This window comes from Oncorhynchus kisutch, linkage group LG7 (assembly GCF_002021735.2).
Source record: "Oncorhynchus kisutch isolate 150728-3 linkage group LG7, Okis_V2, whole genome shotgun sequence".
Taxonomy (NCBI): Eukaryota; Metazoa; Chordata; class Actinopteri; order Salmoniformes; family Salmonidae; genus Oncorhynchus; species Oncorhynchus kisutch.
In genome coordinates this window covers 53,613,995-53,758,173 of record NC_034180.2, presented here as the reverse complement: position 1 = coordinate 53,758,173, position 144,179 = coordinate 53,613,995, and the positions used below count along the sequence as shown (strand labels likewise).

General features: G+C 43.2%; 4 protein-coding genes, 1 long non-coding RNA gene and 1 pseudogene across 10 annotated transcripts in view; 1 reads left to right on the top strand and 5 right to left on the bottom strand.

Annotated features, from left to right (window-relative positions):
• Positions 1-4,035, bottom strand: part of fbln5 (fibulin 5) — a 70,376-nt gene extending 66,341 nt beyond the window's left edge. Inside the window, exons 1-4 of one of the 2 annotated variants that reach the window (XM_031829341.1) lie at positions 3,617-4,035; positions 3,268-3,322; positions 2,623-2,671; positions 1,940-2,254 (exon numbers count right to left, since the gene is read on the bottom strand). In XM_031829341.1, the coding sequence (XP_031685201.1) occupies positions 1,940-2,254; positions 2,623-2,671; positions 3,268-3,322; positions 3,617-3,660 (463 nt within the window). In that variant the 5' untranslated portion in view covers positions 3,661-4,035. The remainder of the gene's footprint in view (positions 1-1,939; positions 2,255-2,622; positions 2,672-3,267; positions 3,323-3,616) is intronic. The other variant, XM_031829340.1, reaches the window with a different exon arrangement.
• Positions 4,036-72,744: 68,709 nt separating this feature from the next.
• LOC109882194 (thyroid receptor-interacting protein 11-like) lies at positions 72,745-78,549 on the bottom strand (annotated as a pseudogene).
• Positions 78,550-89,534: 10,985 nt separating this feature from the next.
• Positions 89,535-112,950, bottom strand: LOC109882185 (RNA polymerase-associated protein RTF1 homolog). 3 transcript variants are annotated; one of them, XR_004210685.1, is made up of 17 exons: positions 112,748-112,949; positions 110,645-110,776; positions 110,226-110,385; positions 109,637-109,835; positions 108,052-108,190; positions 105,334-105,590; positions 104,868-105,045; positions 104,266-104,348; positions 103,483-103,570; positions 103,074-103,181; positions 102,302-102,379; positions 101,945-102,066; positions 97,558-97,615; positions 96,144-96,218; positions 95,692-95,914; positions 90,782-91,098; positions 90,710-90,749 (listed from the first exon to the last, which is right to left on the bottom strand). XR_004210685.1 is itself a non-coding variant. In XM_020474272.2 (16 exons), exons 1-16 carry the CDS (start codon positions 112,829-112,831, stop codon positions 90,992-90,994), a joined length of 2,088 nt encoding a protein of 695 aa, XP_020329861.2. In that variant the 5' UTR covers positions 112,832-112,950; the 3' UTR covers positions 89,535-90,991. The 3 variants fall into 3 exon arrangements, 2 of the variants coding, with proteins under 2 accessions (XP_020329861.2, XP_031685196.1); XM_020474272.2 differs by having other exon boundaries at positions 89,535-91,098; positions 108,055-108,190; positions 112,748-112,950; XM_031829336.1 differs by having other exon boundaries at positions 89,535-91,098.
• An 18-nt stretch (positions 112,951-112,968) lies between these two features.
• ndufaf1 (NADH:ubiquinone oxidoreductase complex assembly factor 1) lies at positions 112,969-116,496 on the top strand. Of its 2 annotated transcripts, none has more exons than XM_031829338.1 (5): positions 112,969-113,192; positions 114,017-114,544; positions 114,868-115,053; positions 115,979-116,053; positions 116,160-116,496. In XM_031829338.1, exons 2-5 carry the CDS (start codon positions 114,044-114,046, stop codon positions 116,298-116,300), a joined length of 903 nt encoding a protein of 300 aa, XP_031685198.1. In that variant the 5' UTR covers positions 112,969-113,192; positions 114,017-114,043; the 3' UTR covers positions 116,301-116,496. The 2 variants fall into 2 exon arrangements, with proteins under 2 accessions (XP_031685198.1, XP_031685199.1); XM_031829339.1 differs by lacking the exon at positions 112,969-113,192 and adding an exon at positions 113,257-113,714.
• LOC109882187 (nucleolar and spindle-associated protein 1) lies at positions 116,350-122,879 on the bottom strand. 2 transcript variants are annotated; one of them, XM_020474273.2, is made up of 12 exons: positions 122,315-122,879; positions 122,081-122,143; positions 121,066-121,242; positions 120,789-120,966; positions 120,438-120,533; positions 120,150-120,262; positions 118,288-118,338; positions 117,961-118,196; positions 117,588-117,751; positions 117,333-117,452; positions 116,896-116,998; positions 116,350-116,712 (listed from the first exon to the last, which is right to left on the bottom strand). In XM_020474273.2, the coding sequence occupies exons 1-12, from the start codon at positions 122,390-122,392 to the stop codon at positions 116,625-116,627; spliced, it is 1,467 nt and encodes a 488-aa protein (XP_020329862.2). In that variant the 5' UTR covers positions 122,393-122,879; the 3' UTR covers positions 116,350-116,624. The 2 variants fall into 2 exon arrangements, with proteins under 2 accessions (XP_020329862.2, XP_031685197.1); XM_031829337.1 differs by having other exon boundaries at positions 116,355-116,712; positions 117,333-117,446; positions 122,315-122,505.
• Positions 122,880-127,050: 4,171 nt separating this feature from the next.
• On the bottom strand, positions 127,051-139,814 carry LOC109882188 (uncharacterized). The gene is made up of 2 exons (XR_004210684.1): positions 139,277-139,814; positions 127,051-135,593 (listed from the first exon to the last, which is right to left on the bottom strand). It is a non-coding gene; the product is annotated as an uncharacterized LOC109882188 (long non-coding RNA).
• Between the last annotated feature and the right edge of the window lie 4,365 nt (positions 139,815-144,179).

Sequence of the window (144,179 nt, the reverse complement as noted above, 5' to 3'; positions counted from 1 at the left end):
TCCCACCAAGACCACCAGAAATACAGCCCACTATCCCACCAAGACCACCAAGATATACAGCCCAGTATCCCACCAAGACTACCAGATATACAGCCCACTATCCCACCAAGACCACCAGATATACAGCCCACTATCCCACCAAGACCACCAGATATACAGCCCACTATCCCACCAAGACTACCAGATATACAGCCCACTATCCCACCAAGACTACCAGATATACAGCCCACTATCCCACCAGGAATACAGCCCACTATCCCACCAAGACTACCAGATATACAGCCCACTATCCCACCAAGACCACCAGATATACAGCCCACTATCCCACTAGATATACAGCCCACTATCCCACCAGATATACAGCCCACTATCCCACCAGATATACAGCCCACTATCCCTCCAGATATACAGCCCACTATCCCACCAGAAATACAGCCCACTATCCCACCAGAAACACAGCCCACTATCCCACCAGAAATACAGCCCACTATCCCACCAAGACTACCAGATATACAGCCCACTATCCCACCAAGACCACCAGATATACAGCCCACTATCCCACAGATATACAGCCCACTATCCCACCAAGACTACCAGATATACAGCCCACTATCCCACCAAGACTACCAGATATACAGCCCACTATCCCACCAGATATACAGCCCACTATCCCACCAGATATACAGCCCACTATCCCACCAAGACCACCAGATATACAGCCCACTATCCCACCAGATATACAGCCCACTATCCCACCAGATATACAGCCCACTATCCCACCAGAAATACAGCCCACTATCCCACCAGATATACAGCCCACTATCCCACAGATATACAGCCCACTATCCCACCAGATATACAGCCCACTATCCCACCAGATATACAGCCCACTATCCCACCAGATATACAGCCCACTATCCCACCAGATATACAGCCCACTATCCCACCAAGACTACCAGATATACAACCCACTATCCCACCAGAAATACAGCCCACTATCCCACCAGATATACAGCCCACTATCCCACAGATATACAGCCCACTATCCCACCAGATATACAGCCCACTATCCCACCAGATATACAGCCCACTATCCCACCAGATATACAGCCCACTATCCCACCAAGACTACCAGATATACAGCCCACTATCCCACCAAGACTACCAGATATACAGCCCACTATCCCACCAGAAATACAGCCCACTATCCCACCAGAAATACAGCCCACTATCCCACCAGATATACAGCCCACTATCCCACCAAGACTACCAGATATACAACCCACTATCCCACCAAGACTACCAGATATACAGCCCACTATCCCACCAGATATACAGCCCACTATCCCACCAGATATACAGCCCACTATCCCACCAAGACTACCAGATATACAACCCACTATCCCACCAGAAATACAGCCCACTATCCCACCAAGACTACCAAGATATACAGCCCACTATCCCACTAAGACTACCAGATATACAGCCCACTATCCCACCAGATATACAGCCCACTATCCCACTAAGACTACCAGATATACAGCCCACTATCCCACTAAGACTACCAGATATACAGCCCACTATCCCACCAAGACTACCAGATATACAGCCCACTATCCCACCAGAAATACAGCCCACTATCCCACCAGAAATACAGCCCACTATCCCACCAGATATACAGCCCACTATCCCACCAGATATACAGCCCACTATCCCACCAGATATACAGCCCACTATCCCACCAAGATATACAACCCACTAAATCCACCTGCGCCTATTTATGAAAAAGCCATTTTAGTCGAGTATAATATGTTATGACATTTGTGACAAAGAAGTGCTCACCATGACACGTATCTAACTTTAAAACAACCAGGGACATGGGACAAATCCATTAGGTCTTTTCATGAAATAGTAATTGGACATAATCACCAAGACTCACCATGACAGGTCCCATCTTCTGCCAGGGTGTATCCCAGAAGGCAGGGAGCGGAGCGGCTTACGACGGGGTAGCTGGGGGCCACAGGGGGGGCTGGAGGGGGTTGGAGAGGGTAGGGGTCTGGTTCTGGGAAGCCCAGGGAGGTGTCTGGGTAGGTGGCCTGGGACCTGCCTGCTCCTCCTCCTCCTCCTTCACCACCTCGGGGGTAGGTAGGCTGGCTGTACAGCCCCCGGGGGATGCAGAGATAGCCTCCGTTCTGGTTCACGCACTGCATGTCCCCTCTGCAGGCGTCTGGTACCATACGACACTCATCAATGTCTAACGAGGAAGGGACACCAGTTAAGGATACGAATAGGAGAACTTTATTGTTCCAGAGTGGAAAATTATCCTGTAAACAATCTGTCTCCAAAAACACAATGTGTAAAGATGCAAGATGGAAACTGTTCAAAACACAGCCTATTGACAGGCAGAATGGAGACTGTTCCAAACACAGCCTATTGACAGGCAGAATGGAGACTGTTCCAAACACAGCCTATTGACAGGCAGAATGGAGACTGTTCCAAACACAGCCTATTGACAGGCAGAATGGAGACTGTTCCAAACACAGCCTATTGACAGGCAGAATGGAGACTGTAGGTGTGTGTGGGGGAGGGGAGGGGAGGGGGGGCAGGAGTGATTAAACTCACCAACACATACTCTTGCCCTGCGATCATAGACGAACCCCTCTGTGCAGGTCTACGTGACAGAATAGGAAAGAGCAGATGGCCAAGCGCCTTATTCAGACAACCAGTGAGTGAAAGCAAACACTACGAAGTCAACTAATTCATCATTACAGTAGAAGCTTTTGTTGAGCTGCTTTTCATATTCATTTATTTTAATGAAGCACTTGGAACATTGCATTAACTCATTCATTTGTACATTATCTTGTTCATAGTTTATCATTTTCCACTGAAGCTGTAGCCTCCTACTGTCCATCACTACTCACTCTACTCTTTGTAGATGCAGGAATGAATGAAATGCGTGAAGATAGATGGACAGGAGGGCAGGCAGGCAGACGGGCAGACGGATGGGCAGACAGACAGGTAGGCAGACAGACAGGTAGGCAGGCAGGCAGACTGATAGATGGACAGGAGGGCAGACAGGCAGGCAGGCAGGCGGACGGGCAGATGGATGGGCAGACAGACACACAGACAGACAGACAGGCAGGCAGGCAGGCAGGCAGGCATGCAGACAGACAGACAGGTAGGCAGGCAGGCAGGCAGGCAGGCAGGCAGGCAGGCAGGCAGGCAGGCGTCTCAAGAAATACCATGAGGAATAAATGCATGAGTTACCTGGCCATATCCGGAGTGGATGCTACATAATGCCAACACCACAACTGTCAACATTCTGAAAAGATAGTTTTTTTTTTGTCAGAAATATACTTAATTCCACAAGGATGGATCATGCATGGCATAATCTCAATATTGGGCTCCTGTATTATTCAAATGGGACAAATATATATATATAAATATATATATAGGCTAAAGGCTGTTTTAAAAGGACCAGGATATATCAACCACTGCATATACCAGAGTAAGATTATATTGGTGACAAAAAAGTCAAATCTATAACTCTGTTTTACAACAAAACTTGAAACAACTTTTGTCACAACTATTTCACAACCCAACATCATTCACTAACCTTGCGTAAGTCCAGACATTCAAGCCACGTATGTCAGAAAACATGGTCTATGGATCCTGCCGATTAACTCAGAAGACCCGTGGATAATTTGTGGCAAGAAAGGTTTCAAACACTTTGCTACTGTTGTGAAGTCAAAAATCCAATGCGCATGTGGTGGGCTACTCTCGCCAGTCACACCGCCCAGACTACGTGAAAAAAACCTAAACCGGGATTTGATAAACAGCTATCCAGTCGACCGAAGCCTTGATATATGCCTCACCTTACGGGGAATGTCTTTTAAAAACGGTCTGGTCTATTTCCCCCGTCTCTCTAAACTGTACAGATAGTTTAGCAATGCAAATGACCGGGACAGGTCCTCGAGCACTTCTGACAACAGCTGGATTCAATCAAAGAGAGACAGCCCCCTCGAACCACCGCAGGAGAGGAGAGGGAGAAATGCCCCAGATGGGATATCAGAGGGCGCATTAATCCAGAGTGTGGGCCTACTTGAAAATATACTTATAATTATTGAAGAGCAGATCAACAGGACATGATTCTACAATGGGACTCTGAAGGCAGGCACAGTTCTGTTCTGTTGCATTCTATTGTTCTGTTCTATTCTGATTCTACAGCAAAGTGATTTTTTAATCTAATTTTATCATCTATTCACATGTTCTGATTATGTATTGACATGTAAAGGCTTGCCTCGGTCTGGGCCTGAGTCTCTGGGCTTTCACCACAGGCCATTCACTGTTACAACACCATTCACTGGTACAACACCATTCACTGTTACAACACCATTCACTGTTACTCTGTCACAACACCATTCACTGTTACTCTGTTACAACACCATTCACTGGTACAACACCATTCACTGTTACTCTGTTACAACACCATTCACTGTTACAGCACCATTCATTGTTACTCTGTTACAACACCATTCACTGTTACTCTCTTACAACACCATTCACTGGTACAACACCATTCACTGTTACTCTGTTACAACACCATTCACTGCTACAACACCATTCACTGTTACTCTGTTACAACACCATTCACTGTTACTCAGTCACAACACCATTCACTGTTACACAGTCACAACACCATTCACTGTGAACAACACCATTCACTGGTACAACACCATTCACTGGTACAACACCATTCACTGTTACTCAGTCACAACACCATTGACTGTTACAACACCATTCACTGGTACAACACCATTCACTGTTACTCAGTTACAACACCATTCACTGTTACTCAGTCACAACACCATTCACTGTTACTCAGTTACAACACCATTCACTGTTATAACACCATTCACTGTTACAACACCATTCACTGTTACAACACCATTCACGGTTACTCTGTCACAACACCATTCACTGGTACAACACCATTCACTGTCACAACACTATTCACTGTTACTCGGTCACATCACCATTCACTGTTACAACACCATTCACTGTTACAACACCATTCACTGTTACTCTGTCACAACACCATTCACTGGTACAACACCATTCACTGTTACAACACCATTCACTGTTACAACACCATTCACTGTTACTCAGTTACAACACCATTCACTGTTACTCAGTCACAACACCATTCACTGTTACTCAGTCACAACACCATTCACTGTTACTCTGTCACAACACCATTCACTGTTATAACACCATTCACTGTTACTCAGTCACAACACCATTCACTGTTACTCTCTTACAACACCATTCACTGGTACAACACCATTCACTGTTACTCTGTTACAACACCATTCACTGCTACAACACCATTCACTGTTACTCTGTTACAACACCATTCACTGTTACTCAGTCACAACACCATTCACTGTTACACAGTCACAACACCATTCACTGTGAACAACACCATTCACTGGTACAACACCATTCACTGGTACAACACCATTCACTGTTACTCAGTCACAACACCATTGACTGTTACAACACCATTCACTGGTACAACACCATTCACTGTTACTCAGTTACAACACCATTCACTGTTACTCAGTCACAACACCATTCACTGTTACTCAGTTACAACACCATTCACTGTTATAACACCATTCACTGTTACAACACCATTCACTGTTACAACACCATTCACGGTTACTCTGTCACAACACCATTCACTGGTACAACACCATTCACTGTCACAACACTATTCACTGTTACTCGGTCACATCACCATTCACTGTTACAACACCATTCACTGTTACAACACCATTCACTGTTACTCTGTCACAACACCATTCACTGGTACAACACCATTCACTGTTACAACACCATTCACTGTTACAACACCATTCACTGTTACTCAGTTACAACACCATTCACTGTTACTCAGTCACAACACCATTCACTGTTACTCTGTCACAACACCATTCACGGTTACTCTGTCACAACACCATTCACTGTTACTCAGTCACAACACCATTCACTGTTACTCTGTCACAACACCATTCACTGTTACTCAGTCACAACACCATTCACTTTTACAACACCATTCACTGGTACAACACCATTCACTGTTACAACACCATTCACAGTTACAACACCATTCACTGTCACAACACTATTCACTGTTACTCTGTTACAACACCATTCACTGTTACAACACCATTCACAGTTACAACACCATTCACTGTTACAGCACCATTCACTGTTACAACACCATTCACTGTTACAACACCATTCACTGTTACAACACTATTCACTGTTACAACACCATTCACTGTTACAGCACCATTCACTGGTACAACACCATTCACTGTTACAACACCATTCACTGTTACAACACCATTCACAGTTACAACACCATTCACTGTCACAACACTATTCACTGTTACTCTGTTACAACACCATTCACTGTTACAACACCATTCACAGTTACAACACCATTCACTGTCACAACACCATTCACTGTTACTCTGTTACAACACCATTCACTGTTACAACACCATTCACTGTTACTCTGTTACAACACCATTCACTGTTACTCTGTTACAACACCATTCACTGGTACAACACCATTCACTGTTACTCTGTTACAACACCATTCACTGTTACAACACCATTCACTGTTACTCTGTTACAACACCATTCACTGTTACAACACCATTCACTGTTACTCAGTCACAACACCATTCACTGTTACAACACCATTCACTGGTACAACACCATTCACTGGTACAACACCATTCACTGTTACTCAGTTACAACACCATTCACTGTTACTCAGTCACAACACCATTCACTGTTACTCAGTTACAACACCATTCACTGTTACAACACCATTCACTGTTACAACACCATTCACTGTTACAACACCATTCACTGTTACAACACCATTCACTGTTACAACACCATTCACTGTTACAACACCATTCACTGTCACAACACTATTCACTGTTACTCGGTCACATCACCATTCACTGTTACAACACCATTCACTGTTACAACACCATTCACTGTTACTCAGTTACAACACCATTCACTGTTACTCAGTCACAACACCATTCACTGTTACTCAGTTACAACACCATTCACTGTTACAACACCATTCACTGTTACAACACCAACACGCCTGCTCCCCGGTCCTGTCCCAGAAGCGGCCTGCTCCCTGGTCCTGGAATGGGCTTATTCCTCCAGGCTTGCCTGCCACCCGAGTTCCCATCGGACCCTGGCTTTTGGTGGCCCACCACGGTCCCTGACGTCTCCGCGTTTGTCGCAGCCTAAACTGTCTGTGCTCAGAAACAGACTCCTCGGCAAGCTCCAAATGGCCTCCTGCAACCTCTTCCTGTCCCTCACCGTCCCTGGTCACATATATCCCTGGACTTCATCACTGGTCTCCCTTCATCTGATGGCAACACCACTATCCTCACAGTGGTGGTCAGGTTTTCCAAAGCCAGCTATTTCATTCCCCTCCCTAAGCTACCGTCTGCCATGGCAACGGCCCTGCTCATGGTGCAGCATGTCTTCCGGTTGACATGGTCTCAGACCGTGGTCCTCAGTTCTCGTCCCGGTTCTGGAAGGCGTTCTGCACGTCGGCCAGCCCGTCCGCCGGGTTTCACCCCCAGTCTAATGGCCAGTCGGAGCGAGCTAATTAGGACCTAGAGACGACTCTTTGTTACCTTGTCTCCGCCAACCCCACCACCTGGAGCCAGCAACTAATGTGGCTAGAACACCCACACAACACCTTACCCTGCTCAGTGACTGGTCTCTCACCTTTTGAGTGTTTGATGGGTCATCAGTCCCCGCTCTTCCCTGAGCAAGAGGTCAACATACCCTCGGTCCACATGTTTGTCCGCCGCTGTCGCCATACCGGTCTGCTCTTCTCAACACCACCTCCAGATAGACGACAGGCAGTGGACCGCCACTGGACCCCAGCTCCCCGTTATCGTCTCAGGCAGAGGGCTGTCCACTTGGGATCTGCCCTTCCAGGTGGAGTCCCGCAAACTCTCCACCCGTTTTATCACCCCTTTCCCCATCTCTTAGACCTGCTGTTCGTCTTCTGTTGCCCCACACCCTCCGTATACATCCCACTTTTCATGTATCAAGGATTAAACCTCTGTCTCACAGCCGTCTGTCTCCTCTTTCCAGGCCCTGCCGTTCTGTATTTTTCTGACTCTGCCCTGGATTACCGACCCCTGACCTGTCATCTGCATGCCCCCTGTTTTGTTAATACACACCTGTTAATCGAACTGCATCTGGGACTAATCCTGAAGTCTGATATTTTTATTTTGTTTTACATTTATTTAACCAGGTAGGTTAGTTGAGAACACCTTTATTTAACCAGGTAGGCTAGTTGAGAACACCTTTATTTAACCAGGTAGGCTAGTTCAGAACACCTTTATTTAACCAGGTAGGCTAGTTGAGAACAAGTTCTCAATTGCAACTGCGACCTGGCCAAGATAAAGCAAAGCAGTTCGACACAAACAACAACACAGAGTAACACATGGAATAAACAAACATACAGTCAATAATACATTAGAAAAATGTATAGACAGCATGTACAAATGAGGTAGGATAAGAGAGGTAAGGCAATAAATAGCCATTGTGGTGAAGTAATTACAATATAGCAATTAAACACTGGTGTGGTAGGGTGTGCAGAAGATGAATGTGCAAGTAGAGATACTGGGGTGCAAAGGAGCAAGATAAATAAATAAATACAGTATGGGGATGAGGTAGATTGGACGGGCTGTTTACAGATGAGCTATGTACAGGTGCAGTGATCTGTGAGCTGCTCTGACAGCTTGTGCTTAAAGCTAGTGAGGGAGGTAAGAGTCTCCAGCTTCAGAGATTTTTGCAGTTCGTTCCAGTCATTGGCAGCAGAGAACTGGAAGGAGAGGCAGCCAAAGGAAGAATTGGCTTTGGGGGTGACCAGTGAGATATACCTGCTGGAGCGCGTGCTACGGGTGGGTGCTGCTATGGTGACCAGTGAGCTGAGATAAGGCGCGGCTTTACCGAGCAGAGACAATAGATAGAAGGGAACTGATGGGCGATTGACAGCTCATGCCCTGTTGCAAATCCCCCCTAGACTGTCAGGACAAAGGGATTCGTAACCCACGGGAGATCACTTGAAAGTATTAATTAAGAAGCTTGTTTCTAAAGTGGTTCTCCAAACAATAACACATATAATGATTAGAAAGGCAATATTTTATTTTAGAAAACAACCATAAATACATTCATTTATTGACTTCCTAAAAAGTGGCACTATTCACTGCTCTTCTCCCTAACCTTAAAAATCAACCGTATTAATTTCACATTAAAACAATCTATTAATTGCACATCATACCGATCCTTCAAATAAATACAAATGACCATCAGTAGGGGGCACAAGGGTCAGTGGAGTGGTTTCTCTTACTGAGACAACCCTGTCCAAATTAAAACCTTTGCAGGATTTTTTTTTCAAGCTATTTCTACTTTTTCTTTGCTTGATCTCTAAGGGAAGGCTATTCCATAGACAAATGCCTGTTTGGGAAAAACATGCTCCTTGCAGTACTGTTTACTCTTGGGATTTTACAAGACATAACATTAGCTGTGGTATTGTAACTGACTTGGTTATAAAAACCATATCAATGTGGTTTTTCATATAACCTGGGGCACAATCATTTAAGATGTCAAATATATGATTACATTTAAGTTGATCCGCTCTGGACTCCAAAGGCAACAAGCCCACAAGCCCACCTCCCGGACCCTATGTGGGTCCTAGAGAGACATTCAGCATATACCTGGTAACATTAATTTGCATGACCTGCATTCTCTTTTTCAGAGAGTAACACTATGCCAAGCAGTTCAGGCATAATCAAAATTACACTGAGTTGAGACAAGCAGTTTCTTAATTTTGATGTTAAAATATCAAGTGTTAATGATATAAACATTTCAATTTGTTCGCCATTTTACAAATCATTTTAGCAGCAATTTCGGTTGTCAGTCAACCAATCTCTAACAAAATGCAATTCCTTACTCAGGGTCTCCTCTATGTAAACTGTATCCTTCCCAGATACCAGCTGAATCATCAGCATAAAGCAGGACTTTACTGTATTTGGCATATCATTAACGCATATAAGACATAAGAGTGGCCCTAGAATGGATCCCTGTGGTACTCCAGAGGATATTTCTTTGGCCTCTGACAGAACATAATCAACTTTATACGTGTGTTCTGTTGGTCAGATGAGACCTAAACCAATTCACTGCTACATCATTTAGAAACATGCATTTCAGTTTCATCAGGAGAATATCATTGGTCCACAGTGTCAAAATCTTTCTGTAAGTCTAACATGACCATTCCTGTTTAGTTCCCCCTTCTCACTTTCCTGCTTATTGTGGTCAAAAAGGTGATTAAGGCAAGTATCAGTGGGAAGAGCTGTTCTAAAGCGAGACTGGAGTACATAAAGAAGTTTGTTCTCGAAAAGGTATCTCTCAAGTTGATTAAAAAATAAATCTCAACAACTTCGGATGAGGTGCTGAGGATTGACAGTAGGCCTAGTTAGTAGTAGTTGGCCTGTAGTTTCCTACATTTGTTGTACTGCTCTTCTTGGCTGTTTGGCCACCCTGGCTGTTTTCGAGATCATTGGGAAATGTACCACTACTAAAAGTTACGACATCGGCTCAATCCATGGCATTTCTACCTGCAACTTTCCGCAACGTTTGGTGGCTGAATGTGACCCAGCAGAGAATTAGAAGATAAATTAGTTACATATGTCCAAGTGCAGAATATTCAGACACTTTTTAATGCAAGTTAGGTAACTTTTCTGATATGCATAGGAGTTGCAGCTTATAGAGGCTAGTTGTTCTGAGTTGCAGCGTATAGAGGCTAGTTGTTCTGAGTTGCAGCGTATATAGAGGCTAGTTGTTCTGAGTTGCAGCGTATAGAGGCTAGTTGTTCTGAGTTGCAGCGTATAGAGGCTAGTTGTTCTGAGTTGCAGCGTATAGAGGCTAGTTGTTCTGAGTTGCAGCGTATAGAGTCTAGTTGTTCTGAGTTGCAGCGTATAGAGGCTAGTTGTTCTGAGTTGCAGCGTATATAGAGGCTAGTTGTTCTGAGTTGCAGCTTATAGAGAATTCTAGTTGTTCTGAGTTGCAGCGTATAGAGGCTAGTTGTTCTGAGTTGCAGCGTATACAGAGGCTAGTTGTTCTGAGTTGCAGCGTATAGAGGCTAGTTGTTCTGAGTTGCAGCGTATAGAGGCTAGTTGTTCTGAGTTGCAGCGTATAGAGGCTAGTTGTTCTGAGTTGCAGCGTATAGAGGCTAGTTGTTCTGAGTTGCAGCGTATAGAGGCTAGTTGTTCTGAGTTGCAGCGTATAGAGGCTAGTTGTTCTGAGTTGCAGCGTATAGAGGCTAGTTGTTCTGAGTTGCAGCGTATAGAGGCTAGTTGTTCTGAGTTGCAGCGTATAGAGGCTAGTTGTTCTGAGTTGCAGCGTATAGAGGCTAGTTGTTCTGAGTTGCAGCGTATAGAGGCTAGTTGTTCTGAGTTGCAGCGTATAGAGTCTAGTTGTTCTGAGTTGCAGCGTATAGAGGCTAGCCGTTCTGAGTTGCAGCGTATAGAGGCTAGTTGTTCTGAGTTGCAGCGTATAGAGGCTAGTTGTTCTGAGTTGCAGCGTATAGAGGCTAGCTGTTCTGAGTTGCAGCGTATAGAGGCTAGTTGTTCTGAGTTGCAGCGTATAGAGGCTAGTTGTTCTGAGTTGCAGCGTATAGAGACTAGTTGTTCTGAGTTGCACCGTATAGAGGCTAGTTGTTTTGAGTTGCAGCATATAGAGGCTAGTTGTTCTTTGCTGAACATTGTGTTGGTCAAGGTGTAAAATGGTGCAAATTCAAAATACCTGGAGATACGTGTAGAGATCATGAGGAATATAAAAATAATAAATCACTGGGTCTCTTAGGTATACGCTAGTGGTTAGAGCAGGTAGCCTAGTGGTTAGAGCAGGTAGCCTAGTGGTTAGAGCAGGTAGCCTAGTGGTTAGAGGCAGGTAGCCTAGTGGTTAGAGCAGGTAGCCTAGTAGTTAGAGCAGGTAGCCTAGTGGTTAGATGCAGGTAGCCTAGTGGTTAGAGGCAGGTAGCCTAGTGGTTAGAGCAGGTAGCCTAGTGGTTAGAGGCAGGTAGCCTAGTGGTTAGAGCAGGTAGCCTAGTGGTTAGAGCAGGTAGCCTAGTGGTTAGAGCAGGTAGCCTAGAGGTTAGAGCAGGTAGCCTAGTGGTTAGAGCAGGTAGCCTAGTGGTTAGAGCAGGTAGCCTAGTGGTTAGAGCAGGTAGCCTAGTGGTTAGAGGCAGGTAGCCTAGTGGTTAGAGCAGGTAACCTAGTGGTTAGAGCAGGTAGTCTAGTGGTTAGAGCAGGTAGCCTAGTGGTTAGAGGCAGGTAGCCTAGTGGTTAGAGCAGGTAGTCTAGTGGTTAGAGGCAGGTAGCCTAGTGGTTAGAGCAGGTAGCCTAGTGGTTAGAGGCAGGTAGCCTAGTGGTTAGAGCAGGTAGCCTAGTGGTTAGAGCAGGTAGCCTAGTGGTTAGAGCAGGTAGCCTAGAGGTTAGAGCAGGTAGCCTAGTGGTTAGAGCAGGTAGCCTAGTGGTTAGAGCAGGTAGCCTAGTGGTTAGAGCAGGTAGCCTAGTGGTTAGAGCAGGTAGCCTAGTGGTTAGAGGCAAGTAGTCTAGTGGTTAGAGGCAGGTAGCCAAGTGGTTAGAGGCAGGTAGCCTAGTGGTTAGAGGCAGGTAGCCTAGTGGTTTGAGGCAGGTAGCCTGGTGGTTAGAGACAGGTAGCCTAGTGGTTAGAGGCAGGTAGTCTAGTGGTTAGAGGCAGGTAGCCTAGTGGTTTGAGCCTGGTAGCCTAGTGGTTAGAGGCAGGTAGCCTAGTGGTCAGAGGCAGGTAGCCTAGTGGTCAGAGGCAGGTAGCCTAGTGGTTAGAGGCAGGTAGCCTAGTGGTTAGAGGCAGGTAGCCTAGTGATTAGAGGCAGGTAGCCTAGTGGTTAGAGCATTGGGCCAGTAACCGAAACATTGCTAGATCGAATCCCCGAGCTGACATCGTAAAACTCTGTCGTTCTGCCCCTGAACAAAGCAGTTAACCTGTTCCTAGGCCGTCATTGTAAAATAAGAATTTGTTCTTAACTAACTAGTTAAATTCAAAAATGCGTCCCAAAAGGCTCCTGATTCCTTATTTAGTTCACTACTTTTGACCGGAACCCTATGGGCCCTATTGTGAGGGGAAAATGTTGTTTGTGCTTTTCTAATGACCAAACTGGACTGGGTTCATCCAAGTGACTGATAGATTTTGCCTGGGATGGAATCCTCACTATCAGCATAAGTAATTTAGCAGTATGCACAAAACATTGCTTTGAGAACCGAAAAGGTGTTATCTCTCAGTTTCAAGGTCTCAGCTTTGAGAGAAGAAGGTAGAGGTATTGATCAGTCGCGTGCAGGAAGCAAACGTTAACGATGAATTCATTATGAATAATGTAAATCTTGCAAATTTAACACTAAGAGAACTAACGGGACTGCCCCGGCAGAGCTCCCGATCGACATGCACTATGGTGCATTAAGTTTGTTGGAACCTCTCCAGCTTCCTGATAATAATGATTAATTCAATATTGACTTCAGGTGGTAATGACACTATGTACAGAGAATAGGGTGTGATTCCAATAGACAATAGCTTCAACTCAAAAGGAGCAGACAACCCTATGTCATTACGGGGGATAGTAATACCTTTATTTTATCATAACAACCAACATAGGAAGTCACTGGTTCCAATCACGATTATCAGAGTCTCAGTTTTAAGGGTTTTCTAATCATCCAATTAATAATTTTGAACTTCAGTCTGAGCATCTTTAACACATGTTAAGGAGTACATGAATATATGTTAATCTATATTTTAATCTATATTTACCTTCGAGAAGCATCTGTCACATTCATTTGGCAGTAGTCGATTGTGGAGGACATTCGTACGAAAATGTAGAGCTAACTTCACAGAGTGGACAAGACATCACGTAAATCTTTCTAATGTGCAGTTTTTGTTATGTTTTTACAACTTTGTAAATATCTTTTTATATTTCTTAATTTACAAACCACAATCATAGAGTATACCTATCTGAACAGAAGAATTGGTAGGCACTTAAGGTAGTTCTGAAAGTACTGTCTTATTTTCCATATTTAAAGACACTTATCACCAATGTACAACGCACATACATACACATACACAGTACCAGTCAAAAGTTTGGACACCTGCTCATTCCAGGGTTTTTATTTTTTACCTCATTGTAGAATAATAGTGAAGACATCAAAACTATGAAATAACACATATGGAATGTGCAAAAAAAGTGTTAAACAAATGAAAATATATTTAATAATTGAGATTCTTCAAAGTAGCCACCCTTTGCCTTGATGACAGCTTGGCATTCTCTCAACCAGCTTCATGAGGTGGTCACTTGGAATGCATTTTAATTAACATGTGTGCCTTGTTAATTTGTGGAATTTATTTTCTTCTCAATGCGTTTGAGCCAATCAGTTGGGTTGTTACAAGGTAGGCATGGTATACAGAAGATAGCCCTATTTGGTAAAATACCAAGTCCATATTATGGCAAGAACAGCTCAGATAAGCAAAGAGAAATGACAGTCATTCATTACTTTAAGAAACGAAGGCCAGTCAATGAGGAAAATAACTTTCTTCAAGTTTCTTCAAGTGCAGTCACAAAAACCATTAATCCCTGTGATGAAACTGGCCCTCATGAGGACCGCCAAAGGAAAGGAAGACCCAGAATTACCTCTGCTGCAGAGGATATGTTCATTATAGTTACCAGCCTCAGATTGCAGCCCAAATAAATGCTTCACAGTTCAAGTAACAGACACATCTCAACATCTACTGTTCAGAGGAGACTGCATGAATCAGGCCTTCATGGTCAAATTGCTACAAAAGAACGACTACTAAAGGACACCAATAAGAAGAAGAGACTTGCTTGGGCCAAGAAACACAACCAATGGACATTAGACCGGTAGAAATCTGTCCTTTGGTCTGATGAGTACAAATTTGAGATTTTTGGTTCTAAACGCCATGTCTTTATGAGACGCAGAGTAGGTGAACGGATAATCTCTGCATGTATGGTTCCCACTGTGAAGCATGGAGGAGGAGGCGTGATGGTGTGAGGGTGCTTTGCTGGTGACACTGTCAGTGATTTATTTAGAAGTCAAAGGCACACTTAACCAGCATGGCTACCACAGCATTCTGCAGCGATACGCCATCCCATCTGGTTTCCGAATATAACTTGTTTTTCAACAGGACAATGACCCAACACACCTCCAGGCTATGTGTAAGAGCTATTTTACCAAGGAGAGTGATGAGTGCTCCATCAGATGACCTCCACAATCACCCGACCTCAACCCAATCGAGATGGTTTGGGATGAGTTGGACTGCAGAGTGAAGGAAAAGCAGCCAACAAGTGCTCAGCATATGTGGGAACTCCTTCAAGACTGTTGGAAAAGCATTCCAGGTGAAGTTGGTTGAGAGAACGCCAAGAGTGTGCCAAGCTGTCATCAAGGCAAAGGGTGGCTACTTTGAAGAATCTAAAATGTAACATATATTTAGATTTGTTTAACACTTTTTTTTGGTTACTACATGACTCCATATGTGTTATTTCATTGTTTCGATGTCTTTTACTTTCATTCAACAAAAAAAAAGTGAAAATAAAGACAAACCCTTGAATGAGTGTTCTAAAACTTTTGACTGGTACCATACACACACACACACACACACACACACACACACACACACACACACACACACACACACACACACATATAATTGCACAGTAAGTTAATAAACAATAAGGTGCTTTTTGGAACAAAGCCATAGTCAAGCAATCTGGTCAAACCACAGCCTGCTATTACCAGCTTTACCACAGTAATGGCCGTGTGGCTGATCACCATCTCTCTGTCTGGGAAAACAGAAGATTTATCAGACATGGTCTGGATGGTTACACCAGATGCATAGGAGCAGTAACACGTTAAAATCTCTACCGCATTGCTGTTGCCAGGAAGCATCGGGCAAGCCTTGCATCAGATCAGACAGTCGGCGATCCAAATGGCACCCTATTCCCTACATAGTGCACTACCTTTATAGAACCCTATTCCCTACATAGTGCACTACTTTATAGAACCCTATTCCCTACATAGTGCACTACCTTTATAGAACCCTATTCCCTACATAGTGCACTACCTTTATAGAACCCTATTCCCTACATAGTGCACTACCTTTGACCAGGCACCATAAGGCTCAGGTCAAAAGTAGGGATTAGGGTGCTATTTGGGCCAGAACCAGAGTTTAGGCCTATGGCTTAAAAATTCAATTAAAATAATACAAAACGTATATTCCTACATCTCCAATTTGTCCAAACAGTGACGGGTTGAAATAGAGCCGAGACGTTCTCCCTCACGTTCTTTTGCACAGCCATAAAACATTCCCTCTTTGTTCAATACTGTCTGTCTGTAACAATACCATGGCAGAAAAAGTTACACAGACTAAAGTGAATGGGACACTCAGGGCATTGAGTCCTGATCGTCTCCTTAATATAGCCAACGGAATGGATCCTTCTTTAGTAAATTTAAAGACTATTTCAACCCCTTTCTAAAAAATAAAAAATAAACTATTTCAATTCCTTTCTAAAAAACAATTAAAAAAAAAAGACTATTTCAACCTCTTTCTAAAAAAGAAATATATATATTTTTTTAAAAGGACAACAAACTGTCAGTGAATCAGACAGGGTGACATGACCTGCTGTGTGGAAGCTCGTGACATCACTGAGTTACTGTTGGAAGAAAGGAGAACAGTAATAACGGTCCTCCTCCATCTCAGTCTATTGTTGTGTCTTCATTCTTCCTGATTGGATGAGGAGCTCTGATTGACAGGCCGTGGCTCCAATCACTGCTTGAGTAAGTCTTTGAGCACCTGCCCTCCGTTCTCGGCAGAGACAGACACAGGCGTGAAGGTGGGAAGGTTGTCTGAGATAGTTTCATCGGGAGGTGGTGTCCTTCCGACCCACTGGAACTACCACTCCCATGATGCATCAGTGGCACGGCCGCAGAGTGGGGAGCTAGGAAAGGGTTGGACTCCCTTGCTGCTTTCTATCCCCTGCCGGCTGCCACCCCTCCTAGGAGAAAACAGAGGTCAGAGGTTAGAGGTTAGAGGTTAAAGGTCGGATGAAGCTGGAGATGACAGGCTGAGATGGCAGTAGAGCTCTGCTACCCGACCCAAGCCTGACGGGCTGGCACTAACATCGGGTCAGGGCCTGTTTTCTCATCAATAAATAGGGTACAGGTAGGGCTCGGGTATCACTGGTATGCATGGTGGTATGCTGCTATATGGCGTTTGGCAACTAACTAAGGTGCAATACCACCACCAACTGGACTGGACTGTGGACCTCAGTTCATCTTTCAATCAGCCGCGTAGGTATATGCTCTTAACAACCAATGAGATGGAAGAGGCGGGACAAGGATCACAAATAGAATCAAGTTCTATATTAGTGCCTGGCAACGCAGACGCTCGTTGACACTCGCAAGGAGTTTGGATGAAATGATTAAATAACGTGTACATTTATAATGCAACACTTGCGCACCTAACGCTCAGTGTGGTCCGCATGTAACAGTGAAATGCTTACTTACAGGCCCTTCCCAACAATGGAGAGAGAAAGAAAATGGAGAAATACTAGAAAAGTAATAACACGTAATAAAAAGTATTAATTAACACACAATGAATAACAATAACTTGGTTATATACAGTTGAAGTCGGAAGTTTACATGCACCTTAGCCAAATACATTTAAACTCTTTTTTTCACTCTCTTTTTCACAATCTCTGAAATTTAGGTCAGTTAGAATCACCACTTTATTTTAAGAATGTGAAATGTCAGAATAATAGTTGAGAGAATGATTTATTTCAGCTTTTATTTATTTCATCACATTCCCAGTGGGTCAGAAGTTTACATACACTCAATTAGTATTTGGTAGCATTGCCTTTAAATGGTGTAACTTGGGTCAAACGTTTCGGGTAGCCTTCCACAAGCTTCCCACAATAAGTTGGGTGAATTTTGGCCCAGTCCTCCTGACAGAGCTGGTGTAACTAAGTCAGGTTTGTAGGCCTCCTTGCTCGCACATGCTTTTTCAGTTCTGCCCACAAATTTGCTATGGAATTGAGGTCAGGGCTTTGTGATGGCCACTCCAATACCTTGACTTTGATGTCTTTAAGCCATTTTGCCACAACTTTGTAAGTATGCTTGGGGTCATTGTCCATCTGGAAGACCCATTTGTGCCCAAGCTTTAACTTCCTGACTGATGTCTTGAAATGTTGCTTGAGATGTTGCTTCAATATAAACACATAATTTTCCACCTCATGATGCCATCTATTGTGTGAAGTGCACCAGTCTCCTTCCTGAGCGGTATGATGGCTGCTTGATCCCATGGTGTTTATACTTGCGTACTATTGTTTGTACAGATGAACGTGGTACCTTCAGGCGTTTGGAAATTGCTGCCAAGGATGAACCAGACTTGTGGAGGTCTACAATTTTTTTTCTGATTTATTTTGATTTTCCCATGATGTCAAGCAAAGAGGCACTGAGTTTGAAGGTAGGACTTGAAATACATCCACAGATACACCTCCAATTGACTCAAATGATGTCAATTAGCCTATCAGAAGCTTCTAAAGCCATGACATCATTTTCTGGAATTTTCCAAGCTGTTTAAAGGCCCAGTCAACTCAGTGTACGTAAACTTCTGACCCACTGGAATTGTGATACAGTGAATTATAAGTTAAATAATCTGTCTGTAAACAATTGTTGGAAAAATGACTTGTGTCATGCACAAAGTAGATGTCCTAACCGACTTGCCAAAACTATAGTTTATTAACAAGAAATATGTGGAGTGGTTGAAAAACAAGTTTTAATGACTCCAACCTAAGTGTATGTAAACTTCTGACTTCAACTGGACATGTGGTACCAGTACCGAGTCGAGGTAATTGATAATGATAATAATAATAATATAATAATATAAAATATAAAAATAATATCGATATGTTTAACTAGGAATAAAATTACAGTAGCGTGTTACGTGTTACGTGTTACGTGTTACGTGTTACGTGTTACGTGTTGCGTGTTGCGTGTTGCGTGTTACGTGTTACGTGTTACGTGTTACGTGTTGCGTGTTGCGTGTTGCGTGTTGCGTGTTACGTGTTACGTGTTACGTGTTACGTGTTACGTGTTACGTGTTACGTGATGAGCAAAAAGGTTCAACGCAGATAGTAGTTTAAAGTGACTAGTTAAAAAAATATATATATATATATTTCACCTTTATTTAACCAGGTAGGCTAGTTGAGAACACCTTTATTTAACCAGGTAGGCTAGTTGAGAACACCTTTATTTAACCAGGTAGGCTAGTTGAGAACACCTTTATTTAACCAGGTAGGCTAGTTGAGAACACCTTTATTTAACCAAGTAGGCTAGTTGAGAACACCTTTATTTAACCAGGTAGGCTAGTTGAGAACAAGTTCTCATTTGCAACTGTGACCTGGCCAAGATAAAGCATAGCAGTGTGAACAGACAACACAGAGTTACACAATGGAGTAAACAATTAACAAGTCAATAACACAGTAGAAAAAAAAGGGGAGTCTATATACATTGTGTGCAAAAGGCATGAGGAGGTAGGCGAATAATTACAATTTTGCAGATTAACACTGGAGTGATAAATGATCAGATGGTCATGTACAGGTAGAGATATTGGTGTGCAAAAGAGCAGAAAAGTAAATAAATAAAAACAGTATGGGGATGAGGTAGGTAAAAATGGGTGGGCTATTTACCGATAGACTATGTACAGCTGCAGCGATCGGTTAGCTGCTCAGATAGCAGATGTTTGAAGTTGGTGAGGGAAATAAAAGCCTCCAACTTCAGCGATTTTTGCAATTCGTTCCAGTCACAGGCAGCAGAGAACTGGAACGAAAGGCGGCCAAATGAGGTGTTGGCTTTAGGGATGATCAGTGAGATGCACCTGCTGGAGCGCGTGCTACGGATGGGTGTTGCCATCGTGACCAGTGAACTGAGATAAGGCGGAGCTTTACCTAGCATGGACATGTAGATGACTTGGATGACCTAGTGATACATGTATTACAAAAAGATGGCAAGATGCAGTAGATGGCATAGTTTAAAGTGGCTAGTGATACATTTTTTACATGTATGGCAGCAGCCACTCAATGTTAGTGGTGGCTGTTTAACAGTCTGATGGCCTTGAGATAGAAGCTGTTTTTCAGTCTCTCGGTCCCAGCTTTGATGCACCTGTACTGACCTCACATTCTGGATGATAGCGGGGTGAACAGGCAGTGGCTCGGGTTTGTTGTTGTCCTTTATGATCTTTATGGCCTTCCTGTGACATTGGATGGTGTAGGTGTCCTGGAGGGCAGGTAGTTTGCCCCTGGTGATGCGTTGTGCAGACCTCACTACCCTCTGGAGAGCCTTACGGTTGTGGGTGGAGCAGCTGCCGTACCAGGCGGTGATACAGCCCGACAGGATGCTCTCGATTATGCATCTGTAAAAGTTTGTGAGTGCTTTTGGTGACAAGCCAAATTTCTTCAGCCTCCTGAGGTTGAAGAGGTGCTGCTGCGCCTTCTTCACCACGCTGTCTGTGTGGGTGGACCAATTCAGTTTGTCCGTGATGTGTACGCCGAGGAACTTCCTGGTGATCTGTCTGGCCCTGTGGCCTTGTGAATATTACACTGTTTAAAAGTCTTACTCAGAGAGCGTGATCACACAGTAGTCCGGAACAACTGGTGCTCTCATACATGGTTCAGCATTTCTTGCCTCGAAGTGAGCATAGAGGGCCTTTAACTCGTCTGGTAGGATCGCATCACTGGGAAGCTTGTTTGCCTTTGTAATCTCTGATAGTTCGTAAACCACATCCGACGAGCGTCAGAGCCGGTGTAGATCTTAATCCTGTATTGGTGCTTTGCCTGTTTAATAGTTCGTCAGGATTTCTTAGAAGCGCCCGGATTAGTGTCCCGCTCCTTGAGAGCGTTAGCTCTAACCTTTAACTCAGGGTGGATGTTGCCTGTAATCAATGGCTTCTGGTTGGGATATGTACGTACGGTCACTGTGGGGACGACGTCGTCGATGCACTTATTAACGAAGCCGATGGCTGATGTGGTAAACTCCTCAATGCCATCGGATGAATCCCGTAACATATTCCAGTCTGAGCTAGTGAAACAGTCCTGTAGTTTAGCATCCCCTACATCTGACCACTTCCGTATTGAGTGGGTCAATGGTACTTCCTGTTTGAGTTTTTGCTTGTGAGCAGGAATCATGAGGATATTGCTCTAATGCACAGTGCCTTCACAACACTTGACCTTTTTCCACTTTTTTCTGAATTTAAAATTGATTAAATTTAGATTTTTTTGGGGTCACTGGCCTACTACACACAATAACCCATAATGTCAAAGTGGAATTATATTTGACAGAATATTTACAAATTCGTTAAAAATGAAAAGCTGAATTGAATCAATAAGTATTCAGCCCCCTTTATTATAAGTTCAGGAGTAAAAAATTAAAAATAAACTAAAACATGTCACATAAATGGACTCTGTGTACAATAATAGTGGTCAACGTGATGGTTAAATGACTACCTCATACAATTATCTGTAGGGTCCCCTCAGTCCAGCAGTGAATTTCAAACACAGACTCAACCACAAAGACCAGGGAGGGTTTTCCAATGCCTCGCAAAGAAGGGAACCTAGATGGGTAAAAAAATCAAAAAGCAGACATTGAATATCCCTTTGAGCATGGTGAAGTTATTAATTACACTTTGGATGGTGTATCAATACACCCAGTCACTACAACGATACAGGCGTCCTTCCTAACTCAGTTGCCAGAGAGGAAGGAAACCAGGGATTTTCACCAATGGTGACTTTATTATTATATTTTGTAAATATCGTTTTTTAACCCATTTTTTACCAGGTAAGTTGACTGAGAATCTCATTTACAGAGTCCCCTGTAACTATTCCCCAGGTCTGTAAATGAGATTTTCAGTCAACTTACCTGGTAAAAAAAATGGGTTAAAAAACTATATTAAAAAACTATAATAATAGGTGTGACAGAAAACTGAGGATGGATCAACATTGTATTTACACCACAATACTAACCTCACTGACTGAGTGAAAAGAAGGAAGCCTGTACAGAATACAAATATTCCAAAACATGCATCCTGTTTGCAACAAGGCACTAAAGTAAAACTGCAAAAAAATGTGTCAAAGCAAATGAACTTTTTGTCCTGAATACAATGTGCTATGTTGGGGGAATTTAAATACAACACATTACTGAGAAGCACTCTCCAAATTTTTCAAGCATAGTGGTGGCTGCATTATGTTATGGGTATGCTTGTAATCAATAAGGACTGGAGAGTTTTTCAGGATAAAAAAAGAAACAGAATGGAGCTAAGTATAGGCTAAATCCTAGAGGAAAACCTGGTTCAGTTTGCTTTCCACCAGACACTGAGATGAACTCACCTTTCAGCAGGACAATAAGCTAAAACACAAGGCCAAATCTACACTGAAGTTGCTTACCAAGAAGACAGTGAATGTTCCTGAGTGGCCGAGTTACAGTTTTGTCTTAAATCTACAGCAAGACGTGAAAATCGTTGTCTAGCAATGATCAACAACCAATTTCATTCATATTTTCAATTTTGAAAATAATAATGTGCAAATATTGCACAATCCAGGTGTGCAAAGCTCTTAGAGACTTACCCAGAAAGACTCACATCTGTAATCTCTACCAAAGGTGCTTAGATGGATGAGAAAACTAAAGATATTTAATCTATTTTGAATTGAAGATTTTAACACAAACTGTGAATACTTTCTGAAGGCATCTGTGTGTGTGTGTGTGTGTGTGTGTGTGTGTGTGTGTGTGTGTGTGTGTGTGTGTGTGTGTGTGTGTGTGTGTGTGTGTGTGTGTGTGTGTGTGTGTGTGTGTGTGTGTGTGTGTGTGTGTGTGTGTGTGTGTGTGTGTGTGTGTGTGTGTGTGTGTGTGTGTGTGCGTGTGTGTGCGTGTGTGTGTGTGTGTGTGTGTGTGTGTGTGTGTGTGTGTGTGTGTGTGTGTGTGTGTTAGTCAGGGCTAGAGAGAGATGCCAACCCACTCAGGGATATAGGTTATGGCTCTACACTGAGTTAAAATTACATATTGACACTTGTAAAGTCTTAGGGGTGCTCACGTTGATATCTTCTGTAAGCGCTCACGTTGATATCTTCTGTAAGGGCTCACGCTGATATCTTCTGTAAGGGCTCACCGTTGATATCTTCTGTAAGGGCTCACCGTTGATATCTTCTGTAAGGGCTCACCGTTGATATCTTCTGTAAGGGCTCACCGTTGATATCTTCTGTAAGGGCTCACGTTGATATCTTCTGTAAGGGCTCACCGTTGATATCTTCTGTAAGGGCTCACCGTTGATATCTTCTGTAAGCGCTCACCGTTGATATCTTCTGTAAGGGCTCACGTTGATATCTTCTGTAAGGGCTCACCGTTGATATCTTCTGTAAGGGCTCACCGTTGATATCTTCTGTAAGGGCTCACGTTGATATCTTCTGTAAGGGCTCACCGTTGATATCTTCTGTAAGGGCTCACGTTGATATCTTCTGTAAGGGCTCACCGTTGATATCTTCTGTAAGGGCTCACGTTGATATCTTCTGTAAGGGCTCACGTTGATATCTTCTGTAAGGGCTCACCGTTGATATCTTCTGTAAGGGCTCACCGTTGATATCTTCTGTAAGGGCTCACCGTTGATATCTTCTGTAAGGGCTCACCGTTGATATCTTCTGTAAGGGCTCACCGTTGATATCTTCTGTAAGGGCTCACCGTTGATATCTTCTGTAAGGGCTCACGTTGATATCTTCTGTAAGGGCTCACCGTTGATATCTTCTGTAAGGGCTCACCGTTGATATCTTCTGTAAGGGCTCACCGTTGATATCTTCTGTAAGGGCTCACCGTTGATATCTTCTGTAAGGGCTCACCGTTGATATCTTCTGTAAGGGCTCACCGTTGATATCTTCTGTAAGGGCTCACCGTTGATATCTTCTGTAAGGGCTCACCGTTGATATCTTCTGTAAGGGCTCACCGTTGATATCTTCTGTAAGGGCTCACCGTTGATATCTTCTGTAAGGGCTCACCGTTGATATCTTCTGTAAGGGCTCACCGTTGATATCTTCTGTAAGGGCTCACCGTTGATATCTTCTGTAAGGGCTCACCGTTGATATCTTCTGTAAGGGCTCACCGTTGATATCTTCTGTAAGGGCTCACCGTTGATATCTTCTGTAAGGGCTCACCGTTGATATCTTCTGTAAGGGCTCACCGTTGATATCTTCTGTAAGCGCTCACGTTGATATCTTCTGTAAGGGCTCACCGTTGATATCTTCTGTAAGGGCTCACCGTTGATATCTTCTGTAAGGGCTCACTGTTGATATCTTCTGTAAGGGCTCACCGTTGATATCTTCTGTAAGGGCTCACCGTTGATATCTTCTGTAAGGGCTCACGTTGATATCTTCTGTAAGGGCTCACCGTTGATATCTTCTGTAAGGGCTCACCGTTGATATCTTCTGTAAGGGCTCACCGTTGATATCTTCTGTAAGGGCTCACCGTTGATATCTTCTGTAAGGGCTCACCGTTGATATCTTCTGTAAGGGCTCACCGTTGATATCTTCTGTAAGGGCTCACCGTTGATATCTTCTGTAAGGGCTCACCGTTGATATCTTCTGTAAGGGCTCACCGTTGATATCTTCTGTAAGGGCTCACCGTTGATATCTTCTGTAAGGGCTCACGTTGATATCTTCTGTAAGGGCTCACCGTTGATATCTTCTGTAAGGGCTCACCGTTGATATCTTCTGTAAGGGCTCACCGTTGATATCTTCTGTAAGGGCTCACCGTTGATATCTTCTGTAAGGGCTCACGTTGATATCTTCTGTAAGGGCTCACGTTGATATCTTCTGTAAGGGCTCACCGTTGATATCTTCTGTAAGGGCTCACCGTTGATATCTTCTGTAAGGGCTCACGTTGATATCTTCTGTAAGGGCTCACCGTTGATATTTTAAATTCTACAATTCAAACCCTCACATATGCAGGGACAGACAGAGTTGGAGAAGAGCAGTGAGCACTGGACTCTCAGGGGACAGAAACACATTATCACTAGGCCTAAGGGGGTCTATTCGTCTGGGAGGTGGATTGGGGGGGGAATCACTGATCAATAGGCTCAGTGGTAAATGTCAACCAGGGAAGAATATATTTTTCTTCAGGGGATCTAAAGATGCCTACAGAAATGTGTGTTGAGTCACAGACACCTTGTGTAATATTCACTGAGCGATTGGTCCAAAACACTGTTAACAATCAATGGCAAGAGGCGGGGAAGCTAAGAATCCTACACTGACGACCTGAACTACAAAACTAAACAAATGAAGAAATGCTGGGAAGCTGTAATGGAAGGGGGAGAGGAATTGTAGGGGGGAGGGGACTTCCCCGCTGAGGCCCATTCTTAAAACAGGGTCGGTTTTGTGGAACATTTAAAGTTGTAAACACAACTCAAGTGGAACATTTCAATCGTATGAAGGAGACATGAGAGTCAATGGAAAAGGAGAGATGGAGAGATGAGAGCCAAGGAGAAAAGGAGAGATGAGAGCCAAGGGGGAAAGGATAGATGAGAGCCAAGGGGGAAAGGATAGATGAGAGCCAATGAGAAAAGGAGAGATGGAGAGATGAGAGCCAAGGGGAAAAAGGAGAGATGAGAGCCAAGGAGAAAAGGAGAGATAAGAGCCAAGGAGAAAAGGAGAGATGAGAGATGAGAGCCAAGGAGAAAAGGAGAGATGGAGAGATGAGAGCCAAGGAGAAAAGGAGAGATAAGAGCCAAGGAGAAAAGGAGAGATGGAGAGATGAGAGCCAAGGGGAAAAGGAGAGATGAGAGCCAAGGGGAAAAGGAGAGATAAGAGCCAAGGAGAGATGAGAGCCAAGGAGAGATGGAGAGATGAGAGTCAAGGAGAGATGGAGAAATGAGAGCCAAGGAGAAAAGGAGAGATGGAGAGATGAGAGCCAAGTAGAAAAGGAGAGATGAGAGCCAAGTAGAAAAGGAGAGATGAGAGCCAAGGAGAAAAGGAGAGATGGAGATGTCAGAGCCAAGGGGAAAAGGAGAGATGGAGAGATGAGAGCCAAGACGAAAAGGATAGATGAGAGCCAAGGAGAAAAGGAGAGATGGAGAGATGAGAGCCAAGGAGAAAAGGAGAGATGGAGAGATGAGAGCCAAGGGAAAAGGAGAGATGAGAGCCAAGGGGAAAAGGAGAGATAAGAGCCAAGGAGAAAAGTAGAGATGGAGAGATGAGAGCCAAGGAGAGATGGAGAGATGGAGAGATGAGAGCCAAGGGAAAAAGGAGAGATGAGAGCCAAGGAGAAAAGGAGAGATGAGAGCTAAGGAGAAAAGGAGAGATGGAGAGATGAGAGCCAAGGAGAAAAGGAGAGATGGAGAGGTGAGAGCCAAGGGGAAAAGGAGAGATGAGAGCCAAGGAGAAAAGGAGAGATGATAGCCAAGGGGAAAAGGAGAGATGAGAGCCAAGGGGAAAAGGAGAGATGGAGAGATGAGAGCCAAGGAGAAAAGGAGAGATGAGAGCCAAGGAGAGATGGAGAGATGGAGAGGTGAGAGCCAAGGGGAAAAGGAGAGATGAGAGCCAAGGAGGAAAGGAGAGATGAGAGCCAATGAGAAAAGGAGAGATGGAGAGGTGAGAGCCAAGGGGAAAAGGAGAGATGGAGAGATGAGAGCCAAGGAGGAAAGGAGAGATGAGAGCCAAGGAGAAAAGGAGAGATGAGAGCCAAGGAGAAAAGGAGAGATGGAGAGGTGAGAGCCGAGGAGAAAAGGAGAGATGAGAGCCAAGGAGAAAAGGAGAGATGGAGAGATGAGAGCCAAGGAGAAAAGGAGAGATGAGAGCCAAGGAGATATGGAGATATGAGAGCCAACGGGAAAAGGAGAGATGAGAGCAAAGGGGAGATGGAGAGATGAGAACCAAGGAGAGATGGAGAGATGAGAGCCAATGAGAAAAGGAGAGATGGAGAGATGAGAGCCAAGGAGAGATGGAGAGATGAGAGCCAAGGAGAAAAGGAGAGATGAGAGCCAAGGAGAAAAGGAGAGATGAGAGCCAAGTAGAAAAGGAGAGATAAGAGCCAATGAAAAAGGAGAGATGGAGAGATGAGAGCCAAGGGGAGATGGAGAGATGAGAGCCAAGGGGAGATCCAAGGGGAGATGGAGAGGTGAGAGCCAAGGGGAGATGGAGAGGTGAGAGCCAAGGGGAGATGGAGAGGTGAGAGCCAAGGGGAGATGGAGAGGTGAGAGCCAAGGGGAGATGGAGAGATGAGAGCCAAGGGGAGATGGAGAGGTGAGAGCCAAGGGGAGATGGAGAGGTGAGAGCCAAGGGGAGATGGAGAGGTGAGAGCCAAGGGGAGATGGAGAGGTGAGAGCCAAGGGGAGATGGAGAGATGAGAGCCAAGGGGAGATGGAGAGATGAGAGCCAAGGGGAGATGGAGAGGTGAGAGCCAAGGGAGATGGAGAGGTGAGAGCCAAGGGGAGATGGAGAGGTGAGAGCCAAGGGGAGATGGAGAGGTGAGAGCCAAGGGGAGATGGAGAGGTGAGAGCCAAGGGGAGATGGAGAGGTGAGAGCCAAGGGGAGATGGAGAGGTGAGAGCCAAGGGGAGATGGAGAGGTGAGAGCCAAGGGGAGATGGAGAGGTGAGAGCCAAGGGGAGATGGAGAGGTGAGAGCCAAGGGGAGATGGAGAGGTGAGAGCCAAGGGGAGATGGAGAGGTGAGAGCCAAGGGGAGATGGAGAGGTGAGAGCCAAGGGGAGATGGAGAGGTGAGAGCCAAGGGGAGATGGAGAGGTGAGAGCCAAGGGGAGATGGAGAGGTGAGAGCCAAGGGGAGATGGAGAGGTGAGAGCCAAGGGGAGATGGAGAGGTGAGAGCCAAGGGGAGATGGAGAGGTGAGAGCCAAGGGGAGATGGAGAGGTGGAGCCAAGGGGAGATGGAGAGGTGAGAGCCAAGGGGAGATGGAGAGGTGAGAGCCAAGGGGAGATGGAGAGGTGAGAGCCAAGGGGAGATGGAGAGGTGAGAGCCAAGGGGAGATGGAGAGATGAGAGCCAAGGGGAGATGGAGAGGTGAGAGCCAAGGGCAGATGGAGAGGTGAGAGCCAAGGGGAGATGGAGAGGTGAGAGCCAAGGGGAGATGGAGAGGTGAGAGCCAAGGGGAGATGGAGAGGTGAGAGCCAAGGGGAGATGGAGAGGTGAGAGCCAAGGGGAGATGGAGAGGTGAGAGCCAAGGGGAGATGGAGAGATGAGAGAAAAAAATAAAACAGAGATTAAGGAATTTCAGGAGTTCGATATATATATATATATATGATATAATACGAGTCTATATACGATATAATACGAGTCTTCAGAGAGGTAAGAATCACATTTACTCCTCATCCTTCAATCTTGTTTCCTTTAAGGCTGCAGCTAGTATTGGGAAATAGACTGCGTGTGTGTGTGTGTGTGTGTGTGTGTGTGTGTGTGTGTGTGTGTGTGTGTGTGTGTGTGTGGTGTGTGTATATTGGGAAATAGACTTTATTGGGAAATAGACTGCGTGTGTGTGTGTGTGTGTGTGTGTGTGTGTGTGTGTGTGTGTGTGTGTGTGTGTGTGTGTGTGTGTGTGTGTGTGTGTGTGTGTGTGTGTGGTGTGTGTGTATTGGGTAATACAGTTGAAATACTTGGCTGTGGTCCCACAGGGTCCAGCCAGAGGCAGCTCTCTAGCTCTGGAGGAGGAAATGCTTTCTAAGTTGTTGTGTGTGTGTGTGTGTGTGTGTGTGTGTGTGTGTGTGTGTGTGTGTGTGTGTGTGTGTGTGTGTGTGTGTGTGTGTGTGTGTGTGTGTGTGTGTGTGTGTGTGTGTGTGTGTGTGTGTGTGTGTGGTTGGGATCAGATCAAATCAGATTAGACGGGGGGGGGGGGGGGGGGGTTGTAGGGACTGTTGGTAGTTCAAAAGGTATTAGACTTTGGGATTTTGGGGGGGATCATCTACTTAGGACAGTCTTGTTCATTGACTTGGAAGTTGGAACAACAGAAAATATGTTGGATTGCATCATGCTTAAGAGTACAGCTGAGCTGTCCACGGACAGAACTAGAAAAGGGGGACACAATTGCATCAGTAGGTGATAGTAGAGCTGGAATAGGAGTATCTTCAAATCCCGAGAGAGCATTTCAATAAATTCCTCTAGTTATTGTAGAGCGCTATGTTATCTTGATGTCCCAACAGTAACTTTGGGATAATGTGTAATAAAACACCATCTGTATTCTCATCACCTCAGAAAATGTCTCTGTTGTGAATAAGCTGGGCTTATCTCTTATAAAAGCAGAAATGTCACTCACATATCTCTACTGCCAGAGAATGTCTTAGTCTTCAATAATAAAGTAGTGAATATTCATATTCATATATACAGCATTGGAAGGAGCGGAGCTCGTAGTAATGAATATTCCCTCCACAGCATTGGAAGGAGCGGAGCTCGTAGTAATGAATATTCCCTCCACAGCATTGGAAGGAGCGGAGCTCGTAGTAATGAATATTCCCTCCACAGCATTGGAAGGAGCGGAGCTCGTAGTAATGAATATTCCCTCCACAGCATTGGAAGGAGCGGAGCTCGTAGTAATGAATATTCCCTCCACAGCATTGGAAGGAGCGGAGCTCGTAGTAATGAATATTCCCTCCACAGCATTGGAAGGAGCAGAGCTCGTAGTAATGAATATTCCCTCCACAGCATTGGAAGGAGCGGAGCTCGTAGTAATGAATATTCCCTCCACAGCATTGGAAGGAGCGGAGCTCGTAGTAATGAATATTCCCTCCACAGCATTGGAAGGAGCAGAGCTCGTAGTAATGAATATTCCCTCCACAGCATTGGAAGGAGCGTAGCTCGTAGTAATGAATATTCCCTCCACAGCATTGGAAGGAGCAGAGCTCGTAGTAATGAATATTCCCTCCACAGCATTGGAAGGAGCGGCGCTCGTAGTAATGAATATTCCCTCCACAGCATTGGAAGGAGCGGAGCTCGTAGTAATGAATATTCCCTCCACAGCATTGGAAGGAGCGGAGCTCGTAGTAATGAATATTCCCTCCACAGCATTGGAAGGAGCAGAGCTCGTAGTAATGAATATTCCCTCCACAGCATTGGAAGGAGCGGAGCTCGTAGTAATGAATATTCCCTCCACAGCATTGGAAGGAGCGGAGCTCGTAGTAATGAATATTCCCTCCACAGCATTGGAAGGAGCAGAGCTCGTAGTAATGAATATTCCCTCCACAGCATTGGAAGGAGCGTAGCTCGTAGTAATGAATATTCCCTCCACAGCATTGGAAGGAGCAGAGCTCGTAGTAATGAATATTCCCTCCACAGCATTGGAAGGAGCGGCGCTCGTAGTAATGAATATTCCCTCCACAGCATTGGAAGGAGCAGAGCTCGTAGTAATGAATATTCCCTCCACAGCATTGGAAGGAGCAGAGCTCGTAGTAATGAATATTCCCTCCACAGCATTGGAAGGAGCGGAGCTCGTAGTAATGAATATTCCCTCCACAGCATTGGAAGGAGCGGAGCTCGTAGTAATGAATATTCCCTCCACAGCATTGGAAGGAGCGGAGCTCGTAGTAATGAATATTCCCTCCACAGCATTGGAAGGAGCGGAGCTCGTAGTAATGAATATTCCCTCCACAGCATTGGAAGGAGCGGAGCTCGTAGTAATGAATATTCCCTCCACAGCATTGGAAGGAGCGGAGCTCGTAGTAATGAATATTCCCTCCACAGCATTGGAAGGAGCGGAGCTCGTAGTAATGAATATTCCCTCCACAGCATTGGAAGGAGCGGAGCTCGTAGTAATGAATATTCCCTCCACAGCATTGGAAGGAGCGGAGCTCGTAGTAATGAATATTCCCTCCACAGCATTGGAAGGAGCGGAGCTCGTAGTAATGAATATTCCCTCCACAGCATTGGAAGGAGCGGAGCTCGTAGTAATGAATATTCCCTCCACAGCATTGGAAGGAGCGGAGCTCGTAGTAATGAATATTCCCTCCACAGCATTGGAAGGAGCGGAGCTCGTAGTAATGAATATTCCCTCCACAGCATTGGAAGGAGCGGAGCTCGTAGTAATGAATATTCCCTCCACAGCATTGGAAGGAGCGGAGCTCGTAGTAATGAATATTCCCTCCACAGCATTGGAAGGAGCGGAGCTCGTAGTAATGAATATTCCCTCCACAGCATTGGAAGGAGCGGAGCTCGTAGTAATGAATATTCCCTCCACAGCATTGGAAGGAGCAGAGCTCGTAGTAATGAATATTCCCTCCACAGCATTGGAAGGAGCAGAGCTCGTAGTAATGAATATTCCCTCCACAGCATTGGAAGGAGCGGAGCTCGTAGTAATGAATATTCCCTCCACAGCATTGGAAGGAGCAGAGCTCGTAGTAATGAATATTCCCTCCACAGCATTGGAAGGAGCAGAGCTCGTAGTAATGAATATTCCCTCCACAGCATTGGAAGGAGCAGAGCTCGTAGTAATGAATATTCCCTCCACAGCATTGGAAGGAGCAGAGCTCGTAGTAATGAATATTCCCTCCACAGCATTGGAAGGAGCAGAGCTCGTAGTAATGAATATTCCCTCCACAGCATTGGAAGGAGCGGAGCTCGTAGTAATGAATATTCCCTCCACAGCATTGGAAGGAGCAGAGCTCGTAGTAATGAATATTCCCTCCACAGCATTGGAAGGAGCGGAGCTCGTAGTAATGAATATTCCCTCCACAGCATTGGAAGGAGCGGAGCTCGTAGTAATGAATATTCCCTCCACAGCATTGGAAGGAGCGGAGCTCGTAGTAGTGAATATTCCCTCCACAGCATTGGAAGGAGCGGAGCTCGTAGTAATGAATATTCCCTCCACAGCATTGGAAGGAGCGGAGCTCGTAGTAATGAATATTCCCTCCACAGCATTGGAAGGAGCGGAGCTCGTAGTAATGAATATTCCCTCCACAGCATTGGAAGGAGCGGAGCTCGTAGTAATGAATATTCCCTCCACAGCATTGGAAGGAGCGGAGCTCGTAGTAATGAATATTCCCTCCACAGCATTGGAAGGAGCGGAGCTCGTAGTAATGAATATTCCCTCCACAGCATTGGAAGGAGCGGAGCTCGTAGTAATGAATATTCCCTCCACAGCATTGGAAGGAGCAGAGCTCGTAGTAATGAATATTCCCTCCACAGCATTGGAAGGAGCAGAGCTCGTAGTAATGAATATTCCCTCCACAGCATTGGAAGGAGCGGAGCTCGTAGTAGTGAATATTCCCTCCACAGCATTGGAAGGAGCGGAGCTCGTAGTAATGAATATTCCCTCCACAGCATTGGAAGGAGCGGAGCTCGTAGTAATGAATATTCCCTCCACAGCATTGGAAGGAGCAGAGCTCGTAGTAATGAATATTCCCTCCACAGCATTGGAAGGAGCGGAGCTCGTAGTAATGAATATTCCCTCCACAGCATTGGAAGGAGCAGAGCTCGTAGTAATGAATATTCCCTCCACAGCATTGGAAGGAGCGGAGCTCGTAGTAATGAATATTCCCTCCACAGCATTGGAAGGAGCGGAGCTCGTAGTAATGAATATTCCCTCCACAGCATTGGAAGGAGCGGAGCTCGTAGTAATGAATATTCCCTCCACAGCATTGGAAGGAGCGGAGCTCGTAGTAATGAATATTCCCTCCACAGCATTGGAAGGAGCGGAGCTCGTAGTAATGAATATTCCCTCCACAGCATTGGAAGGAGCGGAGCTCGTAGTAATGAATATTCCCTCCACAGCATTGGAAGGAGCGGAGCTCGTAGTAATGAATATTCCCTCCACAGCATTGGAAGGAGCAGAGCTCGTAGTAATGAATATTCCCTCCACAGCATTGGAAGGAGCGGAGCTCGTAGTAATGAATATTCCCTCCACAGCATTGGAAGGAGCGGAGCTCGTAGTAATGAATATTCCCTCCACAGCATTGGAAGGAGCGGAGCTCGTAGTAATGAATATTCCCTCCACAGCATTGGAAGGAGCAGAGCTCGTAGTAATGAATATTCCCTCCACAGCATTGGAAGGAGCGGAGCTCGTAGTAATGAATATTCCCTCCACAGCATTGGAAGGAGCGGAGCTCGTAGTAATGAATATTCCCTCCACAGCATTGGAAGGAGCGGAGCTCGTAGTAATGAATATTCCCTCCACAGCATTGGAAGGAGCGGCGCTCGTAGTAATGAATATTCCCTCCACAGCATTGGAAGGAGCGGAGCTCGTAGTAATGAATATTCCCTCCACAGCATTGGAAGGAGCAGAGCTCGTAGTAATGAATATTCCCTCCACAGCATTGGAAGGAGCGGAGCTCGTAGTAGTGAATATTCCCTCCACAGCATTGGAAGGAGCAGAGCTCGTAGTAATGAATATTCCCTCCACAGCATTGGAAGGAGCAGAGCTCGTAGTAATGAATATTCCCTCCACAGCATTGGAAGGAGCAGAGCTCGTAGTAATGAATATTCCCTCCACAGCATTGGAAGGAGCGGAGCTCGTAGTAATGAATATTCCCTCCACAGCATTGGAAGGAGCAGAGCTCGTAGTAATGAATATTCCCTCCACAGCATTGGAAGGAGCGGAGCTCGTAGTAATGAATATTCCCTCCACAGCATTGGAAGGAGCGGAGCTCGTAGTAATGAATATTCCCTCCACAGCATTGGAAGGAGCGGAGCTCGTAGTAATGAATATTCCCTCCACAGCATTGGAAGGAGCAGAGCTCGTAGTAATGAATATTCCCTCCACAGCATTGGAAGGAGCAGAGCTCGTAGTAATGAATATTCCCTCCACAGCATTGGAAGGAGCAGAGCTCGTAGTAATGAATATTCCCTCCACAGCATTGGAAGGAGCAGAGCTCGTAGTAATGAATATTCCCTCCACAGCATTGGAAGGAGCGGAGCTCGTAGTAATGAATATTCCCTCCACAGCATTGGAAGGAGCGGAGCTCGTAGTAATGAATATTCCCTCCACAGCATTGGAAGGAGCAGAGCTCGTAGTAATGAATATTCCCTCCACAGCATTGGAAGGAGCAGAGCTCGTAGTAATGAATATTCCCTCCACAGCATTGGAAGGAGCAGAGCTCGTAGTAATGAATATTCCCTCCACAGCATTGGAAGGAGCAGAGCTCGTAGTAATGAATATTCCCTCCACAGCATTGGAAGGAGCAGAGCTCGTAGTAATGAATATTCCCTCCACAGCATTGGAAGGAGCAGAGCTCGTAGTAATGAATATTCCCTCCACAGCATTGGAAGGAGCGGAGCTCGTAGTAATGAATATTCCCTCCACAGCATTGGAAGGAGCGGAGCTCGTAGTAATGAATATTCCCTCCACAGCATTGGAAGGAGCGGAGCTCGTAGTAATGAATATTCCCTCCACAGCATTGGAAGGAGCGGAGCTCGTAGTAATGAATATTCCCTCCACAGCATTGGAAGGAGCGGAGCTCGTAGTAATGAATATTCCCTCCACAGCATTGGAAGGAGCAGAGCTCGTAGTAATGAATATTCCCTCCACAGCATTGGAAGGAGCGGAGCTCGTAGTAATGAATATTCCCTCCACAGCATTGGAAGGAGCGGAGCTCGTAGTAATGAATATTCCCTCCACAGCATTGGAAGGAGCGGAGCTCGTAGTAATGAATATTCCCTCCACAGCATTGGAAGGAGCGGAGCTCGTAGTAATGAATATTCCCTCCACAGCATTGGAAGGAGCGGAGCTCGTAGTAATGAATATTCCCTCCACAGCATTGGAAGGAGCGGAGCTCGTAGTAATGAATATTCCCTCCACAGCATTGGAAGGAGCGGAGCTCGTAGTAATGAATATTCCCTCCACAGCATTGGAAGGAGCGGAGCTCGTAGTAATGAATATTCCCTCCACAGCATTGGAAGGAGCGGAGCTCGTAGTAATGAATATTCCCTCCACAGCATTGGAAGGAGCGGAGCTCGTAGTAATGAATATTCCCTCCACAGCATTGGAAGGAGCGGAGCTCGTAGTAATGAATATTCCCTCCACAGCATTGGAAGGAGCGGAGCTCGTAGTAATGAATATTCCCTCCACAGCATTGGAAGGAGCGGAGCTCGTAGTAATGAATATTCCCTCCACAGCATTGGAAGAAGCGGAGCTCGTAGTAATGAATATTCCCTCCACAGCATTGGAAGGAGCGGAGCTCGTAGTAATGAATATTCCCTCCACAGCATTGGAAGGAGCGGAGCTCGTAGTAATGAATATTCCCTCCACAGCATTGGAAGGAGCAGAGCTCGTAGTAATGAATATTCCCTCCACAGCATTGGAAGGAGCGGAGCTCGTAGTAATGAATATTCCCTCCACAGCATTGGAAGGAGCGGAGCTCGTAGTAATGAATATTCCCTCCACAGCATTGGAAGGAGCGGAGCTCGTAGTAATGAATATTCCCTCCACAGCATTGGAAGGAGCAGAGCTCGTAGTAATGAATATTCCCTCCACAGCATTGGAAGGAGCGGAGCTCGTAGTAATGAATATTCCCTCCACAGCATTGGAAGGAGCGGAGCTCGTAGTAATGAATATTCCCTCCACAGCATTGGAAGGAGCGGAGCTCGTAGTAATGAATATTCCCTCCACAGCATTGGAAGGAGCGGAGCTCGTAGTAATGAATATTCCCTCCACAGCATTGGAAGGAGCGGAGCTCGTAGTAATGAATATTCCCTCCACAGCATTGGAAGGAGCGGAGCTCGTAGTAATGAATATTCCCTCCACAGCATTGGAAGGAGCGGAGCTCGTAGTAATGAATATTCCCTCCACAGCATTGGAAGGAGCGGAGCTCGTAGTAATGAATATTCCCTCCACAGCATTGGAAGGAGCGGAGCTCGTAGTAATGAATATTCCCTCCACAGCATTGGAAGGAGCGGAGCTCGTAGTAATGAATATTCCCTCCACAGCATTGGAAGGAGCGGAGCTCGTAGTAATGAATATTCCCTCCACAGCATTGGAAGGAGCGGAGCTCGTAGTAATGAATATTCCCTCCACAGCATTGGAAGGAGCGGAGCTCGTAGTAATGAATATTCCCTCCACAGCATTGGAAGGAGCGGCGCTCGTAGTAATGAATATTCCCTCCACAGCATTGGAAGGAGCAGAGCTCGTAGTAATGAATATTCCCTCCACAGCATTGGAAGGAGCAGAGCTCGTAGTAATGAATATTCCCTCCACAGCATTGGAAGGAGCGTAGCTCGTAGTAATGAATATTCCCTCCACAGCATTGGAAGGAGCGGAGCTCGTAGTAATGAATATTCCCTCCACAGCATTGGAAGGAGCGGAGCTCGTAGTAATGAATATTCCCTCCACAGCATTGGAAGGAGCAGAGCTCGTAGTAATGAATATTCCCTCCACAGCATTGGAAGGAGCGGAGCTCGTAGTAATGAATATTCCCTCCACAGCATTGGAAGGAGCGGAGCTCGTAGTAATGAATATTCCCTCCACAGCATTGGAAGGAGCAGAGCTCGTAGTAATGAATATTCCCTCCACAGCATTGGAAGGAGCGGAGCTCGTAGTAATGAATATTCCCTCCACAGCATTGGAAGGAGCGGAGCTCGTAGTAATGAATATTCCCTCCACAGCATTGGAAGGAGCAGAGCTCGTAGTAATGAATATTCCCTCCACAGCATTGGAAGGAGCGGAGCTCGTAGTAATGAATATTCCCTCCACAGCATTGGAAGGAGCAGAGCTCGTAGTAATGAATATTCCCTCCACAGCATTGGAAGGAGCAGAGCTCGTAGTAATGAATATTCCCTCCACAGCATTGGAAGGAGCGGAGCTCGTAGTAATGAATATTCCCTCCACAGCATTGGAAGGAGCAGAGCTCGTAGTAATGAATATTCCCTCCACAGCATTGGAAGGAGCAGAGCTCGTAGTAATGAATATTCCCTCCACAGCATTGGAAGGAGCGGAGCTCGTAGTAATGAATATTTCCTCCACAGCATTGGAAGGAGCGGAGCTCGTAGTAATGAATATTCCCTCCACAGCATTGGAAGGAGCAGAGCTCGTAGTAATGAATATTCCCTCCACAGCATTGGAAGGAGCAGAGCTCGTAGTAATGAATATTCCCTCCACAGCATTGGAAGGAGCAGAGCTCGTAGTAATGAATATTCCCTCCACAGCATTGGAAGGAGCAGAGCTCGTAGTAATGAATATTCCCTCCACAGCATTGGAAGGAGCGGAGCTCGTAGTAATGAATATTCCCTCCACAGCATTGGAAGGAGCGGAGCTCGTAGTAATGAATATTCCCTCCACAGCATTGGAAGGAGCGGAGCTCGTAGTAATGAATATTCCCTCCACAGCATTGGAAGGAGCGGAGCTCGTAGTAATGAATATTCCCTCCACAGCATTGGAAGGAGCGGAGCTCGTAGTAATGAATATTCCCTCCACAGCATTGGAAGGAGCGGAGCTCGTAGTAATGAATATTCCCTCCACAGCATTGGAAGGAGCAGAGCTCGAAGTAATGAATATTCCCTCCACAGCATTGGAAGGAGCAGAGCTCGTAGTAATGAATATTCCCTCCACAGCATTGGAAGGAGCGGAGCTCGTAGTAATGAATATTCCCTCCACAGCATTGGAAGGAGCGGAGCTCGTAGTAATGAATATTCCCTCCACAGCATTGGAAGGAGCGGAGCTCGTAGTAATGAATATTCCCTCCACAGCATTGGAAGGAGCGGAGCTCGTAGTAATGAATATTCCCTCCACAGCATTGGAAGGAGCGGAGCTCGTAGTAATGAATATTCCCTCCACAGCATTGGAAGGAGCGGCGCTCGTAGTAATAAATATTCCCTCCACAGCATTGGAAGGAGCAGAGCTCGTAGTAATGAATATTCCCTCCACAGCATTGGAAGGAGCAGAGCTCGTAGTAATGAATATTCCCTCCACAGCATTGGAAGGAGCGTAGCTCGTAGTAATGAATATTCCCTCCACAGCATTGGAAGGAGCGGAGCTCGTAGTAATGAATATTCCCTCCACAGCATTGGAAGGAGCGGAGCTCGTAGTAATGAATATTCCCTCCACAGCATTGGAAGGAGCGGAGCTCGTAGTAATGAATATTCCCTCCACAGCATTGGAAGGAGCAGAGCTCGTAGTAATGAATATTCCCTCCACAGCATTGGAAGGAGCGGCGCTCGTAGTAATGAATATGTCTATGTCATTAGCGAGGGGACAAGTCAACCAAAACATATGACTTGATAGTTGGCCATCAGAATGGACCATAATAATCAGCCTATGTCCGAAATGGCACCCTATTCCCTATGTAGTGCACTACTTTAGACCAGAGTCCTATTCCCTATATAGTGCACTACTTTAGACCAGAGCCCTATTCCCTATGTAGTGCACTACTTTAGACCATGGTCCTATTCCCTATATAGTGCACTACTTTAGACCAGAGTCCTATTCCCTATATAGTGCACTACTTTAGACCAGAGCCCTATTCCCTATATAGTGCACTACTTTAGACCATGGTCCTATTCCCTATATAGTGCACTACTTTAGACCAGAGTCCTATTCCCTATATAGTGCACTACTTTAGACCAGAGCCCTATTCCCTATGTAGTGCACTACTTTAGACCATGGTCCTATTCCCTATATAGTGCACTACTTTAGACCAGAGCCCTATTCCCTATGTAGTGCACTACTTTAGACCAGGGCCCTATTCCCTATATAGTGCACTACTTTAGACCAGGGCCCTATTCCCTATATAGTGCACTACTTTAGACCAGAGCCCTATTCCCTATATAGTGCACTACTTTAGACCAGGGCCCTATTCCCTATATAGTGCACTACTTTAGACCAGAGCCCTATTCCCTATATAGTTCACTACTTTAGACCAGAACCCTATTCCCTATATAGTGCACTACTATGGACCAGAGCCCTATGGAACCCTATTCCCTATATAGTGCACTACTTTAGACCAGAGCCCTATTCCCTATATAGTCCACTACTTTTGACTTATTTCAAATTTGGACACAGACTTAGAGGAGAAGAAGAACAGAGGCAGTAAAGAGGAGAAGAAGAACAGAGGGAGTAAAGAGGAGAAGAAGAACAGAGGGAGAAAAGAGGAGAAGAAGAACAGAGGGAGAAAAGAGGAGAAGAAGAACAGAGGGAGTAAAGAGGAGAAGAAGAAGAAGAAGAAGAGAGGGAGAAAAGAGGAGAAGAAGAACAGAGGGAGTAAAGAGGAGAAGAGGAGAAGAAGAACAGAGGGAGTAAAGAGGAGAAGAGGAGAAGAAGAACAGAGGGAGAAAAGAGGAGAAGAGGAGAAGAAGAACAGAGGGAGTAAAGAGGAGAAGAGGAGAAGAAGAACAGAGGGAGTAAAGAGGAGAAGAAGAAGAAGAAGAACAGAGGGAGTAAAGAGGAGAAGAGGAGAAGAAGAACAGAGGGAGTAAAGAGGAGAAGAAGAACAGAGGGAGAAAAGAGGAGAAGAGGAGAAGAAGAACAGAGGGAGTAAAGAGGAGAAGAAGAACAGAGGGAGAAAATAGGAGAAGAAGAACAGAGGGAGAAAATAGGAGAAAAAGAACAGAGGGAGTAAAGAGGAGAAGAAGAACAGAGGGAGAAAATAGGAGAAGAAGAACAGAGGGAGAAAATAGGAGAAGAAGAACAGAGGGAGTAAAGAGGAGAAGAAGAACAGAGGGAGAAAATAGGAGAAGAAGAACAGAGGGAGAAAATAGGAGAAGAAGAACAGAGGGAGTAAAGAGGAGAAGAAGAACAGAGGGAGAAAATAGGAGAAGAAGAACAGAGGGAGAAAAGAGGAGAAGAAGAACAGAGGGAGTAAAGAGGAGAAGAGGAGAAGAAGAACAGAGGCAGTAAAGAGGAGAAGAGGAGAGAGGAAGTAAAGAGGAGAAGAAGAACAGAGGGAGTAAAGAGGAGAAGAAGAACAGATGGAGAAAATAGGAGAAGAAGAACAGAGGGAGAAAATAGGAGAAGAAGAACAGAGGGAGTAAAGAGGAGAAGAAGAACAGAGGGAGAAAAGAGGAGAAGAAGAACAGAGGGAGAAAAGAGGAGAAGAAGAACAGAGGGAGAAAATAGGAGAAGAAGAACAGAGGGAGAAAATAGGAGAAGAAGAACAGAGGGAGTAAAGAGGAGAAGAAGAACAGAGGGAGAAAAGAGGAGAAGAAGAACAGAGGGAGAAAATAGGAGAAGAAGAACAGAGCGAGTAAAGAGGAGAAGAAGAACAGAGGGAGAAAAGAGGAGAAGAAGAACAGAGGGAGAAAATAGGAGAAGAAGAACAGAGGGAGTAAAGAGGAGAAGAAGAGAAGAAGAACAGAGGGAGTAAAGAGGAGAAGAGGAGAAGAAGAACAGAGGCAGTAAAGAGGAGAAGAAGAACAGAGGGAGAAAAGAGGAGAAGAGGAGAAGAAGAACAGAGGGAGAAAAGAGGAGAAGAAGAATATAGTACATATAGCTCTATTAATACGACCTAGTCTCTAGTACATATAGCTCTATTAATACGACCTAGTCTCTAGTACATATAGCTCTATTAATACGACCTAGTCTCTAGTACGACCTAGTCTCTAGTACATATAGCTCTATTAATACGAACTAGTCTCTAGTACATATAGCTCTATTAATACGACCTAGTCTCTAGTACAGATAGCTCTATTAATACGACCTAGTCTCTAGTACATATAGCTCTATTAATACGACCTAGTCTCTAGTACATATAGCTCTATTAATACGACCTAGTCTCTAGTACATATAGCTCTATTAATACGACCTAGTATCTAGTACATATAGCTCTATTAATACGACCTAGTCTCTAGTACATATAGCTCTATTAATACGACCTAGTCTCTAGTACATATAGCTCTATTAATACGACCTAGTCTCTAGTACATATAGCTCTATTAATACGACCTAGTCTCTAGTACATATAGCTCTATTAATACGACCTAGCCTCTAGTACGACCTAGTCTCTAGTACATATAGCTCTGTTAATATGACATAGTCTCTAGTACGACCTTGTCTCTAGTACGACCTAGTCTCTAGTACATATAGCTCTATTAATACGACCTAGTCTCTAGTACATATAGCTCTATTAATACGACCTAGTCTCTAGTACATATAGCTCTATTAATACGACCTAGTCTCTAGTACGACCTAGTCTCTAGTACATATAGCTCTATTAATACGAACTAGTCTCTAGTACATATAGCTCTATTAATACGACCTAGTCTCTAGTACAGATAGCTCTATTAATACGACCTAGTCTCTAGTACATATAGCTCTATTAATACGACCTAGTCTCTAGTACATATAGCTCTATTAATACGACCTAGTCTCTAGTACATATAGCTCTATTAATACGACCTAGTATCTAGTACATATAGCTCTATTAATACGACCTAGTCTCTAGTACATATAGCTCTATTAATACGACCTAGTCTCTAGTACATATAGCTCTATTAATACGACCTAGTCTCTAGTACATATAGCTCTATTAATACGACCTAGTCTCTAGTACATATAGCTCTATTAATACGACCTAGCCTCTAGTACGACCTAGTCTCTAGTACATATAGCTCTGTTAATATGACATAGTCTCTAGTACGACCTTGTCTCTAGTACGACCTAGTCTCTAGTACATATAGCTCTATTAATACGACCTAGTCTCTAGTACATATAGCTCTATTAATACGACCTAGTCTCTAGTACATATAGCTCTATTAATACGACCTAGTCTCTAGTACGACCTAGTCTCTAGTACGACCTAGTCTCTAGTACATATAGCACTGTTAATACGACCTAGTCTCTAGTACATATAGCTCTATTAATATGACCTAGTCTCTAGTACGACCTAGTCTCTAGTACATATAGCTCTGTTAATACGACCTAGTCTCTAGTACATATAGCTCTATTAATACGACCTAGTCTCTAGTACATATAGCTCTATTAATACGACCTAGTCTCTAGTACATATAGCTCTATTAATACGACCTAGTCTCTAGTACATATAGCTCTATTAATACGACCTAGTCTCTAGTACATATAGCTCTATTAATACGACCTAGTCTCTAGTACATATAGCTCTATTAATACGACCTAGTCTCTAGTACGACCTAGTCTCTAGTACATATAGCTCTATTATTACGACCTAGCCTCTAGTACGACCTAGTCTCTAGTACATATAGCTCTATTAATACGACCTAGTCTCTAGTACATATAGCTCTATTAATACGACCTAGTCTCTAGTACATATAGCTCTATTAATACGACCTAGCCTCTAGTACGACCTAGTCTCTAGTACATATAGCTCTATTAATACGACCTAGTCTCTAGTACATATAGCTCTATTAATACGACCTAGCCTCTAGTACGACCTAGTCTCTAGTACATATAGCTCTATTAATACGACCTAGTCTCTAGTACATATAGCTCTATTAATACGACCTAGTCTCTAGTACATATAGCTCTATTAATACGACCTAGTCTCTAGTACATATAGCTCTATTAATACGACCTAGTCTCTAGTACATATAGCTCTATTAATACGACCTAGTCTCTAGTACATATAGCTCTATTAATACGACCTAGCCTCTAGTACATATAGCTCTATTAATACGACATAGTCTCTAGTACATATAGCTCTATTAATACGACCTAGTCCCTAGTACGACCTAGTCTCTAGTACATATAGCTCTATTAATACGACCTAGCCTCTAGTACGACCTAGTCTCTAGTACATATAGCCCTATTAATACGACCTAGTCTCTAGTACATATAGCTCTATTAATACGACCTAGTCTCTAGTACATATAGCTCTATTAATACGACCTAGTCTCTAGTACGACCTAGTCTCTAGTATGACCTAGTCTCTAGTACGACCTAGTCTCTAGTACATATAGCTCTATTAATACGACCTAGTCTCTAGTACATATAGCTCTATTAATACGACCTAGCCTCTAGTACGACCTAGTCTCTAGTACATATAGCTCTATTAATACGACCTAGTCTCTAGTACATATAGCTCTATTAATACGACCTAGTCTCTAGTACATATAGCTCTATTAATACGACCTAGTCTCTAGTACATATAGCTCTATTAATACGACCTAGTCTCTAGTACATATAGCTCTATTAATACGACCTAGTCTCTAGTACATATAGCTCTATTAATACGACCTAGCCTCTAGTACATATAGCTCTATTAATACGACATAGTCTCTAGTACATATAGCTCTATTAATACGACCTAGTCCCTAGTACGACCTAGTCTCTAGTACATATAGCTCTATTAATACGACCTAGCCTCTAGTACGACCTAGTCTCTAGTACATATAGCCCTATTAATACGACCTAGTCTCTAGTACATATAGCTCTATTAATACGACCTAGTCTCTAGTACATATAGCTCTATTAATACGACCTAGTCTCTAGTACGACCTAGTCTCTAGTATGACCTAGTCTCTAGTACGGACCTAGTCTCTAGTACATATAGCTCTATTAATACGACCTAGTCTCTAGTACGACCTAGTCTCTAGTACATATAGCTCTATTAATACGACCTAGTCTCTAGTACATATAGCTCTATTAATACGACCTAGCCTCTAGTACATATAGCTCTATTAATACGACCTAGTCTCTAGTACGACCTTGTCTCTAGTACGACCTAGTCTCTAGTACATATAGCTCTATTAATACGACCTAGTCTCTAGTACATATAGCTCTATTAATACGACTAGTCTCTAGTACATATAGCTCTATTATACGACCTAGTCTCTAGTACGACCTAGTCTCTAGTACGACCTAGTCTCTAGTACATATAGCACTGTTAATACGACCTAGTCTCTAGTACATATAGCTCTATTAATATGACCTAGTCTCTAGTACGACCTAGTCTCTAGTACATATAGCTCTGTTAATACGACCTAGTCTCTAGTACATATAGCTCTATTAATACGACCTAGTCTCTAGTACATATAGCTCTATTAATACGACCTAGTCTCTAGTACATATAGCTCTATTAATACGACCTAGTCTCTAGTACATATAGCTCTATTAATACGACCTAGTCTCTAGTACATATAGCTCTATTAATACGACCTAGTCTCTAGTACATATAGCTCTATTAATACGACCTAGTCTCTAGTACGACCTAGTCTCTAGTACATATAGCTCTATTATTACGACCTAGCCTCTAGTACGACCTAGTCTCTAGTACATATAGCTCTATTAATACGACCTAGTCTCTAGTACATATAGCTCTATTAATACGACCTAGTCTCTAGTACATATAGCTCTATTAATACGACCTAGCCTCTAGTACGACCTAGTCTCTAGTACATATAGCTCTATTAATACGACCTAGTCTCTAGTACATATAGCTCTATTAATACGACCTAGCCTCTAGTACGACCTAGTCTCTAGTACATATAGCTCTATTAATACGACCTAGTCTCTAGTACATATAGCTCTATTAATACGACCTAGTCTCTAGTACATATAGCTCTATTAATACGACCTAGTCTCTAGTACATATAGCTCTATTAATACGACCTAGTCTCTAGTACATATAGCTCTATTAATACGACCTAGTCTCTAGTACATATAGCTCTATTAATACGACCTAGCCTCTAGTACATATAGCTCTATTAATACGACATAGTCTCTAGTACATATAGCTCTATTAATACGACCTAGTCCCTAGTACGACCTAGTCTCTAGTACATATAGCTCTATTAATACGACCTAGCCTCTAGTACGACCTAGTCTCTAGTACATATAGCCCTATTAATACGACCTAGTCTCTAGTACATATAGCTCTATTAATACGACCTAGTCTCTAGTACATATAGCTCTATTAATACGACCTAGTCTCTAGTACGACCTAGTCTCTAGTATGACCTAGTCTCTAGTACGACCTAGTCTCTAGTACATATAGCTCTATTAATACGACCTAGTCTCTAGTACATATAGCTCTATTAATACGACCTAGCCTCTAGTACGACCTAGTCTCTAGTACATATAGCTCTATTAATACGACCTAGTCTCTAGTACATATAGCTCTATTAATACGACCTAGTCTCTAGTACATATAGCTCTATTAATACGACCTAGTCTCTAGTACATATAGCTCTATTAATACGACCTAGTCTCTAGTACATATAGCTCTATTAATACGACCTAGTCTCTAGTACATATAGCTCTATTAATACGACCTAGCCTCTAGTACATATAGCTCTATTAATACGACATAGTCTCTAGTACATATAGCTCTATTAATACGACCTAGTCCCTAGTACGACCTAGTCTCTAGTACATATAGCTCTATTAATACGACCTAGCCTCTAGTACGACCTAGTCTCTAGTACATATAGCCCTATTAATACGACCTAGTCTCTAGTACATATAGCTCTATTAATACGACCTAGTCTCTAGTACATATAGCTCTATTAATACGACCTAGTCTCTAGTACGACCTAGTCTCTAGTATGACCTAGTCTCTAGTACGACCTAGTCTCTAGTACATATAGCTCTATTAATACGACCTAGTCTCTAGTACGACCTAGTCTCTAGTACATATAGCTCTATTAATACGACCTAGTCTCTAGTACATATAGCTCTATTAATACGACCTAGCCTCTAGTACATATAGCTCTATTAATACGACCTAGTCTCTAGTACGACCTAGTCTCTAGTACATATAGCTCTGTTAATACGACCTAGTCTCTAGTACGACCTAGTCTCTAGTACATATAGCTCTATTAATACGACCTAGTCTCTAGTACATATAGCTCTATTAATACGACCTAGCCTCTAGTACATATAGCTCTATTAATACGACCTAGTCTCTAGTACATATAGCTCTATTAATACGACCTAGTCTCTAGTACATATAGCTCTATTAATACGACCTAGTCTCTAGTACGACCTAGTCTCTAGTACATATAGCTCTATTAATACGACCTAGTCTCTAGTACATATCTCTATTAATACGACCTAGTCTCTAGTACATATAGCTCTGTTAATACGACCTAGTCTCTAGTACATATAGCTCTATTAATACGACCTAGTCTCTAGTACATATAGCTCTATTAATACGACCTAGTCTCTAGTACATATAGCTCTATTAATACGACCTAGTCTCTAGTACATATAGCTCTATTAATACGACCTAGTCTCTAGTACATATAGCTCTATTAATACGACCTAGCCTCTAGTACAACCTAGTCTCTAGTACATATAGCTCTATTAATACGACCTAGTCTCTAGTACATATAGCTCTATTAATACGACCTAGTCTCTAGTACATATAGCTCTATTAATACGACCTAGTCTCTAGTACATATAGCTCTATTAATACGACCTAGTCTCTAGTACATATAGCTCTATTAATACGACCTAGCCTCTAGTACGACCTAGTCTCTAGTACATATAGCTCTGTTAATATGACATAGTCTCTAGTACGACCTTGTCTCTAGTACGACCTAGTCTCTAGTACATATAGCTCTATTAATACGACCTAGTCTCTAGTACATATAGCTCTATTAATACGACCTAGTCTCTAGTACATATAGCTCTATTAATACGACCTAGTCTCTAGTACGACCTAGTCTCTAGTACATATAGCTCTATTAATACGAACTAGTCTCTAGTACATATAGCTCTATTAATACGACCTAGTCTCTAGTACAGATAGCTCTATTAATACGACCTAGTCTCTAGTACATATAGCTCTATTAATACGACCTAGTCTCTAGTACATATAGCTCTATTAATACGACCTAGTCTCTAGTACATATAGCTCTATTAATACGACCTAGTATCTAGTACATATAGCTCTATTAATACGACCTAGTCTCTAGTACATATAGCTCTATTAATACGACCTAGTCTCTAGTACATATAGCTCTATTAATACGACCTAGTCTCTAGTACATATAGCTCTATTAATACGACCTAGTCTCTAGTACATATAGCTCTATTAATACGACCTAGCCTCTAGTACGACCTAGTCTCTAGTACATATAGCTCTGTTAATATGACATAGTCTCTAGTACGACCTTGTCTCTAGTACGACCTAGTCTCTAGTACATATAGCTCTATTAATACGACCTAGTCTCTAGTACATATAGCTCTATTAATACGACCTAGTCTCTAGTACATATAGCTCTATTAATACGACCTAGTCTCTAGTACGACTAGTCTCTAGTACGACCTAGTCTCTAGTACATAGAGCACTGTTAATACGACCTAGTCTCTAGTACATATAGCTCTATTAATATGACCTAGGTCTCTAGTACGACCTAGTCTCTAGTACATATCGCTTGCTATTAATACGACCTAGTCTCTAGTACATATAGCTCTATGAATACGACTAGTCTCTAGTAATATAGCTCTATTAATACGACCTAGTCTCTGTACCATATAGCTCTATTAATACGACCTAAGTCTCTAGTACATATAGCTCTATTAATCCGACCGAGGTCTCTAGTACATAGAGCTCTATTAATACGACCTAGTCTCTAGAACGACTAGTCTCTAGTACATATAGCTCTATTATCGACCTAGCCTCTAGTACGACCCTAGTCTCTAGTACATATAGCCTATTAATACGACCTAGTCTCTAGTACATCTAGCTACTATTTAATACGACCTAGTCTCTAGTACATATAGCTCTATTAATACGACCTAGGCCTCTAGTACGACCTAGTCTCTAGTAATACCTAGCTCTATTAATACGACCTAGTCTCTAGGACATATAGCTCTATTAAACGACCTAGTCCTCTCGTACGACCTAGTCTCTAGTACATATAGCTCTATTATACGACCTAGTCTCTAGTACATATAGCTCTATTAATACGACCTAGTCTCTAGTACATATAGCTCTATTAATACGACCTAGTCTTAGTACATATAGCTCTATTAATACGACCTAGTCTCTAGTACATATAGCGTCTATTAATACGACCTAGTCTCTAGTACATATAGCTCTATTAATACGACTAGCTCTAGTACCATAGAGCTCTATTAATACGAACATCGTCTCTAGTACATATAGTCTACCTAGTCTCTAGTACATATAGCTCTATTAATACGACCTAGCCTCTAGTACGACCTAGTCTCTAGTACATATAGCCCTATTAATACGACCTAGTCTCTAGTACATATAGCTCTATTAATACGACCTAGTCTCTAGTACATATAGCTCTATTAATACGACCTAGTCTCTAGTACGACCTAGTCTCTAGTATGACCTAGTCTCTAGTACGACCTAGTCTCTAGTACATATAGCTCTATTAATACGACCTAGTCTCTAGTACGACCTAGTCTCTAGTACATATAGCTCTATTAATACGACCTAGTCTCTAGTACATATAGCTCTATTAATACGACCTAGCCTCTAGTACATATAGCTCTATTAATACGACCTAGTCTCTAGTACGACCTAGTCTCTAGTACATATAGCTCTGTTAATACGACCTAGTCTCTAGTACGACCTAGTCTCTAGTACATATAGCTCTATTAATACGACCTAGTCTCTAGTACATATAGCTCTATTAATACGACCTAGCCTCTAGTACATATAGCTCTATTAATACGACCTAGTCTCTAGTACATATAGCTCTATTAATACGACCTAGTCTCTAGTACATATAGCTCTATTAATACGACCTAGTCTCTAGTACGACCTAGTCTCTAGTACATATAGCTCTATTAATACGACCTAGTCTCTAGTACATATCTCTATTAATACGACCTAGTCTCTAGTACATATAGCTCTGTTAATACGACCTAGTCTCTAGTACATATAGCTCTATTAATACGACCTAGTCTCTAGTACATATAGCTCTATTAATACGACCTAGTCTCTAGTACATATAGCTCTATTAATACGACCTAGTCTCTAGTACATATAGCTCTATTAATACGACCTAGTCTCTAGTACATATAACTCTATTAATACGACCTAGCCTCTAGTACGACCTAGTCTCTAGTACATATAGCTCTATTAATACGACCTAGTCTCTAGTACATATAGCTCTATTAATACGACCTAGTCTCTAGTACATATAGCTCTATTAATTACGACCTAGTCTCTAGTACATATAGCTCTATTAATACGACCTAGTCTCTAGTACATATAGCTCTATTAATACGACCTAGCCTCTAGTACATATAGCTCTATTAATACGACCTAGTCTCTAGTACATATAGCTCTATTAATACGACCTACTCTCTAGTACGACCTAGTCTCTAGTACATATAGCTCTATTAATACGACCTAGCCTCTAGTACGACCTAGTCTCTAGTACATATAGCTCTATTAATACGACCTAGTCTCTAGTACATATAGCTCTATTAATACGACCTAGTCTCTAGTACATATAGCTCTATTAATACGACCTAGTCTCTAGTACGACCTAGTCTCTAGTACATATAGCTCTATTAATACGACCTAGTCTCTAGTATATATAGCTCTATTAATACGACCTAGTCTGTAGTACATATAGCTCTATTAATACGACCTAGTCTCTAGTACATATAGCTCTATTAATACGACCTAGTCTGTAGTACATATAGCTCTATTAATACGACCTAGTCTCTAGTACATATAGCTCTATTAATACGACCTAGTCTCTAGTACGACCTAGTCTCTAGTACGACCTAGTCTCTAGTACGACCTAGTCTGTAGTACATATAGCTCTATTAATACGACCTAGTCTCTAGTACATATAGCTCTATTAATACGACCTAGTCTCTAGTACATATAGCTCTATTAATACGACCTAGTCTCTAGTACATATAGCTCTGTTAATACGACCTAGTCTCTAGTACATATAGCTCTATTAATACGACCTAGTCTGTAGTACATATAGCTCTATTAATACGACCTAGTCTCTAGTACATATAGCTCTATTAATACGACCTAGTCTCTAGTACATATAGCTCTATTAATACGACCTAGTCTCTAGTACATATAGCTCTATTAATACGACCTAGTCTCTAGTACGACCTAGTCTCTAGTACGACCTAGTCTCTAGTACATATAGCTCTGTTAATACGACCTAGTCTCTAGTACATATATCTCTATTAATACGACCTAGTCTCTAGTACATATAGCTCTATTAATACGACCTAGTCTCTAGTACATATAGCTCTATTAATACGACCTAGTCTCTAGTACGACCTAGTCTCTAGTACATATAGCTCTATTAATACGACCTAGTCTCTAGTACATATAGCTCTATTAATACGACCTAGTCTCTAGTACATATAGCTCTGTTAATACGACCTAGTCTCTAGTACATATAGCTCTATTAATACGACCTAGTCTGTAGTACATATAGCTCTATTAATACGACCTAGTCTCTAGTACATATAGCTCTATTAATACGACCTAGTCTCTAGTACGACCTAGTCTCTAGTACGACCTAGTCTCTAGTACGACCTAGTCTCTAGTACATATAGCTCTGTTAATACGACCTAGTCTCTAGTACATATAGCTCTATTAATACGACCTAGTCTCTAGTACATATAGCTCTATTAATACGACCTAGTCTCTAGTACATATAGCTCTATTAATACGACCTAGTCTCTAGTACATATAGCTCTATTAATACGACCTAGTCTCTAGTCCATATAGCTCTATTAATACGGCCTAGTCTCTAGTACATATAGCTCTCTTAGTACGACCTAGTCTCTAGTACATATAGCTCTATTAATACGACCTAGTCTCTAGTCCATATAGCTCTATTAATACGGCCTAGTCTCTAGTACATATAGCTCTCTTAGTACGACCTAGTCTCTAGTACATATAGCTCTATTAATACGACCTAGTCTCTAGTACATATAGCTCTATTAATACGACCTAGTCTCTAGTACATATAGCTCTATTAATACGACCTAGTCTCTAGTACATATAGCTCTATTAATACGACCTACTCTCTAGTACGACCTAGTCTCTAGTACATATAGCTCTATTAATACGACCTAGCCTCTAGTACGACCTAGTCTCTAGTACATATAGCTCTATTAATACGACCTAGTCTCTAGTACATATAGCTCTATTAATACGACCTAGTCTCTAGTACATATAGCTCTATTAATACGACCTAGTCTCTAGTACGACCTAGTCTCTAGTACATATAGCTCTATTAATACGACCTAGTCTCTAGTATATATAGCTCTATTAATACGTCTAGTCTCTAGTACATATAGCTCTATTAATACGACCTAGTCTCTAGTACGACCTAGTCTCTAGTACATATAGCTCTATTAATACGACCTAGTCTCTAGTACATATAGCTCTATTAATACGACCTAGTCTCTAGTACATATAGCTCTATTAATACGACCTAGTCTCTAGTACATATAGCTCTATTAATACGACCTAGTCTCTAGTACGACCTAGTCTCTAGTACATATAGCTCTATTAATACGACCTAGTCTGTAGTACATATAGCTCTATTAATACGACCTAGTCTCTAGTACATATAGCTCTATTAATACGACCTAGTCTCTAGTACATATAGCTCTATTAATACGACCTAGTCTCTAGTACATATAGCTCTATTAATACGACCTAGTCTCTAGTACGACCTAGTCTCTAGTACGACCTAGTCTCTAGTACATATATCTCTATTAATACGACCTAGTCTCTAGTATATATAGCTCTATTAATACGACCTAGTCTCTAGTACATATAGCTCTATTAATACGACCTAGTCTCTAGTACGACCTAGTCTCTAGTACATATAGCTCTATTAATACGACCTAGTCTCTAGTACATATAGCTCTATTAATACGACCTAGTCTCTAGTACATATAGCTCTGTTAATACGACCTAGTCTCTAGTACATATAGCTCTATTAATACGACCTAGTCTGTAGTACATATAGCTCTATTAATACGACCTAGTCTCTAGTACATATAGCTCTATTAATACGACCTAGTCTCTAGTACGACCTAGTCTCTAGTACGACCTAGTCTCTAGTACGACCTAGTCTCTAGTACGACCTAGTCTCTAGTACATATAGCTCTGTTAATACGACCTAGTCTCTAGTACATATAGCTCTATTAATACGACCTAGTCTCTAGTACATATAGCTCTATTAATACGACCTAGTCTCTAGTACATATAGCTCTATTAATACGACCTAGTCTCTAGTACATATAGCTCTATTAATACGACCTAGTCTCTAGTCCATATAGCTCTATTAATACGGCCTAGTCTCTAGTACATATAGCTCTCTTAGTACGACCTAGTCTCTAGTACATATAGCTCTATTAATACGACCTAGTCTCTAGTCCATATAGCTCTATTAATACGGCCTAGTCTCTAGTACATATAGCTCTCTTAGTACGACCTAGTCTCTAGTACATATAGCTCTATTAATACGACCTAGTCTCTAGTACATATAGCTCTATTAATACGACCTAGTCTCTAGTACATATAGCTCTATTAATACGACCTAGTCTCTAGTACATATAGCTCTATTAATACGACCTACTCTCTAGTACGACCTAGTCTCTAGTACATATAGCTCTATTAATACGACCTAGCCTCTAGTACGACCTAGTCTCTAGTACATATAGCTCTATTAATACGACCTAGTCTCTAGTACATATAGCTCTATTAATACGACCTAGTCTCTAGTACATATAGCTCTATTAATACGACCTAGTCTCTAGTACGACCTAGTCTCTAGTACATATAGCTCTATTAATACGACCTAGTCTCTAGTATATATAGCTCTATTAATACGTCTAGTCTCTAGTACATATAGCTCTATTAATACGACCTAGTCTCTAGTACGACCTAGTCTCTAGTACATATAGCTCTATTAATACGACCTAGTCTCTAGTACATATAGCTCTATTAATACGACCTAGTCTCTAGTACATATAGCTCTATTAATACGACCTAGTCTCTAGTACATATAGCTCTATTAATACGACCTAGTCTCTAGTACGACCTAGTCTCTAGTACTTATAGCTCTATTAATACGACCTAGTCTCTAGTACATATAGCTCTATTAATACGACCTAGTCTCTAGTACATATAGCTCTATTAATAAGACCTAGTCTCTAGTACATATAGCTCTATTAATACGACCTAGTCTCTAGTACATATAGCTCTATTAATACGACCTAGTCTCTAGTACATATAGCTCTATTAATACGACCTAGTCTCTAGTACATATAGCTCTATTAATACGACCTAGTCTCTAGTACATATAGCTCTATTAATACGACCTAGTCTCTAGTACATATAGCTCTATTAATACGACCTAGTCTCTAGTACATATAGCTCTATTAATACGCCATAGTCTTTAGTACGACCTAGTCTCTAGTACGACCTAGTCTCTAGTACGACCTAGTCTCTAGTACATATAGCTCTATTAATACGACCTAGTCTCTAGTACATATAGCTCTATTAATACGACCTAGTCTCTAGTACGACCTAGTCTCTAGTACATATAGCTCTATTAATACGACCTAGTCTCTAGTACATATATCTCTATTAATACGACCTAGTCTCTAGTACGACCTAGTCTCTAGTACGACCTAGTCTCTAGTACATATAGCTCTATTAATACGACCTAGTCTCTAGTACGACCTAGTCTCTAGTACATATAGCTCTATTAATACGACCTAGTCTCTAGTACATATAGCTCTATTAATACGACCTAGCCTCTAGTACATATAGCTCTATTAATTCGACATAGTCTCTAGTACGACCTAGTCTCTAGTACATATAGCTCTGTTAATACGACCTAGTCTCTAGTACGACCTAGTCTCTAGTACATATAGCTCTATTAATACGACCTAGTCTCTAGTACATATAGCTCTGTTAATACGACCTAGTCTCTAGTACATATAGCTCTATTAATACGACCTAGTCTGTAGTACATATAGCTCTATTAATACGACCTAGTCTCTAGTACATATAGCTCTATTAATACGACCTAGTCTCTAGTACATATAGCTCTATTAATACGACCTAGTCTCTAGTACATATAGCTCTATTAATACGACCTAGTCTCTAGTACGACCTAGTCTCTAGTACGACCTAGTCTCTAGTACATATAGCTCTGTTAATACGACCTAGTCTCTAGTACATATAGCTCTATTAATACGACCTAGTCTCTAGTACATATAGCTCTATTAATACGACCTAGTCTCTAGTACATATAGCTCTATTAATACGACCTAGTCTCTAGTACATATAGCTCTATTAATACGACCTAGTCTCTAGTCCATATAGCTCTATTAATACGGCCTAGTCTCTAGTACATATAGCTCTCTTAGTACGACCTAGTCTCTAGTACATATAGCTCTATTAATACGACCTAGTCTCTAGTACATATAGCTCTATTAATACGACCTAGTCTCTAGTACATATAGCTCTATTAATACGACCTAGTCTCTAGTACATATAGCTCTATTAATACGACCTAGTCTCTAGTACGACCTAGTCTCTAGTACATATAGCTCTATTAATACGACCTAGCCTCTAGTACGACCTAGTCTCTAGTACATATAGCTCTATTAATACGACCTAGTCTCTAGTACATATAGCTCTATTAATACGACCTAGTCTCTAGTACATATAGCTCTATTAATACGACCTAGTCTCTAGTACGACATAGTCTCTAGTACATATAGCTCTATTAATACGACCTAGTCTCTAGTACATATAGCTCTATTAATACGACCTAGTCTCTAGTACATATAGCTCTACTAATACGACCTAGTCTCTAGTACGACCTAGTCTCTAGTACATATAGCTCAATTAATACGACCTAGTCTCTAGTACATATAGCTCTATTAATACGACCTAGTCTCTATTACATATAGCTCTATTAATACGACCTAGTCTCTAGTACATGTAGCTCTATTAATACGACCTAGTCTCTAGTACGACCTAGTCTCTAGTACATATAGCTCTGTTAATACGACCTAGTCTCTAGTACGACCTAGTCTCTAGTACATATAGCTCTATTAATACGACCTAGTCTCTAGTACGACCTAGTCTCTAGTACATATAGCTCTATTAATACGACCTAGTCTCTAGTACATATAGCTCTATTAATACGACCTAGTCTCTAGTACATATAGCTCTATTAATAAGACCTAGTCTCTAGTACATATAGCTCTATTAATACGACCTAGTCTCTAGTACATATAGCTCTATTAATACGAGCTAGTGTCTAGTACATATAGCTCTATTAATACGACCTAGTCTCTAGTACATATAGCTCTATTAATACGACCTAGTCTCTAGTACATATAGCTCTATTAATACGACCTAGTCTCTAGTACATATAGCTCTATTAATACGACCTAGTCTCTAGTACATATAGCTCTATTTATACGCCATAGTCTTTAGTACGACCTAGTCTCTAGTACGACCTAGTCTCTAGTACGACCTAGTCTCTAGTACATATAGCTCTATTAATACGACCTAGTCTCTAGTACATATAGCTCTATTAATACGACCTAGTCTCTAGTACGACCTAGTCTCTAGTACATATAGCTCTATTAATACGACCTAGTCTCTAGTACATATATCTCTATTAATACGACCTAGTCTCTAGTACGACCTAGTCTCTAGTACGACCTAGTCTCTAGTACATATAGCTCTATTAATACGACCTAGTCTCTAGTACGACCTAGTCTCTAGTACATATAGCTCTATTAATACGACCTAGTCTCTAGTACATATAGCTCTATTAATACGACCTAGCCTCTAGTACATATAGCTCTATTAATTCGACATAGTCTCTAGTACGACCTAGTCTCTAGTACATATAGCTCTGTTAATACGACCTAGTCTCTAGTACGACCTAGTCTCTAGTACATATAGCTCTATTAATACGACCTAGTCTCTAGTACATATAGCTCTGTTAATACGACCTAGTCTCTAGTACATATAGCTCTATTAATACGACCTAGTCTGTAGTACATATAGCTCTATTAATACGACCTAGTCTCTAGTACATATAGCTCTATTAATACGACCTAGTCTCTAGTACATATAGCTCTATTAATACGACCTAGTCTCTAGTACATATAGCTCTATTAATACGACCTAGTCTCTAGTACGACCTAGTCTCTAGTACGACCTAGTCTCTAGTACATATAGCTCTGTTAATACGACCTAGTCTCTAGTACATATAGCTCTATTAATACGACCTAGTCTCTAGTACATATAGCTCTATTAATACGACCTAGTCTCTAGTACATATAGCTCTATTAATACGACCTAGTCTCTAGTACATATAGCTCTATTAATACGACCTAGTCTCTAGTCCATATAGCTCTATTAATACGGCCTAGTCTCTAGTACATATAGCTCTCTTAGTACGACCTAGTCTCTAGTACATATAGCTCTATTAATACGACCTAGTCTCTAGTACATATAGCTCTATTAATACGACCTAGTCTCTAGTACATATAGCTCTATTAACACGACCTAGTCTCTAGTACATATAGCTCTATTAATACGACCTAGTCTCTAGTACGACCTAGTCTCTAGTACATATAGCTCTATTAATACGACCTAGCCTCTAGTACGACCTAGTCTCTAGTACATATAGCTCTATTAATACGACCTAGTCTCTAGTACATATAGCTCTATTAATACGACCTAGTCTCTAGTACATATAGCTCTATTAATACGACCTAGTCTCTAGTACGACCTAGTCTCTAGTACATATAGCTCTATTAATACGACCTAGTCTCTAGTACATATAGCTCTATTAATACGACCTAGTCTCTAGTACATATAGCTCTATTAATACGACCTAGTCTCTAGTACGACCTAGTCTCTAGTACATATAGCTCTATTAATACGACCTAGTCTCTAGTACATATAGCTCTATTAATACGACCTAGTCTCTATTACATATAGCTCTATTAATACGACCTAGTCTCTAGTACATATAGCTCTATTAATACGACCTAGTCTCTAGTACGACCTAGTCTCTAGTACATATAGCTCTGTTAATACGACCTAGTCTCTAGTACGACCTAGTCTCTAGTACATATAGCTCTATTAATACGACCTAGTCTCTAGTACATATAGCTCTATTAATACGACCTAGCCTCTAGTACATATAGCTCTATTAATACGACCTAGTCTCTAGTACATATAGCTCTATTAATATGACCTAGTCTCTAGTACGACCTAGTCTCTAGTACATATAGCTCTATTAATACGACCTAGTCTCTAGTACATATAGCTCTATTAATACGACCTAGTCTCTAGTACATATAGCTCTGTTAATACGACCTAGTCTCTAGTACATATAGCTCTATTAATACGACCTAGTCTGTAGTACATATAGCTCTATTAATACGACCTAGTCTCTAGTACATATAGCTCTATTAATACGACCTAGTCTCTAGTACATATAGCTCTATTAATACGACCTAGTCTCTAGTACATATAGCTCTATTAATACGACCTAGTCTCTAGTACGACCTAGTCTCTAGTACGACCTAGTCTCTAGTACATATAGCTCTGTTAATACGACCTAGTCTCTAGTACATATAGCTCTATTAATACGACCTAGTCTCTAGTACATATAGCTCTATTAATACGACCTAGTCTCTAGTACATATAGCTCTATTAATACGACCTAGTCTCTAGTACGACCTAGTCTCTAGTACATATAGCTCTATTAATACGACCTAGTCTCTAGTACATATAGCTCTATTAATACGACCTAGTCTCTAGTACATATAGCTCTGTTAATACGACGTAGTCTCTAGTACATATAGCTCTATTAATACGACCTAGTCTGTAGTACATATAGCTCTATTAATACGACCTAGTCTCTAGTACATATAGCTCTATTAATACGACCTAGTCTCTAGTACATATAGCTCTATTAATACGACCTAGTCTCTAGTACATATAGCTCTATTAATACGACCTAGTCTCTAGTACGACCTAGTCTCTAGTACGACCTAGTCTCTAGTACATATAGCTCTGTTAATACGACCTAGTCTCTAGTACATATAGCTCTATTAATACGACCTAGTCTCTAGTACATATAGCTCTATTAATACGACCTAGTCTCTAGTACATATAGCTCTATTAATACGACCTAGTCTCTAGTACATATAGCTCTATTAATACGACCTAGTCTCTAGTCCATATAGCTCTATTAATACGGCCTAGTCTCTAGTACATATAGCTCTCTTAGTACGACCTAGTCTCTAGTACATATAGCTCTATTAATACGACCTAGTCTCTAGTACATATAGCTCTATTAATACGACCTAGTCTCTAGTACATATAGCTCTATTAATACGACCTAGTCTCTAGTACATATAGCTCTATTAATACGACCTAGTCTCTAGTACGACCTAGTCTCTAGTACATATAGCTCTATTAATACGACCTAGTCTCTAGTACATATAGCTCTATTAATACGACCTAGTCTCTAGTACATATAGCTCTATTAATACGACCTAGTCTCTAGTACGACCTAGTCTCTAGTACATATAGCTCTATTAATACGACCTAGTCTCTAGTACATATAGCTCTATTAATACGACCTAGTCTCTATTACATATAGCTCTATTAATACGACCTAGTCTCTAGTACATATAGCTCTATTAATACGACCTAGTCTCTAGTACGACCTAGTCTCTAGTACATATAGCTCTGTTAATACGACCTAGTCTCTAGTACGACCTAGTCTCTAGTACATATAGCTCTATTAATACGACCTAGTCTCTAGTACATATAGCTCTATTAATACGACCTAGCCTCTAGTACATATAGCTCTATTAATACGACCTAGTCTCTAGTACATATAGCTCTATTAATATGACCTAGTCTCTAGTACGACCTAGTCTCTAGTACATATAGCTCTATTAATACGACCTAGTCTCTAGTACATATAGCTCTATTAATACGACCTAGTCTCTAGTACATATAGCTCTGTTAATACGACCTAGTCTCTAGTACATATAGCTCTATTAATACGACCTAGTCTGTAGTACATATAGCTCTATTAATACGACCTAGTCTCTAGTACATATAGCTCTATTAATACGACCTAGTCTCTAGTACATATAGCTCTATTAATACGACCTAGTCTCTAGTACATATAGCTCTATTAATACGACCTAGTCTCTAGTACGACCTAGTCTCTAGTACGACCTAGTCTCTAGTACATATAGCTCTGTTAATACGACCTAGTCTCTAGTACATATAGCTCTATTAATACGACCTAGTCTCTAGTACATATAGCTCTATTAATACGACCTAGTCTCTAGTACATATAGCTCTATTAATACGACCTAGTCTCTAGTACATATAGCTCTGTTAATACGACGTAGTCTCTAGTACATATAGCTCTATTAATACGACCTAGTCTGTAGTACATATAGCTCTATTAATACGACCTAGTCTCTAGTACATATAGCTCTATTAATACGACCTAGTCTCTAGTACATATAGCTCTATTAATACGACCTAGTCTCTAGTACATATAGCTCTATTAATACGACCTAGTCTCTAGTACGACCTAGTCTCTAGTACGACCTAGTCTCTAGTACATATAGCTCTGTTAATACGACCTAGTCTCTAGTACATATAGCTCTATTAATACGACCTAGTCTCTAGTACATATAGCTCTATTAATACGACCTAGTCTCTAGTACATATAGCTCTATTAATACGACCTAGTCTCTAGTACATATAGCTCTATTAATACGACCTAGTCTCTAGTCCATATAGCTCTATTAATACGGCCTAGTCTCTAGTACATATAGCTCTCTTAGTACGACCTAGTCTCTAGTACATATAGCTCTATTAATACGACCTAGTCTCTAGTACATATAGCTCTATTAATACGACCTAGTCTCTAGTACATATAGCTCTATTAATACGACCTAGTCTCTAGTACATATAGCTCTATTAATACGACCTAGTCTCTAGTACGACCTAGTCTCTAGTACATATAGCTCTATTAATACGACCTAGTCTCTAGTACGACCTAGTCTCTAGTACATATAGCTCTATTAATACGACCTAGTCTCTAGTACATATAGCTCTATTAATACAACCTAGTCTCTAGTACATATAGCTCTATTAATACGACCTAGTCTCTAGTACATATAGCTCTATTAATACGACCTAGTCTCTAGTACGACCTAGTCTCTAGTACATATAGCTCTATTAATACGACCTAGTCTCTAGTACATATAGCTCTATTAATATGACCTAGTCTCTAGTACATATAGCTCTATTAATAAGACCTAGTCTCTAGTACATATAGCTCTATTAATACGACCTAGTCTCTAGTACATCTAGCTCTATTAATACGACCTAGTCTCTAGTACATATAGCTCTATTAATACGACCTAGTCTCTAGTACATATAGCTCTATTAATACGACCTAGTCTCTAGTACATATAGCTCTATTAATACGACCTAGTCTCTAGTACATATAGCTCTATTAATACGACCTAGTCTCTAGTACATATAGCTCTATTAATACGCCATAGTCTTTAGTACGACCTAGTCTCTAGTACGACCTAGTCTCTAGTACGACCTAGTCTCTAGTACATATAGCTCTATTAATACGACCTAGTCTCTAGTACATATATCTCTATTAATACGACCTAGTCTCTAGTACGACCTAGTCTCTAGTACGACCTAGTCTCTAGTACATATAGCTCTATTAATACGACCTAGTCTCTAGTACGACCTAGTCTCTAGTACATATAGCTCTATTAATACGACCTAGTCTCTAGTACATATAGCTCTATTAATACGACCTAGCCTCTAGTACATATAGCTCTATTAATTCGACATAGTCTCTAGTACGACCTAGTCTCTAGTACATATAGCTCTGTTAATACGACCTAGTCTCTAGTACGACCTAGTCTCTAGTACATATAGCTCTATTAATACGACCTAGTCTCTAGTACATATAGCTCTATTAATACGACCTAGTCTCTAGTACATATAGCTCTATTAATACGACCTAGTCTCTAGTACATATAGCTCTATTAATACGACCTAGTCTCTAGTACGACCTAGTCTCTAGTACATATAGCTCTATTAATACGACCTAGTCTCTAGTACATATAGCTCTATTAATACGACCTAGTCTCTAGTACATATAGCTCTATTAATAAGACCTAGTCTCTAGTACATATAGCTCTATTAATACGACCTAGTCTCTAGTACATCTAGCTCTATTAATACGACCTAGTCTCTAGTACATATAGCTCTATTAATACGACCTAGTCTCTAGTACATATAGCTCTATTAATACGACCTAGTCTCTAGTACGACCTAGTCTCTAGTACATATAGCTCTATTAATACGACCTAGTCTCTAGTACATATATCTCTATTAATACGACCTAGTCTCTAGTACGACCTAGTCTCTAGTACGACCTAGTCTCTAGTACATATAGCTCTATTAATACGACCTAGTCTCTAGTACGACCTAGTCTCTAGTACATATAGCTCTATTAATACGACCTAGTCTCTAGTACATATAGCTCTATTAATACGACCTAGCCTCTAGTACATATAGCTCTATTAATTCGACATAGTCTCTAGTACGACCTAGTCTCTAGTACATATAGCTCTGTTAATACGACCTAGTCTCTAGTACGACCTAGTCTCTAGTACATATAGCTCTATTAATACGACCTAGTCTCTAGTACATATAGCTCTATTAATACGACCTAGTCTCTAGTACATATAGCTCTATTAATACGACCTAGTCTCTAGTACATATAGCTCTATTAATACGACCTAGTCTCTAGTACGACCTAGTCTCTAGTACATATAGCTCTATTAATACGACCTAGTCTCTAGTACATATAGCTCTATTAATACGACCTAGTCTCTAGTACATATCTCTATTAATACGACCTAGTCTCTAGTACATATAGCTCTGTTAATACGACCTAGTCTCTAGTACGACCTAGTCTCTAGTACATATAGCTCTATTAATACGACCTAGTCTCTAGTACATATAGCTCTATTAATACGACCTAGTCTCTAGTACATATAGCTCTATTAATACGACCTAGTCTCTAGTACGACCTAGTCTCTAGTACATATAGCTCTGTTAATACGACCTAGTCTCTAGTACATATAGCTCTATTAATACGACCTAGTCTCTAGTACATATAGCTCTATTAATACGACCTAGTCTCTAGTACATATAGCTCTATTAATACGACCTAGTCTCTAGTACATATAGCTCTATTAATACGACCTAGTCTCTAGTACATATAGCTCTATACGGTGGATGATATCAGATGCCATTTTCTTCAACATGTGGTTCATTTCACTAACAACTCATGCTTTATACTCGTCATAGATTTGATTTGCAATGTAAGATGTCGTCGACACTAATCACCGGTATGAGTGCTTCCTAATCACGACCTCTGATCAACTTACATGAGAGAAGAACAAGATTATTATTTTTTTTAAGTAGTAAAACAACATTATCTGTTCGTTTTCCCTCACAACTAAAGAGCATTGAGGCGCTAGGCTAAACTTCTCCACTGTTTGGTCCCCAACACTCTGTGTGTGAGAGACACAGTTTTGCATCTCGCTCATCTCAACAACAAAAAATCTGTGGTGAACGCTTGTGACAATGTGACAACGCTGAGTCTACCTCTGAAATCTGCTCAAGTCAGTGTTGTGTTGGACTTACTGGTTGACTTTACCCTCGGTGCTATTCAACAGGTTCATCAACTTGTCCTGAGCTTCGTCCAACATCTCCTGCCTCACGTCAACTGTAACACACACACACACACACACAGCTTCCCAGAAGTCTGAAGCATGGCTAGCGTGGCTACACGGAACAGTTTTAGTCTGACTGTCGGGACTATATATTTATGTAACAGACCGTCATGGCCAAAACAAAGATTCAAGTCAGAGGTGCAGATCAGGGTATGATGGGCCTTCCGATGGTTCACAAACCAGATGGCCCTCTTTAACCGTTTCACAGCCTTTATCAGTTCAACTAAACCGCTCATACATCTGGATTCCTGTCGTGAATGAAAAACAGACGAGAGGTTGGGGTGTGTTTGTGTGTGTGTGTGTGTGTACTATGATGTAATAACCATGTCTACAGCTGATAGCGTAATCAGTAGACCATTGCAGCTTACAGTGTGTGTGTGTGTGTGTGTGTGTGTGTGTGTGTGTGTGTGTGTGTGTGTGTGTGTGTGTGTGTGTGTGTGTGTGTGTGTGTGTGTGTGTCTCTGTGTCTGAGAATGCAGACTGATGTGGGAAACTCTATTCCTGGGTGGGATTGATTCCTGTAGTGTTAGCACTGTTACTATACTAATAATGTGATTTACTCTATTTGTGTTATTCGAGCGGTTGGCTGATAACAACATGTGAAATGGGCCTGTAGAACATTCTGGAATGGAATGCCAGATGTCTACTGGGTAACGTAGTTGGACTCCAGACCAGGGGTTTTCAGACCTCTCCTCAGGGACCCACAGCCATCCCATGTATTTGAATAATTCAACACACATGATTCTAGTTGTCAATTAATCATCAAGTCCTTTTCTTCGTTTTGTCAGGAATTCATTCCCTTTTTTCTCCCAATGTCGCGGTATCCAATCCGAAAGTTAAGGCCTCGTCTCACCGCAGCGACTCCCAGCGAGCTTGGGAGAGTTGAAGATCGAGACATGCTTCCTCCGAAACATGCCCTGCTGCTTCCTCTGAAACATGCCCTGCTGCTTCCTCTGAAACATGTCCTGCTGCTTCCTCTGAAACATGCCCTGCTGCTTCCTCTGAAACATGTCCTGCTGCTTCCTCTGAAACATGCCCTGCTGCTTCCTCTGAAACACTCTGAAACATGCCCTGCTGCTTCCTCTGAAACATGCCCTGCTGCTTCCTCTGAAACATGCCCTGCTGCTTCCTCTGAAACATGTCCTGCTGCTTCCTCTGAAACATGCCCTGCTGCTTCCTCTGAAACATGCCCTGCTGCTTCCTCTGAAACATGTCCTGCTGCTTCCTCTGAAACATGCCCTGCTGCTTCCTCTGAAACACTCTGAAACATGCCCTGCTGCTTCCTCTGAAACATGCCCTGCTGCTTCCTCTGAAACATGCCCTGCTGCTTCCTCTGAAACATGTCCTGCTGCTTCCTCTGAAACATGTCCTGCTGCTTCCTCTGAAACATGCCCTGCTGCTTCCTCTGAAACATGCCCTGCTGCTTCCTCTGAAACATGCCCTGCTGCTTCCTCTGAAACATGTCCTGCTGCTTCCTCTGAAACACTCTGAAACACGCCCTGCTGCTTCCTCTGAAACATGCCCTGCTGCTTCCTCTGAAACATGCCCTGCTGCTTCCTCTGAAACATGTCCTGCTGCTTCCTCTGAAACATGTCCTGCTGCTTCCTCTGAAACATGCCCTGCTGCTTCCTCTGAAACATGCCCTGCTGCTTCCTCTGAAACATGCCCTGCTGCTTCCTCTGAAACATGCCCGGCTGCTTCCTCTGAAACATGCCCTGCTGCGTCCTCTGAAACATGCCCTGCTGCTTCCTCTGAAACATGCCCTGCTGCTTCCTCTGAAACATGCCCTGCTGCTTCCTCTGAAACATGCCCTGCTGCTTCCTCTGAAACCTTGCCCTGCTGCTTCCTCTGAAACATGCCCTGCTGCGTCCTCTGAAACATGCCCTGCTGCTTCCTCTGAAACATGCCCTGCTGCGTCCTCTGAAACATGCCCTGCTGCTTCCTCTGAAACATGCCCTGCTGCGTCCTCTGAAACATGCCCTGCTGCTTCCTCTGAAACATGCCCTGCTGCTTCCTCTGAAACATGTCCTGCTGCTTCCTCTGAAACATGCCCTGCTGCTTCCTCTGAAACATGCCCTGCTGCGTCCTCTGAAACATGCCCTGCTGCGTCCTCTGAAACATGCCCTGCTGCTTCCTCTGAAACATGCGCTGCTGCTTCCTCTAAAACATATCCTGCTGCTTCCTCCGACTTCCTCCGACTTCCTTCGACTGACTTCCTGGTTAGCCAGGAAGTCAGTCGAACTGATCAAGTCTTTTGATTGGTGAATCAGGAGAGGAAGTGAGCCGAACCCGGCCAAACCCGGACAACGCTGGGCCAATTGTGCACCACCCTATAGGTCTCCCGGTCACGGCCGGTTGTGACACAGCCTGGGCTCAAACCCGGGTCTGTAGTGATGCCTCAAGCACTGAGATGCAGTGCCTTTAGGCCGCTGTGCCACTTTGGTTGAGGTCTGTAGATCCTATTTCACAGACATCTGGAAACACTGGACAGTTACTTTAAGTTCCATCACTTGGCTGCATCCCAAATGAAATGGCACCCTATTTCCTAAACAGGGCACCCTATTTCCTAAACAGGGCACCCTATTTCCTAAACAGGGCACCGTATTTGACCAGACTATACTGGCTAGGCCATGAGCTTAGACTGGAGAACCTGGCACAAAAGACTCGGGACAGCATGCCAAATGGTGCCCTATTCCCAATGGGGACTAGTCAAAAAGTAGTGCACTATACAGGGAATAGGGTGCCATTTTTTTGGGACTCGGGAAAAGCCTAGTTTACTGTAGAGAGAAGGGAAAAAGCAGACCGGTTTTCAAAGAGGAACGTGGCGATGAAAACAGGTGTCTGTAATCAGCTGATTTATGTCTGGATCAAACACCTGTCCTCCTCCTCACCTGCTGCTGTAGCTAGAGATGTTCTGGGTGATATGCATTCCTTTTCCATACCTTCCTGTCTGTACATACCTGTCTGTACATTCCATTTCTTCCTGTCTGTACATACCTGTCTGTACATACCATACCTTCCTGTCTGTACATTCCATACATTCCTGTCTGTACATACCATACCTTCCTGTCTGTACATACCATACCTTCCTGTCTGTACATTCCATACCTTCCTGTCTGTACATTCCTGTCTGTGCATTCCATACCTTCCTGTCTGTACATACCTGTCTGTACATACCATACCTTCCTGTCTGTACATTCCATACATTCCTGTCTGTACATACCATACCTTCCTGTCTGTACATACCATACCTTCCTGTCTGTACATACCATACATTCCTGTCTGTACATACCATACCTTCCTGTCTGTACATTCCATACCTTCCTGTCTGTACATACCTGTCTGTACATACCATACCTTCCTGTCTGTACATACCATACCTTCCTGTCTGTACATACCATACCTTCCTGTCTGTACATACCATACCTTCCTGTCTGTACATACCATACCTTCCTGTCTGTACATCTAAATTAAAATGTAACAATAAACTTGGCAAATAAGAAAGGGAAATAGTTACGAAATAAAATAACAATAACATGGCTATGTACCAGGAGTACCTGTACTGAGTCAATGCAGGCGTACCAGGTAGTAACATGGCTATGTACCAGGAGTACCTGTACTGAGTCAATGCAGGCGTACCAGGTAGTAACATGGCTATGTACCAGGAGTACCTGTACTGAGTCAATGCAGGCGTACCAGGTAGTAACATGGCTATGTACCAGGAGTACCTGTACTGAGTCAATGCAGGCGTACCAGGTAGTAACATGGCTATGTACCAGGAGTACCTGTACTGAGTCAATGCAGGCGTACCAGGTAGTAACATGGCTATATACCAGGAGTACCTGTACTGAGTCAATGCAGGCGTACCAGGTAGTAACATGGCTATATACCAGGAGTACCTGTACTGAGTCAATGCAGGCGTACCAGGTAGTAACATGGCTATATACCAGGAGTACCTGTACTGAGTGAATGCAGGCGTACCAGATAGTAACATGGCTATATACCAGGAGTACCTGTACTGAGTCAATGCAGGCGTACCAGGTAGTAACATGGCTATATACCAGGAGTACCTGTACTGAGTCAATGCAGGCGTACCAGGTAGTAACATGGCTATATACCAGGAGTACCTGTACTGAGTCAATGCAGGCGTACCAGGTAGTAACATGGCTATATACCAGGAGTACCTGTACTGAGTCAATGCAGGCGTACCAGGTAGTAACATGGCTATATACCAGGAGTACCTGTACTGAGTCAATGCAGGCGTACCAGGTAGTAACATGGCTATATACCAGGAGTACCTGTACTGAGTCAATGCAGGCGTACCAGGTAGTAACATGGCTATATACCAGGAGTACCTGTACTGAGTCAATGCAGGCGTACCAGGTAGTAACATGGCTATATACCAGGAGTACCTGTACTGAGTCAATGCAGGCGTACCAGGTAGTAACATGGCTATATATCAGGAGTACCTGTACTGAGTCAATGCAGGCGTACCAGGTAGTAACATGGCTATATACCAGGAGTACCTGTACTGAGTCAATGCAGGCGTACCAGGTAGTAACATGGCTATATACCAGGAGTACCTGTACTGAGTCAATGCAGGCGTACCAGGTAGTAACATGGCTATATACCAGGAGTACCTGTACTGAGTCAATGCAGGCGTACCAGGTAGTAACATGGCTATATACCAGGAGTACCTGTACTGAGTCAATGCAGGCGTACCAGGTAGTAACATGGCTATATACCAGGAGTACCTGTACTGAGTCAATGCAGGCGTACCAGGTAGTAACATGGCTATATACCAGGAGTACCTGTACTGAGTCAATGCAGGCGTACCAGATAGTAACATGGCTATATACCAGGAGTACCTGTACTGAGTCAATGCAGGCGTACCAGGTAGTAACATGGCTATGTAGCAGGAGTACCTATACTGAGTCAATGCAGGCGTACCAGGTAGTAACATGGCTATGTACCAGGAGTACCTGTACTGAGTCAATGCAGGCGTACCAGGTAGTAACATGGCTATGTACCAGGAGTACCTGTACTGAGTCAATGCAGGCGTACCAGGTAGTAACATGGCTGTATACCAGGAGTACCTGTACTGAGTCAATGCAGGCGTACCAGGTAGTAACATGGCTATATACCAGGAGTACCTGTACTGAGTCAATGCAGGCGTACCAGGTAGTAACATGGCTATATACCAGGAGTACCTGTACTGAGTCAATGCAGGCGTACCAGGTAGTAACATGGCTATAGTTTTTCATGGCTATAGTTTTTACTAGCCACCGTGCTTGTACTGAGTCAAAGGTAGTTGAGGTAATATGTACATGTAGGTAGGGGTACCAGGTAGTTGAGGTAATATGTACATGTAGGTAGAGGTAAAAGAGACTAAGCCATCAGGATAGATAATAAACAATAGCAGCACTGTATGGGAAGAGTGTGAAAGACTGTCTGTGTGAGTGGCGTCAATACGCATGAGTGCGTGTGTGTGTGTGTGTGTGTGTGTGTGTGTGTGTGTGTGTGCGTGCGTGCGTGTGTGTGAAACTCACAGGATGCATGTTTTGGAATATGTGTACATGTTACACATGATTCATTATATTACATATGATTCATTATATTACACATGATTCATTATATTACACATGATTCATTATATTACATATGATTCATTATATTACACATGATTCATTATATTACACATGATTCATTATATTACATATGATTCATTATATTACACATGATTCATTACATTACACATGATTCATTATATTACACATGATTCATTATATTACATATGATTCATTATATTACATATGAATCATTATATTACACACGATTCATTATATTACACATGATTCATTACATTACACATGATTCATTATATTACATATGATTCATTATATTACACATGATTCATTATATTACATATGAATCATTATATTACACATGATTCATTATATTACACATGATTCATTACATTACACATGATTCATTATATTACACATGATTCATTATATTACACATGATTCATTGTTATAATACCTGATGATGGTTACCTGTCCCTGTAGCTTGTGGAGCTCCTCTACCAGCTGGCCAGATTCATGCTGCATGTTATTTACTGTGGTGATCACCTACATCTTCCACTCCTCCATCTTCTTCACCTGGATACATTACAATACACACACAGTCACACACCTCGAAATTACAATACCTACACACACCTCGGTTCACACACTGTTCACCTGGATACATTACAATACACACACCTCGGTTCACACACTGTTCACACACACTACAATACACACACACTACAATGCACACACACTACAATGCACACACACTACAATGCACACACACTACAATGCACACACACTACACTACACGCACACTACAACACACACACACTACAATACACACACACTACAATACACACACACTACAATACACACACACTACACTACACACACACTACAATGCACACACACTACAATACACACACACTACACTACACACACACTACAATGCACACACACTACACTACACACACACTACAATAAACACACACTACAATACACACACACTACAATGCACACACACTACACTACACACACACTACAATACACACACACACACACTACAATACACACACACTACAATACACACACACACTACACTACACACACACTACACTACACACACACTACAATACACACACACTACAATACACACACACTACACTACACACACACTACACTACACACACACACTACAATACACACACATTACACTACACACACACTAGAATATACACACACTACAATACACACACACTACACTACACACACACTACACTACACACACACTACACTACACACACACACTAGAATATACACACACTACAATACACACACACTACACTACACACACACTACACTACACACACACTACACACACTACACTACACACACACTACAATACACACACACTACACTACACACACACTAGAATATACACACACTACAATACACACACACTACACTACACACACACTACACTACACACACACTACACTACACACACACTACACTACACACACACTACACTACACACACACTACAATACACACACACTACAATACACACACACTACACTACACACACACTACAATACACACACACTACAATACACACACACTACACTACACACACACTACAATACACACACACTACAATACACACACACTAAAATACACACACTACACTACACACACACTACAATACACACACACTACAATACACACACACTACACTACACACACACTACAATACACACACACTACAATACACACACACTACAATACACACACACTACACTACACACACACTACAATACACACACACACTACAATACACACACACTAAAATACACACACACTACACTACACACACACTACAATACACACACACTACAATACACACACACTAAAATACACACACACTACAATACACACACACTACACTACACACACATTACAATACACACACACACTACACACACACTACAATACACACACACTACACTACACACACACTACACTACACACACATTACAATACACACACACACTACACACACACTACAATACACACACACTACACTACACACACACTACACACACACTACAATACACACACACATCTGTGTGATTCCTGATCTGTGATGTGAATAATGTTTTTACTCATCTCATGCTTTTCTGTATTGGCTGTTGTTGTTGTTGTTGTTGTTGTTTTTTTGTCCTGTAAAGCAGTTTGTCTTGTTTTGCGAAACAAGGCAAATATCTGTAAAAACAGGCAATAAAAATGCTAAATATCTTATATTGCCTGTTGTTTCAGTGTATGTCAATCAACATACACCTGCACCTGTCAATCAACATACACCTGCACCTGTCAATCAACATACACCTGCACCTGTCAATCAACATACACCTGCACCTGTCAATCAACATACACCTGCACCTGTCAATCAACATACACCTGCACCTGTCAATCAACATACACCTGCATATGTCAATCAACATACACCTGCACCTGTCAATCAACATACACCTGCACCTGTCAATCAACATACACCTGCACCTGTCAATCAACATACACCTGCACCTGTCAATCAACATACACCTGCACCTGTCAATCAACATACACCTGCACCTGTCAATCAACATACACCTGCACCTGTCAATCAACATACACCTGCATATGTCAATCAACATACACCTGCACCTGTCAATCAACATACACCTGCACCTGTCAATCAACATACACCTGCACCTGTCAATCAACATACACCTGCACCTGTCAATCAACATACACCTGCACCTGTCAATCAACATACACCTGCACCTGTCAATCAACATACACCTGCATATGTCAATCAACATACACCTGCACCTGTCAATCAACATACACCTGCACCTGTCAATCAACATACACCTGCACCTGTCAATCAACATACACCTGCATATGTCAATCAACATACACCTGCACCTGTCAATCAACATACACCTGCACCTGTCAATCAACATACACCTGCACCTGTCAATCAACATACACCTGCACCTGTCAATCAACATACACCTGCACCTGTCAATCAACATACACCTGCACCTGTCAATCAACATACACCTGCACCTGTCAATCAACATACACCTGCACCTGTCAATCAACATACACCTGCACCTGTCAATCAACATACACCTGCATATGTCAATCAACATACACCTGCACCTGTCAATCAACATACACCTGCACCTGTCAATCAACATACACCTGCACCTGTCAATCAACATACACCTGCACCTGTCAATCAACATACACCTGCACCTGTCAATCAACATACACCTGCACCTGTCAATCAACATACACCTGCATATGTCAATCAACATACACCTGCACCTGTCAATCAACATACACCTGCACCTGTCAATCAACATACACCTGCACCTGTCAATCAACATACACCTGCATATGTCAATCAACATACACCTGCACCTGTCAATCAACATACACCTGCACCTGTCAATCAACATACACCTGCACCTGTCAATCAACATACACCTGCACCTGTCAATCAACATACACCTGCACCTGTCAATCAACATACACCTGCACCTGTCAATCAACATACACCTGCACCTGTCAATCAACATACACCTGCACCTGTCAATCAACATACACCTGCACCTGTCAATCAACATACACCTGCACCTGTCAATCAACATACACCTGCATATGTCAATCAAAATGAATCCCGAGAACAAAATACACCCTGACAATACCTGATCGCCATGGCAGCAGAAGCATGCTTATTTGAGCTGGTCTTGCCATAATACGGACTTGGTCTTTTACCAAATAGGGCTATCTTCTCTATTCCGGGTGATTACCTCATGAGGCTGGTTGAGAGAATGCCAAGAGTGTGCAAAGCTGTCATCAAGGCAAAAGGGGCAAAGCCTCACTTTATAGAATCTAAAATATATTTTTAATTTTCAGTTACCACATGATTCCATATGTGTTATTTCATAGTTTTGATGTCTTCACTATTATTCTACAATGTAGAAAATAGTAAAAAAATTATTATTAAAACTATTATTAAGTCGAAAATAGTCAAAAATGAAGAAAACTCCTTCAGTAGGTGCGTCCAAGCTTTTGACTGCTACTGTGTATATATATTACAAAACAATACCTGATGATCCGTGACAGGTTCTGAATGGTCTCTCTGAACATCTCTCGACTCCCTGAGGGGTCAGACATGGTGGACGGCCTCATGTTCTCCTGCTGGACCTTGAGGAGCCTCCTTCCCTGCTACAATGTCAATGATGTGCTGGTAGTCTCCCCTCAGCCGGCTGTTCTCCCTCGTCTTCTCATTCAGCACCGCCAGGGCCTACAGTAAATCAAGTCAAGTCAAAAAATATATATATATATTACTGGGGTTGTAAAATTCCAATAACTTTAACAAAATTCCTGGTTGGAAGATTCCTGGAATCCAGAGGGGATAGACAGGAAATCCTTCAACTAGGATTTCTGGAAAAATTTTAAGAAAATTACCCAGGATTTTGAGACTGTAATAAATTGAATAAAGTTGATAGTGATTTTGACCTGCTCTCTCTCCACGGCGTAGGCCCGCAGCTGCTGCTGGAGGAACATCACGTCTTGGCTGTGGCCTCGTCCCCCCAGGGAGACGTGGGAGTGCAGCGCTTGGATCTCTACGTCTTTCTGCTAGACCATCTGGCTGAGCTTCCCCAGCTCCTCTCTGGAGACCACCAGCTGGTCCAGCTGTCTGGTGAGGTTCTGGTTCTTCTGATTCAGCTGACTGATCTCCGTCTCCTTCTCCTTAATGCCCTTCAAATTGAGATCAGATAATGCTTTATTATCCTGAATGGTAATTCATCCCGAATCATCAGCTGCTGCTGAGTACAAGACCAATTCAGGAAATACCTTCACTAGTCTCTCTACCTCCATCTTGGACAGGTCGTGTTTCTCGTTGCCGTTCTCCCTGTTATTCAGGGACGACTTGGTCTCGTCTTCCCGTTGGAGAATGACCACTTCCTGTTCCTGGGAGTATCGGGTAGCGCCGAGGTGATCTACTACTTCCTGCTGCAGGCGCCCAATCTCCTCGTCCTTGGCGTGGATCAGCCTATCGTAGTTCTCTCTGCTCTGCTCGTGGCGTTGGTGGGCCTGCTCCAACTCATTCTGCTGCGCCAGGAGAGACTGCTGGGAGGAGAGGATGTGCCCCCGCTGCTCCCCTATGGTCCTCTATGGTCCTCTATGGTCCTCTATGGTCCTCTATGGTCATCTATGCTCCTCTATGGTCCTCTATGGTCCTCTATGGTCCTCTATGGTCCTCTATGGTCCTCTATGGTCATCTATGGTCCTCTATGGTCCTCTATGGTCCTCTATGGTCCCCTATGGTCCTCTATGGTCCTCTATGGTCCTCTATGGTCCTCTATGGTCCTCTATGGTCCCCTATGGTCCTCTATGGTCCTCTATGGCCCTCTATGGTCCTCTATGGTCCTCTATGGTCTTCTATGGTCCTCTATGGTCCTCTATGGTCCTCTATGGTCCTCTATGGTCCTCTATGGTCTTCTATGGTCCTCTATGGTCCTCTATGGTCCTCTATGGTCCTCTATGGTCCTCTATGGTCCTCCTCCAGGCATCTCCTGAGGTCTTCAGCTGGGTGATGTCCGTCTCCAGTTCTGTGGTTCATGTTAATGTGCTCAATAAGGCTGTTCATTTAGCAGCAAATACAACACATAGATATGTATTAAAAAAACAACAAGAGATATGACAGGATGTGTTACCATTGATGATGTCCGGGGTACGTGGCTCGGCCAGGCCGGGGAGCTGGGGTCTACTCTGCTGGTCCCTCAGACGCTCTATCTCCTCCTTATAGGATAGGATTTAATGTTAATATCCCAAGGGAAAAAATTGTCTCCAACAGACAGTACCACTGTATACAAAATAGACACTCTACACATACAGTACATGTTGTGGACGTACCTTCAGGTGGCTGTTGTCTTCCTTCATGCCTCCCAGCTGCTTGTCCTTCTCCTCCAGAGCTCCTCTCAGGGTCTCAGCCTACTGGGTGGGTGCCTGGACCCCGGCCTCCAGCTCCCTCTGGGCGGCGGCCATGTTGGCTCTCAGGGTCTCAGCCTCCTGGGTGGCTGCCTGGACCCCGGCCTCCAGCTCCCTCTGGGCGGCGGCCATGTTAGCTCTCATGCTCTCATCTCCATGTTCATCTCCAGGTTCAACTCCAGGTTCATCTCCAGGTTCTTCTCCAGGTTCTTCTCCAGGTTCAACTCCAGGTTCAACTCCAGGTTCATCTCCAGGTTCATCTCCAGGTTCATCTCCAGGTTCAACTCCAGGTTCAACTCCAGGTTCAACTCCAGGTTCTTCTCCAGGTTCAACTCCAGGTTCAACTCCAGGTTCAACTCCAGGTTCAACTCCAGGTTCATCTCCAGGTTCAACTCCAGGTTCAACTCCAGGTTCAACTCCAGGTTCATCTCCAGGTTCATCTCCAGGTTCTTCTCCAGGTTCTTCTCCTGGTTCAGCTTCACCGTCCTCTCATGCGCCGTCTGAAAATAATCAAGCTATTAGTACAACACATTCCTTACCAAAAAAATATATATACAGTTCGTTGTCAAAGTGCTACAAAAGTGAAAAGATAAAAAAAAAAGTTGAATGTAGATACATGAAGATAGTAAAACAGTAGTGAAACAACAGTGGACCTGCAGTGCCGAGGCGTCCATGGAGCGTGCAGCGGTCAGCTCCTCGATGGTCTGCTGGTACTGCCTGACCTGCTCCTGGAGGCCCCTCTCTGCCTGGATCAGCTCCCCTTCTAGCTGGCTCTTCTCCAGCTTCAGAGCCTCGATGTTTGTGTCCTTCTCCAGGATGGTCCTGCTGAGAGCATCCTGGACCTCCCTGACCTACCTGACCTGCTCCTGGAGGACCCTCTCTGCCTGGCCCAGTTCCCCTTCCAGCTGGCTCTTCTCCAGCTTCAGAGCCTAGATACGAGTGTTGTTCTCCAGGACGGTCCTGCCGAGAGCATCCTGGACCTCCCTGACCTGCCTGACCTGCTCCTGGAGGACCCTCTCTGCCTGGCCCAGTTCCCCTTCCAGCTTGCTCTTCTCCAGCTTCAGAGCCCAGATACGAGTGTTGTTCTCCAGGACGGTCCTGCCGAGAGCATCCTGGACCTCCCTGACCAGCTCCTCTATCCTCCCCTGGGCCTGCTCTGCCTCTGTCTTCAACCTCTGCTTCTCCATCTCGTAGTCTTCTGACATCACCTTCTCCTGGGAGCTCCTCATCTCAGTCAGCTCTTTCCTGAGCTCCTCCAGCTCCTCTCCGGACCCCCCGGATTCTCTCCCTCTCTCCCCAGCCTCGCACAGCTCTGCCCGGGCAGCAGACAGCTGCTCCTCCCTCTCCTGTACGGTTCTCTGGAGCACCTGGTTCTCTTTGCCCATCGCTGTTGCCCGTCCAAGTTTCTCCCTCAACTCCTTGACGGTGGCCTCCAGCTGCTGCTTGCCCATGTGGAGGTGGTTCAGGGTGTAAGCACTCTGGCTCAGTTTCTCCTGCTGGGCCTGTAGTTCTTCCTGTAGCGCCACCCTCTGGTCGGTGGTGGTACTGAGCTCTGACTGCAACCTGAACACCTCAGTCTCAGACTCCTTCAGCTGAACAGAGAGCTTCTCCTACACTGAGATCACATGCTGCATGGAGACACAAGAACAGAATAATAGCATCTCGATAACCATTTTATAGGTAGTCTTACTTTAATAAGTCTAAATTCTGTAAAGGGGGTTAAATCATTAAAAACATGTGGTAATCCTTGATGGACTTTCTTTTTCAACATGGTCTAAGACGCTGTGTATATCCCAATATCAACACCTTCCTATACACAACCAATATATTAATATCAACATATTCCTTCCTATACATGACCAATATATTCATATCAACACGTTCCTTCCTATACACGGCCAATTCATCAGTGCATGGTGCTTCCGGAATTGGTTGTGATTGGCTGTTCCAGATCCAGGAAGTGTTACATTGCTGTGTGTCGAAACTAATATAAATGTTTCATAGACTTTTGTTTAACATCGTCAGACTAAAAGTGAGTGTCACAACCACATCAACCTTTAAATATATTCTAGGGGGATCATACATTTCCTCTCGTGAAGAACATCCATTTACTCTCTAGGTGACCATCCATTTCCTCTCTAGGGGATCATCCATTTCCTCTCTAGGGGATCATCCATTTCCTCTCTAGGGGGATCATCCATTTCCTCTCTAGGGGATCATCCATTTCCTCTCTAGGGGATCATCCATTTCCTCTCTAGGTGACCATCCATTTCCTCTCTAGGTGATCATCCATTTCCTCTCTAGGGGGATCATCCATTTCCTCTCTAGGTCATCATCCATTTCCTCTCTAGGGGGATTCATCAGATTTTTTTGTTGTTGAAAAAAAGTCTAAATCTGAACACACAATCATTATTCATGGACTCAGGAAGAGTTTCTGCTGCATGAGCAACAGCTAATGGGATCCTAATCAACTAAACGAACTAAATAATCAACTTTTGAATAATCAACTGATCCATCTGACACTCTCATCAACAACAGAACGACATTATAGTTCAAGACATCTAGATTCTCAATGTCACAATGTTAAGTCAACACAGTTTATTTAATGTATACTGAACTAAAATATAAACGCAATAGGTAAAGTGTTGTTCTCATGTTTCATGAGTTGAAATAAAATATTTAAATATTAAATGTTCCATTCACACAAAAAAGCTTATATCCCTGTTAGTGAGCATTTCTCCATTTCAGGTGTGGCATAATCAAGAAGCTGATTAAACCGCATGATCATTACACAGGTGCACCTTGTGCTGGGGACAATAAAAGGCCACTCTAAAATGTGCAGTTTTGTCACACAACACAATGCTCCAAGACGTCACAAGTTGAGGGAGCGTGCAATTGACATGCTGAATGCAGGAATGTCCACCAGAGCTGTTGCCAGATAATCAAATGTTCATTTCTCTACCATAAGCCACCTCCAATGTTGTTTTAGAGAATTTGGCAGTACGACCAACCGGCCTCACAACCCGCAGACCACGTGTAACCACGCCAGCCCAGGACCTCCACATTCAGCTTCTTCACCTGATCGTCTGAGACCAGCCACCTGGACAGCTGATGAAACCGAGGAGTATTTCTGTCTGTAATAAAGCCTTTTTTTGTGGGGAAAAACTCATTCCGATTGGCTGGGCCTGGCTCCCCCAGTGGGTGGGCCTATGCCCACCCAGGCCCACCTATGGCTGTGCCCCTGCCCAGTCATGTGAAATCCATAGATTAGGGCCTAATGAATTTATTTAAATGTACTGATTTCTTTATTTTAACTGTAACCGTAAAATTGTTGCATGTTTCATTTATATTTTTGTTCAGTGTAAGTGGAGTGTACGTATTTGAGGGAAAACCTTACTGTTAGTTCAATGTGTCATTATATACCGTACGGGAGTTTGTTAAAGAATTAGCATTGTGAAGTGCAAAAACACTGCCAGTGTTGAGGCCCATTAGCAAGCAGAAATCACCTCAGACTAAGTCTTAAATGAAGATTCCATTTGAGAACAGAAATCAACCTCTTTCCTGTTCCGTCATAACATTCTCTTTCCTCGGGGTTCCAACGATGGCGTTGGGTTCTAGAATGTCCACATGTTCCACAATCATTACGTAAAGGACGATCATAGAAAGACTACTACCACGACTACTACAATACTATTTCAAAAGATACTATGTGATCAGGATAAATACCTCAACAGTCTTCATTCTCAACGTCTCCTGCTACGCCAGTTGAAAAGATGACAATAGTTCGAGTCAGCATATCAAATCGGACTAATAACTAGCAGCCTCGGTATGATATCTGAATGTGTATGTTGTGAGTGAGTACCTGCGAGAGCATTCCTCATCCCCTGTATCGCCTGGTCTAGCTGGGCTCTGTGACTGACAACTGCAGCCGTTTGTTGTTCTGCAGCAGCTCAGCGTTCTCAGCCTGCGCCTCCATCTTTTCCTGCTGCAGTGTAGCCTGCCTCCTCCAGCCTGGCTGTGAGCTCCTTCAGTCTCTCCTCCCTGCCTCCTCCAGCCTGGTTGTGAGCTCCTTCAGTCTCTCCTCCCTGCCTCCTCCAGGCTAGCTGTGAGCTCCTTCAGTCTCTCCTCCCTGCCTCCTCCAGCCTGGCTGTGGGCTCCTTCAGTCTCTCCTCCCTGCGTCCTCCAGCCTGGCTGTGAGCTCCTTCAGTCTCTCCTCCCTGCCTCCTCCAGCCTGGCTGTGAGCTCCTTCAGTCTCTCCTCCCTGCCTCCTCCAGCCTGGCTGTGAGCTCCTTCAGTCTCTCCTCCCTGCCTCCTCCAGCCTGGCTGTGAGCTCCTTCAGTCTCTCCTCCCTGCGTCCTCCAGCCTGGCTGTGAGCTCCTTCAGTCTCTCCTCCCTGCCTCCTCCAGCCTGGCTGTGAGCTCCTTCAGTCTCTCCTCCCTGCCTCCTCCAGCCTGGCTGTGAGCTTCTTCAGTCTCTCCTCCCTGCCTCCTCCAGCCTGGCTGTGAGCTTCTTCAGTCTCTCCTCCCTGCCTCCTCCAGCCTGGCTGTGAGCTCCTTCAGTCTCTCCTCCCTGCCTCCTCCAGCCTGGCTGTGAGCTCCTTCAGTCTCTCCTCCCTGCCTCCTCCAGCCTGGCTGTGAGCTCCTTCAGTCTCTCCTCCCTGCCTCCTCCAGCCTGGCTGTGAGCTCCTTCAGTCTCTCCTCCCTGCCTCCTCCAGCCTGGCTGTGAGCTCCTTCAGTCTCTCCTCCCTGCCTCCTCCAGCCTGGCTGTGAGCTCCTTCAGTCTCTCCTCCCTGCGTCCTCCAGCCTGGCTGTGGGCTCCTTCAGTCTCTCCTCCCTGCCTCCTCCAGCCTGGCTGTGAGCTCCTTCAGTCTCTCCTCCCTGCGTCCTCCAGCCTGGCTGTGGGCTCCTTCAGTCTCTCCTCCCTGCCTCCTCCAGCCTGGCTGTGAGCTCCTTCAGTCTCTCCTCTGCTGTGGAGGGATAAGGCCTTAGTAACGCTGGCTGGACTGTTACCTGGAAGGGTTAGGATACAGTGAGGAACATGTTAGGGGAACGTGAGAGACAGTAACCTGAGGTAAGGATGGATAATGTTAGGGGAACGTGAGAGACAGTAACCTGAGGTAAGGATGGATAATGTAAGGGGAATGTGAGAGACAGTAACCTGAGGTAAGGATGGATAATGTTAGGAGAACGTGAGAGACAGTAACCTGAGGTAAGGATGGATAATGTAAGGGGAATGTAAGAGACAGTAACCTGAGGTAAGGATGGATAATGTTAGGGGAACGTGAGAGACAGTAACCTGAGGTAAGGATGGATAATGTAAGGGGAATGTGAGAGACAGTAACCTGAGGTAAGGATGGATAATGTAAGGGGAATGTGAGAGACAGTAACCTGAGGTAAGGATGGATAATGTGAGGGGAATGTGAGAGACAGTAACCTGAGGTAAGTGTGGATAATGTAAAGGGAATGTGAGAGACAGTAACCTGAGGTAAGGATGGATAATGTTAGGGGAATGTGGTGGTGGTGTACCTGGTGGTAGTGGTGTTGTACCTAGTGGTGGTGTTGTACCTGGTGGTGGTGCTGTACCTGGTGGAGGTGGTGGTGTTGTACCTGGTGGTGGTGGTGTTGTACCTGGTGGTGCTGGTGGTGTTGTACCTGGTGGTGGTGGTGGTGGTGTTGTACCTGTTGGTAGTGGTGTTGTACCTGTTGGTAGTGGTGTTGTACCTGGTGGTGGTGTTGTTGTACCTGGTGGTGGTGGTGTTGTACCTGGTGGTGCTGGTGGTGTTGTACCTGGTGGTGGTGGTGGTGGTGTTGTACCTGTTGGTAGTGGTGTTGTACCTGGTGGTGGTGTTGTTGTACCTGGTGGTGGTGGTGTAACTGGTGGTGGTGTTGTACCTGGTGGTGGTAGTGGTGTTGTACCTGGTGGTAGTGGTGTTGTACCTGGTGGTGGTGCTGGTGGTGTTGTACCTGGTGGTGGTGGTGTTGTACCTGGTGGTGTTGTTGGTGTTTTCCTGGTGGTGGTGGTGGATCTGGTGGTGCTACTATAGCTGGTATCTGCTCTAGATCTGGCTCAAAAAACAGGTTATTGCTATCCAAAATTGTTGGGACGTCTCTACCCTTAACCAAACTCTTAAACCCTAACCTGAACTGTTTTAAATGTCAACTTCAAATGGGAGGTATGGACGTTCCAAGAATCGCAGATTGCAAGGACACTCATTATACGTGGAACTACTGGACCCCAACAGAACACCAATCCCTCATCGAATCCCACACTGAAAATATCATCTATTATGCTCTGTTCAATTAGGAGGGACTGACCCTCCAACACGTGGAGAAGTAGCAAAACTCATGACAGAACGATTTGTAAATGATGGGATACGGTGAGGGTTCATTTCTGTAAAGACATTACCATAGAGACAATAGTTGAAATGGAACCCTATCCTATACATAGTTCGCCGACTTTTCACCAGATCTGTTTTAATTTATTAGGATCCCAATTAGCCGACGCCAAATGGTCACAGCTAGTCTTACCGGGGTCCGACACAACGAAAAAGACATTACAAACAAAACACTTGACAATTTCCCTACATTTACATAAATAGTGTGTGTGCGTGCGCATCTATCAGATAATTTGCACATAAACACAACAAGTAGGTTACATGAGAGGCGTTGTACCGTGAGGTGCTGCTTTATTTGTTTTCTGAAACCAGGTTTGCTGTTCACTTGCACTATCTTTTATTTCACCTTTATTTAACCAGGTAGGCTAGTTGAGAACAAGTTCTCATTTCCAACTGCGACCTGGCCAAAATAAAGACAAAGCAGTGCGACACAAACAACAACACAGAGTTACACATGGAATAAACATACAGTCAATTACACAATAGAGAAAAAGTCTATATACAGTGTGTGCAAATGAGGTAAGATAAGGAGGTAGGCAATAAATAGGCCATAGTGGTGAAATAATTACACTTTTGCAATTAAACACTGGAGTGATAGATGTGCAGGTAGAGATACTGGGGTGAAAAGGAGCAAAAATAAATACAATAAATAAATACAGTATGGGGATGAGGTAGATTGGACGGGCTGTTTACAGATGGGCTATGTACAGGTGCAGTGATCTGTGAGCTGCTCTGACAGCTGGTGCTTAAAGTTAGTGAGGGAGATATGGGCCTCCAGCTTCAGTGATTTTTGCAATTCGTTCCAGTCATTGGCAGCAGAGAGCTGGAAGGAAAGGAGGCCAAATGAGGAATTGGCTTTAGGGGAGAACAGTGAAATATACCTGCTGGAGCGTGTGCTACCGGTGGGTGCTACTATGGTAACCAGTGAGCTGAGAAAAGGCAGGGCTTTACCTAAGAAAGACTTATAGATGACCTGGAGCCAGTGGGTTTGGTGACGAATATGTAGCGAGGGCCAGCCAACGAGAGCATACAGGTCGCAGTGGTTGGTAGTATATGGGGCTTTGGTTACAAAACAGATGGCACTGTGATAGACTGCATCCAATTTGCTGAGTAGGGTGTTGGAGGCTATTTTGTAAATGACATCGCCAAAGTCGAGGATCGGTAGGATGGTCAGGTTATAGACTGCCGATTCTATATTTAATTTTGGATTGGAGATGCTTAATGTGAGTCTGGAAGAAGTGTTTACAGTCTAACCAGACACCTAGGTATTTGTAGTTGTCCACATATTCTAAGTCAGAACCGTCCAGAGTAGTGATGCTGGACGGGTGGGCAGGTTGAAGAGCATGCATTTAGTTTTACTAGCATTTAAGAGCAATTGGAGGCCACGGAAGGAGAGTTGTATTGGCATTGAAGCTTGCCTGGAGGGTTGTTAACACAGTGTCCAAAGAAGGGTCAGAAGTATACAGAATGGTGTCGTCTGCGTAGAGGTGGATCAGAGAATCACCAGCAGCAAGAGCGACATCATTGATGTGTACAGAGAAAAGAGTCGGCCCGAGAATTGAACCCTGTGGCACCCCCATAGAGACTGGCAGAGGTCTGGACAACAGGCCCTCCGATTTGACACACTGAACTCTATCAGAGAAGAAGTTGGTGAGGCAATCATTTGAGAAACCAAGGCTGTTGAGTCTGCCGATAAGAATGTGGTGATTGACAGTCAAAAGTTTGTCCAGGTCGATGAATACAGCTGCACCGTATTGTCTCTTATCGATAGCGGTTATGATGTCGTTTAGGACCTTGAGCGTGGCTGAGGTGCACCCATGACCAGCTCGGAAACCAGATTGCATAGAGGAGAAGGTACGGTGGGATTCGAAATGGTCAGTGATCTGTTTGTTAACTTGGCTTAGAAAGGCAGGGCAGGATAGATATAGGTCTGTAGCAGTTTGTGTCTAGAGTGTCTCCCCCTTTGAAGAGGGAGATGACCGTGGCAGCTTTCCTGTCACGCCCTGGTCTAAGTATTTTGTGTTTATCTTCATGTATTGGGTCAGGCCAGGGTGTGGCATGGGGTTTTTGTATTGTGGTGTGTTTTGTCTTGGGGTTTTGGTGTGTATGTATTGGGATTGTAGCTAGTGGGGTTATCTAGCAAAGTCTATGGCTGTCTGGAGTGGTTCTCAATCAGAGGCAGGTGTTTATCGTTGTCTCTGATTGGGAACCATATTTAGGCAGCCATATTCTTTGAGTTTGCCGTGGGTGATTGTCCTTAGTGTCCTTGTTCCTGTCTATGTGGTAGTTTTCACTAGTATAGGCTGTTTCGGTTTTCGTTACGTTCTTTGTTTTGTAGTGTTTTGTGTTTATTCGTGTTGTACGTTGTTCATTAAACATGGATCGCAATCTACACGCTGCAGTTTGGTCCGACTCTCCTTCACACCTAGAAAACCGTAACATTTCCAATCTTTGGGGATCTCAGACGATACGAGAGGTTACACAGGCTAATAATAGGGTTGCAACAATTTCGGCAGATCATTTTAGAAAGATTGGGTCCAGATTGTAGCTCTTTCATAACATCAGCTATCTGGATTTGGGTGAAGGAGAAATGGGGGAGGCTTGGGCAAGCTGCTGTGGGGGGTGCAGGTCTGTTAACCAGGGTAGGGGTGGCCAGGTAGAAAGCATGGCCAGCCGTAGAAAAAAGATTGAAATTCTCAATTATTGTGGTTTTATCCGTGTTGAGTGTTACCTAGCAGCAGTGGGCAGCTGGAAGGTGGTGCTCTTATTCTCCATGGACTTTAGTGTCCCAAAACTTTTTGGAATTCATACACTCCTGTATAACACTGTCACAAAGCCCTGACTTCAATCCTGTAGAAAATTTGTGGGCAGAACTGAAAAAGGAGGCCTACAAACCTGACTCAGTTACACCGTTACACCAGAACTGAAAAAGCGTGTGCGAGCAAGGAGGCCTACCAACCTGACTCAGTTACACCAGCTCTGTCAGGAGGAATGGGCTAAAATTCACCCAACGTATTGTGGGTAGCTTGTGGAAGGCTACCCGAAACGTTTGACCCAAGTTATACAATTTAAAGGCAATGTTACCAAATACTAATTGAGTGTATGTAAATTGACCCACTGGGAATGTGATGAAAGAAATAAAAGCTGAAATATATCACTCTCTCTACTATTATTCTGACATTTCACATTCTTAAAATAAAGTGGTGATCCTAACTGACCTAAGACAGGGAATTTTTACTAGGATTAAATGTCAGGAATTGTGAAAAACTGAGTTTAATTGTATTTGGCTAAGGTGTATGTAAAACGTCTGACAACAACTGCACACACACACACGAATGTGGACACCACTTCAAATGAGTGGATTTGGCTATGTAGGACTCTGGTCTAATGTAGTGCACTATATAGGGAATAGGGTTCTATAGGGCTCTGGTCTAATGTAGTGCACTATGTAGGGAATAGGGTTCTATAGGGCTCTGGTCTTAATTTGGCTATGTCTGCCACACACATTGATGACAGATGTATAAAATTGGAGCATGCAATCTCCATAGACAAACATTGGCAGTAGAATGGGCTTACTGAAGGGCTCCTCTGTCATAGGATGCCATCTTTCCAATATGTCAGTCCGTCAAATGTCTGCCCTGCTAGAAATGCCCCGGTCAACTGTAAGTGCTGTTATTGTGAAGTGGAAATGTCTGTTTCTTTAAAAAAAAAAAAATTTAACCTTTATTTAAGAGGTCCAAGAGCAACAACGGCAAAGTGGTAAGCCACACAAGCTCACAGAACGAAACAGCCGAGTGCTGAAGCACGTAAAAATCATCTGTCCTCGGTTGCAACACTCACGAGTTCCAAACTGCCTCTGGAAGCAACGTCAGCACAAGAACCGTTTTGTCGGGAGCTTCTTGAAATTGGATTTCCACGGCCGAGCAGTCGCACACGAGGCTAAGATCACCATGTGCCAAGTGTCCGCTGGAGTGGTGTAAAGATCGCCAGCCACCGTTTGAACTCTGGAGAGGAGGAGATGTGTTCTCTATGAGTCACGCTTCATCATCTTGCCAGTCTGACTGGCACAGAGCCTTGACCTCAACCCCATCAAACACCTTCGGGATAAATTGGACCAACTTCATATTAATGATTTTGGAATGAGATGTTTGACGTATTTTTGGCGTATATGTTTTGACCATGACAGTTTACAATCTAAGGTAACGCCGAGTAATTTAGTCTCCTCAACTTGTTCTACAGCCACACCATTCATTACCAGATTCAGCTGAGGTATAGAACCTAGGGAATTATTTGTACCAAATACAATGCTCTTAGTTTTAGAGATGTTCAGGACCAGTTTATTACTGGCCACACATTCCAAAACAGACTGCAACTCTTTGTTAATGGTTTCAGTGACTTCATTAGCTGTGGTTGCTGATGCGTATATGGTTGATTCATCAACATTCATGAACACACATGTTGTTTAATGCCAGTGGCAGGTCATTGGTCAAAATAGAAAAGAGGGCCTAGAGAGCTTCCCTGCGGTACACCTCATTTTACAGCTGCTCGATCTGCTCTACAGCAGAGTCTCACAACTCAATCGCTGGTTGAAAACTGTTTACTGCCCCTCCCAAAAGATAGAATTTGTAGATAATTGGCCCTCTTTCTGGGACTCACCCACAAACAGGACCAAGCCTGGCCTGGAGGGGTGCTCTCATCTTATCTACGAACATAGACAGGGCTCTAACTCCTCTAGCTCCACAATGAGATAGCCACCCTGCCAGCTTAGTGGAGTCTGCCACTAGCACAGTCAGTGTAGTCAGCTCAGTTATCACCATTGAGACCGTGTCTATGCCTTGATCTAGGTTGAGCAAAACTAAACATGTCAGTGTTCGCCTTAGCAATCGCACTAGAATAAAGACCTCCTCCATTCCTGCCGTTATTGAAAGAGATTGTGTTATCTCACATCTCAAAATAGGGCTACTTAATGTTAGATCCATCACTTCCAAGGCAGTTATAGTCAATGAACTAATCACTGATCATAACCTTGATGTGATTGGCCTGACTGAAACATAGTTTAAGCCTGATGAATTTACTGTGTTAAATGAGGCTTCTCCTCCTGGTTATATTAGTAACCATGTTCCTCGCGCATCCCACAAAGATGGAGATGTTGCTAACATTTACGATAGCAAATTTAAATTTACAACAACAAAAAATTACTGAATTTTCATCTTTTGAGCTTCTAGTCATGAAATCTATGCAGCTTCTATAGCTGCTGATTACAGGCCTCCTGGGCCATATACAGCGTTCCTCATTGAGTTCCCTAAATTCCTACCGGACATTGTAGTCATGGCAGATAATATTCACATTTTTGGTGACTTTAATATTCACATGGAAAAGTCCACAGACCCACTTCAAAAGGCTTTCGGAGCCATCATCGACTCAGTGGGTTTTGTCCAACATGTCTCCGGACCTACTCACTGTCACAGTCATACTCTGGACCTAGTTTTGTCCCGTGGAATAAATGTTGTGGATCTTAAATGTTTTTCCTCAGACTATCGAACCACCATTTTATTATGTTATGCAATCGCAACAAATAATCTGCTCAGACCCCAACCAAGGATCATCAAAAGCCGTGCTATAAATTCTCAGACAACCCAAAGATTCCTAGATGCCCTTCCAGACTCCCTCCACCTACCCAAGGAAGTCGGAGTACAACAATCAGTTAACCACCTAACTGAGGAACTCAAATTAGCCTTGCGTAATACCCTAGATGCAGTCGCACCCCTAAAAGCAAAAAGCATTTGTCATAAGAAACTAGCTCCCTGATACACAGAAAATACCCGAGATCTGAAGAAAGCTTCCAGAAAATTGGAACGGAAATGGCGCCACACCAAACTGGAAGTCTACCGACTAGCTTGGAAAGACAGTACCGTGCAGTACCGAAGAACCCTCACATCCTATTTTTCCAACTTAATTGAGGAAAATAAGAACAATCCCAAATGTATTTTTGATACTGTCGCAAAGATAACTAAAAAGCAGCATTCCCCAAGAGAGGATGGCTTTCACTTCAGCATGAACTTCTTTGACAAAAAGATAATGATCATTAGAAAGCAAATTACGGACTCCTCTTAAAATCTGCGTATTTCTCCAAAGCTCAGTTGTCCCGAGTCTGCACAACACTGTCAGGACCTGGGATCAATGGAGACACACAAGTGTTTTAATACTATATCTCTTGACACATTGATGAAAATAGTCATGGCCTCTGAACCTTCAAGCTGCATACTGGACCCTATTCCAACTAAACTACTGAAAGAGCTGCTCCCTGTGCTTGGCCCTCCTATGTTGAACATAATAAACGGCTCTCTATCCCACCGGATGAGTACCAAACTCACTAAAAGTGGCAGTAATAAAGCCAAACCTTGACAGAGAAAATATAAAAAAGCAAAGAATCGAATCTTCCATTCCTCTCAAACATGTTTGAAAAAGCTGTTGCGCTGCAACTCACCGCCTTCCTGAAGACAAATAATGTATATGAAATGCTTCAGTCTGGTTTTAGACCCCATCATAGCACTGAGACTGCACTTGTGAAGGTGGTAAATTACCTTTTAATGGCATCAGACCGAGGCTCTGCATCTGTCTCGTAATCCTAGACCTTAGTGCTGCTTTTGATACCATCAATCACCACATTCTTTTGGAGAGATTGGAAACCCAAATTGGTTATCTTATCTGTCTGAAAGATATCAGTTTGTCTCTGTGGATGGTTTGTCTTCTGACAAATCAACTGTAAATTTCAGTGTCCCTCCAGGTTCCATTATAGGACCACTATTGTTTTCACTATATATTTTACCTCTTGGTGATGTCATTCAGAAACATAATGTTAACTTTCACTGCTGTGCGGATGACACACAGCTGTACATTTCAATGAAACATGGTGAAGCCCCAACATTGCCCTCGCTGGAAGCCTGTGTTTCAGACATAAGGAAGTGGATGGCTGCAAACTTTTTACTTTTAAACTCAGACAAAACAGAGATGCTTATTCTAGATCCCAAGAAACAAAGAGATCTTCTGTTGGATCTGACAATTAATCTTGATGGTTGTACAGTTGTCTCAAATAAAACTGTGAAGGACCTCGGCGTTACTCTGGACCCTGATCTCTCTTTTGAAGAACATATCAAGACTGTTTCAAGGACAGCTTTTTTCCATCTACGTAACATTGCAAAAATCTGAAACTTTGTCAAAAAATTATGCAGAAAAATGAATCCATGCTTTTGTCACTTCTAGATTAGACTACTGCAATGCGCAACTTTCTGGCTACCCGGATAAAGCACTGAATATGAACTTCAGTTAGTGCTAAATACGGCTGCTAGAATCCTGACTAGAACCAAAACATTTGATCGTATTACTCCAGTGCTAGCCTCTCTACACTGGCTTCCTGTCAAGGCAAGGGCTGATTTCAAGGTTTTACTGCTAACCTACAAAGCATTACATGGGCTTGCTCCTACCTATCTCTCTGATTTGGTCCTGCCGTACATACCTACACGTACGCTACGGTCACAAGACGCAGGCCTCCTAATTGTCCCTAGAATTTCTAAGCAAACAGCTGAAAGCATGGCTTTCTCCTATAGAGCTCCATTTTTATGGAATGGTCTGCCTACCTATGTGAGTCTTTGTTTAAGACTCATTTATTCAGTAGGTACTATAATTGAGTTGGCGCCCCCTCGGGTTCGTGCCGTGGGGGAGGTCTTCATGGGCTATACTTGGCTTTGTCTCAGGGTAGTATGTTGGTGGTTGAAGATATCCCTCTAGTGGTGTGGGGGCTGTGCCTTGGCAAAGTGGGAGGGGTTATATCCTGCCTGTTTGGCCCTGTCCGGGGGTATCATCGGATGGGGCCACAGTGTCTCCTGACCCCTCCTGTCTCAGCCTCCAGTATTTATGCTGCAGTAGTTTGTGTGTCGGGGGGCTAGGGTCAGTCTGTTATATCTGGAGTACTTCTCCTGTCTTATCCGGTGTCTTGTGTGAATTTAAGTATGATCTCTCTAATTCTCTATTTCTCTCGGAGGACCTGAGCCCTAGGACCATGCCTCAGGACTACCTGGCCTAATGACTCCTTGCTGTCCCCAGTCCACCTGGTCGTGCTACTGCTCCAGTTTCAACTGTTCTGCCTGGTACCTGGATGTGTTCACTGGTCCTTGTCCAGGACCTGCTGTTTTGGACTCCCTCTACCACACCTGCTGTCTCTAACTCTGAATGATGGGCTATGAAAAGCCAACTGACATTTATTCTTGAGGTGGTGACCTGTTGTACCCTCGACAACCACTGTGATTATTATCATCATCATCATCATCATCATCAGACCCTGCTACGCCACACAGCTCCTCAGACCCGGCCTTGGTCAGCAGTCCCAACAACTGATGCCAACCGCATTAAACCAACTTTTGTCAGGTGATTAACTTGAAAGATCTTTACATTTTCACTATTGGAACCCTGTTACGAATAAGGGAATAGGGAAGATTTTGAGACAAACTCATTCACTCGTTGGTTATAGTTCATTGGGGAGCGAGACAAAACACAAAAACGGAAACCAAAACGGTACGAAACCCCTCTTTATTCTGCCTCGCTCCAAACTGTATCATATACACATGGCATGCCACATCAATACAGGAACAATCGAAAACACTTATAATCTGCTCTGACAATGGGAGGTAACAAAAAGCAACATAAAAACTAGAAACTAGAGATTAAAAGTTTAGATCCATGTAAAAAGATTAATCCGTTTCTTTTTGTAGACTTGGGGGGGGGGGGGGGTGGGGGGGAGAAAAAGTGACACATACTGTAAGTAGATAACAGCTCTGCAGTCTAAGAGGCAAAAAAAAAAAAGGGGTGAAGTTTCCCCCTAGCTACAGATCTAGAATCAGTTTACCCCCCCCCCCCCCCCCCCAAACCTCAACCGTTAGTGGTTGACCCAAGATCAGCGTCTAGGAGGCAACTTCACCTCTACACCTCTAGTGAACCGTGCAGGTGGAACTGCCCTGAAATCAGGCACGAAAGATATCCAGTCTGTTGTTGATGGGGAAACCAGATTCAGTATTTCAACAAATCTAAGTCTTACAAGACAATGGACACCAAATGGAGTGAACTTCAGATCCGTATGAACCAACGTAAGATTTATTTATTTAAAAAAACGTAGAAATAACCAGAGAAAAAAAGAAAAAACAATTCAAAGTACGACTTTAAAAATTAAAAGGTGGACAACTTTCTTCAAAGAGAGAAAAGTAGCCAACTCTTAATATTTCCTACCAGTTTTAAAATGGACAGTCTCTAGTGTACACACACTCTGTCCCCTCTCACACACACACACACTTACCTCACATCCCTCCCTCTCACACACACTACTCAAACACACACTCATCTCATCTCACACACACACTTACCTCACATCTCATCTCACACACACACTTACCTCACATCTCTCTCACCCACACACTTACCTCACATCTCATCTCACCCACACACTTACCTCACATCTCATCTCACCCACACACTTACCTCACATCTCATCTCACACACACACACACACCTCACATACCTCACATCTCTCTCACACACACACTTACCTCACATCTCACACACACTTACCTCACATCTCTCTCACACACACACACACACACACACACTTACCTCACATCTCTCACACACACACACACACACTTACCTCACATCTCTCACACACACACACACACACACACACACCTCACATCTCTCTCACACACACACACACCTCACATCTCTCTCACACACACCTCACATCTCTCTCACACACACACACACACACACACACACCTCACATCTCTCTCACCCACACAGGTAGAATGGCCAACCAACACGTGCAGGTGGTTCTGACTGACTGAGGGGTTAGGCTATTAGATCATTAGACCAATCCTCTTCCTGTAGATCATTAGACCAATCCTCTTCCTGTAGTTCATTAGACCACGGCCCCTTCCTGTAGTTCATTAGACCAAGCCCTTCCTCTTCCTGTAGTTCTTTAGATCAAGCCCCTCCTCTTCTTGTAGTCCTCCAGGTTGAGAGACCTACGTGGAGCACCGTCCTTCACTGCCAGGGTGTTGGCGCTCACTGACAGAGACTTGGCTTCTGAAACACACCAGAGGAACAACATTAGTATGACACATCCTGTTGTTACAGCTCAGGGTGAAGTTGTTCCTTAGGACGCTGACCTTGAATCAGTGTCGCTCCCCCCCCTATGGTTAACGTTGGGATTCGGGGAGCTGATCCCAGATCTGTACCTCGGGAAAACGTCACGATGGAGAGGCATACTAGAACGCAGGATCAAGACAGCTAACCTGCCTAAATACTCTGAAATAACTTGATTTTTTTTTGAAAAACAAGCTTGAAATTGGCCTAATGGACTCAAACAAACTAGCTTTCTTATTGATAAAAAAAATATACATTATATATATATATATATATATATATATATATATATATATATAAAATCTTTTAATTCTGATTTATCGAAGTTAGCTGATAAATATCTTTATACAGTCGAAGTCGGATACATACAGTCTTGGCCAAAAGTTTTGAGAATGACAAAAAATATTCATTTCCACAAAGTTTGCTGCTTCAGTGTCTTTAGATATTTGTCAGATGTTACTATGGATACTGAAGTATAATTACAAGCATTTCGTAAGTGTCAATTAACTTCTGGGTCACATCCTGACTGATGGCAGCCCATTCTTGCATAATCAATACTTTGTCAGAATGTGTTTTTTTTGTTTGCCCACCTGCCTCTTGAGGATGGACTACAAGTTCACAATGGGATTAAGGTCTGGGGGGGGGGGGGGGGGGGGGGGTTCCTGGCCATGGACCTAAAATGTCAATGTTTTGTTCCCTGAGCCACTTAGATATCACTTTTGCCTTATGGCAAGGTGCTCCATCATGCTGGAAAAGGCATTGTTTGTCACCAAACTGTTCCTGGATGGTTGGGAGAAGTTGCTCTCGGAGGTGGTGTTGGTAACATTCTTTATTCATGGCTGTGTTCTTTCGCAAAATTGTGAGTGAGCCCACTCCCTTGGCTGAGAAGCAACCCCACACATGACAGGTCTCAGGATGCTTTACTGTTGGCATGACACAGGACTGATGGTAGCACTCACCTAGTCTTCTCCGGATAAGCTTTTTTTTTCCGGATGCCCCAAACAATCGGAAAGGGGATTCAGAGAAAACGACTTTACCCCAGTCTTCAGCAGTCCAATCCCTGTACCTTTTGCAGAATATCAGTCTGTCCCTGATGTTTTTCCTGGAGAGAAGTGGCTTCTTTGCTGCCCTTCTTGGACACCAGGCCATCCTCCAAAAGTCTTCACCTCACTGTGCATGCAGATGCACTCACACCTGCCCGCTGCCATTCCTGAGCAAGCTCTGTACTGGTGGTGCCCCGATCCCGCAGCTGAATCAACTTTAGGAGACGGTCCTGGCGCTTGCTGGACTTTCTTAGGCGCCCTGAAGCCTTCTTCACAACAATTGAACCGCTCTCCTTGAAGTTTCTGATGATCCGATAAATGGTTGATTTAGGTGCAATCTTACTGGCATCCATGCCTGTGAAGCCCTTTTTGTGCAAAGCAATGATGACGGCACGTGTTTCCTTCCAGGTAACCATGGTTGACAGAGGAAGAACAATGATTCCAAGCACCACCCTCCTTTTGAAGCTTCCAGTCTGTTATTCAAACTCAATCAGCATGACAGAGTGATCTCCAGCCTTGTCAACACTTAGCTTAGTGTAAACAAGAGAATCACTGACATGATGTCAGCTGGTCCTTTTGTGGCAGGGCTGAAATGCAGTGGAAATGTTTTTTGGGGCGATTCAGTTCACTTGCATGGCAAAGAGGGACTTTGCAATTCATCTGATCACTCTTCATAACATTCTGGAGTACATGCAAATTGCCATCATACAAACTGAGGCAGCAGACTGTGAATATTAATATTTGTGTCATTCAAAACTTTTGGCAACATCTGTACACCTTAGCAAAAGACATTTAAACTCAGTTTTTTCACAATTCCTGACATTTAATCCTAGTAAAAATTCCCTGTCTTAGGTCAGTTAGGATCCCCACTTTAGTTTAAGAATGTGAAATGTCAGAATAATAGTTTATTTATTTCAGCTTTTATTTCTTTCATCACATTCCCAGTGGGTCAGAAGTTTACATACACTCAATTTGTATTTGTAATTAAATTTTCATTAAATTAATTTAAAAAAAGAAGAAAAAAAAAAGAAGAAAAAAACACTGAAATGTAGAAGAAGTATTCAACCTCTTATGGCCTAAATAAGTTCAGGAGTAAAAATGATACTCAAGTCACAACTGAGTTGGTAGAAAATAGTGCTTTCATCGGCAGGGTTGTGGGTTCGATTCCCACGGGGGGGGGGGGGGGGGGGGGGGGGGGGGGGGGGGGGGACGACCAGTATATTAAAAAACAAAAGTATGAAAATGTACTCACTATTGTCTCTCTGGATAAGAGCGTCTGCTAAATTACATTAAATATATACACTATATACCGTTCAAAAGTTTGGGGTCATTTAGAAATGTACTTGTTTTTGGAGAGGAAAAAAAAAGCAAATTTTTGGTCCATTAAAATAACATCAAATTGATCAGAAATACAGTGTAGACATTGTTAATGACTATTGTAACAGGTGTCTAGATAGATAGATTATCTATATCTATATATATGATTATCTATATCTATATATATATATCTATATCTAACACACACACACACACACACACACGGTCAAAAGTTTGGGGTCACTTAGAAATGTCCTTGTTTTTAAAAGAAAAACACTGTTTTTCATCATTTAAAAGAACATAAAATTGATCAGAAATACATTGTAGACACAGTTAATGTTGTAAATGACTATTGTAGCTGGAAACGGCAGATTTTTTATGGAATATCTACATAGGCGTATTGAGGTCCATTATCAGCAACCATCACTCCTGTGTTCCAATGGCACGTTGTGTTAACTAATCCAAGTTTATCATTTAAAAAAAAGGCTAATTGATCATTAGAAAACCCTTTTGCAATTATGTTAGCACAGCTGAAAACTGTTGTCTGATTAAAGAAGCAATAAAACTGGCCTTCTTTAGAGTAGTTGAGTATCTGGAGCATCAGCATTTGTGGGTTTGATTACAGGCTCAAAATGGCCAGAAACAAAGTACTTTCTTCTGAAACTCGTCAGTCTATTATTGTTCTGAGAAATGAAGGCTATTCCATGCGAAAAATTGCCAAGAATCTGAAGATCATGTAGAAAGCTGTGTACCACTCCCTTCACAGAGCAGCACAAACTGGCACTAACCAGAATAGAAAGAGAAGTGGGGGGGCCCCGGTGCACAACTGAGCAAGAGGGCAAGTACATTTGAAAAAAACAGATGCCTCACAAGTCCTCAACTGGCAGCTTCATTAAATAGTACCCCTAAAACACCCGTCTGAATGTCAACAGTGAAGAGGTGACTCCAGGATTCCCTAATCAATCTAAACACAATACCCCATTGTGATGTCACAATACATCATAATGACGTCACAATACCCCATTGTGACATCACAATACATCATAATAACAAAGTGAAAACAGGTTCAGAAATGTATGCACATTTATTAAAAATAAAAAACAGAAATACCTTATTTACATAAGTATTCAGACCCTTTACTCAGTACTTTGTTGATGCACCTTTGGCAGCGATTACAGCCTTGAGTCGTCTTTGGTTTGACACTACAAGCTTGGCACACCTGTATTTGGGGAGTTTCTCCCTTCCTTCTCTGCATATCATCTCAAGCTCTGTCAGGTTGAATGGGGAGTGTCTCTGCACAACTATTTTCAGGTCTCTCCAGAGATGTTTAATTGGATTCAAGTCTGGGCTCTGGCTGGGCCACTCAAGGACATTGAGACTTATCCTGAAGTTGTCTTGGCTGTGTGCTTTGTGTCGTTCTCCTGTTGGAAAGTGAACCTTCGCCCCAGTCGGAGGTCCTGAGCAAGCTTTCATCAAGGATCTCTGTTCATCTTTCCCTCGATCCTGACTAGTCTCCCAGTCCCTGCCGCTGAAAAACATCCCCACAGCATGATGCTGCCACCACCATGCTTCACTGTAGGGATGGTGCCAGGTTTCCTCCAGACGTGACGCTTGGCATTCAGGCCAAAGAGTTCAATCTTGGTTTCATCAGATCAGACAATCTTGTTTCTCATGGTCTGAGAGTTCTTTAGGTGCTTTTTTGGCAAACTCCAAGCAGGCTGTCATGGAGGCCACTTCTCAGTAAAAGGCAAGTCTGGCCAATCTACCATGAAGGTCTGTTTGGTGGAGAGCTGCAGAGATGGTTGTCCTTCTGGAAGGTTCTCCCATCTCCTTCCAGACACTGGAGCTCTGTCAGAGTGACCATTGGGTTCTTGGTCACTTCCCTGACCAAGGCCCTTCTCCCCTGATTGCTCAGTTTGGCCGGACGGCCAGCTCTTGGAAGAGTCTTGGTGGTTCCAAACTTCTTCCATTTAACAATGACGGAAGCCACTGTGACCATGGGGACTGACGCCTATCGGTGAATTTTTCCATTCCTAATGCACTGATGCTGCTTTGTAGTATACTATATACTTATATATGGTCTAGCAGCACCACTACCGACCCCACACCCCCCTGGAGATGGGGGTTCGACCCGTGAACCCACCACTTTATGCTCGTTACATATGAATTTCACCTGCGTTGGGAACCTGTAGGTCAATCTTGACGTCAAAGTCGTGGACTTTAAAGAGGTCCTCTGATAGGTCGCTGGTGTTCTTAGTAGGGTCGATGACTTTCAGAGCAGCCTGTCCTGCTCCTCTGCCCATCTCAAACTCCAAGTCCATCTCTTTGCCGGACCCTTCTCCGTACTTCTCATTGAGGTGTTGGAGGATAGCTGCATGGACTGAAGGGTCTCTGGCCTGCCAAAACACAAACAGACAGACACACAAGTTAATCTGAATATTATAATATTATACAGCATGGCAAATGGCACCCTACATAGAGACTTACGTTAGACAACATGGTAGAGAGACAGCGAGCGAGAGACAGACACTTACGTTAGGACAACATGGTGGAGAGAGAAAGAGAGAGAGACAGACTTACATTAGACACCATGGTGGAGAGAGAAAGAGAGAGAGACAGACTTACGTTAGACACCATGGTCGGTTTGCACTGCCGTCTAGTAAACGGGTCCATCTGCATCTTGGCATTCTGTCCTTCAGCCTGAAAGAGAAATAGTATATATAATATAGTCATAATAATAATAAAAAATGTAACGTAACAATGAGTCGTAATAAAGCAATAGAATATAAATGTACACTGCATAAAAATATAAACTCAACATGTAAAGTGTTGGTCCCATGTGCTGTAATAAAAAGATCCCAGAAATGTTCCATATTTGCACATAAAGCAAATGTTGTGCACAAATGTGTTTACATCCCTGTTAGTGAGCATTTCTCCTTTGTCAAGATAATCCCTCCACCTGACAGGTGTGGCATAATCAAGAAGCTGATTAAACAGCATGATCATTACACAGGTGCACCTTGGGCAGGGGACAATAAAATGCCATTCTAAAATGTCACAAAACACAATGCCACAGAGGTTAAGTTGGGGGAGCGTGCAATTGGAATGCTGACTGCAGGAATGTCCACCAGAGCTGTTGCCAGATCATTGAATGTTCATTTCTCTACCATAAGCCGCCTCCAACGTCATTTTAGAGAATTGAGCAGTACGTCCAACCAGCCTCACAACAGCAGACCGTGTTTATGGCATCTTGTGGGCGAGCGGTTTGCTGATTGCAACGTTGTAAACAGAGTGCCCCATGGTGGCGGTGGGGTTATGGTATGGACAGGCATAAGCTAGGGACAACGAACACAATTGCATTTTATCGATGGCAATTTGAATGCAGAGAGATACTGTGATGAGATCCTGATGTCGTGCCATTCATCCACCGCCATCACCTCATGTTTCAGCATGATAAAGCACGGCCCCATGTCACAAGGATCTGTACACAATTCCTGGAAGCTGAAAATGTCCCAGTTCTTCCATGGCCTGCATACTCACCAGACATGTCACCCGTTGAGCATGTTTGGGATGCTCTGGATCGACGTGTACGACAGCGTATTCCAGTTCCTGCCAATATCCAGGAACTTCTCACACAGCCGTTGAAGAGAAGTGGGACAACATTCCAGACTACAATCAACAGCCTGATCAACTCTGTGTGAAGGAGATGTGTCACACTGCATGAGGTAAATGGTCACACCAGATACTGACTGGTGTTCTGATCCACACCCCTATTTTTGATTACGGTATCTGTGACCAACAGATGGACATCTGTATTCCCAGTCATGTGAAATCCATAGATTAGGGCCTAATTTATTTATTTTAATTGACTGATTTCCTCATATGAACTGTAACTCAGTAAAATCTTTGAAATTGTTGCGTTTATATTTTTGTTCAGTATATAAGTATATTTATAACAAAACCAAAACTTTAACAGATTAAAAACATAATTGCGCTGCGATGACAGATATTTAGTTCAGATGGAGGCTGGGATACTTACGACTAGAGCCTTCTCAGACTCCACGATGTTCCAGCTACGATTCCTCTGGTTGATGTAGCTGGAGGAGACAGATGGACAGAGAGGTTTAGATACAGTGAAAGTATATTCAGACCTATTGACTTTCTCCACTTTGTTACGTTACAGCCTTATTCTAAAATAATTATTGATCACTCTACACACAATACCCAATAATGACAAACATTTTTTTGAAATGTTGGCAAATTTATAAAAAAATCTCAAACTGAAATATCACATTTCCATAAACAGGGGAGTTTCTCCCTTCCTTCTCTGCAGATCCTCTCAAGCTCTGTTAGGTTGGATGGGGAGTGTCGCTGTACTGCTGGGTGCTTAGGGTCGTTTCTTGTTGGAAAGTGAAGCTTCGCCCTAGTCTGAGGTCCTGAGCAAGTTTTCAAGAATCTCTCTGCACTTTGCTCCATTCATCTTTCCCTCAATCCTGACTAGTCTCTCAGTCCCTGCCCCTGAAAAACATCCCCACAGCATGATGCTGCCACCACCATGCTTCACTGTTGGGATGGTGCCAGGTTTCCTCCAAACGTGTACGCTTCGCATTCAGGCCAAAGAGTTCAATCTTGGTTTCATCAGATCAGAGAATCTTGTTTCTCATGGTCAGAGTCCTTTAGATGTCATTTGGCATAAACTCCAAGCAGGCTGTCATGTGCCTTTTACTGGGGAGTGGCTTCCATTCGGCCACTCTACCATAAAGGCCTGATTGGTGGAGTGCTGCAGAAAAGGTTGTCCTTCTGGAAGGTTCTCTCATCTCCACAGAGGAACCCTGGAGCTCTGTCAGAGTGACCATCGGGTTCTTGGTCACCTCCCTGATCAAGGCCCTTCTCCCCCGATTGCTCAGATTGGCCAGGCGGCCAGTTCTAGGAAGAGTCTTGGTGGTTCCAAACTTCCTCCATTTTAGAATGGAGGCCACTGTGTTCTTGGGGACCTTCAATGCTGCAGACATTTGTTTGGTACCCTTCCCCAGATCTGTCCCTCAACACAATCCTGTCTCGGAGCTCTACAGACAATTATTTTGACCTCATGGTTTGGTTTTTGCTCTGACATGCACTGTCAACTGTGGGACCTTATATAGACAGTTGTGCGCCTTTCCAAATCATGTCCAATCAATTGAATTTACCACAGGTGGACTCCAATCGAGTTGTAGAAACATCTCAGGGATGATCAATGGAAACAGGATGCACCAGAGCTCAATTTCGAATCTCATAGCAAAGGGTCTGAATATTTATGTAAATAAGGTATCTTTTATTTGTAATAAATGTACAAACATTTCTAAAAACCTGTTTTCACTTTGTCATTATGGGGTATTGTGATGTCATTATGGGGTATTGTGATGTCATTATGGGGTATTGTGATGTCATTATGGGGTATTGTGATGTCATTATGAGGTATTGTGATGTCATTATGGGGTATTGTGATGTCATTATGGGGTAGTGTGATGTCATTATGGGGTAATTGTGATGTCATTATGAGGTATTGTGATGTCATTATGGGGTATTGTGATGTCATTATGGGGTATTGTGATGTCATTATGGGGTATTGTGATGTCATTATGGGGTATTGTGATGTTATTATGGGTTATTGTGATGTCATTATGGGGTATTGTGATGTCATTATGAGGTATTGTGATGTCATTATGAGGTATTGTGATGTCATTATGGGGTATTGTGATGTCATTATGGGGTATTGTGATGTCATTATGGGGTATTGTGATGTCATTATGGGGTATTGTGATGTCATTATGGGGTATTGTGATGTCATTATGAGGTAGTGTGATGTCATTATGAGGTAGTGTGATGTCATTATGAGGTAGTGTGATGTCATTATGGGGTAGTGTGATGTCATTATGGGGTATTGTGATGTCATTATGGGGTATTGTGATGTCATTATGGGGTATTGTGATGTCATTATGGGGTATTGTGATGTCATTATGGGGTATTGTGTGACGAGTTTGATATTCCTTTAAAATAAATATAGGTTCTTATTCTGGTGACATGGTGATCGATGCTTGGCTGCCATTGAACAAATATTCTCGCTCTTATCCATAACAATCTTATCATATAGGCTAGCCGCGCCGCACCGGTTGTTTTAAAACAGATTAAAGGGATAATCACTGCGCGCCAGTTAGCAGTGAGCGCCAGTTAGCAGTGAGCGCCAGTTAGCAGTGAGCGCCAGTTAGCAGTGAGCGCCAGATAGCAGTGAGCGCCAGATAGCAGTGAGCGCCAGATAGCAGTGAGCGCCAGATAGCAGTGAGCGCCAGATAGCAGTGAGCGCCAGATAGCAGTGAGCGCCAGATAGCAGTTCGCGCCAGTTAGCAGTTCGCTCCAGTTAGCAGTTCGCTCCAGTTAGCAGTTCGCTCCAGTTAGCAGTTCGCTCCAGTTAGCAGTTCGCTCCAGAAACAACCTTCAAACTGCACGCAGAGACATAAAATAGTCTCCACGAGTTCATCCGACTCCGGGTAAGTTGCAAAATTGCCTAAAAATGTTGAAAATATCCCGTTTAACGTGTTGTGAAGACGACATTTACATTTAATTCAATGTTTCTTCACTTTTAAAAAAAACATTGTAAAAGTGAGGTTTACCTCATGCGTGTTTCATTGGATCTTACTATACGAACATTGCTATGTACGTACAAGCGATGCACTTCTACTCAGGTCGTTGTACGAACAGTTTTAAAATCAAAGACGCTAAAACAAGTGAAGTTCATTATAATAAAAAAATTTAATATGATTATTGTTTTTTTTATTTATTTATTTATTTTACCTTTATTTAACCAGGTAGGCTAGTTGAGAACACCTTTATTTAACCAGGTAGGCTAGTTGAGAACACCTTTATTTAACCAGGTAGGCTAGTTGAGAACACCTTTATTTAACCAGGTAGGCTAGTTGAGAACACCTTTATTTAACCAGGTAGGCTAGTTGAGAACACCTTTATTTAACCAGGTAGGCTAGTTGAGAACACCTTTATTTAACCAGGTAGGCTAGTTGAGAACAAGTTCTCATTTACAATTGCGCCCTGGCCAAGATAAAGCAAAGCAGTTCGACAGATAAAACGACACAGAGTTACACATGGAGTAAAAACAAACATACAGTCAATAATGCAGTATAAACAAGTCTATATACAATGTGAGCAAATGAGGTGAGATAAGGGAGGTAAAGGCAAAAAAGGCCATGATGGCAAAGTAAATACAATATAGCAAGTAAAATACTGGAATGGTAGTTTTGCAATGGAAGAATGTGCAAAGTAGAAATAAAAAATAATGGGGTGCAAAGGAGCAAAATAAATTAATTAATTAAAATTAAATACAGTTGGGAAAGAGGTAGTTGTTTGGGCTAAATTATCGGTGGGCTATGTACAGGTGCAGTAATCTGTGAGCTGCTCTGACAGTTGGTGCTTAAAGCTAGTGAGGGAGATAAGTGTTTCCAGTTTCAGAGATTTTTGTAGTTCGTTCCAGTCATTGGCAGCAGAGAACTGGAAGGAGAGGCGGCCAAAGAAAGAATTGGTTTTGGGGGTGACTAGAGAGATATACCTGCTGGAGCGTGTGCTACAGGTGGGAGATGCTATGGTGACCAGCGAGCTGAGATAAGGGGGGACTTTACCTAGCAGGGTCTTGTAGATGACATGGAGCCAGTGGGTTTGGCGACGAGTATGAAGCGAGGGCCAGCCAACGAGAGCGTACAGGTCGCAATGGTGGGTAGTATATGGGGCTTTGGTGATAAAACGGATTGCACTGTGATAGACTGCATCCAATTTGTTGAGTAGGGTATTGGAGGCTATTTTGTAAATGACATCGCCAAAGTCGAGGATTGGTAGGATGGTCAGTTTTACAAGGGTATGTTTGGCAGCATGAGTGAAGGATGCTTTGTTGCGAAATAGGAAGCCAATTCTAGAGTATGCATACCATTGGATTGGAGATGTTTGATATGGGTCTGGAAGGAGAGTTTACAGTCTAACCAGACACCTAAGTATTTGTAGTTGTCCACGTATTCTAAGTCAGAGCCGTCCAGAGTAGTGATGTTGGACAGGCGGGTAGGTGCAGGTAGCGATCGGTTGAAGAGCATGCATTTAGTTTTACTTGTATTTAAGAGCAATTGGAGGCCACGGAAGGAGAGTTGTATGGCATTGAAGCTTGCCTGGAGGGTTGTTAACACAGTGTCCAAAGAAGGGCCAGGAGTATACAGAATGGTGTCGTCTGCGTAGAGGTGGATCAGGGACTCACCAGCAGCAAGAGCGACCTCATTGATGTATACAGAGAAGAGAGTCGGTCCAAGAATTGAACCCTGTGGCACCCCCATAGAGACTGCCAGAGGTCCGGACAGCAGACCCTCCGATTTGACACACTGAACTCTATCTCTGTTTACCTGATGGCAGAGATGTTTTTGGTCCTCTGTCTGTCCAGATGCTCGGCCCTCTCCTCCAACTCATTCAGCTGGTCCTGGATCTCTTTGGCTCGGTCTCCTTCTCCACTCTCCTCAGCCATGGCCTGGAGGAAGACACAAGGCAAGTTCATTTGTCCTGCAACAGGATACACATGGTACGCAGGACAATGAAATGCTGACCTGCAGGTTCAAGGTGGACACCACATGAACAATAAATGGAATCAGAAAATACAACTCTTATGGAATCAACAGTGCACACACACACACATTAAAGCACACACACCGCACACACACACACACCGCACACACACCATACACAGGAGATGTTAATTTATCTACCTTATCTTTGAGTAGTGATGTTTTCTTCATGGCGTAGTTGGAAGGAGCCTTTCTGAATCTGTCTTTCTCTTTAACAATCTGTGGATCAACAAACAAGGTCAAAGTTCAACACTGTAATGAACATCATTAATACGGCACAGAATAGGTATGACCGGGAAATAAGCCTGAACAAATGAGACCAACATTACATCCCCAATGGCACCCTATCCCCTATATAGTGCACTACTTTAGACCAGAGCCCTATTCCCTATATAGTGCACTACTTTAGACCAGGGCCCTATTCCCTATATAGTGCACTACTTTAGACCAGGGTCCTATTCCCTATATAGTGCACTACTTTAGACCAGGGTCCTATTCCCTATATAGTGCACTACTTTAGACCAGGGTCCTATTCCCTATATAGTGCACTAACTTTAGACCAGGGTCCTATTCCCTATATAGTGCACTAACTTTAGACCAGGGTCCTATTCCCTATATAGTGCACTAACTTTAGACCAGAGCCCTATTCCCTATATAGTGCACTACTTTAGACCAGAGCCCTATTCCCTATATAGTGCACTACTTTAGACCAGAGCCCTATTCCCTATATAGTGCACTACTTTAGACCAGAGCCCTATAAAGTGCACTACTTTAGACCAGGACCCTATTCCCTATATAGTGCACTGCTTTAAACCAGAGGTCTATGGGCCCTACATAAGGAATAGGGTCCCTGGTCTAAAGTAGTGCACTATATAGGGAAATAAGGTGATATTTGAGATGGACAGATACTTACGTCCTCGATGTCTTTGTCGTTGAATTTGTAGTTACAAGCCTCTTTGATGGCCTGCTCCTTCTTATTGATCTCATCTAGAGTAGGAACCTGCATACTGGCTATGATCATCTGTAGACAGAGAGGAGACATATCAAGACCGACGTAACCCGGTATAACAGAACCCTGCTTCTCCACGAGACACCCATCCAAGATCCACCATATTCATCTTTCCCAGTCACTTTGGATATTCCCTCGTCTATTGTTACAAATCTTGCTGTCTACCAGGAGGAGGAGTTCAAGCAACCATGCTCCTCTATCCACAATCAGCATGTTCCCTCTGGTACTTCCTCAAGTCAACCATCCAGAAATCTCAATTTCCCACTTCCTCAAGTCAACCATCCAATCAGCATGCTCCTTCCAGTCAACTCACCGCCTCCTTCCACTTCATGAACTCGTTTTCTGTGAACTCCTGATTGGACACAAACTCCAGTCTGAAGACTCGGGTATCACCACCATGCCTAGAGGAGAGAGATTATGGGACAGGGCACAGAGAAACTGTCGCAGACGAAGAGACAGAAATAGCAAAACGGGAAGAGAGGAGGAAAGAAACAGGAAGAGGAGAGAGAGAGAAAGAGGCGAGAGAGAGAAACAGGAAGAGGCGAGAGAGAGAAACAGGAAGAGGCGAGAGAGAGAAACAGGAAGAGGCGAGAGAGAGAAACAGGAAGAGGCGAGAGAGAGAAACAGGAAGAGGCGAGAGAGAGAAAGAGGAAGAGGAGGTGGAGAGAAACAGGAAGAAGAGAAGCCAAGAGTAGTAGCAGGTAAGAGGCGAGAGAGAGAAACAGGAAGAAGAGAAGCCAAGAGTAGTAGCAGGTAAGAGGAGGTGGAGAGAAACAGGAAGAAGAAAAGCCAAGAGTAGTAGCAGGTAAGAGGCGAGAGAGAGAAACAGGAAGAAGAGAAGCCAAGAGTAGTAGCAGGTAAGAGGCGAGAGAGAGAAACAGGAAGAAGAGAATCCAAGAGTAGTAGCAGGTAAGAGGCGAGAGAGAGAAACAGGAAGAAGAGAAGCCAAGAGTAGTAGCAGGTAAGAGGCGAGAGAGAGAAACAGGAAGAAGAGAAGCCAAGAGTAGTAGCAGGTAAGAGGCGAGAGAGAGAAACAGGAAGAGGCGAGAGAGAGAAACAGGAAGAGGCGAGTAGTTTTAAATGAAGGATGTCGTACTGTAAATGTAGTCCTTTGTTCGTCCGGGTCGTTCCCAACTGGTACACTTTAGCCGTCTCTACCACGTCAACTATTTCAGCCACCTTATCACAGGGAATTACAAGAAATACTCATTATTGAACATAGCTAACTGAAAATATCAGAGTTAAGTTTCCCAGACACAGAGATTCACCATTGAGCAGTATTTTCAGCCTAGGACCAGGTTTAAACATGCACTCAAGCTATTAAAAAAACAAAAGATTTACTGTTGTAAATAATATCCCACGAATGAATACAGTAATGTACACACACATTAAGGGTAAAGAAAATATGTTTTGACCAAAATAGTTTTGTTTTTTTGACACAATTGAAAACTTCAAGGAGTAGTAGGCCGGTGCCCTCTGATGTCATCAGCCTCCATCTTGCCTGAGGAACAAAAGAGGAGCAATAGAGAACTAACGAGGAAGCCCCCCCCCCCCCACCCCCATATCATGAGGATACCTGGACCAACTATTGAGATGTGCCTTTTGTTCAGTAAATCAGGTGATAAATGAGGTGAACAAGGAGAGTGGGTTTGGACTTTAATCTGTCTCAGGGGAAACAGCTCCAATGCATCTTGTTACCCTGTAAACTGGTTTGCTACTACTGTTCCCGATGCCGATCCGTACGAAGCAGCCGCTGACGGTCTTCTGGAAGAACGGCATGTGACACCAGCGCTCCAGTTTGTGGCGGGACAAACGGACCCGGTTCAGCTCGTCTGGTAGTGACACGGGCTGAGATTTTGGTGGCGTCTCCTCTTTCCTGGAAATATCCCGAGACAGAAAACATAGAAACATTGGTCACTGATCGTTGGTCAAGCAGAAAGGTTTCAAATAGATAAAAAAAATTAAATTAAAAAAATTAAAAAAGTTACAAGGTTACTGAAATGGGATTTCTTAGACCAACTAAATCTTCAAGACCAAATTCAACATAAAGTAATATAGACCTATTAAGGAACTACTAATTTGCAGTGTTTAACATTGAGCTCCAGTACTACCAGGAATACTTTAATTAAAAAAATAAACCCACAGCTGATGGATAGATACTCACTCTTCGTCTTCGGAATAAGATGAAGAGCGTGAACTGCGATCGCTCTTTACTGAGGATTTGTCTTCATCCTCCTCCTCTTCCTCCTCCTCGTCGTCAGAGTACACCTCGCTGGTCTTCAGGGGCTGCCGTTTCGCCAGGAGCTCCGCTGTCCTCGTTTTCTTTTTCTCTCTCTCCGCTTTCAGTTCCTCCATGGCCTGAGACTTTTTATCCAGCTTCTCATCCCGTTTAGTTCTCCTCTCCTTGTTGTGGGACATAACCTACAGGAGAATGTAGTCACAATGTACCTGTAAGGACTATGGAACACAATGTGGTGTGTTGTTTAAAAATATACAGCACATTGGGAAAGTATTTAAAATGACTTTTTGCACATTGTGTTACATTACAGCCTAATTCTAAAATGGATTAAATAATTTTTTCCCCTCATCAATCTACACACAATACCACATAATGGCAACGCTGAAACCGTTTTAGAACTTTTAGCAAATATATTTTTAAAAACAAACAGAAATAGCTTATTTACATAAGTATTCAGACCCTTTGCTATGAGACTTAAAATTTAGCTCAGGTTCCTGGTTCCATTGATCATCCTTGAGATGTTTCTACAACTTCATTGGAGTCTATCTGTGGTAAATGCAATTGATTGGACATGATTTGGAAAGGCAACACACCTGTCTATATAAGGTCCCACAGTTGACATGGTTTGTTTTTTTGTGCTGACATGCAGGATAGAGGTCGAAATAATTGTGTCAAGGCAGAGATCTGGGGAAGGGTACCAACAAATGTCTGCAGCATTGAAGTTCCCCAAGAACACAGTGGCCTCCATCATTCTTAAATGGAAGATGTTTGGAACCACCAAGACTCTTCCTAGAGCTGGTCACCTGGTCAAACTGAGCAATCAGGGGAGAAGGGCCTTTGTCAGGGAGGTGACCAAGAACCCGATGGTCACTCTGACAGAGCTTCAGAGTTCCTCTGTGGAGATGGGAGAAACTTCCAGAAGGACAACAATCTCTGCAGCACTCCACCAATCAGGCCTTTATGGTAGAGTGGCCAGATTGAAGCCACTCCTCAGTAAAAGGCACATTACAGTCCGCTTGGAGTTTGCAAAAAGGCACCTAAAGACTCTAAAGACTCTCCGACCATGATGAAACCAAGATTGAACTCCTTGGCCTAAATGCCAAGTATCATGTCTGGAGGAAACCTGGCACCATGATGGCAGCATCATCATGCTGTGGGGGATGGTTTTCAGTGGCAGGGACTGGGAGACTAGTCAGGATCGAGGGAAAGATGAACAGAGCAAAGTACAGAGAGAGATCCTTGTTGAAAACCTGCTCCAGAGCACTCAGGAACTCAGACTGGGGCGAAGGTTCACCTTCCAACAGGCGAATGACCCTAAGCACACAGCAAAGACAAAGCAGGAGTGGCTTCGGGACAAGTCTCTGAATGTCCTTGAGTTGCCCAGCCTTGAACCTGATCGAACATCTCTGGAGAGACCTGAAAATAGCTGTGCAGCGATGCTCCCCATCCAACCTGACAGAGCTTGAGAGGATCTGCAGAGAAGAATGGGAGAAACTCCCCAAACACAGGTGTGCCAACCTTGTAGTGTCATACTCAAGAAGACTCAAGGCTGTAATCGCTGCCAAAGGTGCTTCAACAAAGTACTGAGTAAAGGGTCTGAATACTTATGTAAATGTGATATTTCAAGCGATATTTCTAAAAACCTGCTTTTGCTTGGTCATTATGGGGCATTGTGATGTCATTGTGGGGCATTGCGTGTAGATTTCTGAGAAACAAGCAATGTAATCCATTTTAGAATAAGGCTGTAACGTAACAAAATGTGAAAAAAGTCAAGGGGTCTGAATACTGTCCAAATGCACTATACTTTCACACTCATGTGCTGCTGCTAATATGTTCCTGATTTTACTCTTATTATTATCTATCCTGATGTCTAGTCACTTTACCCTGCTTTCATGTACATATCTACCTCAAATACCTTATTATTATCTATCCTGATGTCTAGTCACTTTACCCTGCTTTCATGTACATATCTACCTCAAATACCTTATTATTATCTATCCTGATGACTAGTCACTTTACACTGCTTTCATGTACATATCTACCTCAAATACCTTATTATTATCTATCCTGATGACTAGTCACTTTACACTGCCTTCATGTACATACACTGGGGCAAAAAAGTATTTAGTCAGCCACCAATTGTGCAAGTTCTCCCACTTACAAATATGAGAGAGGCCTGTAATTTTCATCATAGGTACACTTCAACTATGACAGACAAAATTAGGAAAAAAATTTTCAGAAAATCACATTGTAGGATTTTTAATGAATTTACTTGCAAATTAGGGTGGCAAATAAGTAGAAAATTATCTCGCATCTTTTTTTTAAAGTGGGAGAACTTGCACAATTGGTGGCTGACTAAATACTTTTTTGCCCCACTGTATCTACCTCAATACCTTATTATCTATCCTGATACCTAGTCACTTTACCCTGCCTTCATGTACATATTTACCTCAAATACCTTATTATCATCTATCCTGATACCTAGTCACTTTACCCTGCCTTCATGTACATATCTACCTCAAATACCTTATTATCTATCCTGATACCTAGTCACTTTACCCTGCCTTCATGTACATATCTACCTCGATACGCCGTACTCCTGCACAATGCGTCTTTAGAAATGTTTCCAGAAGATAACCTCACCACCTGCAGGTCCTGATGAGTCCGGTCTTCATGATGACCGGATGATCTCTCTCGTTTCTTCCGTTCTTCCTCATCCTTCTTCTTCTTCTCCTCTTTCTCCTTCTTCTTTGCCGTCTTCAGTTTCTTTTTAATTTCAAATCTGATACAGAAGATGTTCGATTATGGGATATACATATCAATACATCAAGGTATACATATCAAGGGATAGTTATTCACTTAAAAATGTATTTTTCCCTGTTTTGTAAAATTATATATATTTTTATTTTATTTAACTAGGCAAGTCGGTTAAGAATATATTCTTATTTACAATGACGGACCTACACCGGCCAAACCCGAGCGATGCTGGGCCAACTGTGCGCCCCCCTAAGGGACTCCCAATTACAGCTCCATTGGTGATAGAGCCTGGATTCGAACCAGGGTGTCTGTAGTGACGCCTCTAGCACTGAGATGCAGTGCCTTAGACCACTGAACCAGGGTGTCTGTAGTGACACCTCTAGCACTGAGATGCAGTGCCTTAGACCACTGTGCCACTTGGGAGCCCTCTCACAATCTACTGATCAGGCAATTAGGACAGTCACGGGGATTTACGACATGTCTTTGGACACACACACACACACACACACACACACCTCTCTCTGAGCAAAAATATTAACGTAAGAAAATCTGTCAATTGAAATAAATTCATTAGGCCCTAATCTATGGATTTCACATGACTGGGAACACAGATATGCATCTGTAGGTCACAGAAACCTTTAAATAAATAATTGTAGGGTCGTGGGTCAGAAAACCACTCAGTTTCTGATGTGACCAAAATCATGCAGGTGGACATCTCCTTTGAGTTGAATTATGGCCTGTAGAATGTTGTCCTGCTCCTTTTGAACACGTTGTCGTACACGTCGATCCAGAGCATCCCAAACATGCTCAACGGGTGACATGTCTGGTGAGTATGCAGGCCATGGAAGAACTGGGACATTTTCAGGATCCAGGAATTGTGTCCAGATCCTTGCGAAAAGGGGCTTTTTATTTAAACCTTTATTTAACCTGGAGATTCAGTTAAGAAATTCTAATTCATAATGACGACCAAACCCGGGCAGCGCTGGGCAAATTGTACAGCCTGGATTCGAACCATGATGCCACTAGCTGCGCCACTTGAGAATCCCTAAAGGCGATGTTGGTGAATGAATAACAACAATGGGCCTCAGGATTTAGTCAAGGTATTGCATTGATAAAATGCAATTATGTGCCAATTCTCGAACACAACATTGGCAGCGGCTTATGGTAAAGAAATGAACATTCAAAATGTTGTTTTTATATTTTTGTTGAGCACACACACCATCTCAGTCTCAACTCTCCCGCCCGACGACCGTCTCAACTCTCCCGCCCGACGACCGTCTCAACTCTCCTGCCCGACCACAGTCTGTCACAACTCTCCTGCTCATCCTAGTCTCACCTTATATTCTTCATATGAACAAATGAATGCGGCTCTGTACTCAAAGGATTACTTTGCTTCTTAGTCCAGGACTAGGCTAAAATTTGCATCCAGGAAACTGTCCCTTATAGTTCCAACTTCCTGAAGTAGACTTACCTCCTCTTGAGCACCTCCCTCTTCTCTATCCTGTTGAAGAGCTCCTGCTCCCTCTCCTTCTCGGTCATCTGCTCCAGCCGAGCCCTGTCCTCCTCGTCTCCCATCAGGTCCTCTCCGTAGTCGTCCCTGAAGACATCGTCCTCCGACGAGGAGTCTGAGCTGGAGGCAGAGCTGTTGCTCTCGGAGTCAGACACCTCACCTGGAGGAAGAGACCATTACATAATAAGAAACCCCAAGAGAGATGTTTATCTCAATGTGTCTTTCTGTGATTCCACGTCTCCGATCACCTGGAAGAGACCATTACATGGAGTTAGTTAGCATTATTAGTTGGTAGATACGCAAGAATCAAAATGGTCAAATAAACCACTGGCAGCAATCAACAACTCTTGGGGTCTATCTCAATTAGTCTTTGAAAGATTCCTTGCATCCCATCTCCTTCTCAAGTGTATATAGAATGAGAAGATCCAAGGTCTCCCCCCTCAGGTCATCCTCTCCAATGTGTTTTTAGAAGGAGCCAAGGAGAGAGGATGAGAAGTATAGAGGAAAGATGGAGGGGGGGGGGTGAGCCCGGGGTTTCAGGACAACATACCCTCCTCGGGGGCAGAACTGTCAGCTGAACTGTCTCCACCAGAACTACCGGACGATGCAGCTTTATGTGCCTTCTTCTTCGCGGCCTCTTTCTTCTTCTCTGTTGTTGTTGGTTTCCCTGGCTTAACTTTCTTCTTGACTTTAGGACCACCGGCGGTCCACTAAGTGAAAACAACATACACAGAAAAATCAGTAAACACAATGTTGTCACGTGGAGCATCAAGGACTGTATAAAAACAGTGATAATAACATGACTCTTTCATGCCACCTAGTGTAAGGGCTGGTTTCCTGGACCCAGGTCAAGCCTAGTCAGGGACTAAAACATAAAAAATAAATAATAGATCCTCAGTTGAGCATGCTTCTTAGTACAGGAAACCAGCTCTAAGGAGATCAACATAGATATAGAGAGGAGATTCATACCTCATCGTCGCTGTCTGATGTCTCCGAGTCTGATGAGGCTGCAGGCTTACTGACTGGCTGGTCATCCTGTTGGTTATCCTGCTGGTCATCCGAGTCCACCCTCTTCCTCTTGGTGGCCAGAGACAGAAGCTCCTGGGGGCCACAGGGTGAGAGACAGAGGTGAGTGCCTGAACTCCTGATACAGTATATCAAACAGACAAAGTGGAGAAGCTGACATCCTATTATAAAAATAGGTGTTGTTAACAGTTAATATGGATTGAGACGGAAGCGCCTGGGTGCCACAGGGTGGGATACACAAGACAGAGGGGTAAGTTTAAAGCAATGGGCGATTGTGTCTGAAAAGGCTTTCACAGTGATAAGACAATGGGCAGATAGAATAGTGGAGGAGCTTACATCCTGTACAACATATATATATTTTCAATAGTTAATATGGATTGACTTATACAGGATGAATTCTGTATGGCCTGCTCAGAGGACAGCAGAACAGGTAAATGTTACATTTTTGTTGATTAAACCTTTACAGTATATTTAGAGGCTGTTGCACATGTGGAAACATAGTAGTACTATAGTTTATCACTCACTCGCTTTTTATTATTTTGTCTTATTTTACAGTGAGAAACTTAAATGATTCTATTTTAATATGGTGCTGTGTAAAAAAATGTATATATATGAGCCATCATTGGGTAATATACCTCCCTGTTGAAGCTTGTGTCAACCTCAGGAGGCTGAAGAAATTCGGCTTGTCACCAAAAGCACTCACAAACTTCTACAGATGCACAATCGAGAGCATCCTGGCGGGCTGTATCACCGCCTGGTACGGCAACTGCTCCGCCCTCAACCGTAAGGCTCTCCAGAGGGTAGTGAGTTCTGCACAACGCATCACCGGGGGCAAACTACCTGCCCTCCAGGACACCTACACCACCCGATGTTACAGGAAGGCCATAAAGATCATCAAGGACATCAACCACCCGAGCCACTGCCTGTTCACCCCGCTATCATCCAGAAGGCGAGGTCAGTACAGGTGCATCAAAGCTGGGACCGAGAGACTGAAAAACAGATTCTATCTCAAGGCCATCAGACTGTTAAACAGCTACCACTAACATTGAGTGGCTGCTGCCAACACACTGACTCAACTCCAGCCACTTTAATAATGGAAATTGATGGGAAATGATGTAAATATAATCACTAGCCACTTTAAACAATGCTACCTTAGATAATGTTACTTACCCTACATTATTCATCTCATATGCATACGTATATACTGTACTCTATATCATCGACTGCATCCTTATGTAATACATGTATCACTAGCCACTTTAACTATGCCACTTTGTTTACATACTCATCTCATATGTATATACTGTACTCGATACCATCTACTGTATCTTGCCTATGCTGCTCTGTACCATCACTCATTCATATATCTTTATGTACATATTCTTTATCCCCTTACACTGTGTATAAGACAGTAGTTTTGGAATTGTTAGTTAGATTACTTGTTGGTTATTACTGCATTGTCGGAACTAGAAGCACAGGCATTTCGCTACACTCGCATTAACATCTGCTAAACATGTGTATGTGACAAATAACATTTGATTTGATTTAACTGTATGTTTACCAAAACAAAATGTAATCAACAGGCCGAATTGTTGCTAGCTACCTATAACTAAATTACTATCAGGAGGTATAATAGCAAAGATAGCAAATTACCACCTTCACTGCTACATGTAAGGCTATGCTAAATCTACGATTGACATGTCTTTATAGCAACACCACTGGCTGTACAGAAACGGGACAGTCTATCGGACGCTAGCTGGTTAGCTAACATTAGCTAACTGTGTGTCAACATTTAACTTCAGCTGCGCCCCTTCGGGTCATGCAGAAAGATTGCGTTATAAATCCGTAGGTCACTGTATTATTTGATTAGAAAATGATCACCGATTATTGTCGTTGCCACATGATACTAGAAACTGGAATTGAATAAAGCCAATAAAACGTCAGGCCTATGGCGCGGTGTTTTCCTCCAAAACTCCTAGGCACAGCTAACATTACCTAGGTTGTCAACACCGAGCGGAAAACCCCCCCACATAGAAACCTCCTTACTTGATCTAAATTATCATCACTGGCGCTGTCTTCAGAGTCAGAGTCGATAACGACTCGACCTTTCCGTTTCTTTACATTCACCATGATTAAAGCTTTATGTTTCGTCTGTGGTGGCTGTTGAACTAAAACTCCGCAGTCCTCCACAACGGGCCGATATACAACTGAACATTGTCGCAACGACTAGAGAACAAGCGGAACTGAAAATCACCGGCAGTGATTTCAGGTAGGACTTTTATCTGGACAGAACACAACCTTGGATTGGTACGCTTCCGTATTTAAAAAAAAATCATCATAATTACACATTTATACAAATCGGTTAGAGATTATACTGATTTTTATTCTACGCTACAAAGTGAAGAACACAATGCTGTTTACTTAAGGTCTGTTTGTAAATAAATTCGTGAGACCGATCCAACCGGTAACAAGTTCAGTTGTCAGTCACCGGGTAAGTAACGTTAACGACAGAAAAAAAACATTGCATTTCCTGCTATCAAAATGAGTTGATTGATATTGTACATTCTGTTATTCACTTAGCTTGTCTTCATATGACTATTAACCAGAACCTGGATGTCCTGTTACAGACTGTTGATGTGGTCATCTAGCTAATGGCTTAGTCCAATATTTCACTAAAGGAGCCAAACGTTACTCCTTAGTCCAATGTTACATGTTTTGTATAAAGGGCGAATTGACTCTGTAAACCAAAACAGCCAAGTACTCATCTACATGTGTTGAAACAAATCCCTATACTTTAATATCACATCAAAATAATTTCTCAAACGCAAAATACACTTTTAATGTCAACAGTTTTAACCGGTCAACACAATTGCAGCAGACAGTACCTTTTTTTAAAGTAACACGTTTGTGGCGTACCTAGCACAGGTTGTCCACTCTGTCTTCCGTCTGTTTTCCGTAAACAAGCGCTGTAACATGGAGATATGGCCGTGTGGGAATCCTAACCCTATAAACGGTGTGTATCAATTTAATTTATATCTTGCCGATATGAAATATTAAGGTCCTTATGCTTCCAAAACAGTACCGCAAGAAATCAGTGTTTTAATGTTCAGACTGAGCGTCGCGGCACAACAAAGCATACCTTTTTACAGAAGATGCTTTCGTCATCGTCATTGACTTTTGTGTAATGGAACTGAGTGAGACGATCAAGGGATACCTATGGCAATGAACATGATAATGCCCTGGCTGTGACATTGTACTTGCTCCTCTTGACAGTCAATCCTTAACGACCACTTTTGTCCCCCCCCCCCCCAACAGTAAGGCAAGAAACCAGGATAACTTTTTATGGCAGTGTCAAGAGCTACACATTTCACCCCAGCAGTGAGATTTCTTGGATCCTGCTACAAACAGAGACTCTTAACCCCACACCTGTCTGTGGGATGGAGGGCTATCTCTGGAGGAGAGTACAGACGGCCAGGCCAGACACAGGACAACACCCCCATATGGAAGAAGTTTGACTTCAATAAAGGTGTGGAGGGGATACGAAAGCATTTTACTCTGCTGAAGAATGAGTTTCTGGGCCGCTGGACAGGGCCAGAGGGAAAGCCACTGATTGAACATATCCTGGAACAGACCAGGGTGATCTGGGAGTTCAGAGGGCCAGAGAGCCTGGAGCAGTGGACAGTGTCTTCAGACCAAGAGATCGGCGGGAGGAGTGAGGCCTATCTGAAGCTAGGCAGGAACAACGCTACATGTCTGATGTATGGGACCCTCTGTTCTGCTCCCCCCAGGGACGGAGAGACACGATATAGTGGCTACTGCACTCTACGTTCCAAACCGCCCATGGTTAGTACTGATGTTGTCTTAACTTAGCCCGGGTGCCAGTCCGTTTCTGCCCTCTTGCCAATGAGTTGGCATGATTATACAAACACCGGTACTCAGGCTAGTCTTTCCTCCCCAGTAAGATTAAACAGCTGCCAAACATTGAGCACATCCTTCCATCAGTGGGAAGCATGGCCATGCTGGGGCGGCAGTGTAGCCTAGTGGTTAGAGCATTGGACTAGTAACCGGAAGGTTGCAAGTTCAAACCCCCCTCCATCAGTTCCATGACTCATCCTTGGGAAACATGTTAACCCCCCCCCCCCAAAAAAATAACATGTTTTCTCTAGGGTTCGTTTGACAGCAAGAAGCATCACGATTGGTCCAGCTTCAACACCCTGCACCTGCGTATCCGTGGTGATGGGCGACCATGGATGATTAACGTCGGTGCGGAGACCTACTTCTCACACCAGAAGGACGACATGTACAGTTACTTCCTGTACACACGGGGAGGACCTTACTGGCAAGATGTCAAGGTACAAGCTTAGCCAGGGACACTTTCAGTTGCAAATGCCATGAAATAGAGACGTTATGATTCCATAGTCTACATATTAGAGGCATGTTTCGTTTTATTATTATTACAGCCCATTTCGATCTGAACGGTGCGTTCTACTGAACACGTTCCCAGTCTCCCTTGCTTGGTTTTGGATTTTCGTTTAAGGAAACTGTTTTCAATTGTTTGCGTCTCACACAGCACATAGGAAATGAGCGAGGCTATCGCTGTGTGATCTTAGTTGTGACTACTATGGGACATGACCGAGGCTATTGCCGTGTGATCTTAGTTGTGACTACTATGGGACATGACCGAGGCTATCGCCGTGTGATCTTAGTTGTGACTACTATGGGACATGACCGAGGCTATCGCCGTGTGATCTTAGTTGTGACTACTATGGGACATGACCGAGGCTATCGCCGTGTGATCTTAGTTGCGACTACTATGGGACATGACCGAGGTTTTCACCGTGTCTTAGTTGTGACTACTATGGGACATGACCGAGGCTATCGCCGTGTGATCTTAGTTGTGACTACTATGGGACATGACCGAGGCTATCGCCGTGTGATCTTAGTTGTGACTACTATGGGACATGACCGAGGCTATCGCCGTGTGATCTTAGTTGCGACTACTATGGGACATGACCGAGGCTATCGCCGTGTGATCTTAGTTGTGACTACTATGGGACATGACCGAGGCTATCGCCGTGTGATCTTAGTTGCGACTACTATGGGACATGACCGAGGCTATCGCCGTGTGATCTTAGTTGTGACTACTATGGGACATGACCGAGGCTATCGCCGTGTGTCTTAGTTGTGACTACTATGGGACATGACCGAGGCTATCGCCGTGTGATCTTAGTTAGTCCAGAAGTATTTGGGTGCTAACATTTGATTGCACCTTTACAGATTCCATTCTCAAAATTCTTCCTCTCTAGTCGCGGGAGGGTACAAGATGATCAGCATCCTCTCTGGTTGGACAAAGTAAGAAAAATGATACTCTAAGTACTACATAGTACTCAGACAAGGGTAAAATGATGATTCACTTGCTAGGTTTTTGCAACAATTAATGTCTGTTTTGTGCTCCTAGGTTAACACCATAGGAATAACGTTGGGTGATAAGGCAGACGGTCCATTTCAACTGGAGATTGACTTTGTTGCCGTGTGTAGCGACCGTGCACACACAGAGGAGTTTGCATATGAGGTATACAAGAGGAACCCTGAAGTCTGAAGACAACAAGCATCACCAACCAAGTCAAGAAAAAAATAAAAATAAAATGTCTGCTTCAGGAAATGCCAAATTTACTACATGTATTTACAATTCTGGAAAAAGTACAACACCTTATACGCACTGTAAAACACGTGAATTACAGATGACCAAAATATTTAACATGTTAATGTGAACAATAAAGTACATAACATTGTAATAGTGAAGTTGTTTGAGGAACTACAGAGTAAAATTGAACAATCATAACAGGTTAAAAGAGGACAGATACAGTAAAAACAGGGTCTAATCTTTACAGAAGAGTGGGGGGGGGGGGGGGGATGACAATAATTAGGTCATGACGAGGCCTCGTCTGGCTCCAAGCATGTTCACTTTCTTCTGCTTCCTGTCTTCAGTCTGTTTTGTCCTCCTTTCCTCCCTTGAATAAGAATAAATATGGAAATCAATACAGCCATTCGGAAAGAGAACAAGTTTCAGGACAGACACTCAATTAGTTCCCTTGGACTTTTTTCATTGAGTAATCAATGAACGATTGACAAAAGCTGGGAATTCGATTACTCAAATTCCCCCTCCACTTAACTTTTTTGTGCCCAACACTCACCTTGTCTGAACCGGGTGCTGTTTGTAGTTCTTCTGGTGTGAAAGAACAACCTGAGACTGGTCAGCTGTGTTCTCCTTGGTCGCTCCATAAGGCTTCAGCTTCCCTACAGACACGATAAACCGGGGCGTTATTGACCAGACACCGATAACCCGGGGCGTTATTGACCAGACACCGATAACCCGGGGCATTATTGACCAGACACCGATAACCCGGGGCATTATTGACCAGACACCGATAACCCGGGGCATTATTGACCAGACACCGATAACCCGGGGCATTATTGACCAGACACCGATAACCCGGGGCATTATTGACCAGACACCGATAACCCGGGGCATTATTGACCAGACACGATAAACCGGGGCATTATTGACCAGACACCGATAACCCGGGGCATTATTGACCAGACACGATAAACCGGGGCATTATTGACTTACCCTTGTGAGGCTTGTAGGTGAGAGGCTTAGAGAGACTGGCCTTCAGATCAAAGTTGGCCTTGTTGGTTCCAGGAGTGTTAGAAAGAACACTGGTGTTTGCATTGAACACAAATGCTGTTCCTTATTTTTTTTTAAAGGGGGAAAATACCAAAGAAAACAGGAATAAATCAATTCGGTTGTAATGCATAGATAATGCAAAGTAAAGACTACATAGAAATGAAATTTAACGTGATCTAGATTTAGAGAAGACGTTACCTGGCGTCTTGGTGCTAGAGGGAACAGAAGGCTTGTTGACTTCATGTTTCCCGACAACTTTAGTCTCTTTCCCAGGAGTGACGAGTTCCACACGGGTTGACGCGCGCGCTGGTGTCTTGACCATGGGCCTCTTGTGCTCATTATCCTGAGTAGCCTGAGAGAACCTTTACACAAACCAACAGTTGGACTTAATCTATAACATTTCATTCTAGAAAACGGTCACCTTGAACAAAAGCTAGTGAGTTAACTTCTATTTAGCAGCAACTCGTCATGGTGTGAAGTTCATCACAAGAGGTTTAACCAAGAAGTTTCAGCAGCACTGTAAAGTACTTTGTACTAACTAAATCAGACCAATGTTTTTAAAAAGACTCACCGGACATTGATCCTGCAAGTGGACAGGACTGTGGGTCTGAATGGAACAACAGTGTCCTTCTGAGGGGAGTTGGTGCCAGAGACCCGGGTCTGTCTGCGTTTGTCTGTAGCTGGCTTACTGGCTGAGAGTCTACTTTTATCAGTGGCAGATTTGATGCCTGAGAATCGGGTCTGTCTGCGTTGGTCTGTTGCAGGTCTCTGGGATGCTGGGCTGAACAGGGAGGCACAGCTCGACATCTGGAAAACACAGCAATGACTGATCACACCAAGCAACAATTGAATAGGAACCAATTAAGAAGCTGAAAAAGATTCAACATGTACTGCTTACCCCTGGGGTTTTTCCTTCAGTCGGGTGAGAAAGAGTCTTATCGGAGAGAACCTAAAGAATATACAAAGACAATATATAAATTAACCATTTGATAAATTTATGAATTAGCTATGCTATTTTTGTAATTAATAGTTCCTTGGGCTTATTTGAGATTGAACATCAAACCCCCACCTTGACCACAACAAACACCACCTCTTATATACACTGCTCAAAAAAATAAAGGGAACACTTAAACAACACAATGTGACTCCAAGTCAATCACACTTCTGTGAAATCAAACTGTCCACTTAGGAAGCAACACTGATTGACAATAAAATTCACTTGCTGTTGTGCAAATGGAATAGACAACAGGTGTAAATTATAGGCAATTAGCAAGACACCCCCAATAAAGGAGTGGTTCTGCAGGTGGTGACCACAGACCACTTCTCAGTTCCTATGCTTCCTGGCTGATGTTTTGGTCACTTTTGAATGCTGGCGGTGCTTTCACTCTAGTGGGAGCATGAGACTGAGTCTACAACCCACACAAGTGGCTCAGGTAGTGCAACTCATCCAGGATGGGACCATCAATGCGAGCTGTGGCAAGAAGGTTTGCTGTGTCTGTCAGCGTAGTGTCCAGAGCATGGAGGCGCTAGCAGGAGACAGACCAGTACATCAGGAGACGTGGAGGAGGCCGTAGGAGGGCAACAACCCAGCAGCAGGACCGCTACCTCCACCTTTGTGCAAGGAGGAGCACTGCCAGAGCCCTGCAAAATGACCTCCAGCAGGCCACAAATGTGCATGTGTCTGCTCAAACGGTCAGAAACAGACTCCATGAGGGCCCGACGTCCACAGGTGGGGGTTGTGCTTACAGCCCAACACCGTGCAGGACGTTTTTAATTTGCCAGAGAACACCAAGATCGGCAAATTCGCCACTGGCGCCCTTCACAGATGAAAGCAGGTTCACACTGAGCACGTGCAACATCCTCCAGCATGACCGGTTTGGTGGTGGGTCAGTCATGGTGTGGGGTGGCATTTCTTTGGGGGGCTGCACAGCCCTCCATGTGCTCGCCAGAGGTAGCCTGACTGCCATTAGGTACCGAGATGAGATCCTCAGACCCCTTGTGAGACCATACGCTGGTGCGGTTGGCCCTGGGTTCCTCCTAATGCAAGACAATGCTAGACCTCATGTGGCTGGAGTCTGTCAGCAGTTTCTGCAAGAGGAAGGCATTGATGCTATGGACTGGCCCGCCCGTTCCCCAGACCTGAATCCAATTGAGCACATCTGGGACATCATGTCTCGCTCCATCCACCAACTTGCACCACAGACTGTCCAGGAGTTGGCGGATGCTTTAGTCCAGGTCTGGGAGGAGATCCCTCAGGAGACCATCCGCCACCTCATCAGGAACATGCCCAGGCTTTGTAGGGAAGTCGTACAGGCACGTGGAGGCCACACACACAACTGAGCCTCATTTTGACCTATTTTAAGGACATTACATCAAAGTTGGATCAGCCTGTAGTGTGGTTTTCCACTTTAATTTTGAGTGTGACTCCAAATCCAGACCTCCATGGGTTGATAAATGTGATTTCCATTGATAATGTGTGATTGTTGTCAGCACATTCAACTATGTAAAGAAAAAAGTATTTAATAAAAATATTTCATTCATTCAGATCTAGGATGTGTTATTTTACTGTTCCCTTTATTTTTTGAGCAGTGTAGTTCAACTCTGACCCTGCGAGGTCCAGAGACCGCTGGTTTTCTGTTCTACCTGATAATTAAAATTGCACCCACCTGGTGTCCCAGGTCTAAATTAGTCCCGGATTTAAAAAAAAAAAAACTGTGGAACTGGCTTTAAGGTCCAGAGTTGAGGGATATAGTTCATTACCTTCAGTTCCTTCACGGAACTTCTGAACAAATCAACTTGCTTGGTCTTCCTTTCCACGTACGAATCGATTGACTCCATCCTCTTGAAATGTGCCTCGTGGAGCTTTCTGAAGTCTACAATAGAAAGGTTGTAAATAATATATATATATTTTTCTCTCTCCCCCAGGTCAGAATTTTCACAACTTATCTTGAGGCTTAATGCGTTCCCAGACAGACATTGTTTCAAGCAAGGACCTAAAACAATGTTTTAGATCCTGTAGCTACAGAACATATGATTCAGATGACTAACTTGGTGTCGTAGGCTTCAGCATCGACTTAGTCCTCTTCAGGAGCCCCTCGTGACGAGGGATCTTTCCTACTGGCTTCACCACCTTTTGTCCCTCTCCTATGCACAGCAATATGAGAATGTGATCAATAAACTTTTTTTTAAACGTTTTAGTAAATTTAGCAGATGTTCTTATCCAGGGCGACTTACAGGAGCAATTAGGGTTAAGTGCCTGGCTCAAGGACAGAAAGCGAACCATCAACCTCTTGGTTACTGGCCCAATGCGCTTAACTGCTAGGCTACCTGCCACCCTAATGATGTTACTGAAACCAGAGTTGATCCTCTACATAGCACTTCCACATCCACAAGACTAACCTTTCTCAAAAGTCACTGCTGGGGCTGCATCTTTGTGGCCAGGTTCAGGCTGTGTCTGAACATTGGTTTTCTGTGACTCCTCCACTGGTGCTGCCACCCCAGAATCCTTAGCGGCAGACGTTTTCCTTCTCTTAACACTCCCTTGGCCGATTCTGGGTTCAACCAGCTTCTCAAAGATCTAGATCAAAAACACCATAGTTCGGTTTCTCAAACAGAGCAAACACATATCCTTTCTTAACATAAAGACACATGGAGACCACTGTCGGGGCACACACACCTCTTCCTCATCTTCAGGCTCCTTCCTCTTCTTCGGTCGCCCTCTACCGCAACGTTTGGTAACAAACTCCTGAGCTTGTTGTTTTAGGAAAGGCTCATCGTCAACCTGTGATGAATTGTTGACTTCCTGGGTTGAGTTGATGTCATCCTGTGCAGCAATGCCAGTCTCATCTCCCTGCTAAATACACAACCAAAGGTTTGTAAAAATTACAATGCAAACATAGCTAGTTATAAAACACACAGAAAGAAAGTTAAGGAGAAATCGGTGTACCTTGTAGATCGCGTAGAAGTGTAATAAGTTGCAGTTTTTTAAATGTCAAAGTGCACAAATTACAGTGAAATGCCTTTCTTGCAAAGAAGTTCTTATCCCAACAATGCAGTAATCAATATCAATGTACACCTGTATTTAACTAGGCAAGTCGGTGAAGAACAAATTCTTATTGACAAAGACAGCCTACCCCGGGCCAAACCCAGAAGACACGGGGCCAATTGTGCTCTGCCCTATAGGACTCCCAATCACAGCCCGGATGTGATACAGCCTGGATTCAAACAAGGGACAGTAGTGACACCTTTTGCACTGAGATGCAGAACCATAGATACCTTAGACCGCTGCGCCACTCGGGAGCCCTATGCAGTAATCAATGTAGTAGTATAAAGTATATGCATTAGTCAATTTACCTCTACCTACATGTAAATGTTAACCTCGACTAATCTGTGCCCCCCACACATGGACTCTGTACCTGTACCCCTTGTATATAGCCTTGTTACTGTTATTTTATTGTTGCTCTTAAAATTAGTCATTTTTCTATTTTCTTGTTTACTTCCAAGTTTATTTAGTAAATACCTTTACACATCTGCATTGTTGGTTAAAAGGCTTGTAAGTATGTTGTATTAGGCGCATGTGAACAATTAAAATTGTGATTTTAAGTCAAATAGAACAAGAACAAAAACGAGAGAGAAAATAAAGATAATTTGAACAGAAGTTGGAGGGAGCTTCATGCCAGAACTTAACGTACCTCCACTGCAACATCTCCCTGCTGCTGGAAATGCTCCTTGAGCACCTTCAGAAGCTTATCAGCCTTAAAAAAAAACACACACATAAAATAAAGTTAGCTAGGTTATACACTGCAAAACAACGTGATGGATAATATAGTAAGTTAACTAGCTGTTAGTTGGGTAACGTTAGCTAGCTAATGCGTTAGCTAACCCACCAACAACCCAATACAGTTACTGTTTACGATTTATTGTACCTTCAGTTTTGAGGTTTTGAGCCCAATCTCCTTCGCAAGACTGCGTAATTCGGCATACTTCATGGAATCCAATTCCATTTTTTTTCCGTGTTTTACCTAAAAAAAACTAATTAGTTTGTCGCTTGAACACGTTTTATCTAATCCGCTCCGACTCACAGACAATTTATTTTGTCGCGCCTGACCGTTAAAATGCTCAGGTTCAAAAAACTGGAGTATAAGACATTTGATTGGCTGGTGGATGTACACGGAAGTACCTCGCAACCAATCAAAACTCATTTCTATTAGCACCTTGGTTCTCCACTAGATGGCAGTAAAAACACGGAATAAAACAACCGAAAAAGACACTTAATAAATTAGATGTTTTGGGTCAGAAATTGAAATAACGTGACATTTTAAATAAAATAATAGAAACATGTATGATTTCGAGTCATTTCAATACTGCGATACAAATGACCAAAGCCTGGAGAATGAGTCAGTGAACCAAGCCATTGTCGGGCATCCAGCAACTTTCCATTGAGGACGATGGAACAGTGTGGGCTGATTCCCGAGCGATATGTGAAGAGGCAACATGTCAACTCACTCAATTTGTCTTAGTAAGTTGCTCCATTACAACTAGCTAGTTAGGTGTTTAATGTTTTGCCAACAAGAAATTCAATTGAATATTACTAGTGTGTTTACGTTGTCAGGTTTATAACGAGGGGGAACACGGTCTGAGAGGTGTTTGAACCAGCAAGCTGCCCCTATGAGTAACTCGTACTAACGTAGGGCCGAGACCCCTCGAGCAGGGTTGGCCAACTGGCTTCTTCTTTGGTGGTTTATCGGTTGGCATTGGTTATTGTTTGGCATCCAACGTTATGGTGCATTACCACCACCTACTGTACTGGAGTGTGGGCCAGAGACAGGGAGAAACTAAATCCTACCTGCCAGCCCTATTGCTCTTAAAAAAGATAACTAAATATTTGAGAGGATATCTAATATGACGTTTTACTCAATATACGATTTAAACTAATTTCCCGAATCCCCTTCTCCTTCATACTAGATCTCAGCCTCTCTATTTCCCTCTGATACTGCCCACATTGTATCAATATTGGCTCCCCGGTCTCTGTTTCCTGGTAATACTCACACTTTCCTGTTAGGAAAGCTCCCATCACATATAAGGTCTTATTCAACAGACTGTGTCACACCCTTAATCTTGTAAAAATAGCCTCCTCTCTTCTGTCCCTCCCTTTACCGTCCTCCCCTCCCCGACTTTCCTCTGTACTTGAAGTAAATACTTGCCCTTAGTATCTCTAGTCAACTGCTCCTGCCATCTCTACACCATCACTGTCCATATCAGGCTTTTTGCCTCTGCCTTGCTCATTGAAACTACAACATCAACATCCCCACTACTAAGTGCTTGTTTAGTCAGTACATCAACTGCCTCGTTCCCCTCCAACCCCACACGGGCTGGGACCCAAGTCAATGTTATCTGTTTACCCATCTGTCTAATCCTACTATGGGGTTGTAGCACCTCATAAAGCAGGTCTTGTCTGCTAACTGACCTAAAGGACAGCAGACTCATCAACACTGCACATGAATCAGAGCAAATAACTCCTCTGTGTGGCTTGACTTCCTCCACCCACTGCAAGGCCAACAGTACGGCCATCATCTCCCCCGTATATACAGCCAGATTATCTGTAATGCGTTTCCTGACTGCCACCCAACATTCCTGCACTACAAATGTTGACCCAGAACTTCCTGTCCTTGGATCTCCTTGAACCATCTGTGTATATGGCCACAAAATCCTGATACACAATATCCAGATGTCTCTTAAACAAATGAGATGGATCAACACCCTCCCTATCTTTCCCTAGTCTCTCCAATCAGATGGATCAACACCCTCCCTATCTTTCCCTAGTCTCTCCAATCAGATGGATCAACACCCTCCCTATCTTTCTGTAGTCTCTCCAATATTTCCAGATCCTCTACTGGAGGTGGGAGGAGCCATGGTGGAATAGCTACTGTTGGACAAAACTCCCATTTTTTGTGTGTTTATTTTACCTTTATTTCACTAGGCAAGTCAGTTAAGAACACATTCTTATTTTCAATGACGGCCTGGGAACAGTGGGTTAACTGCCTGTTCAGGGGCAGAATGACAGATTTGTACCTTGTCAGCTCGGGGGTTTGAACTCACAACCTTCCGGTTACTAGTCCAATGCTCTAACCACTAGGCTACGCTGCCACTAGGCTACGCTGCCGCACTAGGCTACCATACAGTCCCATCTCCTTCACCTGTGTATTACCCCACCTAACCAAAGCTTGTGTTCTGTCTTTCGCTCATGTTCCCAGCATGCCTGTAAAATCCCTTTTGCAGGATGAGACACCCCATGTCCCTGTAGGTTGACACCATAATGAATTGTCTCCTAATCTGCAATTGCATACCCCCCCCGCCCATCTCCACCTGTAGTGCAGACATTGGGGAGGTCCGAAACACCCCACTACATATTCTTTGCCCCTGTATGACTTTCCAATGATGTCCGGGATGCTGAACCATACGCTATGCTGCCACAGTCTATTACAGATCAGATCAGTGCAACATACATGGTCCTCAATGAGGAACGCCCAGCCCCCCCTCCACTCCTTCCCCGTCAGACCGGCTCAATGCAACATACATGGTCCTCGATGAGGAACGCCCAGCCCCCCCTCCACTCCTTCCCCGTCAGACCGGATCAATGCAACATACATGGTCCTCGATGAGGAACGCCCAGCCCCCCCTCCACTCCTTTCCCGTCAGACCGGATCAATGCAACATACATGGTCCTCGATGAGGAACAGCCGTACCAATTGCCCTTTTGACCTCAGCCATGACGCATTCAACACATAATTTACATCCTCCCTCCTATCCAGCACTCCAGGAAGCTCCTCTCTCGTTCTCTCTCTCCCCCTCTGCACCTCCTCTGACAAATTTGCAGAGCTATTCACTTGGACAAACACTTTGGCCATCATCTCTGCCTTCTCCTCATCTGTTACTGCCACATCCTTCCCACTCCCTTCTGACCCCACTCATCTTCTTAATCATCCCCCACACTTCTCCCACAGGTGTCGCCCTTCCAATGGTGTCACAGAACTGACACAACCAAGGGCTTGCTAATACTGAATCAGACTGAGGGATAGTTCTCCTCACCAGGGCCTGCTGATACTGAATCAGATTGAGGGATAGTTCTCCTCACCAGGGCCTGCTGATACTGAATCAGACTGAGGGATAGTTCTCCTCACCAGGGCCTGCTTATACTGAATCAGACTGAGGGATAGTTCTCCTCACCAGGGCCTGCTGATACTGAATCAAACTGGGGGATAGCTCTCCTCACCAGGGCCAGGGCCTGCTGATACTGAATCAGACTGATGGATAGTTCTCCTCACCAGGGCCTGCTGATACTGAATCAGACTGAGGGATAGTTCTCCTCACCAGGGCCTGGGCCTGCTGATACTGAACCAGACTGAGGGATAGTTCTCCTCACCAGGGCCTAGGCCTGCTGATACTGAATCAGACTGAGGGATAGTTCTCCTCACCAGGGCCTGCTTATACTGAATCAGACTGAGGGATAGTTCTCCTCACCAGGTCCTGCTGATACGGAATCAGACTGATGGAGGTTCTGTGTCCTTTTCAGTACTCTAAACGCCCAGTTCCTACTCCACACTCCTCCTTCTACCATGGGACTGCTTTCCTCCTCCTCCTCCCTGAACTCTTAGGTATAGCCTCAGTAGCTGCCCCCACTAACACTGTTCTCACCCAGTTATTCATACTATCCACATCCCCTCTCATATCCACCCATCACCTGTTCACTCATCAGCTCCTGAAACTGATCCCACTTTGCACTTCCTAACACCCACCTGCCTACTCCATCCACTGACACCTCCTCCTCCCTCCTCCCTCCAGCCTACTGTGCATGGTAGTGATCACTCCCTACTGTCGACTCCTCCCATACCTCCCACTCGCAGATTCCTGCCATCACTAGATACCAGAGTGAGGTCCAAGGCAGATTCTTTCCTTGTGGCTGCATCGATCCTAGTCCCTCAGCCATCATATCTTTAACTTTAACTTCTATTAGATTTTCTATCACTTGGCCATTTCCATCCATCAGTCCCCCCCCCCCCTTGAGAGGAGCTATGCGTCACCTTGGACATGATATCCTTGAGAGGCGTTATGTGTCACCTTGGAAAGCCCTGCTATCCTTAAGAGGCGCTAGACGTCACCTTGGAAAGCCCTGCTATCCTTGAGAGGCGCTAGACGTCACCTTGGAAAGCCCTGCTATCCTTGGGAGGCGCTAGACGTCGCCTTGGAAAGCCCTGCTATCCTTGGGAGGCGCTAGACGTCACCTTGGAAAGCCCTGCTATCCTTGGGAGGCGCTAGACGTCGCCTTGGAAAGCCCTGCTATCCTTGGGAGGCGCTAGACGTCACCTTGGAAAGCCCTGCTATCCTTGAGAGGCGCTAGACGTCACCTTGGAAAGCCCTGCTATCCTTGGGAGGCGCTAGACGTCACCTTGGAAAGCCCTGCTATCCTTGAGAGGCGCTAGACGTCACCTTGGAAAGCCCTGCTATCCTTAAGAGGCGCTAGACGTCACCTTGGAAAGCCCTGCTATCCTTGAGAGGCGCATTATCTTAATGTGATGAAGAGTTCAGACCTTGGTAGAGAATTGGACTCAGGAATGAAGATATGGGAGAAGGTGTGAGTTGTAATGCCACACAAACCAGTTCAGTCATTGGCACCATGCTGCTTTTTATTTATTTATTTATTGCTACATTTCTGATGCAGATTTCTTCAGTTAATCCACAACCGAGACGGGAGACTCCGTTGCTCCAGCATGCCCCAGGGCCTCTCGCTGGAGTGCATAGTCACACCACAACGCACAGTCAACTCATTCTGTTTGTTTACTAGTAATACTTGGATCAACAGCCTGAAATCCAGTCTTTTGGGCCATCATGCCACTCCTTGTCATTAGAATGATAGTAGAATGATAGTAGAATGATAGTAGAATGATAGCGCAAACAGCCTGGATTTCAGGCTGTTGATCAACATCGTACATTCTTTTTATCAAAACAATGTGCTCAGGGTGATGTCAACAACCATCCCCTTATTCAAGACCTGTAAAACGTATTACTACCTTATATCACAGCGCCACAAAATCAACCTTTCAGTATCACAGATCTAATGATCAACGCAAATTACCAAGTTGATTATTGCCCGCGATACAAATCATTGATTACTTTAAGTCATGCATAATATTTTCTCCTCGCATTTAATAGTTTTAAATGATCGATACATTCTAGATTTACCTATCCTAAGCATTGCTACATTGTGTAGCGTTACAGTTGTTTTAATATATATTTTTTAAACACAGTATTCAAGACAGGATGATGGTAGTGAATTAGATCACACAGGAAGTGAATTAGTTCACACAGGAAGTGAATTAGTTCACACAGGAAGTGAATTAGTTCACACAAGGAAGTGAATTAGTTCACACAGGAAGTGAATTAGTTCACACAAGGAAGTGAATTAGTTCACACAGGAAGTGAATTAGTTCACACAGGAAGTGAATTAGTTCACACAGGAAGTGAATTAGTTCACACAAGGAAGTGAATTAGTTCACACAGGAAGTGAATTAGTTCACACAGGAAGTGAATTAGTTCACACAGGAAGTGAATTAGTTCACACAGGTCAAGAAAGGGTTACAGCATAATTATTATTATTTATATTTTTTTGTTCAGTCGTCTCTCCTTGAGGCAGCTCTATTACGTTCAATTAAATAGGAAGGATGCATAATAATTCACATGCATACATAGTTCGATTGATATGGACAACGGTGCAACATTTGAACAGAATGTAAACCGTAAAAAGAGGCATCAACACAGGCCTCCTAAATCAGTGGGTTCTTAGTTCTTACAGAATGATACTGTACGAGTCTGAGGCTACTTCCAAAAATGACACCCTATTCCCTACATAGTGCACTACTTTGTACCAGAGCCCTATGCCCCCCCCCCTCCCCCAGGTCAAAAAGTTATGCACTAGTACCATAGGGAACGTAGCTTGAATATTGAATTTCCCCAGAAGACCGTTTTGCCAATTCAAATGTCAGTTGTTCTGTTTCAACATGTGGTACTTCACGCACTGTTGGGTGTTTCTTATGAGGAACATACATCCTCCTAAACCACAGTATACACCATAGTCTTCCCTCTAAACAAAAAAAAACATTCAATTATATAGCTACTAATATGCTAAACATTCCTTTAAAAACAGAGATTACAATAGATCAAATAAACTGAAAATCGTGCAGAATTTTTTTATTTTCTTCTGAAATGTCTAGATGCCTTGCTTTTTAACTAAATATATTCTCATATTCTAGATCGTAATTTTATTGATCAAGGCTGTTTCCACTGGAAGCACAACTCTAATATGTTGTCTAATTATTGGCAAAAGAGAAGATCTGATTGGCCAAAAATACCAATTAGTGGCAAAAGAGCCGATCTGATTGGTCAAAAAGACCAATTAGTGGAAAAAAAAGATCAGAATTGGGCTGCCTGTGTAAACACACTGGATGTCAATATGTCTGATTCTAAAGATGTTAATTCCATAAAATACAGTTTAGATAGTAATAGATAGATAGTAATAGATAACTGTATATCTGTGGTGAAATTCACTCTGAATAGAATTTAACAATTGAATCAAATCTCCCAAACATGTTCTGTTTTTAGAAAACAATGTTTCCTTATTTCTTTTAAAACTCGGCAAGTCAGTTGAGAAACAAATTGTTATTTTACAATGACGACCTAGGAACAGTGGGTTAACTGTCTTGTTCAGGGGAACAGTGGGTTAACTGCCTTGTTCAGGGGAACAGTGGGTTAACTGCCTTGTTCAGGGGAACAGTGGGTTAACTGCCTTGTTCAGGGGAACAGTGGGTTAACTGCCTTGTTCAGGGGAACAGTGGGTTAACTGTCTTGTTCAGGGGAACAGTGGGTTAACTGCCTTGTTCAGGGGAACAGTGGGTTAACTGCCTTGTTCAGGGGAACAGTGGGTTAACTGTCTTGTTCAGGGGAACAGTGGGTTAACTGCCTTGTTCAGGGGAACAGTGGGTTAACTGTCTTGTTCAGGGGAACAGTGGGTTAACTGCCTTGTTCAGGGGAACAGTGGGTTAACTGCCTTGTTCAGGGGAACAGTGGGTTAACTGTCTTGTTCAGGGGAACAGTGGGTTAACTGCCTTGTTCAGGGGAACAGTGGGTTAACTGCCTTGTTCAGGGGAACAGTGGGTTAACTGCCTTGTTCAGGGGAACAGTGGGTTAACTGCCTTGTTCAGGGGAACAGTGGGTTAACTGCCTTGTTCAGGGGAACAGTGGGTTAACTGCCTTGTTCAGGGGAACAGTGGGTTAACTGCCTTGTTCAGGGGAACAGTGGGTTAACTGCCTTGTTCAGGGGAACAGTGGGTTAACTGCCTTGTTCAGGGGAACAGTGGGTTAACTGCCTGTTCAGGGGAACAGTGGGTTAACTGCCTTGTTCAGGGGAACAGTGGGTTAACTGCCTTGTTCAGGGGAACAGTGGGTTAACTGCCTTGTTCAGGGGAACAGTGGGTTAACTGCCTTGTTCAGGGGAACAGTGGGTTAACTGCCTTGTTCAGGGGAACAGTGGGTTAACTGCCTTGTTCAGGGGAACAGTGGGTTAACTGCCTGTTCAGGGGAACAGTGGGTTAACTGCCTTGTTCAGGGGAACAGTGGGTTAACTGCCTTGTTCAGGGGAACAGTGGGTTAACTGCCTTGTTCAGGGGAACAGTGGGTTAACTGCCTTGTTCAGGGGAACAGTGGGTTAACTGCCTTGTTCAGGGGGTTAACTGCCTTGTTCAGGGGAACAGTGGGTTAACTGCCTTGCTCAGGGGAACAGTGGGTTAACTGCCTTGTTCAGGGGAACAGTGGGTTAACTGCCTTGTTCAGGGGAACAGTGGGTTAACTGCCTTGTTCAGGGGAACAGTGGGTTAACTGCTTTGTTCAGGCGAACAGTGGGTTAACTGCCTTGTTCAGGGGGCAGAACGACAGATTTGTACCTTGTCAGCTCGGGGATTTGACCTCGCAACCTTTTGGTTATTCAAAAAGCAAGTAACACCAGCAACCCTTCATGCATGGTTAGTTATAATATTGGCACCACAGTCCCTCTAAACAAGCTAATGCATATGAAGACTATAAATATTTCTTAATGGAAGACGTTGGTAATTTTGTTGTTTTCAAACAACGTGTCACTTGTTCATACAATATTACATTCATATCTACATCATGACAGGTAATAAGATACCATATTGCACATATCCCGGAAGGAGTGAAGGTGGTGGACCACAAATGAAAAGAAAAAGTCCCTTAATGAAATAGAAAATGTTGCCTGGGGCTCAACACATACATCTACCTAACTCTATGGGGCTCAACACATACATCTACCTAACTCTATGGGGCTCAACACATACATCTACCTAACTCTATGGGGCTCAACACATACATCTACCTAACTCTATGGGATCAACACATACATCTACCTAACTCTATGGGATCAACACATACATCTACCTAACTCTATGGGCTCAACACATACATCTACCTAACTCTATGGGCTCAACACATACATCTACCTAACTCTATGGGCTCAACACATACATCTACCTAACTCTATGGGCTCAACACATACATCTACCTAACTCTATGGGCTCAACACATACATCTACCTAACTCTATGGGCTCAACACATACATCTACCTAACTCTATGGGCTCAACACATAAACCTACCTAACTCTATGGGATCAACACATACATCTACCTAACTCTATGGGCTCAACACATACATCTACCTAACTCTATGGGCTCAACACATAAACCTACCTAACTCTATGGGCTCAACACATAAACCTACCTAACTCTATGGGTACAACACATACATCTACCTAACTCTATGGGCTCAATATATAAATCTACCTAACTCTATGGGCTCAACACATAAATCTACCTAACTCTATGGGCTCAACACATAAACCTACCTAACTCTATGGGTACAACACATACATCTACCTAACTCTATGGGCACAACACATAAACCTACCTAACTCTATGGGCTCAACACATACATCTACCTAACTCTATGGGCTCAACACATAAATCTACCTAACTCTATGGGCTCAACACATAAATCTACCTAACTCTATGGGCTCAACACATACATCTACCTAACTCTATGGGTACAACATATAAATCTACCTAACTCTATGGGTACAACATATAAATCTACCTAACTCTATGGGTACAACACATACATCTACCTAACTCTATGGGCACAACACATAAACCTACCTAACTCTATGGGCTCAACACATACATCTACCTAACTCTATGGGTACAACATATAAATCTACCTAACTCTATGGGTACAACATATAAATCTACCTAACTCTATAAATCTAACTCTATGGGTACAACACATAAATCTACCCTAAGGGCCTGTTTCCCAGATACAGATTAAGCCTAATTCTGGACAATTTCAATTTGTTTAACTAGGCAAGTCAGTTAAGAACAAATTCTTATTTACAATGACGGCCTACCGGGGAACAGTGGGTTAACTGCCTTGTTCAAAGGCAGAACGAGAGATTTTTACCTGGTCAACTCTGGGATTCGATCCAGCAACCTTTAGGTTACTAGTCCAATGCTCTAATCACTAGGTTACCTGCATCTAAAACACTTTTTCAATGGAACATCTCCTCGACAAGGACTGTGTGTCTGGGGATCCGGTCCTATAACTAGGACTGTGTGTCTGGGGATCCGGTCCTATAACTAGGACTGTGTGTCTGGGGATCCGGTCCTATAACTAGGACTGTGTGTCTGGGGATCCGGTCCTATAACTAGGACTGTGTGTCTGGGGATCCGGTCCTATAACTAGGACTGTGTGTCTGGGGATCCGGTCCTATAACTAGGACTGTGTGTCTGGGAACCCGGCCCTATAACTAGGACTGTGTGTCTGGGAACCCGGTCCTATAACTAGGACTGTGTGTCTGGGGATCCGGTCCTATAACTAGGACTGTGTGTCTGGGGATCCGGTCCTATAACTAGGACTGTGTGTCTGGGAACCCGGCCCTATAACTAGGACTGTGTGTCTGGGAACCCGGCCCTATAACTAGGACTGTGTGTCTGGGGATCCGGTCCTATAACTAGGACTGTGTGTCTGGGAAGCCGGCCCTATAACTAGGACTGTGTGTCTGGGAATCCGGCCCTATAACTAGGACTGTGTGTCTGGGGATCCGGTCCTATAACAAGGACTGTGTGTCTGGGGATCCGGTCCTATAACTAGGACTGTGTGTCTGGGAACCCGGCCCTATAACTAGGACTGTGTGTCTGGGGATCCGGTCCTGTAACTAGGACTGTGTGTCTGGGAATCCGGCCCTATAACTAGGACTGTGTGTCTGGGAATCCGGTCCTATAACTAGGACTGTGTGTCTGGGAATCCGGTCCTATAACTAGGACTGTGTGTCTGGGGATCCGGTCCTATAACTAGGACTGTGTGTCTGGGAACCCGGCCCTATAACTAGGACTGTGTGTCTGGGAACCCGGCCCTATAACTAAAATAACATCATCTGGGACTCTGTGCCATTCATACAAACTCTGATAAGGTTATCGAATGAATCAATATGGTGTAAGAGTGAATGAATCAATATGGTGTAAGAATGAATCAATATGGTGTATGTAAGAATGAATCAATATGGTGTACGAATGAATCAATATGGTGTATGTAAGAATGAATCAATATGGTGTATGTAAGAATGAATCAATATGGTGTATGTAAGAATGAATCAATATGGTGTATGTAAAAATGAATCAATATGGTGTACGAATGAATCAATATGGTGTAAGAATGAATCAATATGGTGTACGAATGAATCAATATGGTGTAAGAATGAATCAATATGGTGTATGTAAGAATGAATCAATATGGTGTACGAATGAATCAATATGGTGTACGAATGAATCAATATGGTGTAAGAATAAATCAATATGGTGTACGAATGAATCAATATGGTGTAAGAATGAATCAATATGGTGTAAGAATGAATCAATATGGTGTAAGAATGAATCAATATGGTGTATGTAAGAATGAATCAATATGGTGTATGTAAGAATGAATCAATATGGTGTACGAATGAATCAATATGGTGTAAGAATGAATCAATATGGTGTAAGAATGAATTGCGTCTTTTCACTTTTGGTACAGTATGTTATGTTGGGCTATATGGTCCCTACTTCGTCGAAGGGAAATGACGATATTCATTTGCCTCGAACTCTAGGACCTGGGTTAGTGTACTGTTGTTGTCTTTACACTGGTTAATATCATAGAGAAAAGCACCAACTGTCCTGGTGCAAAACATGGCAATGGGGTAAAGCAATAACAACATATTTCCACCACAGATCAACAATCATAAGAGGGAGGGAACTACTAATCTCACAGAGCCAGACGAGAGGCTCAGAACCTGGTATGATAAGGTACAGGGCTGCCCAGCCCTCTTCCTGGAGATCTACTGTCCTGTAGGGTTTTCAGTCCAACCCTCTTCCTGGAGATCTACTGTCCTGTAGGTTTTCAGTCCAACCCTCTTCCTGGAGATCTACCGTCCTGTAGGTTTTCAGTCCAACCCTCTTCCTGGAGATCTACTGTCCTGTGGGTTTTCAGCCCAACCCTCTTCCTGGAGATCTACTGTCCTGTGGGTTTTCAGCCCAACCCTCTTCCTGGAGATCTACTGTCCTGTAGGTTTTCAGTCCAACCCTCTTCCTGGAGATCTACTGTCCTGTGGGTTTTCAGCCCAGCCCTCTTCCTGGAGATCTACTGTCTTGTAGGGTTTCAGCCCAACCCTCTTCCTGGAGATCTACTGTCTTGTAGGGTTTCAGTCCAACCTTCTTCCTGGAGATCTACTGTCCTGTGGGTTTTCAGCCCAACCCTCTTCCTGGAGATCTACTGTCCTGTAGGGTTTTCAGTCCAACCCTCTTCCTGGAGATCTACTGTCCTGTGGGTTTTCAGCCCAACCCTCTTCCTGGAGATCTACTGTCCTGTAGGTTTTCAGTCCAACCCTCTTCCTGGAGATCTACTGTCTTGTAGGGTTTCAGCCCAACCCTCTTCCTGGAGATCTACTGTCCTGTAGGTTTTCAGTCCAACCCTCTTCCTGGAGATCTACTGTCTGTATGTTTTCAGTCCAACCCTCTTCCTGGAGATCTACTGTCCTGTAGGTTTTCAGTCCAACCCTCTTCCTGGAGATCTACTGTCCTGTAGGTTTTCAGTCAAGGTCTGGTATAATATATTAGAACAAACCAACTCTGTAGCAGTAAAGTCTGACACGCGACATTAGGAGGCGACAAGATCTTTGATGCAGTTTGCAACATCTACTATGTTTTACTCCCATTATTGAAGGTTGGGAACGAGGCTTTTCAGAACAACAACAAACTCACTGTCCACGGCACATCTGAAACTAGATCTACACTTTGTTCATTATAATGGTAAATTGCTTGGTTCAGACAAAAGGGTGATTATTGGGTTACTGAAGGCAGTAGAACAGAGATCCTCCATTTCAGGAGGGAAAAAAACCTACCGAGATGTCTGTGAATAACTTTAAATGCAAATGGAACCAATTCTGGGGATGATTCCACCAACTAGCCGACCGACATATGTTCTGTTCGATCCCTAGTTATGAAAATAACAGGACACGACTTGACAGATATCATCGTCGTCTACAAGCAGTGGTGGGGACAGATCGATGAGGATAGAGGAGAGAGAGGGGACAGACAGGTCCAGCCTGGAGCTGTCTGTAGTTGCCAGTCTCGCCTGTATCCCCATACATCCCTGGAGTTTAGTCCACTGTCTGTTCTCTGCCGAAATAGTGGCAGAGGTTGAGCTCTTGATCCATCTCTGGTCTGAACAGCTGGGCATGACAATTGGGAGATGTTACCCCAAATCTGGATGTGTCTCACGTGAAGAGCTGCGGTCTGGACATTTCCCCACGAAGTCTGGCACTCGTTCACTTCGCATCTGTTTAGGGATTTGAGTCACAAATGAGAGAATGACAAAGTATGTAGCTAGTAGCTGGTAGCTAGTAGCTGGTAGCTAGTAGCTGGTAGCTAGTAGCTGGTAGCTAGTAGCTGGTAGCTAGCTACATATCGTTATAATATGGCTGAGAAGACCTTTGTCAAATGCTGGACAGGTTGCACTGTCAGAGATGATCTTGTCTAGAAGCTGGAGAGGCAGCCTGTGGATGGACAAACATACATACACCATTCAAAATATAGCTAGGACTTTTATTTATTTATATATAAATATAGCTAGGACTTTTATTTATAGATAAATATAGCTAGGACTTTTATTTATAGATATATATAGCTAGGACTTTTATTTATTTATATATATATATATATAGCTAGGACTTTTATTTATAGATAAATATAGCTAGGACTTTTATTTATAGATATATATAGCTAGGACTTTTATTTATAGATAAATATAGCTAGGACTTTTATTTATAGATATATATAGCTAGGACTTTTATTTATAGATATATATAGCTAGGACTTTTATTTATAGATATATATAGCTAGGACTTTTATTTATAGATATATATAGCTAGGACTTTTATTTATAGATAAATATAGCTAGGACTTTTATTTATATAGCTAGGACTTTTATTTATAGATATATATAGCTAAGAAAATAGGTAGCTGTTTTTAAATTGCACAAATGACCTTCCACAAATGTGATCCAAATGAGCTATTATGGCAAACAACCTGTGGCACATTAGAGAGGAATACAATGACAACCAATAAGTCGTGCTACATACGTTTAGTATTAGCTAGCTAGCTATTGTGGCTACCCCATTCATAGTCGCTAACTGCTTTAGCACGTATTGACGATAGTATTTTCTGGCCAGGGGAATTTTGTTTACATCCCCGACGCTCACTTTGAACTTTAAAACGCATCGCTTGTGGCACGGATTTTGGAAACATAAGGAACGTATATTTTATATAACGAGAAATTATATACAGTACCAGTCAAAGGTGTGGACACACCTACTCATTCAAAAGGTTTTTCTTAATTTTTACTATTTTCTACATTGTAGAATAGTAGTGAAGACGTGTTATTTCATAATTTTGACATATGGAATCATGTAGCAACCAAAAAGTGTTAAATAAATCAAAATATATTTTAAATTCTTCAAAGTACATTTTGGCTGATTTTCCTTCACTCTGTGATCCAACTCATCCCAAACCATCTCAATTGTGTTGACGTCGGGTGATTGCGGAGGCCAGGTCATCTGAAGCAGCACTCCATCACTCTCCTTCTTCCCTGTACAACTGACTAGGTATCCTCCCCTTTCCCTGTACAACTGACTAGGTATCCCCCCCCCCTTCCCTGTACAATTGACTAGGTATCCCCCCCTTTCCCCGTACAACTGACTAGGTATCCCCCCCTTTCCCCGTACAACTGACTAGGTATCCCCCCCTTTCCCCGTACAACTGACTAGGTATCCCCCCCTTTCCCCGTACAACTGACTAGGTATCCCCCCCTTTCCCCGTACAACTGACTAGGTATCCCCCCCTTTCCCTGTACAACTGACTAGGTATCCCCCCCTTTCCCTGTACAACTGACTAGGTATCCCCCCCCTTTCCCTGTACAACTGACTAGGTATCCCCCCCTTTCCCTGTACAACTGACTAGGTATCCCCCCCTTTCCCTGTACAACTGACTAGGTATCCCCCCCTTTCCCTGTACAACTGACTAGGTATCCCCCCCTTTCCCTGTACAACTGACTAGGTATCCCCCCCCGTTCCCTGTACAACTGACTAGGTATCCCCCCCTTTCCCTGTACAACTGACTAGGTATCCCCCCCTTTCCCTGTACAACTGACTAGGTATCCCCCCTTTCCCTGTACAACTGACTAGGTATCCCCCTTTCCCTGTACAACTGACTAGGTATCCCCCCTTTCCCTGTACAACTGACTAGGTATCCCCCCTTTCCCTGGACAACTGACTAGGTATCCCCCCTTTCCCTGTACAACTGACTAGGTATCCCCCCTTTCCCTGTACAACTGACTAGGTATCCCCCCTTTCCCTGTACAACTGACTAGGTATCCCCCCTTTCCCTGTACAACTGACTAGGTATCCCCCCTTTCCCTTTACAACTGACTAGGTATCCCCCCCTTTCCCTGTACAACTGACTAGGTATCCCCCCCCTTTCCCTGTACAACTGACTAGGTATCCCCCCTTTCCCTTTCCACTATGCTTCACGGTGGGAACCACACATGCAGAGATCATCCGTTCACCTACTCTGCGTCTCACAAAGACACAGCAGTTGGAACCAAAAATCTCAAATTTGTACTCATCAGACCAAAGGACAGATTTCCACTGGTCTAATGTCCACTGCTCATGTTTCTTTGCCCAACAAGTCTCTTCTTCTTATTGGTGTCCTTTAGTAGTGGTTTCTTTGCAGCAATTCAACCATTAAGGCCTGATTCATACAGTCTCCTCTGAACAGTTGATGTTGAGATGTGTCTGTTACTTGAACTCTGTGAAGCATTTATTTGGGCTGTAATCTGAGGTGCAGTTAACTCTGATGAACTTATCCTCTGCAGCAGAGGTAACTCTGGGTCTTCCTTTCCTGTGGCGGTCCTCATGAGAGCCAGTTTCAACATAACACTTGATGGTTTTGCGACTGCACTTGAAGAAACTTTAAAAGTTCTTGAAATTTCCGGATTAACTGACCTTCATGTCTTAAAGTAATGATGGACTGTCGTTTCTGTTTGCTTATTTTAGCTGTTCTTGCCATAATATGGACTTGGTCTTTTACCAAATAGGGTTATCTTCTGTATACCACACCTACCTTGTCACAACACAACTGACGCATTAAGGAAAGAAATTCCACAAATTTACTTTGAACAAGGCTCACCTGTTAATTGAAATGCATTCCAGGTGACTACCTCATGAATCTGGTTGAGAGAATGCCAAGCGTGTGCAAAGCTGTCATCAAGGCAAAGGGTGGCTACTTTGAAGAATCTCAAATATATTTTTATTTGTTGAACACTTTTTGTTGGTTACTACATGATTCCATATGTGTTATTTCATAGTTTGTCTTCACTATTATTCTACTTTTTTTTTTAAAGTCTAATAAATCAATTGAATACACACCATCAAAATAAATGATTTACTTATTTTAGGCAGGTCTAAAGAAACATTATGATATGAAGGAAATATGTTTCAGAAGAACAGAATGAGTTGGCCTACTGTACATTATATGGCTATGCACCATGCCATAGGCTGTTGGTTTGTTCATTTAGTAGACAAGAAGAATTAGCTGAAAAGGATATTTCTCCCATCCAGGAGCGCGTGAGCATATGAAGCAGGTCTTTATAGAGTTATTTGGCAACTTTAGCTGTGAATGATACAAACCTTAACATGTTTAAGACATTCTAATGCAGGAACAAGTGTGATGATTGAGAGGGGCGGTACAGGTGTTTATGATGCTAATGATCTGTTTCCGTTTCTACCGTTGTGACTAGATGGAGTAGGTCTACAGCTCCAAAGTGGCCGCGTCGGGGACAACAGTTGTTGACAACCGTAGCGTTGTCGCTAAGCCTAACCCTTTTCTTAACCTCATTCTCCCAAGCCACTACGTTAATTCACCTAACCTGTTAAAACGAATTATCCTAACCTGCCATGTCAGTTATCCTAACCTGCTTTATAAAACGAACCATCTGCCCTGACATACCATCAGTATTACCACACAGGAATGCGCACACATGTACGAAAACCCCAAATTGAGGGCCGCAATCATATTATTATCTCGCAGATGGCTACATAAGTAAACAAAGGACTGCCCAGCAAAAACTGGTCATCCAACAACTCTTACGTTTTAATCCTATTATAATCATTAAGATACTCACAGAAACTCTTCAAAGACACCAACATCATCAGTAAATGCTATATTCCCGGGGGGGGGGGGGGGGGGGGGGGCAATGTCCGTATTTGACACCCTCTTGCGAGCTCTTACGAGAACCAGTTCTACGATTTTTTTTGCCCCCCAGCCGTCTGACTGCCCTTTACGGAGATTGCGCTGTTGAACTGTCACACAAATCCTAAAGCCCTCCCCTCAATTTTCCTCCCATTACTGTAATTATGTAAAAAAATAAAAAACGTCTGAAACTAGATTGCCAGCATACTGGTGTTGACGAGAGAGAAAACAACTGTAGGGGGAGGTTTTCTTTTGCACTGTTCGACCAATCCAATGGATAAATTAATATGGAGTCCTTGATAACACAGAGTTTCTAAAGCCAGAGGCGCAACATTGCGGTACTTCCGGGAACACTTGCGAAACAGACCAGACCGGTGTTTGAGAAGTCAATGAGAGAAGTGAACAATTCTTCCTTCGACAACTAAAAGGCACAACCTACATCCGAGCCAATGTCTTATACGTAGTTCAAAGTGTTATTACTCCAACCTCGTGAAGGTAAAACAAGCATCAAAAAACAGACAAGTTTGTATTTTCGTAAAAAAAAAAATCTTTTTTTTTTTACAGGAGTGCCTTTTGATTTGACGTCATGCACATGCGCAGTTCGGCGATATATAGGACCGTTAGACCCAATGACGTGTTTCTACGGATGAGCTTTTTTCTTTTGCCAGCCAAGGTCGCCATGTGTGATCGGATAAGCAGCTTTTAGCCTGTCTTCATACCAAAGATGTGTATATAACTAACCCAAGAGACCACAGCCTGTCCACTTCCAAATATGAAAAAATGTCATATTGGGGCAGAATGATTTATTATTTATTTATCTTGCACCCCAGTATCTCTACTTGCACATCCATCTTCTGCATTGTAATTACTTCACCACCATGGCCTATTTATTGCCTTTACCTCCCTTATTCTACCTCATTTGTACACACTGTAAATATACCTTTTCTACTGTATTATTGACTGTTTGTAACTGTGTTGTATGTGTCGAACTGCTTTGCTTTATTCTTGGCCAGGTCGCAGTTGTAAATGAGAACTTGGTCTCAACTATCCTACCTGGTTAAATAAAGGTGAAATAAAAAACAGCAAGGTGGGCAGAGCCAAGCACCAGCTAGTGAGATCCTATTGGCGCGTTGTAGCATTTATTTGCATATTTCCGTTAGGGAACGCCTACTATGTGAAGTGCGCCCGTGACGTAACTAAACTTGCCTTCGGACTTCTAAACTACGCATTTTTTATTACTTTGGCAAAGAGTCAAGTTTCTAGACAGATCAATCTGGGTATATCTTCTCTGCTGCTCACTGGGCTTCCAACATATTTGGTAGTGTGAGTAGAAACGCCAACCAGATGCTACATTAGCTCATTCGAGGCTTTTATTTGATTTATCATTTTATTTAACTAGGCAAGTCAGTTAAGAACATATTCTTATTTACTGTGACGGCTGTAGAGAAATGCTAATTCTTATGTAGGTGACCAAACTATTGTTAAGGGGGGGCTACAACTCAGAGTTGAGCCTGTGGGGTCCCCTACAGGATAGCTCCCGCATTACACTAATGGCCAAAACCAGCGCACACACATGATCTCCGTTGTCTCTGAACGTTGAATGCCCGAAGAGGATTCTACGATGACGGACAGACAACTGAGCCAATGGCGGAAGACTACAGACTACACCCCAGCTGAACCAATCCAAAGATCCGATCTTCCAGAATCAACCTACTTTCTTTTCTATATAATAGTGGTGTACTGATTGTAACGGCCTCTTCTTCGTCTGCGCTTCCGTACGAACCAGCGGGAGAGCCGTAATTACGCTGTTCTAGATATCTTCACTCTGAATAAACTGTAGCTTGTCATACAATTTACCACCTTGTCTGAATCGATCCTTGACCGACTCGTCCGTCTACATATCCAATTACTAACAGAAATGGTAGCAGAGGATGGTTTACTAACGATCCAGTCGAAGTGAGTTGATTTGGGTGTGGAGGAGGCGAGTTGGGGAAAGGACGATTCATTAAATAAATAAGAAAGACGGGTGAAGACTTTCGGGGGAGGGCAACAATTCTGCTCAACTCGGAAAACTGATTTCAAGGTGCACCATAAAAAAAAAAAATAAGGTAAGCAAAAGCCTGTTAAATCAAACTTTGCATATTGTCGAATAGTCTGTCCAAATTTTATCAGTTTTTCCGAGTAAGTATGAATTCTTGTGTAAATTTATAATTTGCTGACGAGTCGAAATAACAGTGTACGTGAACATATGTAGTAACGAACCGGCGACGGCCGGTGTGATTTAAATCATTGATGAGATATCAGTAAGGGGATAGCTAATTACTATTCATTAACTCTGGCGCCGAGGGGACAAATTGTAATTTTGGGACCCGTGACCCGGTCAGCACAGTCTGCTAGCTTTCAATGATGAGTGATCACTGTTTTGTCTTTGATAGTTCCGATAGGGGTCGGGAATAGAGATCAGTAGGGGATAGCTAATTACTATTCATTAAATCTGCAGCCGAGGGGACAAATTGTAATTTTGGGACCCGTGACCCGGTGTGGTTCAGTCTGATAGAGATTCACCGATAGGGGTCGGACATGTGTAATAATTCTGATAGGGGTCAGCTCGATAGGGATCAGGATAGAGATCAGTAGGGGATAGCTAATTACTATTCTTCAAATCTGGCGCCGAGGGGGATAAATTGTAATTTTATCCTGTGGTCCGGTACGGCTCAGTCTGATAGAAATTCACTGATAAGGATCGGCTTTCAGGGGTCAGAGATATAACGTGCTGTTTTGTCTTGTTTTGTCTATTTGTAACTGTTTATGTTATGTTATGTTAAAATGCAATGTGGTTGTAATTGTTTCCATTAAGATTGTTGGTGGTTAGATAGAGGGAGAGAGAGAGAATTATAATAAGGGATATTGGATAAATCCGAAACTTCTATATTGTACCTATGTACCTATGTTAATAGGTACATGTATAAATGTATAATCAGGAATGAAATGACTGATGTATAATTGAAATAATATCTGAATATAATATTTAAATATTGAGACTAAATAGTCGAATAGATCCCTTGGTTGTGCGCTCCATAATGCTATACAAACCCATGCGGTTTTTCTCAACCTGAATATACGAAGGAGAAGCTCTGAGATAAGGCAGAGCACGAGCAATAGTGTCTCTTCGAATACCTCGTGGGCATTAATCAACGTCGGGCGAAGTATATGCTAACTATATTCAGATAGAAGGAGAGAATTTCGATTAAAACTACGATTAAATTCCGATTGAATTAAATTAAATTACGTTTAAAGCAAATTCACAATGGCGAACCCCAATACTCCAAAGCTGAGGTTTAATGAGTTCCTAGAACAAAAAATTGAATATAGATCAGGGGGACAGGAACAATGGAAGCCTATAAAGAAAGTTTGGGAGGGATTGAAGTTAAAATGGACACAAGCAGGTTATCTAGGGGGGTGGCCGCCAACAGGGGCCCAGCTGAAAACAATGTAATGTGAGTTGAGACGGACGTAGCAGGAGGCCAGAGACAAGGAAGTTGAAAGAAATAAAAGCCATGTATTTAAGAACCAAGGGACCAAACAGAGAATGAACAGAAGGCGGGGCCATTGCGTCTCCCACTGGTCTGCTTACTGGCGTAAATAAAGATTTGTAAGAATCAAATCCTGTGCATGAAACACGCTTGATATTCAGTCGGGGACTAATATCGATATGAATGAGGTCGGGGACAAAGCGAGTGTGGTACATGAGGTGTTTCAGTTGGAGCCGGAACCGGTGAGAATGTTGAAAAAGTCGCAGGCTTGCTGATGAGAGTTATATCATAGAATATTGAGGGGGGTGCATGACTGTTGGAAAGAGTGTTAAACTCTATTAACGCAAAATTCTTTTTGCGGATTTATATTATGAGGTTTGAACTATACTAATGTTGTAGAATTACATAATCAACATCTGAACATACTTACGTTAAACATTAATTGAGCCACTGAGTAATAGATAAGCTGTACACTAGGTACGGGGCGACGGGTGTGGTCGATGTAAGACGGGAGTGGTGTTCTAACCAAATTATTTAGTTATTTTAATTCATTTACACAAGTACTTCCCGGGTATTGATTTTGGTTTGATTGTTCAGATAACAGCATTGAAATTAAACAGGAGGTCAAGGTATACTAACATTAGAATCTGTTTTCATTATGGAGAACAATGAAAGGCCCGCAGAGTGGATTGCAGGCTGAGGTTTTTATGTTAAAGGGACAGTGCACATTTATCACAGTTGTGTGTGTCTGTCTAATGGCTGGGTATTTAAGAAGTATTTTGGGGAGACAATTTGGAGAAACACGAATAAGACATGAAACATCGAGACAAATTATTTGAGTTTGAGGGGATTATCATAATTATTAGGTTTTGTTTTTGTAGTAAATGTTTGGGTTAAGGGGATTTCCATGTTCCCAGAGACATGATATTTTAAAGAGGCACGCTCACATATGGAACCTTTATGAGTCTTTTATTTTATGAGTTTTAATTACACAAGTGATTTTTATTTTATTTTAAGGATAAAGGGTTCTTTAATATGTCTAATATGGTATGGAACACGAATGTGGGGGGATGGTGTAACCCGTGACCGGATTTCATGGCTCTCTCGGGTGGTCTGATCAGCCACAAGGGGGTGCCATTTGAATAATACATTTGTGGTCATGGGTAATACTGTTTAAAAAAATAAAAAAAAATAAATAAATAAATATTTTTTGGAAATTAATTTTTTTAAGGTAACTTAATTATAGTGGAGTTTACTTAACCTATATAAATACTTTAGTAATTGCCACCATAGACATGTTTT

Coding starts and splice junctions, on each gene's coding strand:
- LOC109882185 (XM_031829336.1), bottom strand. CDS start 112,831: ATGGTGAATGTAAAGAAACGGAAAGGTCGAGTCGTTATCGACTCTGAC. Junction 108,191..109,636: donor AGGGAGGTGCTCAAGAGGAG/GTAAGTCTACTT, acceptor CTTCTGTATCAG/ATTTGAAATTAAAAAGAAAC. Junction 102,380..103,073: donor ACGACAAAGACATCGAGGAC/GTAAGTATCTGT, acceptor GTTGATCCACAG/ATTGTTAAAGAGAAAGACAG.
- LOC109882187 (XM_020474273.2), bottom strand. CDS start 122,392: ATGGAATTGGATTCCATGAAGTATGCCGAATTACGCAGTCTTGCGAAG. Junction 121,243..122,080: donor AGGGAGATGTTGCAGTGGAG/GTACGTTAAGTT, acceptor TTGTGTATTTAG/CAGGGAGATGAGACTGGCAT. Junction 120,967..121,065: donor AGCCTGAAGATGAGGAAGAG/GTGTGTGTGCCC, acceptor TTTTTGATCTAG/ATCTTTGAGAAGCTGGTTGA.
- ndufaf1 (XM_031829338.1), top strand. CDS start 114,044: ATGGCAGTGTCAAGAGCTACACATTTCACCCCAGCAGTGAGATTTCTT. Junction 114,545..114,867: donor TACGTTCCAAACCGCCCATG/GTTAGTACTGAT, acceptor TGTTTTCTCTAG/GGTTCGTTTGACAGCAAGAA. Junction 115,054..115,978: donor CTTACTGGCAAGATGTCAAG/GTACAAGCTTAG, acceptor GCACCTTTACAG/ATTCCATTCTCAAAATTCTT.